Source organism: Thermobia domestica, chromosome 5 (genome assembly GCF_964235325.1).
Source record: "Thermobia domestica chromosome 5, izTheDome1.hap1.1, whole genome shotgun sequence".
Classification (NCBI taxonomy): Eukaryota; Metazoa; Arthropoda; class Insecta; order Zygentoma; family Lepismatidae; genus Thermobia; species Thermobia domestica.
In genome coordinates, this window is record NC_137458.1 from 43,722,965 (window position 1) to 43,867,143 (window position 144,179).

The 144,179-nt window shown below is 36.5% G+C and overlaps 2 protein-coding genes across 3 annotated transcripts in view; both read right to left on the reverse strand.

Moving 5' to 3' along the window:
* Nucleotides 1-42,726: 42,726 nt before the first annotated feature.
* Nucleotides 42,727-104,638, reverse strand: LOC145684642 (leukocyte elastase inhibitor-like). The gene is made up of 8 exons (XM_081757038.1): nucleotides 104,168-104,638; nucleotides 69,820-69,935; nucleotides 67,597-67,776; nucleotides 60,777-60,984; nucleotides 57,816-58,030; nucleotides 53,357-53,545; nucleotides 49,916-50,069; nucleotides 42,727-42,996 (listed from the first exon to the last, which is right to left on the reverse strand). The coding sequence occupies exons 1-8, from the start codon at nucleotides 104,193-104,195 to the stop codon at nucleotides 42,857-42,859; spliced, it is 1,230 nt and encodes a 409-aa protein (XP_081613164.1). The 5' UTR covers nucleotides 104,196-104,638; the 3' UTR covers nucleotides 42,727-42,856.
* Nucleotides 104,639-114,679: 10,041 nt separating this feature from the next.
* Nucleotides 114,680-144,179, reverse strand: part of LOC145685899 (protein C19orf12-like) — a 36,293-nt gene continuing 6,793 nt past the window's right edge. The window contains exons 1-3 of one of the 2 annotated variants that reach the window (XM_081758647.1): nucleotides 135,120-135,194; nucleotides 130,746-130,918; nucleotides 114,680-120,675 (exon numbers count right to left, since the gene is read on the reverse strand). In XM_081758647.1, the coding sequence (XP_081614773.1) occupies nucleotides 120,419-120,675; nucleotides 130,746-130,918; nucleotides 135,120-135,163 (474 nt within the window). In that variant the 5' untranslated portion in view covers nucleotides 135,164-135,194 and the 3' untranslated portion in view covers nucleotides 114,680-120,418. Of the gene's footprint in view, nucleotides 120,676-130,745; nucleotides 130,919-135,119; nucleotides 135,195-144,179 lie in introns of those variants that run through there. The other variant, XM_081758648.1, reaches the window with a different exon arrangement.

Genomic DNA, 144,179 nt, shown 5'->3' on the forward strand with positions numbered 1-144,179 from the left:
TGTATACACCGTGTCACCATTTTATATCTACTTAATAAATAATACAAAAGAAGTGAGTGGTAGGGATGCGCTCGAGTCGAGACATGTCTCGAATCTCGACTCGACTCGACTCGAATTCGAGTCGAGATTCGAGTCGAGACACTCTTTGTAAAATTCGAGACGAGTCGAGACAAACGTATTTCTCGTCTCGAATTTTCGAGTCGAGACTCGAGTCGAGTCGAGACAGCTGGTAAAAATCTCGACTCGACTCGAATGTCTCGAAAATCTTTCTATAATTTTTAATATTATTTTGAAGAAAGTACTCGTTTAGAAACACTCGGCACGAGAATTTCGGAAACTGCAGGACTTGTCAGGTGTTCGAAGAGTGCTGTGGTGATTGTCTTCAACAAGTGGCGAAACCAAGAGGAAAAGACGTCCAAATGTCGAGGGGTTGGGCGCCCGCTACTTCATTAAAGATGTGGAGAATAAGAACGAGGACAGAAAAAGAGAAAGAGAACACTGACCGTTGGGAATTATCCCTTGTTGAAGCGATGGTTGGAGTAATAAAACCACTTAGTATTTCCGCTGTTGTATTGTTGATTTCACAGAAATGTTCAAAAATAAGCAAAACGTGACTCTGCACAAGATGTTTACTGTTTTTTTTTTTTTTTGTTTTTATACCCATAGTTTTATTATTGTCAACTGAACCCTGAGTGTCTGGGATGTTTCTGTCCCTTCTCACTTTACAATTTGAGAGGGGAGGGGGTATTATCATCAGGGTACCACTAGTAGTACACCGCTAAAAGAAATGCTTTAGTGCTGCGTCGGAAGCGGCATGTTTTGTATATATTTCTTAAAATGTTATCCATTCATTAAGTATAAATTCCCCCACCCTCCCCTCATCCTGTTTCCAATACAGAGAACCGACTCTTTAAATGAAGAACGAACCCTGAACCTTCCCGAAAATGCTAAAATGATTGATGCGTACAAATAACAAGTCTGTGGATGAATCAGAAAATGCAGATACATGAGAAGATACTTGATGCAGTGCAGTCCAACACATGTAAATAGATTTGAAGTGTTCATATTTGTGTATGTGTACGTGTGTATGTGCTTGTTTCTGAGTATTTATATGCGCGTGTGTCTCGTAATTGTTATATTAATATCCACTGGATTAAGTGAAAGTATAAAATGGATTTGATGACTGCCAAATTGACGTCACATTGATAAGTCATTATTTTTTAAATATTAATAATATTAAATTAGATTATAGTTTAGCGTCGTTTTTAGGAGCAAAGCTCTACAAGACGTGAACGTACAGTTTAATGTCGGATTTGAAACACATGAGCTCCTACCATGAATCAAACCTCGTTCGAGAAAGGCGCATCGCTAACAACATAGCAATGGGGAGCTAAACATTTAGTAATATGTATATTAAGTTGTAAAATTATATTCGTTTAATTTTCACTAATATAATCTTCACAATGTAAAGCATTCGCTAGACACGTTATCTTGTTTAAAAACTGCCTATCTCTTATGTTTCCGTCTCGGGGTTGGACTGCGGGATGATAGAAATCCGAAAGAGATGTTTTTATTATATTTTGTACAGTAGATCTGCTCCTTCATAATCTCCGTGTTTGATAAGAATGAACTTCCCTGGCTCACGAAAATGTATACGTAATATAACAAACCATGCACATTAAATGCCAGACTAATATAGCAAACATTGAAGATGTTCTCCTAGAAAATTTTCTCCGGCCGTCCATGTCTGGAGGTACACAGTTTTGCAACTCAGTGGATACGATGTGGATGTATTCAAAGTCCACTGATTTACCCATCAAATTTAAATTTTATAAAAATATTATCAGTGAATACTAACCTGAGGAGAACTATTTTTTTAAAATTCGAACGCAAAAGCAGTTTTTTTTTCCACCAGGTCTCGGTAATCATCCGGTACGAAAACTGAAGTTTGTACAAGTGTTTCCCCAGCAATTTCTTTGAGAAAGGGGTTCTCCAGGAGCGTTATTTATGACGTAATTCCTGCGTTTGTTATATACATATATAGATATAAGTATAGATATACTGTATACATATAAAGATATGTAGGAGCGGGTCTTTAAAATTAGTTCGGAAAGATAATATGAAAATCTGGTATAATTTCCAAGAATCTATCTAATCTAATATAAATAAAATAAACAGTTTGTTTGTGTGTTTGTCTGTCTGTATGCGGCCTGGGGACCAGACGAGTGGACCGAGAGTTACCAAATTTTGGTCAGGGGTACCTTGGCCTAGGCCCGAGATCAAGACGAAAAGTTGTTTTCAAATTTCGAACCAGGGGAGTCTCATGGGGAGGCGTTTACGGGAACCGGCTTGGGAACCAGACAAATTGACCAAGAGTTACCAAATTTTAGTCACGAATACCTTAGTCCAGGCTCCAGACCAGAGTTAAACGATTTTGTCAAAATTCGAACCAGGGGGGTCTCAGGGGTTGTTTACCGGGACATGTAAAACTAGTATAAAATAACAGATATTAGTGTTGAATTCATAGTTTTCGCGGTCGCTGAAATGAATGGTGAAACTCCGATCACATTAAGGGGGGCGCGGTGGCTCAGTGGTAGAGCGTTCACCTCTGGTGCTAGGGGTCCCGGGTTCGATCCCAGCCCCCGCCAAGTGAACTTTGTGGTGGACAAACACCGTGCTCGTGGGTTTTCTCGGGGTACTCCCGTTTCCTCCCACTTTCTTCATTCCACCATTTCACTCATCTCTCATCATCACCGTCTCCTTTAGCCTAACCGGCATAACCGAGGGACGTAAAACTCACATATTTCATTTCATTTCATTTTTCCGATCACATTAACTTCCAAATTCATGCTATGCGGCACCGGGTCGGGGGTCAACGGGAAGGGGGAGTTGAGATATCGAGACATATAAAAGTAATCCACAATGACCGATATTAGTGTCAAATCCATAGTTTTCGCGGTCTCTGAGATCAATAGTGACACTTCCATTAGCGATGATTTGCAAATTCAGCTACAATCGCATGTGGGCCGGGAGTCAGCGGGGAGGGGGGGAAACCGAGACAAGTAAAAGTAATCCAAAATGACCGATATTAGTGTCAAATCCATACTTTTCGCGGTTGCTGAGATGAATGGTGACACTTTCATTAGTGATCACTTGCAAATTCAGCTACCATTGTATGCGGGCCGGGAGTAAGCGGGGGCGGGGATACCGAAACATGTACAAGTAATACAAAATGACCAATATTAGTGTCAAATCCATAGTTTTCGTGATCGCTGAGAACAATGGTGACACTTCCATTAGCGATGATTTGCAAATTCAGATACCATTGTATGCGGGCCGAAAATCAGCGCGGGGGGGGGGGGGGGGGAATATACCGAGAGATGTAAAAGTAATCCAAAATGATCGATTTAGTCTCAGATCCATAGTTTTCGCGGTCGCGGAAATGAGGGTAATACTTCCACAGGCCTTGACTTCCATGCGAAGAATGGGTATATTTATCTATTTATCTAATATATATTGATCAAAAAAATTAGGGAATCAGATGAAAACACATGTAAAACTTCTTACGAATAATGTGATAACACTGTATCTTGTCCAGTTCAGATTAAAATCCTGAAGGCCCAACGTGCAAACGAACCGTTTGAAACATCTGTGCACGTGATCAGTGACGTGGCGCTAACAGATATCATTTTGTAGTGTGGCGCTGCCAACACATTCCAGCTCCAGGATACCTTTGTTCTCATTGTGTTTAGTGCGTCACAAATCTACGTAGTGAAATTGCGCAACAACGTGATTTGCCAGAATCGTTGACATGGCGAGCTGTCGGCAGGTTGGAAGCTGGTCAGTTACAGCGGGAGGTGTCACATGCCATAGGAGTGGCACAAAGTGTGATTTCCCGATTGTGGAATCGATTACAAACAACTTGAAGTGTTCGAAGAAGACAAGGACAGAGCCGTCCACTAGCAACCAAAGCCAGAGACGATCGTTATCTCTTGTTAACAGCCCGTCGAAACCGGCGTCAGAATACAACTCTGCTCCCGCAAGCCTTCCGAACAATAACAGGACGCACAATATCCACTCAAACGGTCCGCAATCGCCTTCGAGAAGGTGGTCTCTACGCACGTAGGCCTATGGTGTGTGTCCCATTAACTGCACGACACCGTTTTGATCGAAGAGCGAAGGCAGAGGAACATCGTGGGTTGGGACGCAATGAATGGGGCAATGTTTTGTTCTCTGACGAGTCTCGATTCAGTGTGGAGCCTGATAATCGACGTGTTTTCATCTGGAGAGATTGTGGAACACGACAGAATCCCATGTTTGTGCGAGAAAGATTCCAGTATCATGGTGGTGGACTGATGGTGTGGGTAGGAATCAGCATTGGTGAGCGTACTGAGCTCCACATCATCCGAAATGGCTCTTTGACGGCTCTCAGATATAGGGATGAGATCATGAAAACTCTTGTTCTTCCCTATGCTGGTGCCATTGGTGATTCGTTCCTTTTCATGGATGACAATACTCGTCCTCACAGAGCTCGGTTAGTGGATGAGATGCTGGATGCTGAGGGTATCGCTCGGATGAAGTGGCCAGCATGCTCTCCGGATCTCATTCCAATTGAGCATGTCTGGGATATGCATGGCAGACGAATTGCCGCTAGGCCAGTAAATCCATTAACCATTGCAGAGCTGGAAGTCGCTCTTCTGGATGAGTGACACAACATTCCCCAAGAACTCATCGATAATCTGATTGAATCCATGCCACGCAGGTGCGAGGTTCTGTTGGCTATTCGAAGTGATCATATGACATATTAAGGAACAATCAGTGTTGTTGCCTTGCCTGTTTGTGGGCAGTTCGAGAGGTACACACATAACCGTCTTGTGTCATGAGCCATGTGAACAAGGTTTTCCGTGCCCCAACACCAGTATGTGCCCCATTTTTCTAGTGTATCTTAAAGCATTCCTTCTTGTATGATATATATGAGTCAAACACAAGCTTATTCATACACTATCTTAAGGTCTTGTGTGATGTTTCAGCTGAACCCCTAATTTTTTTGAGCATTATATACAGTATAGTGCCGTATCCAGGATATGATCAAGGGAGGGGCTAAACCATAGTTTGCAGTTTTATCCAGTGTAAAGCAGGATTGAAGCCCATTTTATACAGTGTATACTTGAGTGTGAAGAGAGGGGGGGGGCGATAGCCCCCTTGGATCCGCCTCTGTATATATATATATATATATATATATATATATATATATATATATATATATATATATATATGATCGAAAATGGCCTCGAATCCATACTCGCTGAGATGAGCAGAAGATGCCGTTTAAATCCACAAATTCAGCCCCATTAGTACTCTAAGGGGGATGGTGACATGTAAAGATAATTGAAAATTATTGGTATTAATGTCAAATTCATAGTTTTGGGGCTCCACAACTTCATTGGGGACAGTTTTGGTGCCCTTTGCGTCCAAAATGAAACGTATTCTCCCCGTGCGAAGAACGGATATTCTGCTAGTCTGTAATAATAATTAACGGAAGTTTCACTTAATATATTTCTCGCTGCTCAAATTTACTCACTTGTGCGGTATATGTGTATAAAGTAGAATTAAAACCTGTTGCTTTAAGTATGTTTCCGTTAGCGAAATACATTGCATATATAGTAGGACGTCGATAATCCTAACGTCAAAAATTCGAACGAGGTCCCTAGAAGCTTTTTACATTTTGTCTTAACGCTAGCGAGAAACAAACAATAGCGTGTCCATCGACGTTATGTGAAGTCAGTTTTTTTACAAAAGTTCATTTATATGTAATTGTTCGTCATGTATTTTTATTTTTATTTTTTCTTAGGCCTATAAATTTTAAGTGTGACTTACAAGAACAGTGTTATTTAGAGTACAAGCAGGTTCTTCAGAAACACTAAATGTAAGTAGCCTTACGTACGGTATTGTAATTACTGTATGTACTGAATAACCACTGTATCGATAGAAGAACATACCGTACAGTATATGTAAGCCTAAATGTCATTTTCTTCGTCATTTTCGAAAATCCGAACTACCTGTGGTCCCAATTAGTTCGAATTTTCGACTTCCCACTGTATATGTTGCAGACATGTTACAGCAAGTAAGATTACTAGTATCAGGCCAACAAATAGTTTTTAAACTATATTTTCCTGTTTTTGCCAATATTTCCGAACAAATGATTTTTTTCTAATGGTTTCAAAATTTCCGGAATTTTACATAGAACAATGAAGATATCTGTATGAAATATGTTTGATTTAACATATTAACTAAAATGATTCTGTGATTAGCAAAAGTGATGATTCTGATAATACCCAAATTTTCCCTTTTTTCCCCAGCTCGGGAAAACCGTAAAAAAACTTTTTTTCACAGACCTTCACAACACTAGTCTGAACACACAGTGCACCGAACACTCCTACCGATGGCGAATGTTAACACCTCGACATCGGCAACTACAACTGAAATGAATACGTTACCATCGCCACTAGAGCTTGGCACAATGGCAGAGCGTTGTATTATCTGATGAATCCCGATATCATCTTCATCATGACGATGTGAGGGTGCGAATCCGTCGTGTTCCAAGGGAACAGCTCCTTGACAACTGTACTGGGGGGCGGAGACAAACTGGCTGCGGTTTGATTATTATCTGGGGAACATTCAGGTGAGCATCCATGTGTCTATTGGAGCTCGATGAAGGCACCATGACGGCCGAGGCGTCACACGCTTCTTGCAGACTACGTACATCCCTTCATGACGGCCATGTTTCTCATCGGTAGTGGCATTTTTCGACAAGATAATGCACCATGTCACAAGTCCAGGAGTGTGATGGAGTGCTTCGAGGAACACAGGAGCGAGTTCTAAGTGATGTGCTGGTCCCCAAACTCTCCGGAGCTGAACCCAATCGATCACATCTGGGATGTGATTGAACGTGACCTGAGGGCGCATCACCCCCTCCCCGGAATTTACGGGAAATAGTTGACCTGTGTGTGCATATGTGGTGCCAACTCTCTCCAGCGACCCACCGAGGAACATTGCGACCACGCCAAGACGCGTTGCCGTTGTTATTCGGGCCAAAAGGTGGACATACTAACAATTAGGTAGGTAGTCATAATGGTCTGGGTGATGTGTGTGTATATTTTAACTCGTATATTTTGTCTCGACTCGAATTTCGAGACATCTCGACTCGAATTCGAGTCGAGTCGAGACAGAGACTGTCGAGTCGAGACACGAGTCGAGACAGCAACATATTTTCGAGTCGAGACACGAGTCGAGACAACATTTTCTCGAGTCGAGTCGAGACAGGCTTAAATCTCGACTCGACTCGACTCGAATGCATCCCTAGTGAGTGGTATCTTCTTAATAAATGGACACTTACTTACCTCAACTAATATGTTTTAGTTGTCGACTTTCTTCTGTGTTTGGTTTCTGGAACATCTCTTTTAAGTGTCCAACAGTAATCAGCCAGCATTTTTGAACTACACTGTCACTGGTACCTCTTCTGCATGAAGGAAATGTCCTGATGAAAATGTTCCCCATACTCATCACTAACAGCACCAAGCTTTTCAGGAAAGAAATGCAGGTGGGAGTCTAGAAAGTGAACTTTAAGGGACATGTTGCAACCCATTTCATTGAATGATTGCCAGAAATCACTCACAATTTCACGGTAATTTGGGGCTTTCTTGTTTCCTAAAAAAATCTCTGTTAAACATTTAAATGGACACAAGCTGCTTTCTCAACCAGAGTTAAGAGATCCTCAAATTTTTGGTCACGAATCAAACATCTTATTTGGGGGTCTACAAAAATCCCTAGCGTCACTAACCCGAGGAATTTTTTCCTTGAGGTAACAAGATCCTGCATTACTTTTGTCCATTGTCCTAACAAAGTTTTTGAAGAGCCCCAACTTTATGTGAAGAGGAGGAAGAATTATCTAATCAGGGCTCACCAGTGAGGAATAAACAGCATTCTTCTGTCCAGGAGTTAATACATGCGTTGGCCATTCCTTCTTGATGTAATGTTCCGCTTTGTTCCTGCTGTCCCATTCGCAGAGGAAACAACAATATTTCGTATAACCAAGCTGCAAACCCATTAACAAAGAAATGACTTGTAAATCACAGCAAACGGTCCACTTGTATTTCTCATACTGAATTTTTTCTAACACTATTTCGATGTTTTCATAGGTTTCCTTCATATTAGTTGCATAAGCCAAAGGCACTGAAGGAAATTTGTTGCTATTGTGCAAAAGGACAGCCTTAAAACTAGTTTTCAAAGAGTCAATAAGCAATCTCCACTCTGTACTTATATGTGCATGTCCAAGTCTATCCATCACAGCACAGACATTATTACAATACACTAAATCATTTTCTTGAGAATAGTAGTTTTGAAACTCTGTATGAAGGTTTCGAAAAACACACACTTTAGTGTCACGATGGAGCAGATTCCAGCCTTAAGTTTAGAATCAAGAAGTTCTGTCTGTGTATTGGAGAGTTTTAAATCCCGTATGAGGTCATTTAGTTCACCCGGAGTTATCAGATGGGAATCCAATGTAGATGTGCTTCTTACATAAGTAGGATCATCATCTTCATTTGGAACTTCAATAGTTGCCTCAAGTACGTAATCCTCATTTACCGTAAGATGAGGAGGAGGTACCGGTACAGGTAATTCTGCACTGTGTGGAACTGGCCTAATTGCTGATGCAAATTAGGGTACTGCACTGTGTGGTTAGATTTACTGCTTATTTCTTTTATCTGTGTCATACAAAAGTAGCAGTCTGAAGAATGATCTTTTGGTTCACTCCAGACCATCGGTACTGCGAAGTTCATGTTTCGTCCACCATTTGCCCACCCAGTCAGACGTTTCACGCAAGTACAACAAATGTAGTGAGGAACCCAGTTCTTATCCTGGTCTCCTACACAGCAACCAAAATATAACTGATAACACTTCCTCACAAGTGGAGTAAAACATCGACGTTGTGATTTAAATATCAGCTCCCCACATACATAACAGAAATTGTCCGGTTTATTTACACACTTCCTCGACATCTTGTATCCTGTAAGGTATCACACACATACATACATACATACATACACACACACACACACACACACACACACACACACACACACACACACACACACACACACACACACACACACACACAGGAATCTACACTCCATCAAATTCCCACAAAATCCCTCTAGACATTCCCTCATACAAAAATGGTGACATGGTGTACACATCATTGAAAACGTTTTATTGGAAGTCCAATGAGGTATAAACCGTGGTATATTGTAATTTTCGTGGAAATTATATGTGTTGAAGACCGACCCGACCCCACCCGTGACCCAAATTGACTGACCCGACCCGACAACCCGACCCGATCTGACCCGATTGGCCCGACCCAAAGTGACCCGAGTGAACCAACCCGAGGTGACTTAACCCGACAACCGACCCGAGTGACTTGACCTTACAATCTAACCAGTTTGAGAGAGCTAGAACTTTACAAAACTGCCACCAGAAAAAAAATGCTGACCAATTCTTATGCATAAACCATTGTTTCGGCTTTTTTTACTTGTAGTATAATTATCCTCCTCCTCCTCCTCAGTGTTCTCCCATTAATAAACAGGCCAGTTTCCGTAAATTAGGTAAGAAGCTTCCATTTTTGCGATTTCCCGCTAATATCTGCCTCGCAACCCAACATAAAGTACCACCCTCCTTATTACAAACTATCAATTCCAACCTTCTTACACACTCTCGCTCTCCTGATATCACCCCCTTTACTACATCCCTCAGAATGCAATCCCTTAGCAAGATCAAAACTTGTGATCCGTCCATTTTTCGCTTCCTTATATCGTCTAATATTGCTCTCGTCTCTTGCATTTTTTCAGCATTTCCTAATTCGTTTTCCTTTCTACCCTGCTAACCTTCTTTATTTTACTCCACATCCAAATTTCCAAGGTTAAAATTTAGTCAATCAAGTTCAAAAATCAAAATAAAATTTGACTGACTTCTGAAGACAAGTTCTGAAGGCTAAAAGAATAAAAGTTCTGAAGACAACATTATTTTCTAGTAAGGAATGTATATAGAACTTCTTTTAATATTTTTTGCTGTGTAACAAACAACAATTTCATCAGGTTAACATTCCGATTTTTCTATTTAAAAACAGCGTTGCTGTCTGATAGAATCATAAGGAACTAATTGCACTGAAATATCATTCTGTAGGGAATTACCTTTTATTTTTTCTTGATTAATTTATCTAGAAGATATTTGCAACGTTATATAAAATTAGCAAGTATTTTATTGCGGAGAAAGTCAAATCACTACCCCAGCAATAATAATAATAATAATAATAATAATAATAATAATAATAATAATAATAATAATAATAATAATAATAATAATAATCTGAAGGTGACCAAGAAAGTTCTGTCTCTTTGTGGAGGTCTGTGTTCAATTGGCCCTCACACCGTGAGTTGAATGCGAATGGATATAAGGTGAAGGTCAGTTGTTGGACGAGACGAGACGAGACAGAATTTTCATGAAAGGGTACGAGATGAGACAGAGCTCTTTCAATAGAAACATATGCACTTTTCCAGACGAGACTACCTTCACGACACATTTTCGAAACGAGAATGCCCCAAACCAGGTCTCGTGAGCAACACTAGTAAGTATATCCAACATACTACTTGGTTGTGGCTGTTCAGATACACCGTGAACGTGCGTAAGGACTGAGTGAACATGGGGCCTTCACAGAGCGTCATAAGGGCTTGTTTGCTGTACGAGTTCAAATTGCTGCTCCGCGGAGCGGAAGATATGGCAGGCCTTTGGTGAGGGTGTCGTGACTACGCGGAGAGTGCAGTGCTATGACGGTTTAAGGACAGTGACGAAACACTCGAAGACGCACCACGTGCCGGAAGACAAACAGATGTTCAAAATAAAGATCTTCGGGCAGCAATTGAGGCGAAGACAGACATGTGAGGAACTGGTGCTACCTTTCAGTGTAAGTGGAGAAACCATTCTGCACCACCACCACCATCAACTTGGGAAGCACTGCAAGTTGGGTTGATAGGTCCTACATGATTTGACTTGGAGCCAGAAAGCAACGCGAGCAGACACCTGTGTTTCTTTGGTGTCTCGTCTGAGGAAGGAGCAATTTCTGAACAGGGTGTTGAAATGTGATGGGAAGTGGGTCCTGTACGAAGCTCCACGGCGCCGTCATTGTTGGTTAGCATCCCATGAACCGGTTCAAAAACAGCCCAAGCCAGCACTACGCCAGAATAAGGTTCTCCTGTGCATTTTGTGGACTGCTCGAGGCATAGTCCATCGGGAACTGCTACCAGCTGGTCAGATCATCAATGCAACTGTGTACTGTCACTGTGTACTGTCTGGATCCAGCAGTTCTGAGTCGCAAAGGGGTCCTCTTGTTACAAGGCAACGCTAAGCCCCACGTGGCTAAAATGACCCAGTACATCATTCTATGCCTTGGATGGAAAACACTATTGGATCCGCCATACTCCACGGACATTGTGCCGTCCGATTATCACCTGTTCCATTCCTTGGACAATCACCTTAGAGAACGCCAATTCAAACAGCTAGTAGAGGTTCAATATGCACTTGATACCTTCTTCACTTCACGTCCCACCAAGTTCGACTGCGATGGAATCCATGGCCTTCCAGAACGTTTTCAGAAGGTCGTCGAGGCTGATGGAGACGATTTTTGATATTCCAGGTACGTCTTAGGTTACATACCAATGTTCGAAGGTGTTGGTGAAAAGGCGGCGGAACTTTCTTGGGCACTCTTGAAGTTATAATAATAATAATAATAATAATAATAATAATAATAATAATAATAATAATAATAATAATAATAATAATAATAATAATAATAATAATGTGTCCTGCCCAAAGGCAGATGTTTTGATCCGAAGGTCCATGGGTATTGATTCCTGGTGGACAAACCCCATGTGCATGGGTTTTCTCGGTGTTCTCCCATTTCCTCCCACTTTCTTCATTCAACCACTTCAATTATTTCTCATCATCACTGTCTCTCTTAGCGTTGGTGCATAACGTGGGACGTTAACTAGATATTTCCTTTCAATTTCACTTAATGTGACATTTAACTTGACATAGAAACGCAGAAAGGAAAAAAGTCAGTAGTAATATTAATTACAATTACAATACCAATTAGTTAATATAGGGTAAAATTAAAATTTTATTACTATTTCACCTTCAATTAGTCACATTTATCATTCATTCACCAACTTCGAATTGAATTCCACAACAAAGCTCTTTATAGTATTCTGTATAGAAAATAAGTGAAGAATGTGACGACCCGACCCGAGTGACCCGACACGAGCTAACCCGACTGACCCGACCCGACCCGACAACCCGACCCGTTTGAGAGCACTATCAGAGGGGTACTATTTACAGTACAATTTATTTTGTATGGTTTAGCATACTTTAAGGCTACCATACTTTTTGAAAACAGAAAAAACGGGACATCTTACAAATTAGTAGTAAATATTGCATTTTGTATTAATTTTATCTTTCGAATTTTACTACAGTATCGCACTAGTTATACAACTTAAAATAATGTATTAATATAGTCCATACTCAGTGGCGTATTTAGGGGGAGGGCATCCGGGCTCAAGCCCCCCACCGAAATCTTACTTACTATAGTAAAGTATATGAAATATCTTGCAGAATTTTCATATTTTCAGGCAAAGCACCCCCGGAAGTTAGCAAAGCCCCTCCCGAAACAAAATCGTAAATACGCCACTGTCCATACTTAATCAACAGTGCTAAAAATTATTATAGAAGCTAGAAGCTGTTATACAATATAAACGCAATCAGTGAACATACAATATTTAGGCAAAAATTATATTTTCAATATTATTACGCATACCACCTTTACATGCTCTACATGTCTATAAAGAAAAATATCCAGATTTATGAAGTTGTTTCAAAATTTCAATAGGCTGATTTATTTTTGTTAACCTAAAATGCGAACTAAAAGAAAGCAATTTGCATAATTGTTTTTCTGAAGCAGAAAAAAATGTGTTTTCGGGGCTGGTCTGCAACGTCACAAGAATTTGTTGCCACCTCGGGGTATACATTCTTACTTTTAGTGATAAGAGTGCTACTTAGGAGGATTTGAACATTGCATGTTATATCCGGGGAAGCAGCGATTGCAATAATAATAAAGATTAGAATGAAATTGTTCCTATAGTATTGTCGGAATTGAAAGCAAAAGGAATAAGTCGATTTTATTATCTTTTCAGAAATTTTGATATGTAATTAATAATAATAATAAAGAAAAAAACAGGACAAGAAGGAAAATTTCTGCACACCGGGACAAATTTTAAGAAACCGGGGCGTATGGTAGCCTTACATACTTATTTGCATGCGGAGTGTCAGTACGGAGCCACTACGTAGCAGAGTTGAAACAAAACCTCGTAAATAGGTTGCCAACTCAGGGAAACAAAATTACCGGCACACCCTCAAAATTCTCTGTACAAATGAGAAACTGAAGACTGTATTGATCGTTATTATATTTACCAGCAATTGCCACTTGTTTAAAATTATCGAAACAGATGAATAATACTGGATATTAATCTTTATGTAACAATAGTTGATTCATAAAATGAAATTTATTCTATAAACTTCACTTCAAACAAAGGAAATTGCTTTAAAAAGTCATTTTCTACTCTCAATAAATGAATAAAATTCTTTTACAATAAAATATAAGTGTTATCAAATTTGTTATGTTAAATAAATAAAAAAAACTGCCATACGTTAAAAAAATATCGATAATGTATAATACAACGGAAATTTGTTTTTGTAAAGGCACTGTTGAAAAATTTCGATGTTCAATGTTATATTCTGGATTGCAGATTCCAAAATACCGGTCAGAAGGGGTCTAATAAGAAGTTTGTACCGGTCACCGGCCTTAATCAAAATTACAGCAAATACCGGCCAGTTAGCAACTCTACTCGTAAATCAGAATGCTGAATGCACCAAAATACTTCACCATGCATTTTATAGTTTCTGCAAAATGTGTTTAATGAAGATGATCAAATAAAACAAAATACTGTGTTATAATTTTCCCTTTAACAGTCTACTTTGTGCATTTGTTATATCTTCCACTTATCAATTTCCTGTACGAGATGAGAATAACGGTTTCTGCGCAAGATAGAAAGAAAAAAATACATTTTTCTCATAAGGATTCAGTTCACGTAAGAAATAATGAATAAGTTTAATAATAAGAGCCGAGGAGTGAAAAACTAACTCAGCAATAATGATTGTAAGTATAAATATAAATATAAAAAAACAAAAAAAACATTTAATTCCATCATCGTTAGGATAAGATCAATATAGTGAATCACACGATAGTGTGAACAAACCAAACCACACAATAGTGTGAACAAAGTCCTGTTAGAAAAATACTCCATAAATGTGACACATTTTTTTAATGCTTCTACCATTTATACAAACCCTCACATTGTTTTCGTTCTGGCGGCGCCCCTAATAGAGTACAAACGAAAATTTCGCCTGCACATTTCTGTGCAAATGATGTACAAGCGATTGATATAATTTGTGATTGAATTGGATATGGTGGGGGCTACCATTTAGACAGCCCCACTTTGTTTTCGTTCTGGCGGCGCCATTAATTGTGTACAAACGAAAATTACGCATGCATATTTCTGTACAAACGATGTACAAACGATTACGAAAATTTGTGATTCAATTGGACATGTTGGAGGGAAGCTACCACTTAGAGAGCCCCCAGTTTGTTTTCGTTCTGGCGGCGCCCCTAATTGTGTACAAACGAAAATTTTGCCTGAACATTTCTGTAAAAACGACGTACAAACGATAGCGACAATTTGTGATTGAATTGGACATGGTCGGGGGCTACCACTTAGACAGCCCCACTTAGTTTTCGTTCTGACGGCGCCCCTAATTGTGTACAAACAAACATTTCGCCTGCTCGTTTCTGTACAAACGAAGTACAAACGATTCCGACAATTTGTGATTCAATTGGACATGGTGGGGAGGTATTACTTAGAAAGCACCCTACTTTGTTTTCGTTCTGGCGGCGTCCCTAATTGTGTACAAACAAACATTTCGCCTGCACATTTATGTACAAACGACGTACAATATTTCTGAATATTTCTGATTGAATTGGACATGGTCGGGGGCTACCACTTAGAGCCACCACTTTGTTTTCGTTCTGGCGGCGCCCCTAATTGTGAACAAACAAACATTTCGCCTGCCCGTTTCTGTACAAACGAAGTACAAACGATTGGGATAATTTGTGATTGAATTGGACATGATGGGGGTTCTACCACTTAAACAGCCCCCACTTTGTTTTCGTTCTGGCGGCGCCCCTAAGTTTGTTCAAACACACATTTCGCCTGCACATTTCTGTACAAACTATGCACAAACGAATGCGACAACTTGTGATTGAATTGGACATGGTGGGGGGGCTACCACTTAGACAGCCCCCATTTTATTCTGTTCTGGCGGCGCCCTTAATTATGTTCAAACGAAAATTTCGCGTGCACGTTTCTGTACAAACGAAGTACAAACGATTGCGACAATTTGTGATTGAATAGGACATGGTCGGGGGCTACCACTTAGACAGCCCCCAATTTTTTTCGTTCTTGCGGCGCCCCTAATTGCGTGCGAACATACATTTCGCCTGCACATTTCTGTACAAATGAAGTACAAACAATTGCAACAATTTTTGATTCAATTGGACATGGTGGGGGGGGGCTACCACTTAGACAGCCCCCATTTTTTTCTGTTCTGGCGGCGCCCCTAATTGTTTACAAACAAAAATTTCGCCTGCACTTTTCTGTACAAACGAAGTACAAACGATTGCTATAATTTGTGATTGAATAGGACATGTTGGTGGGGGGCTACCAGCTAGACAGCCCCCAATTTGTTTTCGTTCTAGCGTCGCCCCTAATAGTGTACAAACGAAAATTTGGCCTGCACATTTCTGTACAAACAATGTACAAACGATTGCGATACTTTGTGATTCAATTGGACATCGTGGGGGAAGCTACCACTCAGACAGCTCCCCACTTTGTTTTCGTTCTGGCGGCGCCTCTAAGTTTGTTCAAACAAACATTTCGCCTGCACATTTCTGTACAAACGATGCACAAACGAATGCGACAACTTGTGATTGAATTGGTTTTGGGGGGGGCTACCACTTAGACAGCCCCCATTTTTTCTGTTCTGGCGGCGCCCCTAATTGTGTACAAACGAAAATTTCGCCTGCACATTTCTGTACAAACGAAGTACAAACGGTTGCGATAATTAGTGATTGAATAGAACATGTTGGTGGGGGGGTACCTGTTAAACAGCCCCAATTTGTTTTCGTTCTGGCGGCGCCCCTAATAGTGTACAAACGAAAATTTGGCCTGTACATTTCTATACAAACAATGTACAAACGATTGCGGCAATTTGTGATTTAATTGGACATGGTAGGGGCTACCATTTAGGGGAACTCCCTCGAGAGGAATCACTCTACTTATTTATTGCAAAAAGCAGAATTTAAAAATTCGCATTCGTCCAAAGTTATCGTGTGAAGTAACAGCCGTTTGTATGTACGTACTAATATTGATAAGTTCCACTACGCGATCCCAATTAATAGTTCATATACCCGCGCCACACACACACACACTAGCATTTGTACACACGAAAGTATACCTGGTAGTATCCACACGCTTACGCCGGAAACTAGAAACAAACAAACAAACAAACACACACACACACACACACAGTGACAGAGAGAGAGAAAGAGAATATCTTGTTGTACCTTTATACTGAATGCACCATTACTCACAAAATCAGTTAAAAATGAAAAAAGAAAAAAGTTGTAAATGAAACTTTCAAAGATTGGTACCACTGCTGCGTGTCACACATGAGATTGTTCCATAATGATTGATTCGTAATATGATGTATATGGGTTTCTTAATGGTAGTATAACAAAATGCCTTCAAATTGACCACTAAATAAAAAGTGAAATTTATTTCTCAAATCTTGTAAAATCGAAGTCGGTGGGCATTATGGGAACAGTCTACAATAACAATATATGCAAATAAATATTAATATACTTCACGTTTTCCAGTGGGTGCAAGAAAGCTTCGAATAGTATTTGTTGCCAGAAGCATTAGCTGATGTAAATATATATATATATATATATATATATATATATATATATATATATATATATATATATATATATATATATATGTATATATATTCATATTACTCAATATGAATATATTCATATTACTTATTACTCGTATTTTGTCGACGTTTAAATTCTACATAACCTTTTTATATTCAATAAGTATTCACACTTTCTTGGCTCAAAGCAAAACAAAAACCCTGACTAACAAAAATTATATTCTCTTCTCATAAGGTTGCAACATTGAACTTTATATATATAAACCCGATAATCGACAAAGATTCAGTTCACTAAGATCCGCGTATAAAGAATTGGTTGATATTATTTAATAAGTTGACACAAGAGGTGGAAATACAACAAATAGAGCAGGCACGTAACTTTTCAGACTATATAAGTACATATATATATATAGACGTATATACAGAGAAAGAAAAAAATCAAGATTATTTGAAACTAGTGGGCCCAAACTACTAATACATGCACTATATAACTAATCAATAGAAAGAAAACCAGAAATCAGTAATCAATACGTATAATCAATGGGTATAATTTGTACGATCGATGAATAACAAGTAAGTTTCTGGGAATCTGAAACCATAGTATACCTTCTCGTCAGCCCCTCCCATGGTGGATTGAATATCGCAAAAATGGTTCTGAGTTGTGCTGAAATACCTCCACGAATTGTATCCCTCGATGTCTCAGTTAGTACATACGATCAAAATAATTAATATGAACATTGTATGTTTTCATGAGTTCCAAAACCGGGGGAGGAGGTTGAAATTAATAAAAAAAATCTCGAAGTAAGAAGGAAGAAAGAGACAAGAGGGAGAAAGCGGCGCCAACGAAAGGAGAAAGATTAAAGTGCTACTCACTACACATACGAGCGATCGAATTTAAATATATAACAATTCACAGCCAAAAATATTCACATATGCCGAAAGAGGGTGGCTTACTTAAATATGTAAACTCAAAAGTTATCTCCAAAAAACACAACGAGTCCGTGACCTCAAGGGAATTTTGAGAAGGGTGAAAGCTTTAAGGAAATTCCCGTCCTTGCTGTATCCGGTTGAGTCCTTTGAAACCCCGGCAATACCGGAAGGTAGTGTAGATTATTCATTTGGAATTTCAGGAAAAAAATCATCCGACCTCTCAGAAACTAAGAGAGTCCAGAATAGTAATGAAACTAGAGTAAAATAATAGCTAAGATATCCCTAACTAGTAATTTGCCAAAATAATAAAAAAAAATTAAATAAACTGAATTTTGGATCGGTGATTTCAGTGACCAAACATCACCGATGGCTACCCTGCGCAGACATGCCAAAGTCTGGGTCGTCGTTAACTTCCTTCATCTAATTAAACTAAGAAAAGAAACGAAAATACTTAAGAGGGTCATGGGTCGACGTCCGGGTACGCAATGGGCCTAAATATTAATTTAGTAGCGGTTGATTTAATCGGATAATCCGATCTAAGCTGCCAGCTACATGAACAGTGCACGGTAAATAAGGGAAACAGAAAAAAAAATCTCGGAGAGTCAATGAATGTTAAAGGTACAAATGACCGAACCTGCACTTTTCGATGATCACAGGATATAGCAGTTAGTTTTCTTAATTATCATTTATGTAAACCTTTAAAAGTAATTCCCACATGATGCTACCCTATCTGATGAAAGGCTTAAGATCCGGGGCTGTTAATATGAGGTCCTTAAATGTGAAGTAACATACAATTTCCAACTACACACTACTATCCAATAGCAAACTCGGTTGGATGAATGTATTGGTGTAGAAGTCAAAACGCGAGAGAGTTTTAGTAAACATATTCATATTTTCACTATATAATACACACTAGGCCTATCCATTTAAATATAGGTGTCATGTCATCTCGTTCATTTCATATTATAATCATATCATTATTATATCGTTACATTTATTTATTATTTACTCATTTCCACACGAAGTAATATTTTACAGACACCCTATTTCATACATTTTACACGCAGGCCATACACATATTTATATTACGCACTAATAAATATATAATTATCACAATCTATCACGCTCAAACTACTACACGATAACATTCATCGAACCACGGACTCTTTGTTTCGAAGCACCCAAATTATATTTACTTCGCAGTTAAAAAAATCATACGTGTATTCACTGAGAGTTAAATTGTCAACGATGATTTTATTTCTGATTTGCTGATAAAACTAAAACAACAATGGAATTTTTCTACAGCCACGGGAAAAGCGAATTTAAAACTACATTTCGAAACAAACAGTAGCAGCATATGGGCTTTACTTCTATTAAGAAAATAGGCATTCTTGATTTCATTGGATATTTTGATTGCTAATTGACATAGCAAGCTGTAATTTTCAAAACAGTAAGATCTCATGCTATTTCATCTCAATGTATACTCATCTGAACCGAAAACCATGTCCACGGGGTGTAATTTAGAAATAAATAGAAATATAACATCCAGCCCTGAATAAGATCTATTTAAACAGATTTATGAGTATTCCCAGTGGAGTAACCAGGGTGGTTTCGGGGTCTGGATATCCAAAATTCATAAAAATTGTTAAAGTAAAAGCTAAAATTTCATTTTCAGTCAATGTCAAATCCCCCCTAATCCCGAAAGTAAGTTCTGGCTAACGGCCCCTCGAAAATTAAGTCCTGGCTACTCCCTGGCATTAGCGGCAGCTGTGATCATAAGCCCGTCACGTATGGCGGATGACGTCCCACAGCGAGCACACAATCCGGGGAAGGAGGAAGAAATAAAGGATGTGTGAGGGAAGAAATCGACCTGGGACCTGTAGGTTAGGTATCATCTCAGCATTTCTCTGATGTGAGTGATGAAAACTCAGGAAAAATCTCTCAAAATGGCTGCCCTGAAAAAGCTATTACACCTTTTCGACCAAGTGACCCCACCGATAATCGAACCAGGGATTGTTCACACCAAAGGCAAGAGCGGTAGCAACTATACACTGTCAAGTTGTAGATCTACGCCTGCTGCTGGAAAGGCCGTTAAAACTAAACATTCGAAAGTTCAATTATTCGTTATTGATTGATAATTTATTATGGGCATTACCGGCAGCAACGGCCTTAAACCCGTAACGTCTAAGGGATGACGTCACTCGGCGAGCCCATCACCCGGAGAAACGGAAGGAAGAAAGAAATGAGAAGGGAAGGAAGTGGCACGCTGAGCCTATATGTTAAGTACCATCCCGGCATTTGCCTGGAGTTAGTGAGGAAAACCCAGGAAAAACCTTACTCAGGATGGCTGACCTGAGAAAGCTGTTACATTTTTTCGACCAAGTGCCCCACTGCTCGCACCGAAGGCGAAATCAATTATTCGTGTCGTTCTCTATCTTGAGAATATATATAGTGTCTATATATATAAGAATGAAGAACATTTTCCAATAAGGAACTTTAAATAATGTTATGTAATTCAACACGAGCTGCTTTCAATTCTCTTTGCCGCGTGTAGGTCCTTTTTTTAACATTTTTAACAAAATGCTTATTGAAAGTAGGGATGCACGCGAGACACGAGAAGTCTCGTCTCGTCTCGCATTTGCGAGACGATACATTAGACGAGACAAAATTTTATGCGAGACGCGAGACGAGACTAAACCATGCGAGACGAGACGTGAGACGAGACTCGGTTAAGTCTCGCACGAGAAGTCTCGCAAGACTTCTCGCAGTCTCGCAACATTTATAAATTACATTTAATTGTATATTTAGTGATTTTACATTTATTGAGTTTTCTAAGTTGAGCGTTAATGCCTCCAGGAACAAAAACGTGATTGGGGCAATAGACATTTTATGAGATTTATTATTATTCAAGGTTGATTTTCAGAATTAAAGCCTCCTTTAGTTTCTAAAAAAAGCAAAGCTTCGTAAATTGGAAATTTATTACAGCATCGATTTAGGACTTTATCTTGCGACACAAACACATACACGCGGTCGCGCACGAATACATGAACTTCTGTTTTTGGTCTGAAAAGCGAATAAGACTCTTTATTGCTGCGAAATATGATATTTCTGTTGTTTCTGTCTTTTTCACATTACTACTAGCGATTAATGTTGGGGGATGGCGGGGAAACCCCCTCTCGTCAAAGGTTATCCCCGGCCCGGCTCGCAGAAATAACATGATATTTTTACATGGAATAAGTATTTTCTTTCTATATATTTATCAAAAACATCTCCCTTTAGTTGGGAAGTTTAATTCAAACATTGGTTTGGTAGGATGGCCCTATAAGTTTGGTGGGAGATGGTAGGAATGGCCCTATGTCTATCAGTAATTTTATTTTTTAGATCTGGCAACACTATATAAGTTGAAAGCGAAAATTGATAAAATGCGATAATGCAACATTGCTACAAGCGCGAATGAACCGAAAGAATTGGGTCGTATTGTGTTGTGAGGAATTCTTTTGTTGTCTACAAGCGCTTTTGGTGGTATAAAAACATCTTTATAATGGAAAATCACCCTTCAAGGAAACGACCAAATGACCAAATATTTGATAGTGTATATTTCAATTTTGGGGCACCACAAATTTATAGAATTATAAGCTCATTTGTCCAGTGCTACCCGGACATTTATTTCTCCCAATCTTCTATTACATAGAAAAAAATAATTTATATTGATTTGAACTCTTTAATCAACGATGGATTCGACACTCCAGTAGTATCGGTCGTTTTCGATTATTTTCACATGTCATCTTTTCCCATATATTGTATGTAACAAGTTTGGTTAAAATTACTCCAGGTGCACTGGGCTAGAACATAACCACATACACAAACACACTCTACACACACACACATATATATATACTGTATATACGTAAAACACAAGCATCCATATTGTCGCAGCCACTCTCTACTCTTTCCTGGCAACACTTGCTTTCTCCCCCAACACCCATCCGGCAGTTTGCCGCGTTGTGAAGAGCTTCATTGGTTTTAATGTCCCGCTTGGCTATACACGGCGATCTGCCGCGCCGGATTCTAGCAGGGAGATCCGGCTGTTTTTGCTCGCCGGATAAATGTCCGACGACCGCCTCATATATGTGAAGAACTTAATTGCTTGCAATGTCTTTCTACTTTGTCCGGCAATTCGCCGGAAACGGATCCGGCAAATCGCCGGATAATGTGAAAGGGCGGTAAGACTTCTTTCACATTATCCGGCGATTTGTCGGATTCGTTTCCGGCAGTTTGCCGGATGAAAAGTGTACCCTTTCATATTATCCGGAGTTTTGCCGTGGATGAAAAATATACGAGCAGTGTTGCTGTGCAACTGAAGAAACAAAACTTTGTGACTCGTGCCGTATTGTCGTGGTTGCAATTCACAGATGCAAAAAGTATCTTCTATCGCCTTGTTAAGATAGACAGAAAAAAAGTCAGAGACACATATGGGTTCACTTTTTTAGAGAAGTGGTAACTTGAAGGATATATTTCTATTCTATTTCCAGAATCGATAGACTTGAGCAAAATAGCGTCCAGGTTCTGGATATTTAAAATACGATCCCGATATTCACCTGTTGTGACTGGGAAAACCGGGGTAAAGTCCTTTCAGGATAGTCGGTGGTTGAGATCTATTCCAGAATCCAGTGGCGGATCCACGATGTAAAAACTGGGGGGGTGCCAGACCCCAGACTATGAGAAGTATATCATGAGTTTACTATAAAGTTTCAAAAATATATAAATAATAGCTTAAATTATTTTCGTCACCCTGAAAATTGGTGGGGCCTAGGCCCTCCGGGCCCGGGTTAAATCCACCACTGCCAGAATCCCAAGTCAATACAACCACTGAGCCCAAGGGTAATCTATAGGCATTATTATTATTATTATTATTATTATTATTATTATTATTATTATTATTATTATTATTATTATTATTATTATTATTATTATTATTATTCTAGCAGGGGAACTATTATTATTATTATTATAGTATTTCGGGTTTATTCTTTTATTTTAAGCGTTCCGCCTATTGACTCAAGTCTCTTTAAAGCACTGCCTGCAGTCCCTGCATTCAAAGGAATATTCAAGAAATAACAACCATAGAAGTGTTAAAGATAATTATAAAATATATAAAGTACGGTATATTTATCAAATATCACATCATGAATTCTCTCTTGCTTTTGCGAAAGTATATAAAGGTATTATTACTAAATATATAATATTGCTGAAATATTTGATAGTGTATATTTTAATTTTGGGGCACCACAAATTTATAGAATTACAAGCTCATTTGTCCAGTGCTACCCGGACATTTATTTCTCCCAATCTTCTATTGCATAGAAAAAAAAATTATATTGATTTGGACTCTTTAATCGACGGATTCGACACTCCGGTAGTATCGGTTGTTTTGGATTATTTCACAAATCATCTTTTCCCATATATTGTATGTAATAAGTTTGGTTAAAATTACTCCAGGTGCACTGGGCTAGAACATAACCACATACACAAACACACTTCACACACACACACACACACACACACACAAGTATATATAAATATATATACTGTATATACGTAAAACACACGCATCCATATTATCGCAGCCCACCCTCTACTCTTTCTTGGCAACACTTGCTTCCTCCCCCAACACCCATCCGGCAGTTTGCCGCCTATATGTGAAGAGCTTCATTGCTTGTAATGTCCCGCTTGGCTATACACGGCGATCTGCCGTGCTGGATTCTAGCAGGGAGATCCGGCTATTTTTGCTCGCCGGATAAATGTCCGGCGACCGCCTCACATATGTGAAGAGCTTAATTGCTTGCAATGTCTTTCTACTTTGTCCGGCAATTCGCCGGAAACGGATCCGGCAAATCGCCGGATAATGTGAAAAGGCGGTTAATGTTGATAGTGGCGACGATATTTTAGAAAAGCCAAATATTGCTGTAGACCTCTAACCTGGAAAACAATGTTGGATCCAGTAACAATTTATGCTGGTTTTGCTGTCAATTATGCTATTAATTTGACGAAAATTAATGGTCCAACAATCAAATTCCAGCACAACTTTTCTTTTAATTTGGAGGGGAGGGTTCACAAGTTCGGATACCATGTTGAACTCTAGGTTCCGTCTCCTTAGGATGTTATGAACATTCATCCCATGGAAAGCAATGGCAAACCACCATGGATTCACCTTGCCAAGGGAGTTTTCGGTCAAATACCTGCCTTCGGACAGAATATCACTTCATCATTCATTAACATCCATAGAGTAACACATTGCAAAATTTTGACCCAGAATATATGCGAGACTGCGAGACCATGCGAGAAAGTCTCGCGCGATACGCGAGATGAGACTCAAAATTTTATGCGAGACGCGAGACGAGACTTCACATTTGCGAGACGAGACGAGACCAACATCTGAGGCTGCGAGACGAAACGAGACTTTTACATTTCTCGTCTCGTCTCGTCTCGCGTGCATCCCTAATTGAAAGAAAGAAAGAAACAAATGCTTTTCTTTCCAATCTGATTATATCTACCATATACATTAAATAAAGACACCTGTTCCACAACACTTGCTATAATCTATATTGGTGTGCCATGAACGAAATGTTGATAATCGCGAAAACCTGTTTTTGTGCAAGGAATGATAACAAAATTGGTCTTCGACTGTTTGGAATTGGCGCGAGCCAATAGAAGCGAAGTACGAATATTCAGGTTGAAACCTGCTCCTGCTCGCTAATACAGACAATTGCAGACGATTTCCCTTAGCGAATGCAACAATCGAGAGGAACAATTCGATTGTACAAATCTCTCGCTAAGCAATCGAAACAATCTATAAGCGGAACCTCTCGATAAGGAACCTTTCGATTGTTAGAACCTCTCGCAATCGCGCATCACTACAAGAACAACAGAATTCGTATTTTACAAACTAACCATGAGCAACAGTGTTTCAGTATTGCCAACTAGTGGCTTCAGAAAGTAGTTAAATAGCACATTGAATCTAGCCAAAAATGGCTAACTCTTCTAAAATTATACCCAAATTTATTGCTAACAGATTTTAATAATAAAGTAAGCAAAATATGTCCAGTGGCGGCTCTTGGGGAAATTTTGTCAGTAGGAATTAAACTTTTATCACTAAGAGCTAAAAAAAAAAAAGTAAGTTTAGCTGATGTCCTAATATATACATAGTTATTCAGAAACCAATAGATAAGGGAAGTTTTCTTTCCATAGTTTGCAGTGATAAAATTTTAACATTTACCAATGTGACTTCCCTCAAAAGACACGACTTAATATAGCTATGAATATTATAACTACGGCATACTGTAATATTCTTCCTGCAGTAGCATAACTGGATGCATCATGCATGCCGCCCCTTCGCAAATATGTCAAAATGGTACTTTCTTTCCACCTTTATGAAGACACGTAATTTATACAGCAATAGAGATGATATTTTTGACTTTGGATGTTCCATCTACTCAGTCACTACTTGCTCATATTATTTTAAAAAATCACATATTATTATTATTATTATTATTATTATTATTATTATTATTATTATTATTATTATTATTATTATTATTATTATTATTATTATTAAGCTATTTTATGAATAAACAAAAAAATCCTTAACAGGAACAGCTCCTTCTAAATAAATATATGAAAATTCACCAAAACTTCTGAATCCTACTCACAACTTTCCAGGTGAACCTTTTAGAAAAGGAATTCGTTGACTACTTCGTCAATATAAGCATGGTGACTTTCTTGCTATTCAATGAGAATTGAGCAAGACATGAACCGTTCGCGACATTATGCTACGAATATATGCTGATCAGCCACAATATTATGACAATCTATCTAATATTTTATAATATCCACCTTTGGTTCGCAGGGTAGCAACTGCAGTTCGGTATGGAAGCAATGAGACCCTTGTAGGTGGCTGGGGGCATAGCTTACATCTGCAAAGGCAAGTAACTTAGTTACCGCAAGTTCCGCGAAAGATGTTGATAAGCTCGGATCAGACGCTAATTGATATCCCAATAGTGGTCAATTGGGTCAAGATCAGGTGAGTTTGGGAACCACTGAGCAACTGAAGTTCACTACTGTGCTCCTCGAATCACTGCAGCATAACATTGACCTTGTGACAAGGAGTTATGCTTTGCTGAAAGAACTCATTATAAGCTGGAAATATGACTGACACTAATGGGTGAACGTAATGACCTGCCAATAGCTAGGAGCCATCATGGTGCAGACATAACTAGGCCCATGAATGACCATCTAAAGATTTTCCAAATAATCATAAGACCACCACCGGCATGTCATCATTCTATTGTGGACATCTCGAGCAGTCGTTCTTCTGAAAGAGAAAGGATTCTGACCTGGCAACGATGTGATGTCAGTATCACGAGTCATCGGACCATGCATCATTGCGCTATTACTCTCGGTTCAATGACGATGGACACGTGCTCATTCGATTCATTATCGATGATGTGCGTTTAACACAGGTATACATGTGGGACGTCGGGTGTGCAGAGGCCCATATCTAGTGTGTACGGTGAAATGTGTGCTCAGACGCACTCGTGTTTCATCTTTTATTAATATGGATATCTTCTAAATACAGAATCATGTATTGATTCTTGCGTAGGATAAATGTAATTTTTATTCTTGCGTGCAAAGTCAATATTACAACCCAAAGGATGAATAACTAGAGTTATCTTCTGTTGTTCAAGATGAAATTGTTTTTCTAGTGGAGACAGGGGTAAAAGTGTATCTGAAAAGGTAGGGGGACGCATGATCTCACGACGTCTCCCGTGCCTATCTTTGCTCATTGTCAGTGGCGGCGATTGGACGTTAAAAGTGGGGGGGGGGGCAAGGCATGAATTGAATATTTGTATATCAATCTTAGTTTATCTGGTTGTTTCTAACACTGTTTGACGAAAGATTGTATAACTAATAGGATACTATCTTCTTCGGTTAAAATACCATATATCGTATTTCATATTTTATTAAATAAATTGACAAGAACAACGGAAGTAGATACTAGCCCTTTGTACTCTTAAACAACGAAGGTGTAAGAAGAGATTTAATTTTTGCTCATGAACACCTTAAAATTCTGTCTGGAAAATTGTGTGATCAGAATATTTAATTAAAAAAATTTACAAAACAACTAAATAGAAAGGATAATATTAATTATAGTAATGAATAATAAGGCTTGTTTTGCAAAAGTTATGTTCAAACTGGAGATTAATGAACAACTTAATTTATAATTCCACACATGACATTGCATATATGTTATTACTCTTACAAGGTACATTCGCGAAGTGTCCCCTCAAGATTCGTGTAAAATTGATTCAAATATAAAGTTCTCCTCGCCACAATGTGTATTGTACTAATTTTAGCGGCCCATACTGGTAATTTGCGTATTTATGAGCCTTCATATATCCGGAATTCAATCATACACTAGTATAACGCTCGGACACAATATTGCTTTTAGTTTCTTAGATGTAACTGAACATGAACATGGGCACGTGCAAAACAAATTTGATCAAGTACTGCTTCTCTGACACATGTTACCAGCCCGAGCTGCAATCTTGGATTCAATTTTCGGTTTTTCAAAGTGGAATAGGTGCAAGTGATACATCAAATTCATGTACAATTTCTCGGAAATTCACTAATGTAGTGAGTTTCATCGTAGCTATTGCATGTTAAATGTCAGGCACTTCATGAATATTGAATCAAATAGAAAGTTGTGCAGGGACCTCTGTGTATATGTAATGTTTTACGTGATTTATCGTTGACGAAATATACTCTGAACGTACATAATACAGAAACACAGACGTCAATACGGAAATGATCTTCACCTAAATATGGTCTTATCTGAATTTACATTAAGCATTTTGACCGTTGTACAATACTTCTTTGTTGTAGTATATCATGGAACGATGGAACTAATACAATTACTCACAGAAATGTAATAAGATTATGACACGAATGTTGTAAGGAGTTTGTTAATACCTACAATATTTTTTCCAGTTAGAAATTGTTTTGATTTGTCAACATCAAAAATATATATGTAACTGATATTACTCTGCAATGTCTATTCGCGAAATGCCTGGAAGGATTTAACATGCAATACCTTGCAAACGGTACAAGCTACAGTAAAATCCTGTGTATCAGTGAGTTTCCGAGAAAATTATACATGCATTTGATGTCTCACTTGCACCTATTCCCTTTTGAAAAACCGAAAGTTGAATCCAAGATGGCAGCTCGGGTTGGTAGCATGTGTCAGAGAAGCAGTACTTGATCAAATTTGTTTTGCACATGCCCACATTCATGTCCATTTACATCTAAATAAACTAAAAGCAATCTAATGTCTGAGCGTTATACTAGTATATTATTGAGTTGAGTTGATTTTGAGTTTAACGTCCCGTTCAGCAGCGAGGCTATATGAGACGTGGACCTACTGATTAACGTGGAATCCGAACCACATGAGCTCCCGCCGGGTAGTATATTATTGAATTCGGGATATATGAAGGTACATAAATACCAGTATGGGCCGCTAAAATTCGTACAATATACATCGTGACGAGGAGAACTTTGCATTTGAATCAATTTTACACGAATCCCGAGGGTACACTTCGCGAATGTACCTTGTTAGAAAATGAAAGACAGTAAATACTACAAGCATATGCTATGAAATTTAAGGAAATACGCAATTGCAATATTAATTGCATTGAATTGCAATTAAAACGCAATTCCTGTAGCTTGCTTAACTCCACGAGAAGACAACCAATATGTACTCACGCAACGGGAAATATTATAGGGCACCATTTTTTATGAACCAGTAATACATACAAAACTTAACATTTTCGAATGAAGCTATATACATTAATGGGTTACTTCAAAAAAGTGGGGGGCAACTGCCACCCTTTGCCCCCCCTAATCGCCGCCCATGCTCATTGTAATATTTTTAGAATGTGGAGTGACCCCATAGATATTTACTGGAAGTGGGGGGACGTCTCCCCGCGTTCCCCCTCACTTTTACCCCTGAGTGGAGAAATGCACACAATTTGACTACTAGTCATTTTACACTGAAAGTAACCTACCTTCTACAATGTTTTGCTTTCGTATAACTTTTATATAGGTGAATATACCGTTAACTTGCGCAGAAACTTGAGTGTAAAATTGTAAATGTGTAGTGAAGGAGCAAAAATACTTTATGTTTAAAATAACTGTAGTGTACTAATATTAAAGTATATTTTATAAATTATTAAATATGAATGTCTCTTTATATTCTAATATAAAACAAACATTTCATTAATGAATACAATTGAATAAATGCTGTGACTACGAAACTTCCACGGAGTGAACAAGCGTTTATTTATGACGTCACAGAGCACTTGCCTGCTGAGTACTGATTGACAGAAATACTACAAGAATCTGTTGCCCATGAAGTGCAAGGCCACGGGACTCACTAATACACGGACGACCCGCTCGGGAGAGTAATACTCCCGGAAGTACGTTTTTCCGCGCGCTACTCTAGCCAGCTGTTTTACGCGCTATCCTAGCCAGTTGTTTTAAGTTGGTCACAAAATTTATATCATGAAGTACAAGTGGAACGAAACGAGCCCTATATCATGGAGTACAAGGGCATAAGTACTACAACTACTTATCTGCACAAAAGTAAATAAATCACTTTTTTAAGTATTATTTTAATTTAATAAGTGTTATAAAAATGTTTAAAAAAACCTCGGGCCGGGTTTGAACTCGCGCCAATAGAGACTTTTATTACTAGCATATAGTTCTAGCCCACTCGGCCACGAAGACCGACAGCAGCAAGCGTTTGATTTCTGCTATTTTAATACAACGTGGCAAGAAGTGGATAACGCCAACCAATCATAACTGTGTTTCTCGTTTCTACTTCCGGGAGCATTACTCTCCCGAGCTAGTCCTATACACGGAACATATGGAGGGAATAATAAGAATATTTTTATTCATGGTGCAAGAGTTGGTGTTCTGCAATTGGGCTGCTTATAGAACTGAAATCGGTTTGACTATTTTGTATTTTCTAAGCTTCAGAATTTTATTAGATGTCACATAATCTGTTGCCCATAAATGCTTTTTTTTTTAAAAAAAAAAAAAGTCAAGAATGTTACTCTGAAGCACGGAGCCCTTGAATGCGCGATGTCCCGATCGGATGCCCCGTTAGTCCTATATAAAGGCCGCCAGTGATTGCTAATTTCGAATAAACAATCCTTACAAGCTTCATATTCAATTATCCTTACGAGCTGTCAAAAGCTGCGTAAATCGAATTATTTAACTTTAGAACTTACATATTAAAATTGATAGAAGTGCATATTTTCAGCTGCACTTTTCTTAATTTTCGTAGTATTATATGTGTTATATCCATGTTATACATAATAATATATTTGAAATAATTTTATGTCTATTCGTATAGTATCAGGTAACCAAGTAAGTTCATGCGGTTTTCTTCATTCATCAAACACGTCCCACAGAAATCTTAAATATCCATTTTGTTCTTCGAAATAATCAACATTGGCTTCAATGACATGTTCCCAACGAGACAAAAGCTTATAAATGCCCTTTTTGGAAAAAAAAAAAGTCATTTTTTCTGGAGTCCAAAAATTGTGATACTGCCTTTGTGACATATTTAGGTTTTCGGAACTGCTGTTATCGCATATGGTTATCCATGTCCAAAGACAGGTAATAGTCCGATGGGACGATTTCCAGGGAATAAGGTGAATGTGGCAGAACTTCCCAGCCTGATGTTTTGGCTGGTTACACCACCTCTTTGGTCGCTTTTGCAGTATGAAGTCTGGCAAGATCATGTAGGAAAAGAACTTTTCTTCTGTTCATCAGCGCTGGCTGCTTCTGGAGCAGTGCAGCTGAAACTTCTAGACATATTTAAAAACGCGCCCCGACACATTTTTCAGGAAGAAAAATAGGACATAGCTATCTGGGGAAAACGGAACGTTTGGTAATCTTTTATACGAATGACCAAGACAGCGGTGGATAGGCATCATCAGGGGGCGCGGGTTCTTTTTGCCCACAAGAGCAATTAGCTTCTCAGTGATACAAATCAAGTTGCGCAGTTTTCTTCTGCAGTAAGTCAATAGTGTTAATGATTAACAATTAGAACCTTATATTATTTTATCAGTTATCATTCTGAATTGCTCAAAGTATTACACAAAGTTCAAGGAATACGTATGCTATATTATAAAATTGGCAGATCTTTTAGTATACTACGTTTTGATGTTGAGTACCTTTTCATTGTAAACATTATCTAACAAGTCCTTATCAATAGACATCAACATAAATGTTTCTAAATGTTCCTGAGACATGACACTCCTTAACCTATTTTTAATATATGTTAGTTTTGAGAAATTTCTTTCACATGTTATCTGGTTTAGGGCCAAAGTCGACAGAAATGTGTGTGCTAGTAGCAAACCTGAATAAGCATTACTGTTCACATCATACTTCTGCAAACTTGACAAAAGCACGTTGGATAATTTTTGCAACATGTTTTGCATTCCCATTTTTTGTGTATCTTTTTTTCTAATCCTGAAGCACTTGCGCTATCAGCATAATCAGTTGTTTCTTCTCGGCTTTACTCGTAAGACTGACTTTCAAAGATTCCCATTTCCTTGACAGGTCAAATAGTTCTTTTATAGAATCCTTGGGAACTTTACTGAATTATTTCAGAAGGTGCGTAAGTTTATCGAAAGCCGTGTCCGGAAGTTTTGTTACTTATAGTTGAAGTTTCTAGGGTCCACACACGACAAATCAGCCTATGAACTATATATTTTGGTTCTTGAATCTTGAAGATATACTCGAAATTACCGTATCCAATATTTTGTTGAATGCTTTTATGCAGTACCTGGTCATTGGTTCAGAAGCAGCTTCATCTTCACATTCGTAGGGAAACATTTTTCCACCTGTCCAGGTGAGTTGTCGGCAGGTCAGTAGAAACAAAGAAATCACACTCTAATTCTTCAAATCTCTTATGGGCTCATTCTGCAAATATTAATGTTGCATTTTTAACGGATTCAAAATCAGAAGAATAGGTTAAGGAGTGTCATGTCTCAGGATCATCAATATCCTACCGTGTAAAGTAGCAAATGTTAAAACATTTTCCATGCCATGGCATATCCTATGGCATTTCTTGTCGATAGAACCTGCTCTATTTCGTAGCATTTTCCCCCAGCATTTCGGCTCCGATTGCAGCGCCGTGGTGTGTTAAAAGGAAGCGAAAGATTTTGTGTCAAATATCCAAGCTCTTTGTTTTGTGTGGGAAATTGAATTGTAGTAAAGAAAAATGAGTTGGAGTAGGGATACTATTATTATGTTGATAAAAACATCCTTGTTTGTACAAAGTTAAAAGCCTGCAGTTTCACTATACGGATCCACACAGAAATTCACTTAAAAAAAATTAAAAAAACTTTCTCGTTTCATTTATTGTACCTTTAGCAATCATTTCTGAGGTGTGCTCGTGCATTCTCCGGTGCAGGTTCACTTTAACAGGTGGCAACGTGTAGTTTTACTATACGGATCCATAGTATAAGTAGTAGTAGTAGTAGTAGTAGTAGTAGGAGGAGGAGGAGGAGGAGGAGGAGTAAGTAGTAGTAGGAATAGCAGCAGCAGTAGTAGTAGTAGTAGTAGTAGTAGTAGTAGTAGTAGTAGTAGTAGTAGTAGTAGTAGTAGTAGTAAGAGTAATTGTGGTAGCAGGCCCGTAGCTAGGAGGGGGCGAGGGGGGCTGAGCCCCCCCTTTGGCTACCTTCAGCTCCCCCTGAAACTTTCACCAGTGTTTAAATGCTTCTATATAAAGAAACGAGCAATGCATGGAAACATTGTTTTTGTTTTATCGTATTCAGACTGGCCACAAACTAAAGTTATGAGAAATACTTTGTCGGAAGCAACATTTCATTTATTTTGCCAACTACACTCCTTCAGTATTTTTATAAAAATAAACCAGAATAAACCAGATGGTTTTGTCTTCTTATTCTGTTTCAACCCGATTGCAGTTGGTATAAAAAGAACGCTGTTGTCAGGCCTGATGGCTTGTGCCATAAATAAGTCATCTTCGAATTCAAGGAGGAAGGTTAGGGATGGAGAGTTGCTGTTGTAAAATGAGTTGGGGGGAAAAGCCACCAAACGAAAAGAGAATGAGAGGAAATGTTTTGTCTTTTTCCCCATCTCGCCAATTTTCATCGGCGTACAACAGAGGTTTGAAAATATAGATTTTTCATGGCAGTACAGTAAATCTTCTTCTACGATCCACAAGTACTTTCGTATGTAGGGTCAGTATAGTAGGCGGAGTGGCTGTTTTATTGCCCCTTCTACTGCCTCTCTTGGTGCCAGTCGGTAGCCATCAGATTTTCTTCGACATCAATAGATAAAATTTGTTCATACGCGTAGTTCGTGTCCGTGCGTTAGAGAAGTCAATGTTCCGCAGTGGTGGGTGTTTGTGCTTTAGTACCGCTTGGAGATACGCATAAGTTTGTGTCTTGGTGGAAGCTGTTTGAGTTTTCAGTGCATTAATGACTAATGACTTTTATAGTAATTAAGCGTCTGTTTTAACTGATTGCGTGCGCATCGTGATGTGTTTTGCGTTCTTTCTGCAAGCACAGTGAGTTTTTTTTTTTAAATTAAGATTTCAGTGTAAAAGTGGATAAATTTATAATACGTACGAAAGTCACTAGTGACCCCGTTGTTTCCGTTCCATCATCAGCGAATGACAAAAACAAGAATATCAGTACTATACCACAATATATTTCAAAACCGGGGGGAAATATTAAACAAATAAAACTGGAATCTTATCCTCGGAATAAAGACGGACGATGCTTTCAAACGGAATGGTTTCAGAGATTTACGTGGTTGGAATATTCGCAATCCCGGGATGCTGTGTTTTGTTACGCATGCAGACAGTTTCAATCTTATGGATGTAAAGAAGTAGCCTTTACATCTAAAGGTTTTAGCAACTGGAAGGCCGCTCTTGACAAATCAAAAGCAGGTTAAATAAAGCATGCCGCAACAACCACACATATCGTTGCGATGAATATGTGGGCAGAGAAACAAAAGCGCACAGCTGTAGGGAAACCAGTGTCACTTTTAGTAAATCAAAGTGTACTTGAAAAAAACCAGTATTATGTAAAGAGCATCGCGGAAATTATTCAGTTCCTAGCTGTGAATGAATTACCAATGAGAGGGACTTATAATGTTGAAGAACACGAGGAACAGAGCCTCTTCCGAAATATGTTTGAATATACACTAAGAAAGGACGAGAAACTGGCCGATTGTTACAAACAAATTCCTCAAAATGCTTCCTATTTATCTCCGGAAATCCAGAATGATATAATTCAAGTGATGACAGATACTGTTAGAGAAAATATTGTTGATGACATTAACAGTGCAGATGTGCCATGGTTCACTCTATTGGAGGATGGAACACGTGACAAAAACAATCAAGAAAATGTGGCTATCGGTATTCGATATGTGAAGGACGGAAAAGTTCGTGAGTCTATTTGAAGCATAGAAACTCTGCGATCTTTTAGTGCCGATTCTTTGCCGATCTCACACTTAATGTTCTCCGGGACTATGCATTGCACAAGACTGTTGAGCCAGTGTTACGATGGGGCTTCTGTGATGAGCGGGAAGAAGGGTGGAGTGCAAGCAATAATACAGCAACGACTAGGACGTAATATTCCTTACATACATTGTTTCAATCACAGATTGCATTTAGTAGTAATTAAATGTGTGAACGATATTCCTCTTGTCAAACAACATTTTGATCAGTGTGTCATGCTTTATACTTTCCTTAAAAGAATTAAAATTGCTACTTTGTATGAAGGTCGGGATCTTGCTCGTCTTTTAGAACACCGTTGGTCAGGACATTTACGGGTAATACAAATAATTCGCGAGAATTATATGGAAATATTGGAGGTGCTAAAGTTGGTTAAGAACGGGAATTTTAATGGGGATGAATTAGTAGAAAGTACTGGACTTATTCTGACTGTTGGGAAATTGCAGTTCCGATTTTGTTTATTATTGATGAAAAAAATACTTGAAATTCTTCATCCTGTTGATAAAATTCTCCAGTCGCATGAAGCAAGTTTAATACCGCACGAAATCTGGTTGATGCTGCTGTGGAAACATTGAACAATATTCGAAATGATGAAACGTTTTGAGATATTGTAGGTAAAGCAAATCGCATGATAGAAGATACCCACATTGAAGAAGCTTGTCAACGCCCTTCAAGGAAAAGAAAAATAAGTACGTCACTACAGGATTTTGTTGTAGCAGAAACAACTGGTGTAGGGAGTACAGAAGTTGAGTGTTTGCGACAGGTGTTCTACGAGTCGACTGATTTAGTTCTTATAACAATTCCACAGTAACAATGCTTTGTTGGACGCAGTTACTTCAGCAGAAAATCTCGAGCTTCCGAAAACAGAGTACTTATCTTCATTAGGAATTACCATACCGTCTAAAGAAGAACTTGCTGTTGCAAAGGCGTATGTTAGCAAATGTAATTCTTCTGACGCCTTCAGTGAAATATATAAGGTTAAAATGGCTTATGAAGATACTTGCTTCTATCCGAACATTTGCATGCAGTACCGCGTTATGTGAATCTTCGTTTTCTGTGTTGACCCGCATAAATAGCCCAGAATGACTTTCCATGAGTCAGGAACGATTGGCCAACCTGGTGTTTCTTGCGTTTGAAAAGAAACGAACTGCAAACATAGACATCATGAAAGTTCTGCAGAAGTTCAACGCAATGAAGAATAGGCGATTGCAGCTTTTTTAAGTCAAGTAAGTAGACTCCTTTTCTTTCCTTTCCTTTTTTTTAAAGAATCTTTGAGTTTTACGGGCCACGGTTATGCCGAATAGGCTAAAGGGGACGGTGAAGATGAGAATAAATGAATGAGCTAGTGGAATGAAGAAAGTGGAAGGAAACGGGAGAACCCGAGAAAACCACGCACACGGTGTTTGTCCACCACAAACTTCACTTGGCGTGAGCAGTACCATCATTTCAGATTTTGCTTTGGGGGGGGGAACCTCTTGATATATGTAAAATGTCGCGTTTTTCATTGATTACTACTAATCCATTGATAAAATCTATATAAATCTCAAACTCAGGGGAAGGGCAATTGCCCCTCCCTGCCCTCCCCAAATAACGCCCCTGGGCGTGAGCTGGGATCGAACCAGCGTGAACGCTCTAACACTGAGCCACTGTTGTCTCCCTCCCTATTGTTTTATTCACAAGAAAAATAAATTGATGCATCAGCTATACATTCATTATTTGTTATTGGCTTTGATCATTTAACTAAAATTTTAAACCTTTACACACAGTACAGAATTATTGAGGAGTACAGATTGTCCAAATTGTAACTACAGTATAGCTTATTCATCTATTTTATTTCTGTATTAATTCCTTCATATGAATGCTTTATATCTTACTTCAAACAATTACATATCATTGTTTATTCAGTTTTCAACGTAATTCAATTTATACAAACTCTTAGAGTTACTTTTTTTCCAAATTTGTCTTAGAAAAAAAATGCATTGAATATGTAGTGAAAAGATTCTGGAATACGTAGTGTGCAAATTACTAGGGAAATGATGCAGAAATTCCTATCTGTTAAGCTGGATGTCTCATATAAATTTTGAATTTCCCCATGATAATTTTCAAATGTTCACTTTATTCCCCTTGTAAAATGTTCTTTAATTCACACATTCGAAATAAATGTAAAATAGATGGGAGTATGGGGATATTTTTAAATAGCAAGCTGGTCATCTGATATACAGTACATAATGCATTATACAGTATGTTTCACATTACTGACCTTTAATTATTTTCTGTGTAGTTTTCGATTATTTCTACTCTGAATTCTTGTTTGGGAATACAATGATCGTAAGTTAACCTTTAAACGCCAAAGGACGCATCTGCTGCGTTGGACTTTAAACCTTAATAACTCAGCTCCTAATTAAGCTAAGAAGATAATTTTGGTATCAAAGTCTTCGTGAAAGATGAAGCTTGTCGCCGATATGCATTTTATGTATGTGGGGAGTACCACGGCGGAGACGAGAAAGGTAAATTTTGTTGTTTTTTTTTTCGTTAATTTTTGGGGGGCATTCTCCATTGGGGGTACAGTCATAAAAATTGCACGCTAATACCCTGCAAAAGTAGTTGTTACTTATATGAGGGAAGTAGGAAAGGGACAAGGTTGGCCAAGTTTTTAAGTATCATTTTTTTTTTTTTTTTTTTTTGGACTTCCATATAAGACGAGATATTTTTCACTGAATTGGTCTAGAAGCATAACTCTTGTTGCCTCGTTGCAATCTGTGTTCCATAACATATCCAACGGTGTTTCAATCATGATTAGAGGGGTCACCAGGGCCGCCAAAGCGGAATTTCTGTAACAGCCCTTCGAAAATTATATACAGGCCGCTTTATAGATTTTTTTCTGAATTTTTCTCTCGCTTTGCATTGCAGCAATTGCTACCATTTTTTAAAGTACTATTATAACAAGTGTATTGCATATACATTATCATCGTTTTGTCAGCATTGGGTGTCTGTATGGGTTGCAAGGGCCCCCCAAGTTCTAATTTTTTCGTATTTTAAAAAAGTTTAATGACCTTTCTTCTTCTACGATTAGGGTGGGAAATCCACAAGTGATACCTCGTTGGAATCAGTGTTACGTGAGCTTTCCAACGAGCTATACATAAGGGGGAATTTGTAATTAGGGGGTCCCCTAGGTCCCCAGCGTGAGAGCCTACGATTTCGTTCAAATTCTTGCCAAGTGTATAAAGGTTAAATAGCAACAATAGATATGAAAACGTGGAGTCAGGTTGGGTCCCCCCCAGAAGTGCTCTCGGCCCCCCTGCTTTCGAGTTCTGGCTACGGGCCTGTGTGGTAGAAGTAAGTAGTAGTAGTAGGAGGAGGAGGAGTAAGTAATAGTAAGAGTAGAAGTAGGAGTACTTAGTAATAGTAACAGTAGCAGTAGGTGTAGTAATAGTAAGAGAAGTAGTAGTAGTGGGAACGGGTTAGAAGCCCCGAAGGGGTTGGTTGGGTTCTGTTCTCGATACAAAATGAGGAAATTACAGACTTGCCAAAATTTTATGGCAGTTTATGAAGATTACGTGCATTTCAGGTTCGACTTTATTTTCATATTTCCACGTAAATACGCATTTCAGATGTAAGTGCACACCATATTTCCATTACTTATACACTACTCTATTAAAATATTAGAAATTTCTTCTGTAAATTTTAAAATCTATGGATCTGTATAGTATAACTGCACCGTTAAAAGTCCTTTGTATCATAATAAGCATATGCGAAAAAAGGGTTTAGAAGAAATAAGTGACTGAAATATCTGTTTTTAGTTTTGCAGCCATAATTGTTCTCTTCTCCAGTGATTTGTTTCCTACGTCATGACAAAATGCTTATCAAAATGCTACCGTGTAAAAGCACAATATACTTTTGATGCCATAGAATATTATACGAGATTTTTGGCAGCACATCTGCTACGAGAAATGCTACGAAAAATGTTTTCGTCTAAAACTGGCCTTAGTTCGGACGGAGTAGTCTGCATCATTTGATATGACTGCAATACATCAGCACTCTGTGTTAGGAGATAGTTTAACAGAGGGCCTTCACTTGAAATATTCTGAGAAACACTTTTGCTTTCAGAATTGCTGCGAACTTTAGAAGACCTTCTATATATCCTTTCATTTTACACGTAACATCAGGTTTGATATTTTCTGTAGAAGCAATCTCCTTCATTGTTATGATAAAAACTCTATGTATGCATTTTCTGCGTTCGAAAAATGACCAAATACTTTTTTTTTTTTTTTTTTTTTTTTTTTTTTTTTTTTGCAAAACAGAGTGTTTGGGCCAACATCTTATTTCCGCACTAACTATAAAACGCCTTTGTTGACATTTGATAAAAATATATTCCAAATATCCATTCGCAGATAAAACACATATAAATACCGCACACCACAGGCATTCAGCAGAACAAATAATGACACAGATTCAATGCATTTTTTTTATCGTACCGCACATGACAAAATTGAGTATGTGAATATAACATCACACATGGTACTTAGACTAAGTATTTGGAAAACCACGAATATTGTCCTTTCATGTTACTTGGCTATCGGGTTAATTTCTAATACACTTTTTTAATATCAAGGTTCAACTTCTGCAGAATTTCCAGCAGATATACTGGCCTGTGGTAGATATGCATTTTAGAATGGCAACAAATTGTTCTTTAACAACAGTTTTAACATACCAAAGTTGGGTTACTTTGTTTTTGGTTACCTTTAATATATACATGGTCGGTTGAATAGTTTTTCAGACAGTACACACCAGGCCCCTAATCAGTTTAAAGCCTCGGAGGAGGCGGCCATGTTTACGGAAATATAAGCAGCCCTTCAACAAAATATACATCGCAAGAAAATAGAAGGAAAGTAGGAAGAAATGCCTCACAGAACACGGTATCACACAATATGAAAGAGAATGCACAACAGCGTGCAGAAAAAACAAACTCCAATCATGGGATACATGAACAGGAAGTACCTATAGAAGCGATTAAGACATTGGTTCATTGTCTCTCTCTAATATCAAAAAATTAAGATCACTGGAATAATTTTCAAAATAATGTAACCCTAATTCCAAGTGGAAAATAATATATAACAAGTGATGCTTACACAGAGACGTGGGAAGTGTTTGTGTTTACGGTCGGGATGGGGTAGCGTGATTAAGCTTTCAGAAACACGGAAATTCAACCGGTTTTTTACGTATGTGCCTCACTTAAAACAAAATATATTCCTTGGTTTCCACTCCACCGATTTTCTGGGTTTAATGCTTGTTCCATTCAGTTCGAAATTTTCTTTTATAGCTACATTTAGGGGGCGCATCGGGCACTGCCCGGTGGCCCTATCCACTCCTTTCCCAAGACCAAGGGTGGGAGGCTTTCTTGGTTTAAAGGCCGCATTGGTAATGCTCATTTTTCAAGAAGACTGCATATGATACTTTTTAATAGACCTAATTTTTGTGGTTATCTTAGTTATTTGTTACATTAGCAACATACATGAAAATGAATAAAACTATAGAGTAAGAGTGGGTGAAACGCCCAATTTTTATATTTTATTTATTTGCAACTATGAATCGAAATGCACAGGAAAGCAAACTATAGAAAATGGAAGGTACACCCTTCGGTATTTCTACCTGGAGACTACATTATGTAATGTTTGATGCTGAAGGAGATACACTGATGTTTGTAAAGTAAGAGCAAAATTGGCATCGTACCCCATCGTCCGGGTAAAACGCCCACACACGTGAGGTAATGTGCCCACCCACCTAACACCAAACTATATAAGGATAATATTCATAGTATTTGAAAATCACGTTAGCATAGGTATTCTTACACTACAAGAAATTATATTACGGTATAAAAGCATTTAGTTACGGATATAATTCCTAAGCTTTGAAAATACAGAATAGAAAAACATATTAATTGAAAATTCGATATGGAAAAGGTTATTTAGATCCATTCTAATTGTGAAATATAAGTATCTTGATATAAGTAAAACATAAGTTTTGCACAACACAATATTAATAACATAAAGCAGTCTTAAGGGAGTACTACGCTAACTTAAAATAAAAAAATATGATAAAAGCAAAAAAAAAAAAAAAACTCAGTGAAGGAAATGAACAGAATTTACATGATTCTACTTTTCTGAGACAGTGAGTGTAATTTAGGATACACATTTGGAAACCGTGTACATCATGGAGCCACATTTGACAACGAATACACTTGATCCACTGACATGTAGACATAGGTCCAGTACGTTTATAATAATGCCTACCACAGATTCCACAATAGTTATCTTCATCTGTATCAGATGAGTGTGTATGGTTGTACTGATTTTCGCCTGAAGAACTTTTTCCGAATAATTTAGTAGAATGCATAGTTTGTTTTGACTTTTCGAACTTATTTGGATTGCCTACGTTCTTCTTCTTCTTAGGAGGAACAGAAGCTGCTGTACTACATGTTGCTGATCTCTGTCAAGAGCGAAACAAACTTATGTCCAGTTAGAATCGTCGCTCGTAGCCTTCGCTTGAAAGTAGAAGCTGTTACAGTCCGCAGCAAAAACCTGCAACATGAGAATGTAAATTTATTGTGAAACGACGAAGTCTTTTGCTCCAAAATAAATGTGCAAGGGAGGACGCCGAGGTTTCTCCTGGCATGATTCATGCCACTTGGACGTTATGTTGCTTCCCTACGCTGTTAGGCGTAGTTTCGCAATAGTTGCAGTTTTTATGGTGCGAACTGTACAACAGATACCGGTGTAATGTCTTCTAATCACAGTATTGTTTCTATTGACATGTTGTGCTCCATTTGCTTGTAGGAATTCTAGGTCTACTACGGCATCATGCTCCGCACTGGAAGTGAATGGCACATTTGACGTTGTAGGAGAGGGTAAGCCTGAACTTGACAAGTTTATGAAAGTGGAAGGAACATTAGACGTTAAAGGGGAGATTAGGCATGAACAAGTTGAAACTAGAACTACTGGAATTAGAGCGACACTCTTCCCGAAGCGTGTTCTGGAATTATATCAGTATTGAAAGAGAATATTGCACAGGCACGGAATCCAGGCGCTCCGTTTCCCACTGTCGCTGCTTTCGACCATGCTCGATTGCTAAGTTCTCCAAATTGCAAGCTTGTAGGTTTGAGATCAGGATTTGCTTTGATTCAATGTGAATATGCTGTATAAAAATGTATTTTGAGAAGTTAAGAAAATTCACTATCCAATGGTTGCAGATAATGGGTTGAGTGACTTGGGAGACATAACAAAATTATATCATTGGCTGCAGCATAATCAAGCATGTCAGTATTATTGGTATAGCAAGTGTGTCGTGGGGTGAAACGCCCACGGGCCATTCACCTCGACACCAAATAGGCAGATCACCCCGATGTCAAACACGATAGTTTCAGTTTATTAAACTCCCAACACTGCATGGCATGGCAGCGGACCATTATTGCATCAGAACAGCAGAACCCTACTTTGTGCAACGCACATGTATTGGATTTCCCAATGCACAAATGTAATCATTCTTTCTCCATAAATCTGAAACGTTAAAAAAAAAACATTCCAAGTAAAAATTATGTATTTATCACATTTAAATCGTCTTCAATTCCTTCACACAATGTAGTTTGGTGTCACCTTCGTCTTCCATAGAATTGCGCCTTCACAGAGTCGTATCACTGTTGCCACTTCATATCCCCTTGTTTTTTGGGGGGGCATTTTTCCCCACTGGGCATTTCACCCCCACTTACTCTATTACATAACACTTTATTATTTGATATATGTAATTTGAGAATTGTATTTCTAGTAAATTTCATATTTGTTACATAATTTAGTATTTTTTATAACAGACCCAGAAGGGTGCACTCCATGACTCCGAAGGTTTTCCGCCCCTGCCCATCCCTTTAAATTTATATTATTAATAAAAAGCTTTTTTTTTAGTTTTTTATTCATATAAATTGTTTGTACATGAATCGCGAAGTACATTTTATAATAGAATACAAGTATAAATGAGTTTTTAATACACACATATATTCATTTGTTTATATTATTCATGAAGCAGAAATAATACTTTGTATGGATGCTATGATATTGGACGTTTAACAGAACCCATAAACAATATAACACCTGTATATTTGTCCATGATTAGAAACAAAAATGGGTGATCTGCTATGAATTGCCTTGGAGGTGGTGGAAGTGATAGAGGAACAACTGCTAAGGCACCTGGAAAAGAAAACAAAACACTTATGGTTATTGAAAATACTAAGTTTGTACGTTACAGATTCATTAAAAGTTATTCTAGGATATAGTGGAGAAAAATTAATCCTAGAAAATTAACAATATGTACATGATAAATGCTTTATTTTAGTTTATAAACAAAATTTAATATATTTCTATTAGGTCAACCTTATAGGCTATTTTTCATTTTAAATTGATGTAAAATCCCCGTATAAATCATAGTGCTTATATGATAGAATTATGAAATAACCACTAAAGACACAATTGGCGCTGCAATCGCGTTGTCGTTTCAACAGCACAAGCGTATGGCAAAAGCGCGCTTGTATGGCATTGTGTGTAATGAATTACGTCTGTTTGCAGAAAGAAAAACTCGATTTTTGTGCAGCATATTGCTATATATTGGAATTTAAAAGATAAAATGATACACTGTTTTACGCTTAAGATACACATATATTTAGATATCGGAAATTATTTATGTGTAAAATTATTTTAATATGTCAAATCAAGGTTATTTACGTGGGCCACTTACTAGTTCGTCGAAATACAGCTATCTTGCTCGTTAGTATTATTAAAGTAACCAAGAACGTTATGTCGCTTTTTGTGTAGGTCTGTTTTCAATTGGCCCTCAGACAGTGAGTTCAATACGAATGGGAAGGTCAGTTGTTGGTTCGATATACCCAACATACTACCTGGTTGTGGCAGTTCAGTTACATCGTGAACTTGCGTAAGGAGAGTGTACATGGACCTCCACAGAGCGTCATAAGAGCGTATATGCTGTACGAGTTCAAACTGGGGTCAAACGCCGCTGCAGTGGGGCGGAAGATGTGCAAGGCCATTGGTAACGGCGTTGTGACTACGTAGACAGTGCAATGTTGGTTTAATAATTTTAAGGAAGGTGACGAAACACTCGAAGACGCACCACGTGCCGGAAGATCAACACATGTACAAAATGACCCCATGCCGTACGCGTCGGTGGACCACTGATGGGCAACTAGAGATATCTCGCCAAAACTTGGCGGCCCCGCAGCGACGATCCATGGTGGCCCCACTTCCGTTTTGAAAATTATGCCACCAGCGGCACAGACGCGACGAAACGCCTATGAAAAAAAAAATTACTCCTCCAAAATATGTTAAATCGCCTATATGCGTAATTTGTTACATTAAGGAGAGTCTAAAAAACACAAAAAAGAAATTAAGAAAAATATGTGGTGCGGGGTGGGCGCGAACCAACAACCTTTGAATTACTAGGCGTGTGCTCTTTCGACTTGGTCACGGAGGCGATAGAGAAACAGAACGCTTGTAGAGGCATAAATCGTTGAGGTATTTTTAATTTAGTTAATCAGAGTGCTCCTCTAACCGTGTATATTTGAGGATAACCGTTTGAGATTAGATAAAATTCGTTCGCCATGTAAATTTATAACAAAATGACGCGCGTCTATTTACTTTATTTCATGGTTCTCCCATATTCACTTTCAAATGATAGGCTTCAGTTGTAATCTAAATTCATACAATTATACGCACTCATCTCAAGATTTTTCACTTCATGATGTAGAGGCAGGCATGGGCGCCCTAAAGGGAAGGTGGGCCCCTCCCTGGCTTACGAAAACAACTTAAATTTCTTAAAATTTTCTTAATACAAATAAAAAATACCAAATGTAATATAGCAACCAGGGGATGGGCCTCTTCTAGAAAAGTTTCTTCGGGCGCAGCGGTTACTCTTGACCCCCGTAGCTCACTTTAGGAACAATTCGTCAGGAAAAATAATATATAATAATAATCGCATGCACATGACTGGCAATAGTTCGTGTTGGTCCTTTCGCGATTCTCCGCGACGAATCGAAGAAGTGCGGACCAAAATGAAGTCCTCGCCGCCACGCGGTGGTAACTTAAAAATCCCGACTCTAGATATCTCTTTCGACTCGACGAAACCCTGCCACCAGTGGCACACTAGCTGCAATCCTTCGACGCGTCACTATAGCGAAGATCGACATTTACCGGCAAGTGGGCCACTAGGTGTTGGCGACGTTTACGGCATAGGTGAAGGTTTTCAGGCAGCAATTGAGGCGAACAGTGGCCAGGAATGTGAAGAACTGGGACTACAATTTAGTGTGAGTGGAGAAACCATTCTGCAGCACACTTAAGTTGGGTCGATGGGTTCCACATGATTTGATTCCGCGCCAGAAGGCAAAGCGACCAGACACCTGTGATTGTTTGCTATCTTGTCTGAGAAAGGAGCTATTTCTGGACAGTGTTGACATGTGATGAGAAGTGGCTCCCCTGTACGAAGCTCCACACTTAGCATCCCATGAACCGGTTCTAAAACAGCTGAAACCAGCACTGAACCAGAAGAAGGTCCTCCTGTGTGTTTGGTGAACTGTTCACAGCATCGTGCATCGTAAACTTGTACCAGCTGGTCTTAGCATCAATGGAACTATGTACTGTCAACAGTTGAGCCGTGTTCAAGAAAACTCAAAACTATGGAGCCAGCACTTCAGAATCGCTAAGGGTTCTTCTGTTACAAGACAACGCTGAGCCCCACGTGGTTAGGATGACCCGGCACTCCAGTTTACGCCTTGCATGGGAAACACTATTGCATCCGCCATACTTTCCGTACATTGTACCGTCCGATTATCACCTGTTCCATCCCTTGGACAATCACTTTAGAGGACGCCAATTCAAATCCCTAGTAGAGATGCAAAATGCACTTGATACCTTCCTCGCTTCAGGGCCCACCAAGTTCTACCGCGATGGAATCCATGGCTTTCCAGAACATTGGCAGAAAGTCATCGATGCTGATGGAGGCTATTTTTGATCGTCCAGGTGTCTTAGGTGACATATCGATGTTCGAAGGTGGTGAATAACAAAGTGACAGAACTTTCTTGGTTACCTTTATATTTTAATCATATGTAAGAGATGGCAAGATTAAGTGAACCACAGCACAACAACTCATTGATTCCAGAAATTTAGTGTAGATTGTAAAAATATCGAAGATCACCCAAGATCGGCCGTCCCAGGGTAACAGATTGTAAGATCATACGACATGGCATTGAGGAAAATCTATTCACCAACACACGATGGTTGTCAAACCATCTCGGGATGTTCCAGTTCACTGTAGTTTGTCACCTTTACGATTTCAGGAAAACCATCAGAAGCTCCTGAACTGTGACACACGAGTTAACCTAGCTCAGGTTAAGAGGAGAGTGCATATTTGGCGACAACTGTTGCAACATCTGGGTGATGAAATGAGCTTTCACATTCGAAGAAAAGTAGGTATTTTTCTGAAATACGAATGTGCAAAAACAGTGGCAGAACAGGTCGTCAAACAATGCATAAAGTTATACTGTGTGTATCTTGGAACTACGAAAGGGCATTTTTTTTTTCCGAATTCGTTCCTAACGGTCGTACAGTGGCGTATTTAGGGGGGTGGCTTCCGGGCTTAAGCCCCCCACGAAATCTTACTTAGTATAGTAAAGTAAATGAAATATCTTGCAGAATTTTCACATTTCCAGGCAAAGCCCCCCCTGAAAGTTAGCAAAGCCCCTCCCGAAACAAAATCGTAAATACGCCATTGCGGTCGTACCATCAATACTGATCTTTATAAACTGAAATAGTGTGAAGTCACATTCTTTTCGTTGCCATGGTGATCGCCATTTTATTTTCTAAACAACAAGTAGCTTAAATATCTAAAGGACCTAAATGCAAAGCGGAAACAGTGATGAAATATTTCGGAGTGGCAAACATTAGAGTGAATTAAGTATTTATGTTTCTTTTTAAATATTTCTAATCAATGAAACTAAAAAAAGGAGAAAAAGAAATAGAGAAAACAAATGTACTCATCTTGTTCATAATCAGATATTAACCTTAAGTAATTATGTACATTTTTTGATTCATTAAGATAAGTATCATAACATTGTATACGTGAACAAGATTAATGTTTAACAGTTGTTTAGAATATATGTTCAACCAATCATAATTGGATGTTTTCTTAGTGTGCTATTTCTAAATTAGTGTACTGATGACCCCCGAGCTACTGCATTCCTTTTCCAACGTATCAGAATCGCCATCCAGCGCGGGAATGCGTCATCGATCTTAAGCACATTACCTCCTGGTAAAGAACTGGACGAGATTTTTCTTCTATAACACACAATAAGACGGAAGTAAAGACATCCTAGGAGGCTGACAACCACTTTGACTATGTTAATGAAGAATGTTTTGAATCCAGTTTGGATAAATATACTTGGAAGTCATGGCTAATACCGGTAAATTTGGGAGTGGTAGCAACATTATCTACAGATTTTACTTTGTTGCTCAAAATCGAAGATATTGTTGTCAAGCTGTCCGATGTTTATCTTGGAACAAATATGCTATAACTAATGTTTTAAAAAAACACTTCGTCACATTATTTAAAAATATGTTGGTATGCATGTTCAACTGAAATAGTTTTCCTGGAATGACATGTTAAGAAATGTATAAAAATGTATTAGAAATAAATTCCTAAAATTTCTAAACGCTTTTTTTAAAAAAAAAGTTGATAGAGAATATAAGAAAAGCTATAGCTATAGCGGATTGGAAATTTCCAAAGGCTTGCTTTTCCCCCTTTCTTTTGTGCACTTTCACAATCAAGAGTGGTCACAAGAAAAATAAATGTCCCAATAAAATTAACATTATTCTAAAACATCTTTTTTAAAAGAAAAAAGTATATTTTTACATTTTCCTTGTGCCGACAGTTTGTCAATCCGCATGTTAGTGAATTTATATTGTGTATAATTACTTCTAAAGGTGGATTACATGATAATGACGTTTACATTAATTATTTGATTTCTACCTTATCACTTAGAAATGTGGCGCTCTTACAAATAAGTTCCTTACATATTACCCTTTCTTTTTGAATTTTTTTAATGTTATTCGTAGTTTCCTAAACGCATTTCCATATTCTAAATCTGAAATAGTGGAATTCCCTTTTCCACCAACTTTATAGCCGTTAAAACATTTTATAATAGTAAATAATTTTATAGCCGCTGTCCTTGTTTGTACTAGACTTTAAAATACACCATTCGCTTCATGCGTTTGTATAGAAAAAAAAAAAAAACATGGCGATCACCATCGTAACGGAAAGGAAATTACGACATCACTATTTCAGTCTATTCCGAACTATTGGAGCGCATGTATGCTGCGCTAAGAATATCCTGCATCGGTGACCCGAAAGTGAGTCCTACTGCAACGCAATAACGGAAAACCATATTTGGTTCGAAAAATGCAACAAGAAGTCCAGGAACTTGTGTTTGGTAACTTTAAAAGAAGAGATTTGTTGCTAATTTGAATAAATGAATATAGGATATTGCTTATTGTTATTTTTGATAGAAAGACAATAGGCCTACTACTTTAGATGCATTTTAATTATTATTGAAACAAGTTACGTAGAGAAAAGGTTATAAAATAATAAATATAGAAATTATAAATTTTAACAATTTACGCATGTCATGGAGGAAGACCTCCATGTGCGAATTTCTTATGTGTTGCTTCTTAGCATAATTAATGAAGTACTTAGAGGAAAGTTTGATGGTATAGGCTGAGGTTTATACTGACAAGGATTTAATTTAAAGGTTGACTCACGATGCCCGTTTTGACTGATTAATTGCAAGGATATTATAAAATACAGGATCTGCCCTTACAACAAAATCTTGAAGCCATACGTCACAGTTTCACCACCCTTACTCTGCCCACTCTGCCCAATAAGATTGCAATATTTTGAGCCAACAATCATAGCGGAAACAAAAGTAGCCAATCAGACGATGGCGAAAACGAGAGTAGCCAATCAGACTTGCCGATGCTCGGTTGTTTTTTTGGCTTCATTAATTTAGTAGGATAAAGATACATATCGCCAGACCCTCTATTTTATAACATCCTTGATTAATTGACTGGCCCAATGACTGACTTTTTGTTTACCATTTGTTTAGTTTACATACTGTTTTTTTTGGGCTTTTTACCTGTATTTTTATTTTGTTTTTGTATTTTGACATTTTTTCTTTTTTTAACTTTTAGATTTTACTTTCTTGAAAGTGCATTTACGGAACCTCAGCCTGTTTGTTTCTTTTATTTTTAATTTTAAAAGTTTTTAATATCCATTATTGAATTGAAATTACATTACTTGATGGCATCGAATCTTGGCACATGGTATATAGTCCTGACTTTTCCTCCTTGGATTACTACCTGTTTCGGACTGTGGAGGACATCCTGAAATCACTAACAAACAGGAAGGGGAAACAACAGTGACTGACTTCTTTGCCTGACAGGACAACACGTGCTATCGACGTGGAATTGAGGAACTGGCAAGAAGGTGACTGCATACAGTCCAACACAAAGGGCCATTACTTTAAATATGAACTTGCTTCCATTGTACTGTAATAAATACAGGAATATTGTGTACCAGACTACTGCAAGAATTATGAGTCAGTCTTGTAATAGTGGTGGGACCAAGGTTGTCCACAGGTGGATTTTAAAGCAGAGTTTACTGCCAAGAGATATTTTAGGGGGACATTTTTTAACTGAAATTGACAGAATCGAACTTTAATTATACCACCATGATGCTGTTAAGGACGCTGAATTGAATAAAATTTAGTCTACGGAAAAAGTTATGTGGGTTTTGTCACAACCAACTTCCACCTTCTCTACGGTCTACTACTTATTTTGGGGCATCGTAAATTGGGGGGAGATGTCCAAGCATATGAGGGCGTGCCAACCACCAACTAACGACGTACTGACTACACGTTTTTTCAACTTAAAATCCCTTGCTACTGCACTTAGTTCCTTTGGGGCTTCATGTAAAGGAATTTTCTATTAAAAAAAATTTTAAAAAGTATATTTAGATTTTTTCCTGTAACATCTTATTAAATACAGACTCCACCTGATGCTACTGCCGCTTCGGTTCCTTTTTCATCAACTTCGATAAATGCCTTTTGAATCACATTGGTTATATGTAACTTATCGAACAGAGAAAATCTTGATACAGCAATGCCACTTAAGTCTGCAGTTTTCAGGAACATCTTGGTCATTCCCATCTGAAATAAAAATTAAAATATACAAGTATCGTATTAGCTGAAGCAAGGAATATTTGAAAATTAATCACTACAATATACTTCGAATGTAATTTTATAGTTTATCTCACGTTGAAGAATTGGTAGCTTGTAGCTTCTTTTAGTAAATGTGATTTCGATTCTTGTGGTATTGTTGCGCTCTCTCAGAACGTTGCTCTCTTTCAGCTAATTATTTACATGAATAATATTTATACTAAGCTTAAACTGCCCCCACTTTGCTGTCGATCTCAATCTAAATGGTAATTTCCTCCTTTTGACATACAATCCATGCACCGTCATTTTTCCATGTGCAAGGTTTTAATCGAAGTCAGGGAAGCTTGTAAGCAGGGAAGCAAAAGTTAGTCATTGAAATAATAGAAGAGTCAAAAATATTGAAATATTTAAAGCAATTAGAAGCTAAAACTTTGTGTAGGAGTTTAAAACTTATACAAGAACACATTTTAATAAACATAATATCAAGAGAAAAGGTAGTAACGTAGGACAAAACCATTCCTTTAAGTTTCAAACATTGTTTTGTTTGGCTTTATAGCGGAGCTTTTCACGAGAAATGACGAAGGGGCTGGCAATATAGACCCTAGTAAGAAGGTAGAATGGTCATTTTCAATGACGCATTCGTCTACATAAAAATTTATCATACATTTTTTTTTATCTATTTAGTAAAAGATCGTTTGCTAGTGTAGTTTCCTCATGAGCAGAACTTAACCCTCGAGAAGTCGCGTTAAAAAAGTAACGCGAGTAGTCGCGCGCGGTCAAAAAGACCGCACGAACATAATGTGTTGCAAATATCGTTTTCAACATTTTTCTTGTATTAGAAATGTAATTTTGTATATTTTCTGATTAAGAGGGAATAACATTTTTATTATTATAATAAGTTTTACAGTAATAACTATTAGAGAAACCCTTCAATTAGACATGTCCTTTTTTTTATTTCTCATTTGGAATAAAATGTTTTTTTTTCGTTACGTATTTCTTTAGATAGATAGCTACGCACTGCTTTTATTGAAAATTCTGAATCTGATGATCTTTTGTTTTTGTCAACTCTGGTTCGTCTAAAATTAGAAATGCAATAGTAAATTAGTTAAAAATATACTATATAAACATAACACTAAAACAAAGCTTCACAGCGCATTTTACATTGAATTAGAGCTCACTCGTAGCTAAGCGGTTAGCGTACACACTTCCGGCTTCGATTCACAGTGGGACCTCATGTGGTTCGGATCCTTCGTTAAGCGGTAGGTCCACGTCTTACATAGCCTTGATGCTCAAAAGGGCGCTACATTGAAATCAAATCAAATTTACATTGAATTGTTTTACGGTCCTGTTATTTTGAAACTTCACCTATACAGCACTACATTGAATTATTTTAGCTTATCTTCAAATTTACACTGTTCTACACTTCGTCGTCGCTTATTTCGTCCTCTCCGGCTCTGATTATATTCGGAGAATCGCTGGCTATTTCTGAGTTTAAGATCTTCAGATTCGCTCGCAGACTCCTCAGTTCACCTTTCGTTTTCACTCACTTATATCTAAATATATATATATATATATATATATATATATATATATATTTGTTATGATCTTCCATTAAAGTATATTTATGTTTATAAAGCTTAAAACATCTCCAAAGCAAAGGTCACGTGCAGACCGAAACATTGAGAAAAAACATTACACGGTTAGTCGCGCGCGGTGGAAAGCACCGCAGAATCACTAAACAATCACTAGTAGTTAAACTAAACAACGGATAACGAAGTGATTGAGCAGGAATGTTCGGGAAGGTGAGGGGGAAGATTAGCTAGACGGAGAAGTCTGTCGAACAAACACAATGGACACACGATCGAAAATAATTTCCCTGCGGTGCTTTTGACCGCGGCGCGACTAATCGAGGGTTAAAATTAATTCGAACCTAAGTACAGCCAGTAGCTGCCTTGTACTTTAGACTCTAAAATATCGTTAAGGTGCCCATATATTTTCAGTTTTAGCGCCCAGTTTAACTAGGCAAAAAACCGTTTATAAACAAGTGATTCTCATTTTAAAGTGTGAAACTGTGGTAGACTTCCACACTATACGAATTCAATACTCAAACTTGAAGTGGTACATTTATAGAACTTATTATTGGGAAGCTGAGCTGAGTTCGAAAACCTGTTTCTTGATATGTTACAGTTTTTGCTCTACAGAAATCAGTATTCAAACCGGAAGTAGTAGTAAATTACAACTTTCGGTTTTGGTAGTGTTGCGGGTTGTAATTGGATTTTTTCCTTGATACCTTGAGTCGTTTACAGAAAACAGCTTCTCGCTATCTACTACCGTTATTTTGTTATATGGTGATAATTATTGAAACCAGATATGGTTCATTTAAATCACTTCTAGATTGATTTGATGATTAAGGGAGGAGGTAGAACCTATTCTTGAGAAGCTGAATCGATTGCAAAAAAATCGCATCTCGATATCTCTTACCGTTTTTGTCTTAGGGTAGTATTGAAACCACAAATGTAAGTAAATTTCAACCACTTCCGGTTTTGGTACAGTGTTGCAAATTGTGATGGTATGATACAAAGCAGCTTGTCGCTATACAATACCATTTTGTTCTAAAGTGAAAAATGTTAAAATGGTTAATTTGAATCATTTCCGGTTTGAAAAGAGGGTTAACGGAGGAAATGGAACCTATTATTGGGACGCTGAATCGATTGAAAGAAGAAAAAAAGTGCTTCTCGAAATCTCTTACCATTTTAGCTTGTATACCTGTCGACAGACGGACGAATGGACAAAGGCACTCTATAAGACTTCCAACATTTATGCTAGCATAGCTTGGAAAAGTAAAACTGAACGGTGAATTGAATTGACATGGTGTGGGGCACTTTCAGGTTATAGACCAGTTGCCGTTACCAGTTGCCGCTATATGTTTACATCCGTTAAACTGCGCGATTTATCGTTGTAATTACATTCCTGTTCCTCAGTTCAAATGACTGCGTAAAAACCTATCTCAGTTCGCACACTATAAAGTTCATTTTTGGCTTTACATAGAATAAAGTGCGCAGTGGAACTTCAAGTATATTGGCCCCTTTAGTTAATTTTATGAGGATTTCGAAGTTTCATCCCCATTATATGTATCGCGGACTTTAAGTCTCATATTAGCCGTAGTGCTATAAGTGGAATACGCGCAAAGAAGTAGAGACTTGCATTTGTCATTAAACTTGAAAATAAGAAACCCAGTACTGCTAAGTACCTTCAAAGTCTAAATAAACTATGTGTACCTTTTGTAAAACTCTCTTTAAGATCAAGGATGTTTCCAATTTAAATTTTGGTAAAGAGACATTAACTGCTTGTACTCTCATTTTCTCAATCACCGCCGCCATGTTGATTCCATGCGCTAGTTGATTTTCCAATGTGAGTAATTCATTCATTTTGTTTGGTAGAAATATAAACATGCTTAGTTTGTTTCCCTAGAAAAAATAGAATAATGTTCTTTGAAAATTTTTATTAAATTAATTGACATTTTATTAATCTAAATACATATGTCATTTTAACTATTGTGTGTTGAAGGCCTTAAAATTGCAACACCAGGAAGATTGCTAAATGTGTACAGAACATGGAAAAACAATGACATGATTGACGATGTAGCTGCACTGCGTATTATGTTCGTTGGCCATAGTGATGATACTGGAGAGGCAAGCGCTCAGTCCCCGGCGGCTACGTCTGTCCCCTCAGAATGCTGTGAGTCAAGTAAACACAGAACTATCCTTTTCGGTATTAAAAAAGTAATAGTTTCCTTCCAAATTTCCCTGCCCCCTAGGAAATTAAAGTATGGCGTCCTCATCATTGGTTGCCCACAGTCCCTGGCTGGAGTAATCGAGAAAAGGACGGAGTCGCAGTCGTATAATGAAAGTTTTCGTCGGCAAACACGACGACCACACCAAAAGATTTCCACAGGAACTTTAAGTACTGTAGAATTACGGCATTTAGAGACTGAGAAACACCATTACGTGAATTAGGTTCAGTATCAGACGTACAGTAATGTAATTATACAGTAGTTCCAATATTGATTCGGTGACTTTAAAAAAATAATTTAGTGATCACAAAAGTTCCATTATGCCACCGACCACAAGATCACATTTTATGCGAGTGGCAACTGAAAATCGTACAGACACATTTCTTCATCTTGTCTTTTGCTACAAATCATAAACATCTGTGCCTGCAATGGTGTTGAGAAGATCGTGCACGGTGGACTAAATGACATGATATCGTGTTCTCGATGAAATCCTGTTTCTACCTACAGTACCACGATGACCAACTCATATGTCTGCAAAACCACGATGATATATTGGGCAGAGCATGCATTCTGCATCATCACACCAATGCCCATTACCGGATATTACGATATGAGATAAAATAGAATTCTGATTCATTCGAAATTAATTCACATTAACAAGACTGACGAGACACTGTAATATCGCTGAAGTTTGAAACCTGCTGTGACCCAGCTTTTACATATCCTGAATGGGACCATTCTCTAACATACTAGTGCGTGATCACAAGTAGGACGCAAGTTCATAAGTAGACATCATCTTCTTCTGATCTCTTGTACGAACGCTAAATTAATATTTTAGTTATTTACACACGTTGGTTCAAAACGCAAAACGATTAGTACACGGAAGAATCCCTGCAGTGATAGCAATTAACATGGTCACGTGGGACCAAGTCATACGGCTCCCAATATCCCAGAGGGACAAACACTAAAATCTCTCCTCTTTATATGGATATGTCGCAGCAGTTATTAATGCCAATTAATGACACTACATGTGATACTACCGAACTACTGTTGCATATGCACAGAGTATCTGTAATCATTTTGTAGTAAATATAGATACCTTGTAACTATGTTTCTTCCTAACAAATTTGGCATATTATCTTTCCTAGTATAATAATTTTTAAAGCCACGGATCCAGTGTATTAATATTAGTTAAAATAATAGTAATAAAAAGAGCTCTGTGATAGTCTTGAATCATATGAACATGCTATCATATTTTTAAATAGAAACAGCTAAGCTAGATATACGTACAATGACGCTTTGAGGTGATTAGGATGCTTTAGGTATTATACTTGACAAAACTCTAGGATGTGGTTTATACCTGGAAGTTATGGACTGTAAACCTCAATAAAAATTTTAAAACATCTCCTGATCCGTAATATATGATACAAATTTTGAAAAGGGCAATAGTTCCATTATTATTGATGGGTTTCAAATTCCTGTCGGATTTAGAAACTGCATCTCAAATATAGACTCGTATCAATATGAAATAACTTAAAGTGAACATGATAATTTAAAGTTTTAGAATTGGTAACATTGTGATGTTAATGTTTTATGAACAAGAAGGAGTTAGTTTTATTACAAGATGAAATGCTTCAGGAAAATATGCACTGGGTTGTCCGCAAAGGACCCCCAAATCCCCAAATGTTTACAGAGAGAAAGCTATGGTGAAAATAGGACATATAAAAATTATATATATACCTACTTCTTCCTATATTTTTTATTGAAATTTTATTTCCTCTTCCCACTCTTCTGTATTCTGTTGAAATTCGATTTCTATGAGCTGCACAAGTAACAGCCTATCAGATTCTAGCAACGTCGAGAAAGACTAGCGCTATTATCGCGCTTTCTATTGGCGTAACAATCAAAGAAGGAAAAAAAAATAGCTGCATATCAAGCTTAGTAGCTTCAGCACATTCATTCACATCAAGAGTAGCAGACAGGGCGCAACGTTTGTCTGCAACTTGCGAGATCGTGAGAGAAGAGGTTAAACACGGTGGGGCAGTCTTTTTACATAGTTCCAGGGGTGAAAGTGAGGGGGAACACGGGAGGACCCATTACCCCACTTCCAGAAAACATCTATGGCGTCCCCCGGGAAAAGATGAGCACGGGGGACGGCGTGATGTCGTCCGTCCCTGTACCTTTTCAGATCCACTTTTATCCCTACAAAGTTCTAGTGTTACCTAAGATACGAGTACAATAGTACATTTTCGGGATAGTCTTCTAAACTAATTCCGGCCTACGAAAAGAGTAAACCTATGTGTGCTGCCAGCAAACACATACGAAGTAAAGTAAAGTACATCTAGTACATTTAGTAAAAGTACATTTAATAAAGTAAAAACTCTTTTATCATAGTGACTTAGGTGCCACGGTAATATTTCGGTCATCTTGGTGTACAGTAATTGGTGACAGTCCCTGATCACATCATTTTTACCTTACAAACAGAATGTCTGTTTTATACACAATTACACATCTCCCCATACAATAAAGTGGCTTTTATCAGGACCATTATTGAGGTATCCCAACAAAGTAAAAAAGAAATTCAACCGTACCAACACCAAACAATTATTGCTTCCTAACCAACCTTCTAACCCAAAAGAGTAAGAAAACCCAACAGAAGAGTTGCTCTACTACACAGTCCATTACTGGATACACAACATAGAAGAGGAAAACTTCAACCACCAAACACTTGCAGCGGATTCAGTAGGAATTGAAGAAAGTAGAAAAGCAACCCCAATACAAGATCTGCAAAGCCAACTACCCAGACAACTTACAGATTTCTTCCCTTAGAAAAGGACTGCCTCATGGTAATGAGCCCCCTGCAGCGTGAGGAAGTTGAGTCTGATGCCATCTTCTTCATGAACTCATTAAATGCAGAAGCTCACCTGAAACAGAGCCACAACCTACTATCAGAGCTCAGCCTCCCCAGCACAGAGAAACCCCAACCAAACTCCACGCCCCAACTGGAAAGCCAACAGTTCCAACCACGACGCAGACAGAAGATGCACAGCAAGAAGAAACAACCAACTTGAAGCACACAGATGTCTCGCCCAAATGTAACTTCACAGCGACACCATACAAAAGACATCAAGCAACATACACATGCATCAACAAAGGTATCGACACACAAACTGGCTTAGCTGAGATCCTCTCTAAGTTCACAGAAGATCTCATTCACAAACGTAACTAGCGTACAGTATAACGAAGAGCCTCTTTTATTTATTCAGTCCTTCTCCAGGGATCCCGGGACTGTGTTCAAGCTCATCATAAAAGGCGTTAACATATGCAAGAGAAGACACAGTGTGAAGACATCTAAAAATAACCCGAGGGCCTTTAACCGTAGCTGCTACTCATATGGACGCATCAAGATTTAATGCTGCAAACTCATGCAATTTCTAGTTGTGAGGGGATCTGGAAACAAATAGGTGCACTGAGAAAAGATCTTTCAGTGTGTATGATCTCAAAAAGAAGTTTCAGATATTCTAAACGAAGATCGTAAGCATAACCTGGCCATCAATGGATCATAGTCGAAGGCAGTGACAATTCAAGGAGAATCCTGGGCAGGAAGCCACAAAATATCTCTTCGGGACTAGGCCTATATCTTCGATCGTTTTTAACATGGATTATCTTTTTTTTTTGATTACTACTTTTCACTTCTAAATTGAAAATTACCCCCGAAGGAAAATCTTCTGAAATCACCAATGGCTGGAGGACTGCTGACTAACACTTCCACCTCATAATATCAACTTGAAGCTTAAATTTACATTTTACAAGCAATTTCATGTTAATACGACTTATCATTTGGAATCAATGACTTTTAAGTTCGGCAAAACTTAAAAACAAAATAACATACACACACATAAAAAATACTGTACACATCAGTATAAATCAAATACGACTCTTACCTGATAGGGTAATTCTAACACTTTAGCCTGTAGATCTTCAAGCTCCACATACGGAAAATCGTTTACTTGATGCATCATATTAACACTGACTTTATACTTTTCGTCCAAATAAAAATCACATTTCTTTGTATTTCTAGGATAAAATTTTCTTGCCCAAATACCTTTGAAGTATAGCGCATTTATTAACAATAGTTTTGTGTATTTATCCAACAAATCTGAAAGTAAAAGTGTAAATAAGTATGGTTATGTACAACAGTAGCCCTATGTTGAACTGAAGTATGATACAGATATGAAAATGTTATATGGGAAAGAAATACACAGGTAAATAGAATGTAAATTATACCACAGATTCATTACATGAATATAAAGATAAATTTCAGAACTGTACAATGTCTTTAACTTATAGATTTAAACAGGTGTTGGATGTGTTTCTAGGGAATGTAATGCCACGTTGTTTGTATGCGAGACAGTAAGTCTTCGACACATCTGCTGGAGAACCATGATGTCAAAGATGTCCACCAAATATACCCCACATATTTTCGAAGGATATGTTAAGTGATCATGTAGACTAGGGTATCCCTCGTTCCTCGAAGAAGGGTTGCACGTTCCACCATGCATGTGGCAGGCACGTAGCTGAGGGGTGGGCCCGGGGAATCCGGATCCCTCTTCGAGACCATAAATGAAAAAAATTAAGGAAGAATGAAACAAAAAGAAACAACAAAAAGAAGAATCACCGTTAAAAGTAAAAAGGTACACAGCAAGCGTTTGGTTACCCTTTCTTATGAGGAACTTTGTGTGGAGGAAACGGAGGAGGGGGTAAGTTAAAAATGAATATTATTGTAACAGAGCATTCTGATTTCCATGTAGTTCTATGTCAAACCTATGGACTACAAATGACGATCGATAAACCGGTTCGATCAGAGACTCTCAGGTAGAACATGAGAAATGTCCACAATCACCAATCATATGAGCATGGCAACATAGATTCTACTTACACTTGTCAAAGAAATTTTCAATTTCGCGTCAACACTAATCTATTTTATAGGATGTCTTTACTGCCGTAAGAGATCTCGTTGCTATCCTTGACGGCATTAAACGAAGATAACAAAAAAGCAGAAGAAAGAAGACAAGAAGAACCGACTTCGAATAAGCTCGAAAGACTATCTTTTTCAATACTTTTTAATATTTTTTTCTCGAGATTTCTTTATAGTTTGTTATTAAAATACTTACTAACATATCCTCATTTTATTGTCGTAACAAACCAATATGGGTATGTTGCCAGTAAAATAGTTTAGATGGATCGAGCCCCTGGTGTGTAACCACAGTATTTCATGTCACGTCTCCCCCATTGCGAAATCCTGGCTAAAAGAAACCAATGTATGTTGCCAGAAAAATAGTTTAGAATGATCGATCCCCTGGTGTGGTAACCAGAGTGTTTCATCACGGACCCCCTCTATTACGAAATCCTGACTACGTGCCTGCATGTGGCCGGGTATTGTCCTGCTAAAATATGGCGTGCGGAGTTGTCTGATGGAGAGGTCTCAACCTCAATACTCATTGCTATAGTGTTGACTGCTGAGGTTACCCTGAACGCGTAGCAGCCGAGCTTGCATGTTATATATAATAGAGGCCATCATTCTGTTCGGTAGCTATAACTCTCGACAATGCCTTCTGGCTGATTATGTTCGCCACTATAGCGTATTACGAGTATACAACAATTACAATAAACCAGATTGAAGAGCAAGTACGAAAATACGACGATTTATTATTCAGTATGCCAGCAACGCGCGCCCTTTCACGCGTTCACGCGTCCTTTCTGGTTCTCGCACAACGAAAGCAGATGTAAGGGCATGTGAACACCAGTCTAGCGTTCAGTAGACGTCGTAGAACCGTCGATGTTGGCAGTTGCACATTGATAATATGCTCCAGCGTTGAATTAACACAGTGCAGGACGTTGTATTGTTCGTCATGGCCATGTGGACAAGATGTCTGCCATCCCGAAATGTGATGACATTAAGCTGTAATTAGCTGTGTACGGCTCTCTTATGTTAATCGCTTGCATAAGAACATTGTTGTCGTGGCGACATGCCAGTGTACGCACCGATTTTAGCGGTAGAAGAAGCCACCTTCCCGTAGGCAGACTATGCGGCCCCACTCAAATGCTGTAATGTATTTTTTTATTGCGTTCTTTGAAGTCGATGAGGCACAGTCATACTTGTCCTCAGTTTTCGGTTCGCGTTTCCACGTGCCATATTCTGACTTCTGCCTTAACCGCCCTCTCACGGTACCACTAAAATAATCGAAGTACGTCCTGTTGAGCCCATATGTATACGCTGTCTCACTGAAATTGTAATATTTCTTACTTCATATCCTGTTCTACAGGGGTGCCCACAAGCGAGGTTTAGAGCACAGGTTGTGCCCATGTGTTTTTTAAAATTGAAAATGGCACAATCGAACTTTAGCGATATCATAACGGTGCTTTTAAGAACGGAAAAATTCGAAATTGAATAAAATTTAGTCTACAAAGCAAGTTTCTTGGTTTCTTTACAATCAATTTCTGTCTCCTCTAGTACCTTTTCCCGAGGGAGGAAGAGATGGTAATATTCCAGGTAGGATTGCGCCGAAACACATGGGGTGGATGGGCAGATCTGTTATTGTATAAGTGCAGTGAATCAGGACGCATTCTTGACGTTCGTTCTTGGTTAGACACGTACGCAGAAATTTATGTCGGGAAGAGTCCAAATATTTGGAGAGAGTTTAAATTCAATATAAGGATAAATTATATTAAAATTTGAAAAAACACCCCTAAAATTAGACTAAATTTAGAGAAAAGTCGGGATTTTGTGAGGCCTAGACCCTCAGAACCTTTTCCCTGTGCATGTCTCTGTTCTTGATATTGCGATTTTCACAAATATCACAGTAAAAGGAACGAATTTAAAATAATATTGCTTAAATGCGTACCTGGCGAAATAAAATTTTTAATTTTGTGGTGTGTTCTCTCATCAATCCAAGAATTTATGACATTTGTCGCTTTTTTAGCTGCGAAATCGATTTCTTCCGTTTGAGCGTAAAATGAAGAAGCAGCAACTTTCTTAAATTCGTCTTTCATTTTAAATCTCTTGTGTATATATACCTTATTTGCCATTTCGAATATATTTTCATTATAATCCTGAAAGAATGTCAAGTGTAATTAATCAAATATTAATTATTTTTTTTACAAATTAATAATATCCATATTATTCAATATTTGAACATTTTTAAAAGATAGAAAGGAAAGGAAAATATATTGTATCTTCTAGTTGAATAGCAGTTTCAGTAACTCTAAAACTACAAAAATAGCAATGAAATAATGTTTTGTTGAGAGAAGTCTATGTATCTTATAACCGTCACCAGGTTATAGAAGTATTTTTTGTGGACACTCGTAAAGACGGTAATTATTTTTCGATTTATACTTTATTCTGCGACGCAAATACGTTCTTTCTTCGATGGGAACTGTTTTTCTTCCCACACAACAGGACAAAGGAGTCTTTTATCGTTCACTCATATATATATAACGTTGCTTTGTGGTGAGAATATCTTACCTGTTAGTGAGCGACAAAGCTTCTCAGTGCTTCTTCCTTATGTATTAATATGCAAAAACTATGTTCTATAGTTATTTGGAACTGAATGAAGTGTATTCTCTAATCATTTATGGAAATATTGCACACCAGGTGTCTGAGCGCCAGAATGACGACAACCACATCGCTTTGCCAGTTCGTTATCTAAACGTCCTCACACCCAAGGTATCGCAATGTCTTGTGCGTCGTGGCTAGTGGACTAAAATTAACGTCAATTCTTTTTTATATTCGATTTGCATGTACATGCAGGCGATTTAACCTGAGTGCTCTTTGGAATGAACTGCCAACATTGACCAACCGGTCAATGCAGGTCGAATCTCGAGTGCTTCAGCTCGAGGAGTGTTACTCCGCACATTTAAGATGACACCACGTCGTGACATCGAGCATAACATTATGTTAAGGGGCACAAGCTAATTAGCAGGTGAAGGTTGTAGTTAATGGCTAGCCCCAATTAGTGAAGACCCAGGTTCGCCAACCCAGTGTGTATCAGTTGTAAACGCGCCCTCCAACATTTTCATTCTATTTTGGCAACTACATTCTCTACAGTCTACATTCTCTTGAGGGAGACTAACGTCAACTTCTATGGATTTGTTCAGCAGCAACAAGTTTCATCATGGAATTATCCCGGTTACACTCGTGCAGTGCTAATCCACCATTTGCATTAATGGTGTGAGAAAAGTACCTATAGTGGAATCATAATCATAATCTTCCATACAGATATATAAAAGTGATAAAGGGCTATAGTGTAGTGAAAAAGCGAAGTGTGATTTTATTAGTGAAAATAATTATACATATTCAGTGTTGAGTGTTGTGATTGTTTTTCTACTACGTTATTTTTAATAGCATTTTAATAAATAAGCATGGTGTCGCTTAATTCAGTGTGTTTTTGTTGTATGTATGAATAATGTTTGTGTGCTTGTGGTTTGAGTGACCGTTTGATCGTCTGTGACGTTTTCGAGTCGAGACATCCGAACACCTCGGTGCCTAATGCTCATCTCGTTATTGAGACCGGCGGGTAATTTGGGAAAAATTATGTAACCCTTTTTTGGAGATGCCCTTCAATGTCTTATCCAGATAAGTCCAGGTCACCTGAAAATACTCATTGGCAGAACAACGGAGGACATACCCCGGAAAGCGGTTATAGTAATCTTTATTGCTATTAGTGGTTGGCATTTAAAAAATGTATAATTCTTTGGTTTGTACTCACTTCAGAAATTCCATAAGATGTATCAATTTAAAATTTATCAACCAAAGGTAAATACACCGGTGTGCAAAACTTAAGGACGAAAGTAAGTTTCACAGACGGTAAAACTTCCAAGTAGCACAGATTGTTGAAATTTGAACGATACATAAAAAGTAGTGCTGCAGCATGCTACAGGAAACAGCAGGAGGGAACACACGATTGGAACAACAAGAACTGCATTGTTATACAGAAGCAATAACTTACATTGAAGCCACTGTAGCTCATGATGCGACTGACATTATCATCATCATCATAGGTATTTTGCCTTTATTGGCAGGTCACTTGTTGCAACGGAGAAACTTCCATGCTCCACGGTCCTCCGCTAACCTCTTCGTCTTCGCGTATGATCCTTCTGTTTTAATATCATCCATTAATTGTAGTCTTCTTCGCCCCCTCCATCTCTTTCCCGCCACTATACCTTCTAGGGCGACCCTCATGATACAATCTCTTCTTAGGCAATGTCCCAACCAGTTTCTCTTCCTCTTCCTAATAATATCTAAAAGTGTTCTTTTCTCGCCCACCATTTCTAACACTCTCTCATTCGTTTTCCGCTCGACCAACTAATTCTTTCCATTCTTCTCCACACCCACATTTCGAAGGCTTCCAGTCGATTTTCGTCACCTTTACATAATGTCCACGTTTCCGCCCTATACAGTACAACACTCCACACGAAGCATTTTATGAATCTTTTTCTCAACTCTTTATTCAAGGTCCCACAAAACAGACTTTTCTTCCTCCTAAAGGCTTCTTTCGCCATTCCTATCCTTGCTTTTATTTCACGTTCGCACTTCATGTCATTACTAAGAATACTACCCAGGTATCGAAAACTATTCACTTGTTCTATTTTCTTCCCTCCTACTTTTATATTTGACACAGACCCCTTCGTTCCAATCACCATGGCTTTTGTCTTTCTAACATTTATTTTCATCCCATATTCTTCAAAGCCCCTTCTCATTTTTTCTAACATTTTATTGATTTTCTTTTCAGATTCTGCAACTAGGGCCATATCGTCTGCAAATCTTATGCATCTAATCATTCTACCTCCTACCGAAATGCCATCATCATCATGTAGGCTCTTTTTCACTATATCTTCTAGATAGACATTAAATAGTGTTGGAGAGAGGCAGCATCCTTGTCGAACTCCCCTTCCAATTTCACTCTCTTCCGTAGTTATTCCCCTATCCTAACACTTACTTGTTGGTTCATGTATAAGTTTCTTATGAGTCTTCTATCTTTCCATTCCAACCCTATCTTCGTTAGAACTCCCAACAACAATTCCCAATTCACGCGGTCAAAAGCCTTTTCTAGATCAATAAATACAACATACACCTCTTTCCCTTTTTCTATAAATCTTTCACCGATCGCCCTTAATAATCCAATTGCATCTCTTGTGCCCTTGCCTCTTCTGAACCCGAACTGGTCCTCCTCAACATCTTTATTTGTTCTTTCATATAACCTTCTGTTCAGTATTCGGAGCAGAATTTTAGCTGCATGAGATATGAGACTAATAGTTCTATAATCCTCACATCTCTTTGGGTTCGATTTCTTAGCCATCGGTATCATGATCGTTTTCAGAAAGTCTTTTGGCCATTCTCCTGTTTCATATATTTCATTGCATAGTCGCAACAATTCTTTGTTTCCCTTGTCTTCTATATTTTTAATGAATTCGATTGGTATGTTATCTATTCCGGTTGCCTTTCCATTCCTAATCTCGGATATAGCCTTTTCAAACTCATCCCGAAGAATACTAAATCCTTTATGATCCTCCCTACTTCATTTTCTACTTCAACATTTAGGCTACACGGTCTATCTCTACTCTAATATAAATCTTCAACGTATTCTTTCCACCTTCCTATGACCTCATTTCTCTCGCTGACTACCTTCCCATTCTTATTTTCTACTGCCATCATAATACCCCCTTGTTTCCTCCGAATTTCCATAGATTTCACCTGTTTGTACATTTCCTGATATTTTCCAACTTTTTCTAATTCTTCTATGACCTCGCATTTTCTTTTGTAAAACTCTTCCCTCGCTCTGTCTTTCCCTTCGTAATTCATTATTTAATTTTCTGTGCATCTTTCTGCCCTCTTCTGTATCAACCTGTTTCCACATCTTCCTCTCCCTCATTTTCTGCATCTGCTCTGTAACCCATGGTTTCTTAGCAGTTTTGTGTTCGCGGTAACCTACTGCTTCTTTTGCAGCCTGCTGTAAGCAACATTTAATATGTTCCCACCGAGCGTTACAACCTGAGCCTATCCTTTCCTCGTTTGAACATTTTTCTTCGAATTTTGTAACGAAAAGATTTCTTATTTCCTCGTTTTTCAACTTTCCAGTATTCAACACTTTGTTACCTACTTTTCTTCTGCCTACATTTTTCAGTTGAATATCTACTTCGGCCAGCACAAGATTATGATCAGAGAAAATATCAGCCCCGGGAAGGGTCTTCGCGTTCTTTAAGCTATTCCGATACCTGTCCTGAATCATAACATAGTCTATCTGATATCTTCCACCGTCTATTGGTGATTTCCATGTATATCTTCTTCTCTTGTGCTGATTGAACCAAGTGTTCCCAATTACTAGTGAATTCTGTCTACAGAAATTCACCAGTCCCTCTCCCCTTTAATTTCTTTCGCCTATACCATATTTGCCTACGATACTATCTTCCTGTTTTTCTCCCACAACTGCATTGAAATCCCCCATTAGAATTAGTAACTCCCACAACTGACATTATAGAATGAGTTAAATTGTCCTTAAAAGAATTGTGGTTACCACGTACGGCAACGTGCTCTCATGCTGCTCACAGGGTTCGTAACGAGTTGTTGTGGGATGGAGTTCCACTTCTCTACAAGTGCTTTAGCAACTGCTGGATGGTCCTTGCTGCATCTGGAGATGCTGCAAGATATATCCTTATATAATGTTATATGTGCTGATAGGATTTGTGTCAAGGAAGGGGCTCTCAAGTCCATTCGACGAACACCCTTTCCTTTCAAGAGCTCCGCCAGCTCCACTGTTCGATATGGCCTCGCATTATCATTCATAATATCAAGTCGGGGCCGACTTACCCCTGAAAAGACGCATGTGGGGAAGGAATACATTGTCACAATAACGTTGACTGGTATGGTAAAAAAATGATAGTCCATATGGCCACACAATGCTGTTTCCTCACGCACAAGAACTCCTCGACCACCGAAATGATTCTGTTCGACAATATTCTTGTGTACGTCCAGAATCACTACTCAGACGAAATCTGCTCCAATCAGAGAAGAGAACGCTACCCTACTCTTCTCGGTCCACTCTCAATGTTCTTTTCACTACTGCAAACGGTTCGCCGACGTGCGGATGTCAACAGAACACAACGTAATGATTGTTGGGCAAAGAGACGACCCACATGCAGTCGATGTTCCACTACGAAGCGTGGGATTAACCACTTGCAATCCAGTAACCTGTGTTTGTAATTGCAATGCTGTTTCACGCCGGTCTCTACCTACCTGTTTCACAATGAAGCGGTCGTCCGCTGCTAATTGACCTCTCCCTCAAACAGCATTAACTGTTCTCCATGTACGTGAAACAATGCTGAGAGCAATACCAAACTATGCTTGTGGGCGTAAGCGTATAATCCGCATTGTTTCTGCCCAACCACAAGGCGGCTCTGTGATACTGTGGATCGTTATATGTTGATTTTCAGTGGGTCATGTACTAACGCTTAGTGGTCTTGTCATTGCCTGCGTTTAGTCGCCATTTTAGGAGATCTTGTGTTTTCTATGGTCCAGATGTTGTTTCCATTCAACGAGACAATACTCCAGGATAATAACGCGCCCATTCTCACAGCTGGATCTGTTGAGAAACATCGTGAAGTTAAACACCATCCCTGGTCCGCCTAATTCACGAACCTAAACATAATTAAACACTTGTGCTCCATCTTGGAGACACGAATCTGGCGCAGATTTCCTCTTCCATCCTCCCTCAAGTAGCTGAGGGATGCACGGAGAATGATGTAATATTCCCTTTGATACCATTCACGGCCTCTATGATTCCATTCCATCTCACATCAGAGCTGTTCTGATGGCACAAGTTGGTCTGGTCCAACGGAATTTTACACTGGTAAGCAGGGATAAAACTGGATCTGAAAAGGTAAGGGGACGGATGACGTCATGCTGTCCCCCGTGCCCATCTTTGCCTACTGTAATTTTTTAAAAAGTGGGGGGACGCCTTAGATATTTTTTGGAAGTAGAGTGGAAGTGGCGTCCTCCCGAGTTCCCCCTCACTTTTACTTCTGCTGGTAAGTTGAGTTATTTTTAGATGTTTCTTTTTTTTATTTTGATAGCTATCTGCAAATGTTTAGTATGATGTGTGGGTGTGGGGTGCGCAATTAAGATGTCCGATCCTATTATTATTATTATTATTATTATTATTATTATTATTATTATTATTATTATTATTATTATTATTATTATATTTTCAAAAATCTTTTCGAATAAGGCAACATATACTAGCAGACACAGTTAAAGAGACTTTTGGAATCTGGAAAGTCCTCAAAACTCTCACTCCTGTTCTTGGAGACATTCGTTAGAGATTTATGATCCCTGTTACGTGAAAATCAACGTTGCCACATCCCTCTGTGGTCCCTTTCTTTTATCTTCCATTCATTGAATTTTCAAAAAATGCTGAATTTTGTTCAGTTTATGAAAGGTTACAATAATTACAAGAGCTCAGTTTAACCGAATCAGATTAATTGAGTTCACACTTATTTCACAATAAAAGAATAATTGCGGCAGAAAATTGACAAAAATATTTTTAAAGTGTCTTTATGTAAATAGAAGCTAATCATTTGAAAAAAAAAAAAGAAAAAAGAAAAGAAAATTTGCAGTAACTCAGAACGCTTACAAATAGAAGTATATTTTCATCTGTTTAAAAAACTGACCTTCATAGCACTTAAGAGTTGCGAAAATTCTTTCCTAATATTTTGCCTCTCCAATAGAAATCCAATTCCTCTGGCGATTTGCCCGGCCGTTCTTCGTCTTGCTCCCGAGTGAACCAGAGCAAGAACCACTTGAGTGCTCAGCGGTGAGATGATCACGTTTTGTGTTTGTTTGTTTAGAAGCTGCAAGAAATGAAATACTGTATTTCAATTAAAACAATAAATTAATCAACTTTCTCTCTCTTACAAGGATAAAACCACAATACAGACCTGAATGTATGACTTCTTTCGCTTCATTCAATAAAACGTACTAGTGTTAAGAATAGTAAATTCCTTCGTTTAAGGCAGTAATTCTCAAATTACAGGCCGCGAATCAGAAATGGTCCTCGAGGTCTGCTTTTGTGGCCTCTTTAGATTGAACGTTAGTTCATAAAAGATTTTTTTTTTTTAATTAAGTGAAATGTGTATCATACTAGAAAATATAGTTGATAATCTCCACGGGCAAAGATTATACAAATAATCTATCTTCTACCTAAATAAAATTCAAACCAACAATGTTTTGCTTCTAACTCTTCCTGGACTGCTAAACCGATTTCGATGATTTTTGGTATATAAGTGGACCATGGACCAATTCAGACTTTTAATATATTAGTTTCCCCGAGAGGGTTAGCAAGGGGGAGAAAACGTCCCTAGTAACGGGATTCTAATCTTAACATATGGTGTAAAAATCAATACGAATGAATTCATTCTATTTATTTAAATTGCATAGTAATCAATCTTTTTTTCTTATTAAATATATTAAAATATTATTTGTAAGATTTTAACACAATTCACTATATTATAAACCAACTGCAATTACGATTCCCCTTTAAATACATAACCGTACAGTTTTATTATACGGATCCATAGTATTAGTAGTAGTAGGAACGAGTTACAAGCCCCTCAAGGGTTGGTCTAGTTCTGTTCTCGACATGAAATGGGCAAATTAAGGACATGCCCAAATTTTTCTGTACATTTTACAATCTATGGATCCGTATAATAAAACTGCACCTACGCAACTTCAAGATTATTAACCAAGAGTGCTCATAATGATTGTTGGGAGTTTGTGCAGGCGAGTGCGAGCGGGAAGTGTTGTAAAAAAAAATGTCAAATGCCATTTTGTGTTTATCACTATGAAGATAACCTGTGAAAGCACTTCAAGATTTTTGATTATGTCTAAATAGTGTACAAGATATTTGTTTAATTTAGAGATTATTGGTTCTAATCTTGAGTGATTGGACAAAGAAAATAAATAATTGTGTAAAGAATATTACAAATAAACCATTTAATTTGCTATATATGCGATTTGCAAACTCTATATATATCTAATCATTCTACCTCCTACCGAAATGTCGTCTTTATTATGTGGGCTCTTTTTCACTGTCTCTTCTAGATAGATATTAAATAATGATTAAATATTAAATAATGTTGGCGAGAGACAACATCCCTGTCGAACTCCACTTCCAATTGTACTCTCCTCTGTTAGAATAGGGGAGAGTACAATTGGAGTAAGTGTTAGAATAAAGGAGAACACTTAATTGTATATTTCTACATAAGTTACTTAATCTTCGATTTTTTTTATTCCAACCGAAACTTCTTTAGAACTCCCACCAATAATTCCATATTACTGGTATTAGGTACTTCGTATTTATGCTATTTAGGTTCGAGATAGTATGAATCATTAGGGATGCGCACGAGACGAGTCGAGACAAGATTTTCCTGACAAAATCCGAGTCGAGACACGGCTCTTCCAATAGCTACATTTTTCGAGTCGAGACATCACTTTTCAGCACATTTTCGAGACGAGACAGCCACAAATTTTGTCTCGTGCGCATCCCTATGAATCATACAGCATGCTTAGAAAAGAAATGAATATGTCAGCATTGGTTTCAATTTAGAACACACTTAATTATATATGAATAAACATAAAGATATTACTGCATTATGACACCCAAAGTTAAAGTAATTACGCTCCTACAGTCCTATTATATCACACAAAATATTATATACTGAATGGAGGGGTTTCAGTCGGATTTCTCGAAATTTATTTGTTGTGAACAGCCTAACTACTCAAGTTACTTTTGCATGTTCAGATATCTTATTCAAGCAAACTTGTATAATACAAATGTTACTACATAGAAATATACTGCATAAAGATAAATACATAAATATGCAAGTGTTTCTTACCTTGTAAAGTGCAAAGGAAAATTTTGAATTCGCGTTTGCGATATGAGTGAAATTCTCATTTACAGCATTGGAAACAACCACTAGTGTAGCTAGAACTACAAATCCCAAGTATCCAACTGGAAAGATAAAAACATTCATAAACGTTTTACTTTCTATATAAGATAATATTGGATACTTTTTAAAATCATATGTAATTACCCCGCTAAAAATTATCCGAAATGCTTAATTATTGCTAATATAAACCATCACTTCTACTTTGTGTAGTATCACACTGCCTTGATTTCGAACTTTTTCTATCAGCAAAACTCTCAAAATGACAAATTTGAGAAGTAAAAAAATCCATTGTAATGTCGGATAATAAAGACATGTCTAATATCGGATGAGGTTTAACATAGACTTTCAATAAAATTACGTATACTTTAAAACATCTTTTTTATTCTTACTAACAATTACACTCATTGCTAATGTCACATATTATCGTTGAGTGCTATACACGCACCAGGTGAGTTTTGTGTTGCACAAACACCATGTTCGTGGGCTTCCTCGTAGTTCTGTCGTTTGCCCCCACTTTCTTCATTGCACCATTTCGTTCATTATCTTTATCGCCACCGCTAGGGATGCGCACGAGTCGAGACATGTCTCGAATCTCGACTCGACTCGAATGTCTCGAAAATTTTTCCATAATTTTTAATATTATTTTGAAGAAAGTATTCACTCAGGAACATCCTTGAAACCAATTCCAGTATTTATTACTTTAGAAAGGTACAGAACACACAAATTTAATAATCTTTCGAGATCAAGACTTAATTTTCAGCTCAATGCAGTTAATTAAAACTGATAATTAATGTCGTGATATTTGATTGTACTTCAAATATAATAATAATAATAATAATAATAATAATAATAATAATAATAATAATAATAATAATAATAATAATAATAATAATAATAATAATAATAATAATAATAATATTTGATTATCTAGTTTCTATAAAACTATTATCCGTAGCCTATATCTAGTTTGTATAAAACCATTGCAATAAATTCTCTGAATGACCAATTGGCAGTCTATAGTAATTTGCATAATTATAACTATTGTGTTTTTATTTCCACGAACGCAAGAGGGCTACGTAACTTCTGGATTATTCGCTTCCCCAATCACGTGTTACGGATAATATATAATGTAACATTTATTGTACACCACATATTATGATACGAGACTATTTTACATAGTATATTACAATAAACGGACTGCTTGGATGCCAAGAACTAGTACAGGTATCTTTCACTTCTGTAGATAGGTATTTTTAAAAGGAGTTTTTTAAACACTAAATGAAACAATAAACTACATTCAGTAGTTATGGTTTTGGTTTCTAACATAAAAGAAATATGGATTGTTCATGAAATATTGAACTTCAAATTGCGCTCTTGGAAAATTTAAATTTTGAGTTAGACCACTTGGAATCAAAGAAGTTCACTGTGAAATAAATACATTTTATATTCACCTAATAAAATTACGGATTCATTTTGTAATTAGTTTTAAATTTACAGAAACTATTAATATAAGTTCATAATAAAATCGAGCTAATTGTTTAATGCATTTCGAAGGCTTCATAATTGTAACAATTATATACTACGAAACTATGAACGTAAAGTGGACTCGACCTAGCCCCGGATCCGCTGTGACCCTTGGTGTCTGAGGACTCTGATTAGGATCCCCAGCTGGTGCCAAGTGGGCTTTGTGGCACAGAAACACCGTGTATGTGGACTTTCTCGTGGTTCTCTAGTTTCCTCCCACTTACTTCATTCTACCATTTTATTCATTCTCAATGTCACTGTTTTCTTTAGCTTACAGGGCAAAATCGTGCGATGTGAAGTAATACTGAAAGATTTCATTTCGAGTTAGCCGCTCAAAATTATCTTGCCCTCTCCTGTTTTAAGTTATGATTGGAGGCCTGAGTTGGAGGTGTGAAATCCAGCATGCAAACACTTCGCTCATGAAGTAAGAAACAATAATTCCTATACTGCTCTAACTCCAGATCTTATAAGCACATAATGTTGAATGTGAGGATTCACTTAAGTCAGAGAAGTGAATTATTGATTATAAGCTTCTCAATAAGAATGAGCAAACACGTTTTCCAGATTTCCCGTTTTTAAAGGAGGAAAGAAGTTATTTCGTATAACACTGAAATTTCTGGGATTTTATTCATTAAACTTTATTCGTCCTCACGTAACTCGGACACTTCTGCTAGTATATGTACTACCATGAGCAAAATAAATGACGCGTCTCTTTATTTTGAAGTTTTTTGAAAATATCTCCGTTTTCTTTATATGTTCGAAATTTCGGAAGGTTTCCCCAGCAGGAAAGGTTAATAACAAACCCGTTTTTAATATTTGTGTTAGATATTAGCTTAAATAAAGAAATTAGAAGCAAAAAACATTAAATCGACAGAAATCTCGAGAATTACCAACTCTGCTAAAGTGGGAAATTTTCAAGAACGCGAGGGAATTCTGCAGTTCAACACGAAGCAGCGACATCTATGTCATTGAGAGAAGCGTGGATTAGATCTACAAACGAAAATTTTAACGAAATATTTCTAGTATGTCTTATTATATGCATTATCAGCGAACTCCAAATATATGAATCTATGCTAAGTATTAACGTATAGATAGTGCAAATAGTGGAAATTACCTATGGAAAAAGACGAATTGTTAGCCCAATCGTAATGAAAAATCGTCTTTACTGTAGAACAGGTTCAGCTTACGTAAGAGAGCAAATAGCTCAGTTAGGTAAAGCAACGAGTTTGTATACCGAAGGTAGACGGTTCGAATCCCGTGGAAGTACTGTTGTCATTTTTATCACTAAGGTTATTTTATTTATTTTTTATTTGGGAAAGAATCAAATTGTAACATATGTGTAAAACTCATGACGATACCAAAAAAAAAAAAAAAAGAGAGAGAGAGAGAGAAAATATCGTCGCGTTTGCATTAGTGTCTCTAATTTTTGTTTGCAAACAGATTCGTAATTATTTCCCCTGTGCTCACTGATGCATAACGAATGTTTTCCAGTAAATGTTAATTCTAATTTGGAGAATTTTATAGTTTCACAATGTTTCTCACTACATAGTCTTCTATCTACGTGTTTGGATATTTTGATAACAGATATCCCTATTAAATGTTTAATTTTCTCTATAAATATTTGTCTTAAATTTAAATTGTTTTGAATTTACTACTTAAGCAAAGTTGCCCGAAGGAGGGGAGCTCAAGTAATAGATATTCTACGTAAAAGCAATCTATTGTAGAATGATGATGCTTCTTACCTTCAGCACATAATCTTAACGTTAGAGAGTCAGAGAGAGAAAAATCCTGGTTTTTCCTCCTCTATGACCACCCATCTTAAACCTCTACATATCATTGTTCGTCTCACATAATTTCGGCTCTCCAAAGACATTCATATTTATTATTATTATTATTATTATTATTATTATTATTATTATTATTATTATTATTATTATTATTATTATTATTATTATTAATGAATATGCCACCCTTACATAATGTTGTAACTTTACACATCTTAGTTTAAAGTGCTTTCTTTAGTAATAATTTGAGCAACCACGTCACAAAATTTGAAATGTATGAGGGGGCACGACGTTTTATTTCCCCTCCTCTCTTTTCAGCACCCTCCAACAGAAGGTATATAATTTCTTAGAAGCAGGGCAGACGAAATGAATAAGAAATATATTTATAGCATCCTTTCCTCCTTCGTGAATGTAATATCACGTAGCATTTTTTATTCTACTGAAGACGACCCTAGGCCGTTATGGTTAGGTAACAAAAGAAATACCTAATATATTTATAGCGCCCCTTATCTGTAATATTACCTCTTCTTTATTTGTTCGAGGCTTCCTTACACAACCAAGGGTGACAAAAAGAATAGGAAAAGTGTCTAAAGATTACAAAAGACTTTATATTTTGTCAGAAACAAGGCAGTATATACACAACATTGCTTTCGTTAACAAGTGTTTCACCCTTGAGTCGCTTATAAAATTATGCAGAATAACTTTTGCCGATCATTGTTCTAGAGGGATTTGTCCAGGATGGTTTGGTGTCGAGCTAATAACGATAAGTATATTTATTTACATCACTGTTAAAGAAATAGCAAACTTTCTGAAAGGAACTTACTTAGGAAACAGATCTTCCTTCTACTTAGCCAGAGCCCACTCTGAAAAATTGCATCTGGCATTCTGAGTGAAAGTTCTATGGGACTATTAGAAAAATATATTCCCGTTTCCACGCTGATGGTAGAATTTCTTAAACAGTTATTGAATTACGTTCGAAGGGTAGGCGTAAATAGCGCCCCCGCAACAATGTGGCGTGGGGACCGCACAAGCTGCAAGGCCAAAAAATATACAGAAAGTACGCAGGGGCGGAGCAGGCCAAATTTTCACACTGGCAAAGTGACTTTTTGGCGCCTTCCCCTAGTAGTAGCCTATATTTTACATTTTATCATAGTGTTTTAATAGTTTAAACCAGGAGCGTCATTTCAGATTTTGCTTTGGGGGGGGGCAAGACCTCTTGATAAAAGTAAAATTTCGCGTTTTTCACTGATTTACTACTATTCTAATGATAAAATCTATATACATCTCAAACTCACGGGGGGCAAATGCCCCTCCCTGCCCTCCCTAAATGACGCCCCTGTTTTAAACCCATTTTCAAAAAGAAATCCATTACCTAGGAAAAGTTCACAAAGAATATGGCCCGCTATAAACAATACCAACTCCACCCCCCTGGTCTAGTGGCTAGCACGCCTGCCTTCTGTGGTACCGGGTCCAATTCCCAGTGGATTACTGTTGAACGATAAAAGTGGTTCGGATTCCACTATAGTTAGTATCCACATCTCCCTTGCCCATTAAGGCATAACCGTGGAACGCTAAACTCAAGCAAACAAACAAACAATACTTAATTCCCGGCACTCTTTATTCTACATGCCATCTCTCAATTTTTCGATACAGCCCCTTTAGTACTATGAAACTCTCTTCTTCCATAGTGAAATGGAAAAAGATCATATAATTGCCACTACTTTACAAGAATATAAACCAAAAACGTCAGTAGAAAGCACATTATAAAATTTACTTTTTGAGGCTCGTTTTGGTGCCCCTCTTTCTCTGGCGCCCCGGGCAGTCGCCCGGCCCTTAGTCCGCCCTTGAAAGTACAGACGCATAACTAAGGACTGCGGAGGAGAGGTTAACCTTCATGTTGTGCCACTGGTTTGACGTGTTTGAAATGTTCAGTAAGTGATCAGTTGGTGAAATAATTTCGACGGTTACTGATGTTTAAAGTTTAGCTAAGACAAAGCTACCTAATCAAATACATTTGATATCGCGATGTCACAATTCGATTTTTCCTCACATAAAAAAGATAAAAACAATAGTAATAAAAACCCTTACTCGTACTGGGCTCCTAACTAACAACCTAATTCTTACAGACTAGTTGCTCTGACCAACTGAGTTTCGATTTCTTACGCGAAAGAAGTCTGTTATATTAAGAGGCATGCTTTTCATTATCAAAACTGTTCGAAGTAATACGAACATGGCTTAAGAACAGGGACGAAACTGAATTACCACTCGATTGACCTTGAGGGCAAATCACCAAAGCGTAGCTATAAACGTAAGTTCAGCATGCATTTCTCTGGAGTTGTGTTCAGTATTCCTATCTGCCAGTCATGCTTGTTCGTAGGAGTAATATGTTACAAACCTAACCTTTCGGTAGAGCACAATGACAGAGAATCAAAATTAATGAATTCTTGCCCTTGTGAACTTGGGATACCACCATGTGCAATAAAACTGTCGCGTCTTCTGAAGTGATATTTTATCGAAAATAACTCGTTTTCCTTTATATATCCGAAGTTTTTGAGGGTTTCAAAATGAGGAAACGTTACTGACAGACAAGGACGCATTTAGTGGTGGGTCCAGGTGGTCCGGACTCCCCTCTGAAATCCCAACTTCTCTGTAAATTTAGCCTAAATTTAAGGATTATCTTTTAAATTTTATTATAATTTATCCTAATATTGAAGTCGGACTTCTCCCGAAATAAATTACTGCATACGTGCCTGCTGACAATTTTCAATATATTCCTTAAATAAGTAAAATAACTAAATTAGGAGCAAAAAGCTTCAACACGGGCTAACTTTTGTCCACTGCCAATATTGTTAGAAGGGATATTAATAGCAACGGCCTCGCCTAGAAGCCATACTTGAACATACCGTAAATTAGTTGAAAAATTTACGGTATGTTCAACTTATCTGCACCAAATTTTAGTTTAAGATTTTCATAGTATTTCCTATAGGTTTTTTTTTATTTCCCTCCTACTCCCAAAACAAGGGTAGTTTCCTGTACGATGAAAATAAAAAAAAGATATTTTCTCATAACTGGCTCTAACGATCTTGTTTTTTTTTATAAATCAATATTTAATTAGCAACCCTATTTTGTGGTATAAGGCATTTATCTGAGAAAAATCTACAAGGGGTAGTTTATACTAAGGGGGTGAGTTTTTCTCAGTGATTTTCTCAAAATGGACTCAAATGTTTTCGTTCATATTTCATAAATAAAGATTTCATTAATAACTTATCAATATGGCATAACTCGTTTGTCCTAAAAAAATGCGAGGGGTAGTTTATTCTTGGTGGAGTGTTGTCTGGGCGATTTTCTCAAAAACGACTCAAAAGAGTTTATTCATATTTCAAAAATAAATATTTCGTTAATAACCGAACAATATGGCAAAACTCGTTTGTCCTGAAAAAATATGCGAGGGGTAGTTTACTCTTGGGGGTGTTTTTCCTCCACGGTTTTCTCAAAAATGAGTCAAGCAATTTTGTTCGTACTCAGAAATAAATATTTCATTAAAAACCTAGTAATATGGAATAACTCGCTTACCCTGAAAGAATCCTCAAGAGATAGTTTATTCGGGGAGTTATTTTTCCCTCACGATTTTCTCAAAAATTACTCGGACAATTTTATTGATAATTCATAAATAACTATTTCATTAATAACCCTATATTTTAGTATAAGTCATTTCTATGAAAAACAATTACAACGGATAGTTTATTTTTGGGGTCAAGGTTTTTTCCCCGACAATTTTCTCGAACGACAGGCGATTTTGTTCAAATTTCGCAAATAAATATTTCATTAATAACCAAAAGTATATCTTAACTCATTGTTCGAAACAATTCACAAGAGGTAGGTTACTCCTGACGTGTTCTTTTTGAACAACTTTCCCAAAGTGACTCATTTGATTTTTTTCATATTTCATAAACAATGATTGCATTAATTGGTCTATTATATGTCTAATGAAAATGTGCTCAAAGTGTGAGTTAGTTTTGTAGTATGGATTTTCTTCAATCGAAGTTTTTTATTCGATAATCTGACATTCGATGTATTTGAATAATACGATAATTTTATTCGTATTATCCAAATACACACTTCAGTAACAACTGCGGCCTAACACAGTTAAGAAATTGAATTGAAAAAGTTTAGTGCGGTGGCCCTGTAATTGAATATTTTTTGAGAAACTCCCTAGCTTTTTGTTGTAAACTCAGGCTTTTCTTTTTCGAGCGACAAAAGAGAGAAGAAAATATAGTGATTGTGAAAATAATATCAAATTCAGATTTCAACGGATTTACATGTTTCATGGCGTCTACATACCGAAAATGTGACTTTTCGACACCCGTCCTTCCGGTCCGTCCGTTCGGCACACTTTTATATGCACTCGCCTAGAGGCCATACCGTTCAACTTATCTACACCAAATTTTAAACTTAGGGTTTACTTAGTATTCTTACAGGAGCTTTTCCATTTTTTCCTACCACCTAAAATAAGTGTGGTTTACAAACAGACGAAAATCGAAAAACGCTATTTTCTCAAAAATGGTTTTAACAATTTTGTTTATTTTTCATTAATCAATATTTAATTAACAACCCTATATTGCAGTATCAGATATTTCTCTTAGAAAAATTTACAAGGGGTAGTTTATTCTTGGAGGTGACTTTTTCTCGACGATTTTCTCAGAAAAGACCCTGGCGAATTTTGTACACACTTCATAAATAAATATTTGACCTTACAACATGGTATAAGTCAATTGACCTGAAAAATATATGAGTAGTAGTTTATTCTTGGACTTGAATTTATTCTCAGTGAGTTTCTCAAACACGACCAGTTGGCAACCCTGTATCTCGACAACGAAGCTGAATTCGAAAACTGCAAGAGGACCATTTGTCTCCTTTTGATGTCACGAATCACCTCCCGAAGTTTGTGGACATCTTTCAGGTTCACCCTTAATGAAGCTTCTTTTCGAAAAGTTAACTATTAACTTTAGGCATTGTTTATCTTTTTTTAAATCACAAATGTCGTTATTAATTTTAAGGCAGAGAACTACTTCTGAGAGAATAGATCTTGAAAGATAATATTAAAACTTAGACTTTTGTTTTCGAGACATTCCAGACAAGACGAGACATTTTACAAGCTATCTCGTGTCCAAAACATTTGCCTCGTATTATCTTGGATGTCACAAAGCGCGTCTTGTCTCTCTCGAGACATGTCTTATCTCGTGCGCATTCGTTAACACTTGGAAAGGATTATCTTTCTACTCAAAGCATTGTTTTTATAATGGTTGCATATTTATGATAATTGCTGTCCACATAATTACAGTTCTTTCAGTTGAATTAATTTTTATTATTATTATTATTGAAATTGCAATATCTAGTTTAACGTTGGTCGATTATGCACCTACGCTAAGGGAGAATGATGATGAATGAAATGGTGAAATGAAGAAAGTGGGAGGAAAATGGAAAATCTCATGAAAACACATACCCATGCACACGGTATTTGTCCACCTCAAATTTCACTTGGCGCGAAGTGGAATCGAGCCACGGACCCCATGCACCAAAGGTGAATGCTCTATTATTATTATTATTATTATTATTATTATTATTATTATTATTATTATTATTAATAATAATAATAATAATAATAATAATAATAATAATAATAATAATAATAATAATAATAATAATAATAATAATAATAATAATAATAATTGTAGCGAGCTCAACGGGTTTCAACCGTTCGACTTAACCAACGTTTGGGTGCCTATTCGTTCGTCGGCTCCATGAGAACTTCTCATAAAAGACATTTCATTTTAATGAAACTAGTAAGTGCCTTCTTTTAGCTCTGCGAAGTAACTATTGCTTGGAATATGAATCTGCAAAACATACGAGGTAAAATTAACCAAATGGTGCAAGTTTCCACTTATATATACAAAACAATTTTGCAATATCAACTCCGTGAATCTTGTCCCATAAAGAAGCCGAAACCCCTACACCGAAGAGCCCTCCGAGATTTGATCATTGTCCACACGGACTGAAATTGTTATTTGTAGCCAAGGCTTTAATATGAAGCCAATAATTTCTTTAAAATAGACGGAAAATTCGGAAGTTATAAGCATTTTCATATTTTTGCCTTTTCTTATAAGGGAGCCGTAGCCCCCTATACTGAAGAGCCCCCCCCCCCGGAGATTTGATCATTGTCCACTCGGACTGAATTTGTCATTTGAAACCAACACTTTAATACGAAGCAAAATATTTCTTTAAAATAGACGAAAAATTCGAAAGTTATAAACATGTTAATAATTTTGCCTTTTCTCATAAGGGGGCCGTATTAGCCTACACTGAAGAGCCCCACGAGATTTGATGATTGACCACTTGGACTGAAATTCTCATTTGAAACCACAACTTTTAATATGAAGCCAAAAATTAAACTTTTACATCAATTTAAACTGACTGGGTTCCGGTTCCCCCCACTATTGTTTAGTTTAGTTAAGTGGTAATTTGTGACAGCTTCACATCATCAAAAGAATGTTTCACTTCAACTCCCCTCCCCCAGGAGTTCGTGCTGGATCCACCACTGGAATCAATAGACACTCTTCTTATTCTTTTTGTCACCCTTGATTGTGTAGGGGCTCCCTCGTACAAATAAAGAAGCGGTAATATTACAATCAAGGGGCGCTATATATTAGGTATTTTTTTAGTTACCTACCCCTAACCGCACAGGGCCATCTTTCGTAGAATAAAAAATATTACGTGATATTCCAATCATGAAAGGGGAGAGGATGCTGAAAATATATTTCTTATTCATTTTGTCTGTCCTGCTTATCAAAAATTACTTTCTGTTGGAAGGGTACTGAAATGAGAGGGGCAAAATAAAAAGTCGTACCCCCTCCTACATGGTTGCTCAAATAAGTACTAAAGAAAGCATTTTAAACTAAGATATTTAAGATTTAAACTAGGAAATTAAGATATCCTTACATTATGTAAGGATGGCATATTCAGGATTATTATTATTATTATTATTATTATTATTATTATTATTATTATTATTATTATTATTATTATTATTATTATTATTATTATTATTTGAATGTTTTTGGAGCACCAAATTTTGTGAGACGAACAATGATATGTAGAGGTTTAAGATGGGTGGTCATAGAGGAGGAAAAACCAGGATTTTTCTCTGTCTGACTCTCTAACGTAAAGATTATGTGCTGAAGGTAAGAAGTATCATCATTCTACAATAGGTTGCTTTTACGTAGAATATCAATTACTTGAGTTCTCCTCCTTCGGTCTACTTACCTTATGTAGTAAATTCAAAACAATTTCAATTCAATACAAATACATTGTAAACCTTTTCCGTAATTAAACATCTAGGGAAAATTAAACATTTAATAGGGACATCTGTTATCAAAATATCCAAACACGTAGATAGAAGAGTATCTAGTGAGAAATATTGTGAAACTATAAAATTCTCCAAATTAGAATTAACATTTACTGGGAAACAGTCGTTATGCGCCAGCGAGCATATGGTGAGCAGTGAGCACAGGGGAAATAATTACGAAACTGTTTGCAAACAAAATTAGGGACGCTAATGCAAGTGCGACAACGGCATTTTTTCTTTTTTTGGTATCGTCATGAGTTTTACACATACCTTACAATTTAATTCTTTCCCACATAAAAAAATAAATAAAATTACCGTAGTGTAGAGATAAAAATGACAACGGCACTTCCATGGGATCGAACCCGCTACCTTCAGCATACAGACTCATTGCTTTAACTAACTGAGCTATTTGTTTTTTTACGTGACCTGAGCCTGTTCCGGTAAAGACGATATTTTATTACGATCGTCCTACCAATTCGTCCTTTTCCATAGATAATTTCCACTATTTGCTCTATCTTTATGTTAATACTTAGCATATATTCATATATTTGGAGTTTGCAGATAATGCATATAATAAGACATACTAGAAATATTCGTTAAAAGTTTAGTTTGTAGATTTAATCCACATTTCTCTCAATGACATAGATGTCGCTGCTTCGTGTTGAAATGCAGAATTCCCTCGTGTTCTTGAAAATTTCCCACTTTAGCAGAGTTGGTAATTCTAGAGATTTCTGTCGATTTAATGTTTTTTGCTTCTAATTTCTTTATTTTAAGCTAATATCTAACACAAATATTAAAAACGGGTTTGTTATTAACCTGTCCTGCTGGGGAAACCTTCCGAAATTTCGAACATATAAAGAAAACGGAGATATTTTCAAAAAACTTCAAAATAAAGAGACGCGTCATTTATTTTGCTCATGGTAGTACCTAGGCAGGGGCGGATCCAGGATATGATCAAGGGAGGGGATAAACCATATTTTGCCGTTTTATCCAGTGTAAAGCAGAATTGAAGCCCATTTTATCCAGTGTATACCTGAACGTCAAGGGGGGGGGGGCTATAGACCCTATAGCCCCCTCTTGGATCCACCACTGTACCTAGGTATACACTGTTGTGCAACTCTTAGGACAAAAGTAAATTCCGCGTGCTATGTCACTTGCGAAAGTAAGTTTCATATGCCCGAAGTGGCATAGATTGGTGGAACTTGAACCATACATAGAAAGTATGATAAAGGAAGCAATACAAAGAAACACATGATTAGAAAAAGTGACACTTTTATTCAAAGTCAACGCTGAAACCACTGCGATTCATGATTAGACATTACAGAAGGTCTAAATGGTCCTTACAAGGTTCTGTGATTACCACAGACAGTGATGCATGCTCTGCACTGTGCTTCCAAGCTACTTACAAGGTTGGTAATAAGAAGACATCGGATTTTTATACAAATGCATATTTTATTTGCTTACATGCATCTCTGTTAGACTTGGTATAGTTTTCTAACAACGATAATACAGCTCGAATTTGAAGTTTTATAATGCATATTTCAGAGGTCAATGCATATATATTAGTACTAAAGAGCATATTCAGCATATTCTATGTTTTTATTTAAGATATATGCTTATATCATACAAAAATGTCTATGTAACAGAATGGCTTTTTGCATGGGAGCGTGAGGAATCTCTAGTTTATGGAGAAACAATATTGTTAGCAACCAAGACAAACGACAGATAAGCTTCTTCTGAAATCCTACAGGTTTTTTCTCACATTCCCAAGCCCTTCCTCGCTGTCTAGAAGGACTAGGCAGAAAATGGAAATTAAAAAAAAAAAAAAAATGCACGGTCATTCTCTTGTAGAAAGCGAAGGAAAGTTTAGAGGAAGGAATAATTGGTACACTCCCTCTCTCTGTCTAGTATATTTTCTTTATTTTATTGTCTCCGAAACACCATTCCAGACAAATGCTTTTCGGTAGAAAAGTTCGAAACAAACCACCCCACTCTTGGACAAAGTGGGCAAGATGCGGTACTCAGGTCAATCAACCTACTTTGGAAATTTTTGTGCAATTTAGGTTACTGAGAGGGTATAGTTTCTTCAACTATGCCGCCTTTTACTATGGCTCGTGCCATAAATAAGTCATCATTTGATCATATGGGAAACACCGCAAGTTGTCCTTGCCTGACATCCGTTTCATATTCATATTAGCCAGTGGCGGCGATAAAGGGCGCGCAGACCCCGCGGTGCGGGGGAGCAGACTTGAGAGTGCCCCTACAAGGTACGCTCAGCAATGCACCTTTTACTTGTCATTTATAATTTTAATGCATTTTGAAAGCGTTTCTACATAGCCTATAATTAATTTTAACAGTTTCACAAAATTAAATAATGAAGTAATCATTAAAATTAAATAATGAGGTATGACTGTGAACATGAATGTCAGGTTGCTCTTTGCGATTTTCCCAATGTAACATTTGCATATTATTATGTTGTATTTGCAGAGTCTATAATGACATATTTTTGTTATCGCGTATCTTAGACTACAATTGCCGTGTATTATAATAAATTATCGTGTTTACCAGAAATATCTACCAAGAAAACAATTCGAAATATTGCAACTTGTTAATTGAAGAAGACAGTTGCCTACTGACAATTGAGTGGCTCCACTGAGATCCGAACGAAGTTTGCAATTGTGTTCACAGACAGTTTGATATACGTGCCACCGGGCGGGATATTGTGAGTTACAACATATACAACAGACTACGTACACCCCTTCATGACGATCATGTTTCCCAACGGTAGTGGCATTTTTCGAAAAGATAATGCACCATATCACAAGACCAGGATTGTGATGGAGTGGTTCGAGGAACACAGGGGCAAGTTCCAAGTGATTTGCTGGCCACCCAACACGCCGGATCTGAACCCAATCGAACACAGATGGGATGTGATTGAACGTGATGTCATAGCGCATCGACCCCCTCCCTGGGATTTACGGAAATTAGGTACCTGTGTGTACGCATGTGGTGCCAACTCTATCCAGTGACCAACCAAGGATCACTGCGTCCATGCCAAGACGCGTCGCCATTGTTATCCGTGCCAAAGGTGGACACACTGACAATTAGGTAGGTAGTCATAATGGTCTGGCTCATGTGTGCGTATATTTTAACTCGTATATTTTGTCTCGACTCGAATTTCGAGACGTCTCGTCTCAAATTAGAGTCGAGTCGAGACAGATACATGTTTTCGAGTCGAGACAACACTTTCTCGAGACGAGTCGAGACAGGCTTAAATCTCGACTCGACTCGACTGGTGCGCATCCCTAGCCACTGCCTTCATTAGCCTCGAAGCATTATCATGAGAAGTTAACCTTTAAAAAAATACTTACAAAACGACTATTTATTTTTACGTACAGTTGTAATTAGCATAACTTGTTCCTCAAAAATATCACAGAAATGTGTTCTATCAGAACATAACTCATGTGGGCATCGGAGGCAACGAGTGCATCGAATCCTCTGCTCACCCATTTTACCATGTTTCTAACCCTAGCCACGGTATAGGTAGATAGATAGATATTCCTACTCACTATTTTAATCGAAAGTAGAGGAAAATGGTATATCACCGCCAGAGTCTTCACGATTTAGTCAATAAAACAATCTATCCATTTCCTCGCAACACTTGACTAATTCTTTTTAGTCTGCTCAAAAAATTGGCTTTCTTCCTAAAGAAACTGACATAAGGTTTAGTGCAGTTTACCTTGGATGGTTAACATAATTTACGTGTTGGTCGTGGTCTTGGAAGATAACCTACTTCATGCTTTTAAACAGCTTCAACAACCTTTCGAACTGATTAATTGACCCGTTTCTTTCATAGTGACATCTGAATCGAAATTATAGAAGAACGTCGTCAATTCTGCGTAATCGGACATATAGTATTTGGCAACCCTAGCTATCTGATATTAGGACAGGAGATACAACATAGCAAATGTAACCGTACTCACAAATTAAATTTGCTTAACCGCACAATACTATTGTTCCAGAATACTCAACTACCTTATTTTGTTATAAAATATTAGTAAATTATAGTATCTCCTCGTCTTCGTTGTGGAAAACTGGATTATTAAAGTAGTTTAAAAAATTCCGAAGCTAACAAATATTTTTCTTCTTAAGACGCGTATAGTTTCTACGATGACGCCCCATCCCACAATGGAGCTCTGGAGGAAAGTATAGTCCTAATTGAGTGTCTAAAGACAAGGCAGGAGCATTTACTTTACGAGAATCGCGAGTATCTGATATGCGGTAGACACCATCCGCCTTATGCAGAGTCGTTTTGACGTAGATTAACCGCATACTAAAACCCAGACTACTGCAGAAAACATATGTTAGTCGAACTCTTTAGTATGGCACTAATCACGCATCAAAACGACTCTGCATAAGGCCCCAAATATTTAATAGATGATTAAAAGTTCTTTCAAATTTTATGTTATGGCAGAACGTCGTGTAACAACAAACCAAGGCAATCTCGTTCTCGCACAAGCCAGTCGGACGACAGTGTACACAGATCTCATGGAAATGCCAACTTTGGAACGATGTGTTCCACACTCATTCGATGATCCTCCAAAACAACTTTCTCCACTCGTTCGATCATGTCGTCAAACCGGCTTGTGAGAGGCTGAGATTGTTTTGGTTTGTTGTCACATGACGCTCTGCCTTCTTTGAACTGTTGCATCCCCGAACGCACATCAGATACATCCATGACAGCATCATCACATGCACGGCCGGCCTTAGGTGTTGCGGGGCCCAATTGGGAACATTTTGCGGGGCAATAGGTTTACAACTAACTTGCATCAAAGTCTGTAGAACCAATACATATATATTACTCCCTGCTGATTTAGTGGTTATACCCATTTCCCTTTATGACGTTTTTCTATCTGCAAAATGTTCTGGTGAAAACCCTGTTCATTGCTTATAGCGGCTAATTTTTCAGAAGAATAAGTCAAATGGAAATGCAGAAAGTGAATGAATTTTAAAATACATATTTCACCCGTGTACCTCGCAATTTTTTAACGTTGTGTACCGGTATTTAATAATTTTCTTCTCCTACTAGTCTATGTCGAAATCTAGTTTCTTGACCAAACTTGGCAGAGAAGTGTGGAATATCAAGAAACGATCGTAAGCATAATTTAAAGTTCTTCCGTCCATAAAGACAGCCGCACTGGTCGAAAACCTGATTGATCAGAATAAGCCATAACAACGTGTTTCAAGTTTGAAAACTTCATTTTATTTGTAAAACGGGTAAAGGGATGAAAAATAAAAACACAGTAACCGACACAAACTTCATTTTATTTGTAAAACGGGTAAAGGGATGAAAAATAAAAACACAGTAACCGACACAAACTTCATTTTATTTGTAAAACGGGTAAAGGGATGAAAAATAAAAACACAGTAACCGACACAAACTTCATTTTATTTGTAAAACGGGTAAAGGGATGAAAAATAAAAACACAGTAACCGACACCGGGAGGAAGTAGACATCTATTTGAGGGAATGCTTATCATGACCACCATCTTGTATCTCGATCGACTTTTTTAAATCGGAAAGAGGCCATATAATATATCAAATTGGGCTAGAATTTTGCGAGAAATACAATGGTAAAGTCTATGTTTCCATAAGTTTGTATTTGTAAGACATAATAAACATGCACGTAATGAATTCGATAATGATATGAATTCGTTGGTTCAAAGATTTATTAACAGTTGTGTGTTTTTGAAAAGAAGTCAGGGAAACTTAATATACGCTAGTGAGAAAATCGTAGGGAGCTACTTACGAAAGGTATATAATCAGCTTGAAATCGTTATCGACTGCAGACAAAATGAAATGGTGATGATACGATCACAAACCTAAAGGAACTGATGGAAGATGGATGTCATATTTAAAATTTGATTATTTGAGTTAGAAGACAAACCTTCATAAGCAGCCACCTATTCAGTACGCACTAGTATACATTCCGTTTCCCTGATTTCATTTTTAAAAAAACCACAGGATTTCTCGCAGGAGAGGGCAAAGTTTTTTCTGTGGTTTCGTATTTTTAATATAGCTATAATAAGTGAAAGAATATGCAAGGAAGTCGCATTGAGGATGATTTATTTGATACCATCTCGGTATTCACGGTAGTTCACCACCTTTTCTTTTTAACAAAAACACATCTCACTATCACTTTTCACAAAATTACGATTTTTGATGAAACTAATAAAAATTACCAGTTCTTTGTTAGTAACGAATTATTTAACCAATTATAATTCGTTAGAACGCCTTCAAACAACTTTTCACCTCTCGTTGTTAATTCCTCCATTCATTCGCACCACCATTCAACTTAACCACGTGGAAGGGTGAAATGAAATCAATACAATACATGGCAGCAACTCCCAAGCCGACCCGTCCTCTAAAGGGCGATATCACGCATGACAAGACCACAAGGGAAGACACCTGCAATCATGATTTGCGTAAACAGTGTTACCCCGATCTGCGTATTATTGCCTTACTCTTTCTTCTTCTTCTTCTTTTTTTTAAAGTGAATTCTGAAATAGAATTTACAACTTCCCACTCAGAACTAAATAGCCAAATGTAAATACATATTCCCCGTACGATTTATATTTTAATTTCAGTCCGCCTTTCCGTGTTTATTTTTTATTATTCTTTCTTTTCTTCTTTCGACAATTTCCAAGTTTAACAACGAGGACATCCATGCAACAGAAGTAACGTATTTAACGGCTTCTACTAAGGGTAGAGTGACATGAGACCTCCACAGAGGGTCATAAGGGCTTGAATTTTGTACAAGTTCAAACTGGAGTTAAACCCGTTGCAGCGCGGCAGAAGATATGCCAGGTCTTTGGTGAGAGTGTCCCGACATTTATATTTCACTAAATTGCTTTTGGTGTTCCTCTTGTTAATATCTCTGAACAAACTTCATAGAACAGGTTTGACTCATTCGCTGCCATTTGACGCCATATAGCGACATTGATACCTATTACTGTGTGTTATTGACGCCATTTGGCGTCAAGAGGTAGTTCTCATTCTTGACAATCTTTGTTATAGACGTAGGTATTAGAAGTCTGCATGGGCTGGGTGTGGGGCTAGGAGTAAACTTTCAAATATACAAAGATATTTGTTGGCCATAACTTTGTAAACATATTGCACAACGATGTTTGTTGGACCGTTCTTTCTGGAGAACTTTTAAAATAACTTCAAAATTAAACTTGTAATTTCTATAAACGAAAATACAATTTTGCGTTAATGATTACGTTTCTGTAATTCTATATGCGTTTCTGTATTGCTATATGTCAACATTTTTCCTTAGTTAAGAACACATGTACTCACCTAACAATTAGTGATTTCTGGTTGTGTCCATTGAGACTTTCTTCTCAGGATGACAATACCTACAACATATCACGTTTTCTGTCATTTTACCCAAAATTTAGAATATCATTATTTTCGGCTCGGCTGCTTTAAAAAAAAAGTGGCCTCGTAGTGTCCAAACGGTCAGTGATTAGTGGTTGTGTCCATTAAGAATTTCCTAAGGGTCCTAATATCTAAAACATATCACGGTTCCAAGCAATTCCACCGAAATCAAGAATACCTCTACCCTGTCTTTCTAAAAAAAAGTCGACAATGTAGTGGCCAAAGGGTCAGTGATTGGTGGTTGTGCCTATTGCCTCTTTTTCTCAGGATCACAACACCTACGACAGGTCAGTTTCATTTTAATCGAAATTCAAAGTAACACTATCTTCGGCTGCTTTCAAAAAAGTGGCCCAGTAGTGACCAAACGATCAGTAATTGGTGGTTATTGCCATTCAGACTTCTTCACAGAATCTCAATATCTACAGCATATGACGGTTTTAGTGATTTTTTACCGAAATCAAAAATGTCGTTATCTTCGACTGCAGTGACTAAACGGTCAGTGAATGTCCATTGAGACTTCTTAGAAACACAATATCTACAACACATCACGATTTCAAGCATTACCACTGAAATGCAATTTCCGTAAGGATTGTGCGGAGTCCGTTGTTATTTCGAAGGCGGATATTGCCCTCTGCAAGCCTTTTCTCGCATAAACGACAAAACCCGTATTTCCTACTTTGAAGTCATATTTGCATCGGTAGAGTTTCGTTTCTTTAATGCCCCTTTTAATCAAGGGGACCCTTTTTGAAAAGCGGCCCTTTGCCACCCTTAACTATTTTCCGAAAGAAACAAAAATACGTGTCGATTTATATTTGGTCTAGTATATATGTGCCAAGCTTGAAGAAAATCGAATGACGAGAAACTCCTGTGAAGCTATCTCCTTTACACTTTCACTTTCTGGACTTGACGGGCTTTTGCCCCAAAGTCTTCAATTATTCAACGGAATGGTAAAAATGATCATAATACAGAAGAAGTGTATAGTCTTTGCACAAATCATGAGAATTTATAAATAGGGGAAGTCAGTTTAATATGAGCAGTCCGAAAATATGAGCAGCACGAAGCTTAAACTCACACAGCGCACACATACTTTGCGCAAGAGGAAAATAACGAAGTTCGTAGCATTGCTTGGAGTTTCATGAATTGGCAGAGAGGAGCCCAATTTCGTTCGCTGCAGTTATTGTGAAATTAAAGACAATTTTACAGTTACCTAGAATAAAAACATGTTGCTTTTTGGAGCTATAGTTAAATCAGGGTCATGGATAATGAGCTAAAGCTTGGTATCTATGCGTTGTATATGATTTGTCACTGGATTTATTGTCAGTTCTGTCTAGGAACGCAAAGCCAGTCTTCTGTTCACTTCTTTCCTATAAACAGAGTTGCCAACTACAACATGTTAAAATATCATTAGCAGTCGGTGAAATATGAGCTTTTGTATTCAATTTAATATGAGCACATATATTTTTTTAACTAATGAGATAAATAAACATGAAGAGCTTTTGCAGATGTTAACTAAAGTAGATACTTCGTAATGACACAATTTGTAATAACATGGATGATATGAATTCTACAATCTTCAAGTTCATAATAGCAATGTATTTGCCAAATTAGAATTTGCTGAAATGATCACGAAAGCATGGAATACTAATGCTACTGTTGGAATTGCTTCAAGAGCGTTTAAAGCAACTAGGCTGTGCTCAGTAGATGTATGCTATTCCTGGTTACGTTTATGTTGCAGAGGATTATTCTCTCGATGTTTCTCAAGAAATTTTAAGGACATCTGCTGGTAAAATAACCCAACAAGCTCTGCACTACCTAATGTTGCTATAGTGCACACATCACCAACCAATACATCTACAGGTCAAGAACTTGCCTGTTTTGCAAACACTGAACTTCAACCTGGACTATTAAGCACCTCAGGAAACTATCAACCAGGTTTCTCAAACACCGCAGAAAATTGTCAAATCACTTTTTCCTCTGCCTATTATTCAGAGCTAAAGCAACAGAAAAGGAAGACATAGAGAAATAGCACGAGAACTTACATCAAGGCAATTGATAATACAGCTTCAGTCCAAAGGACTTTCAAAAGGAAGACTTCCTATAAAGATGAAGAAGCAGTGACGACGCCAGCTTTAAGTTCTTAAGGGGGCAAAGGAGGGGCAGATACATTTTCGGGGGGGGGGCAGCTATTTGCCATACCAAAAATGACATATTAATTACGTTTGACTTATTTTACGTTAAATTGTGTATTTTGTTGCTGTTTTCATATTAGACATATATGATTATAAATTAAACTTATTTCAAGTAAAATTTGTAACTAACAAATAAGTAATGTCTGCACATGAAATATTTTTCAATGAAACTTTTGAAGCCTAAACATAAATTGAATTACTTTCGCGTATGCTACAAGTAACACATTCTAGTACTATATGCTACGTCTCTCTCTCTCTCTCTTTCTCTTTCTCTCTCTCTCTCTCTCTCTCTCTCTCTCTCTCTCTCTCTATATATATATATATATATATATATATATATATATATATATATATATATATATATATATATATATAGAGAGAGAGAGAGAGAGAGAGAGAGAGAGAGAAAATTAACGAGAAGCTGCTGAAAATGTAGTCCAATCCAGAAGGAGTGTAGGTATTAGGTAGAAAAATGAAACCGTAGTTTAGAAAAAAACATACAGGATCTCTGTATGTACAAATACAAATTTTCATATTAATAATGAAATTCTTATTGTTTCTCAGGCCTCTGAAGTGATTATGTGTGCCCAAACAGCGAATTTCACGAACATCCAGATCCTAACTGTTATAACATTTTTATTCCACCAAGGAAAGTCACCGAAGTAAATTAATTAGGAAATCAGTGAAACACCACCAGACTCTCCTCCGTTATACAGTGGTGAAGAAGTAAGTGGCTTAGTATAAACGTGGCGATTTCTCAACAAATTATGCTTTACATCCAGGATGATTAAAAGCAATGACTCTTCCCGAAATCATGGATGCAATTTGTGACATTGTTGAAAATTACAGCATTTCAGCCAGTGGTGGATATAGCCCGGGCCGGAGGACCTAGGTCACTCGTTTTTAGTGACAAAAATAATTTAAGCTATTATTTATATACTTTTTAAAGTGTATGGTAAACTCACGATATACTTATTATAGTCTGAGGTCTGGCTGCACCTCGCTTTCTCAGTTTTTACCTTCTCAGCAAAACTTGTGTCAGAGATTCTGGGCATTTCTTTGAAACTCGTCGGTAGCATAATTCAGAATGGCTTGGGTATGCGAAAGATCTCGGCATAATGGGTTCCCAAAATATCTGTCAGGAGAATAAAAGATTGACGGCATGAAGAGAAGTCTTCTTCCAATTTGACCGGAATGCTGATCAATTTCGCTCACGAATAGTAACCATAGATTAAATATGGTTGTACCACTATGATCCTCAATCGAAACAACAGTCAATGGAGTAGTAGCACTCATTTCTCCATCGCCCCAAGAAGTTCAAGAATCAGAAGTAGGTTAAGAAATTGTTTGCAACATTCTTCTGCGATAAGTATGGAGTCTTACTCATAGACTACCTCCGCAACGGTCAAATATTTAATCCAGAATCTCGATATTACTTACAAAACTGAAAGAAAAATTCAAAGTTCAACGCCGCGGAAAATGAAAAGAAAGGAATTATGTTCCTTCAGGAGAATACACCTGTCCATCAAGCCCCTGAGAACACAACTGACATTGCATAATCTAGGATTTCAATGTCTAGATCATCATTCTTATTCCGCAGATTTCGCTCCGTCTAACTATTACGTGTACTTATTTCCCAAACTTAAATAACAGGTGAAAGGATGCCATTTTAGATCTGATAGGGATGGTGCTACGAACAGTAGTGCGAGGAAATCTTCAGATTTTTTAACTTTTCTGCAAAAACTGGAGCACTGCACCAGAGATGGTGTGGGTCAGTGGGTCGTGGGTCAACAGCATGTGACCCACTGTGACCCACCACCCACCGTGACCCACTGCGACCCACCACCCACCATGACCCACTGTGACCCACCACCCACCATGACCCACTGTGACCCACCACTCACCGTGACCCACTGCGACCCAGCACCCACCGTGACCCACTGCGACCCACCGACTCAATATGATCTACCGACCCTCTCTGCTCACTGCATTGTAGAGAGTATCTTCTGAAGACTGGTAAATTTATCTCCGTTTTACTTTCAAGACCTTCATTTCAGAGCGTCATTTCAGACTTCGCTTGGGGGGGGCAAGAGCACTACCGACATAAGACTTTCACGTTTTGTACTAGTATATTATTAGACAATCGATTAAAGTATATGTATTCCTCAAACTCTTGGGGGGGGGGGCAATTGCCCCCTCCTGCCCTCCCTAAATGACGCCCCTGCTTCATTTCCCTTTCTTTTCCACTTGTTACTTGTCACTGTAATATATAAATTATTTATAAAAAAATTGAATGTAACTATGTGTGCCTGATCATCACGATCAAATTGCAAAGTCAAATGAAATTACTTTTGGTATATAGTTAGGCCTTAATCCAAATTAGGATGTTATATTGCTTTTATTATAATGCATAACATCCTAAGGAGGTAGTGTGGATCCGAATTTTTGCGAAAAAAATGAGTATCTTGCAAGCCGTTAAACTTACGGAGCTGAAATTCAGTGTATTAACTCGTTATTGAAAATAAACAGAATGTGTCCTAGCATTTTTTAAAATTATCCTTTATGTGTGTGTGTGGGGGGGGGGGCACTTTCTATATATGGAAAATTGGTAGTGAGTTGGTTTGTAAAATGATCGAAAACGATCGATGTTATTTCAGCAAAAAGAAATCAGAAACAAAAAATACAGTGCTTGGCTTCATATATCCATTGCTTTCTGCTATAATAATTGCTGAAGCTTATGTTTATTATATGGAGCGCTCACAGCACAGGGCAATCAACCCATAAAGTTGTGAGAAAAATGGGCATAAAATTTGTACTGTAAGCTTAATTACACGGAAATTTGAAGTTTGGATTGTACGCATAATTGTATGGAAAATTTTACACTATTTTCCCCCTTTACGTTGGTCTACTTACTTTGATTTGGAACTGAAATTTCATCCTTTTTTCCACTGAAAAGTATTGATAATTCAACAAGGAAATAATTATACTATGATAATTTAATTGAAATTCATCGTAATTTGGCACATGACAAACAGCAGTGTGGTAATTGAAGTTGAAGAAGGAGGGAAATTCCCATTCACCTCTGAATACTTTCCACAAACGTCGTTGCCTTTCGCTTTCTAGACGGGGGAGGGAAATTAGTAATGGTATCAAACCTTCATATATAATTACAAAAATTAAATTTATAAACAAATAAGAAATCATCAGTTTATCAGGCTTTAATTGATATCACAAGATTCCTCGACATTGCCAACTGACATGGTCGATATGGAAAAGATGTTGTATGGTGATAGAGAGATGATACTTCTTGCTGAGTATTTTAAAACTGACCGAGAAAAATCGTTATCAGACTTAAGTCTAACAAGTAGATTGTCGATGAGAAGTCGCAGAAATCGGGTAGAAGTATTATCAATTACCACGACAGAGTGCGAACGGGGATTTCCCCTTATGAATTTACAGATGACTGATATTAGAAACAGATTAAGTGCTCAAACATTGTCTAACTTGTTGCTCATCAATGTTAGGCCTAATGGCCCACCGCTAGACAAGCTCAAAGTAGACGAGCTAGTTATTTCTTGGCTGAAGGATGGACATCATTCCACTGCGGATGATTTACCGCCAAAAAGTTAGCAACAGGAAATAAATCCGATTTCAGATTTGTTTTAAGGTGGAAAATTACGAGTTACGGAAAATGTATACTTGTATTACTAATGGCTTATTTGTGTTATTCAACTTTGTACCTACTTTTTAGTAACTCTCTTCTTTGCTTTAGGTAAACTACTTTTGAATAAATATTCATAATAATTGCAATTATGCATATTTGTAACTTAAATTAACGTGGTGTTTTAGTGATTACACAAATTACAATTATGAGCATACTTTATGGAGATGCTCTCACATAGGATACCCGAGCACCTTTATACCCTATGAACAACTGATTTTTCAAGTCTTTTGTGAGAAAAATACTGTGAACTGAGAAACCATAACCTTTTCCATATTGTACAGGGGTATTTTCCTGCGAATAGAAGTTTCTTGTGGAATGCGTTCAGAAATTAACACTGGCAAGAATACTCTCTTAGTACAATTATATTTTAGGCACACACTAATTTCCCCACACCTCGAACTGTTTCAATTTCCTCTATGACAAACACTCTACCATTTTAAATCGTAAAGGTCAGATCCACCGTTATTGTAACAGAGTGGTGCTTGAGCGATTGACTAGAAATTAAAACTCCGATTAGTGACAATTTCAGTCTTGTTTTACTACAAGTGTAAACTCTTTAGTCAGTTCAGAAGAGGCCGTGGATCGTGTTCAAAGTTGATGACGATGGATTTTGGTGAGTCAGAGTAGGTCAAAGTGGATGAGAGTGGTTCATGGTGGGTCACGGTGGGTGGTGGGTCACGGTGGGTCATGGTGGGTGGTGGGTCAGAGTGGGTCACGGTGGGTCGTGTGTCACGGTGGGTGGTGGGTCAGTGGGTCGTGGGTCATGTTTTCATTGACCCGCGCCAACTCTGCACTGCACAAGGTAGTATATTGACTCTCGGGGGAAGTGTAGAAGTAAAACTTCACCATTTCACGTGCACACATTCTTGATTGGGCTACGAATTTTTCAGCAGTTCCTAGTCAATATGGTAGACGTCACATCAGTACCTTCAAAGAAAATAAGTAAGAGAGCACTAATATAAACCGATTACTAACTAAAGATCAGCACTCTGACAATACGTATTATTGAGAATCAATTTAATTCCATAAATTTATTATCATTTGCAGGAAGGGAAAACAGAACTCTTTTTATCCTCTTCAAAAAATTAAGCCCTGGTAGTTGCAAACTAAGCTGTTATAAGCACATCCTCTGAATATTGAAAGCCGAGAATAAAGTTTTACAAAAAAGAAGTATATAACCTTTAAATAACACAAAATATGAAACTGAAAACTTCAAACCTGGATAAATACAAACAAGTTACGTAACTGGTTTTACCTTTCTTTTGTTTCCAATCGAAGTTGATCTAATGAGAAGAAAACTAGTCGACCAAATCTACTATTCTTCGCTAGGCACAATAATTAAAAATCATAAGAAAGAAGTATAACTAAAATTTACCTCAAAAGGCGCTAAATTAGAAAACAGAAATATGCGTGCATACCCAGACGCTCAAAGAAGAAAGATTGAGGACTAATCTGCCACATAGTAAATGCATGGAAAGTAGACTACAATTTGTCAATGAGATTGGTTATGATATTGATATAAAATACTACATGTAGAATATTTAAAGATTGTAGGAGTCTGGAGGGGTGCAGTCTAGGTGGCAGTAAGGGGGCAGAAGTAGCTACTAGGGGGGCGCTCGCCCCCTTGCCCCCCTCTAGCGTCGTCACTGTGAAGAAGCAGACATCCATAAATAAATCTAAAGCACAAGTGGATACTAATAGTTTTATTGAAGAAAACGCCAGAAATGATACGCTAGGAAAGAGGACAGGCTCATCCATACAGTGTGAGGAGAATGATAGTATTTGCCATATTTGTGAAGGAAAGTTTAGTGAAGACTCGAAAAGGGAAGAATGGATCAAGTATGATATGTGCCAAGACTGGTATCATGTCTTTTGTGTGAACGTTATGCCCTGAGTTCTTTCTTTGTGATTACTGTAGAAGATTTAGTGCCTAGTTATTTACGTCAAACCAATAGACAGGACTCTTGAAATTAACGTGTTTTACGTGCATGTGCAACTATCTTTTGCTCGATAGTGTAATCATCTACGTTTTATTTTATCTTTTGTATATTTTTTGTATCTGCTTTGTATTTTATGTGAAAATATTAAAAAAGAAACGCTGCTCATATTTACCCTATGAAGTGCTCATATTACCCTTGTACTACGGAAAATATGAGCACTGCGCACCTACCTTACTAACCTGTTTATTACTCACGAACAAAAGCATGATACCTTTTAGCGTTTGTAGACGAAAGATCAGGCTTTCTTTTGGTGATACCTTTTGCTTTCTGTAATACATCACTTTTGAGATATATTAGTATTTTCATTAACTATGCTCATATTCAACTGACTTCCCCTAAGGTGAAATCAATACGTAAAGAGGTTAGCATACACATTCTAACTAAACAAAAAGTAATTTACATTTATCAAGTATAGTAACAAATGCAATCATATACTTTGAGTACTAACTTTACTTGTATAACATGGATCTCTATTATTAATAAACAACATTAATAAATTTAATCGAAATTCACCGTCGTATATTAAGTGTTCATATTTTTGAAATAACTTCCATATTGTTCTCATTGAATTCCCATGAATCAATTAATAAAATTTCGTTTTGCACATCTATATCAGTAAAAATCTTCAGTTTGAATTTAATTTCTATGTAAAATGTTTCAAATTAATTTCATAAACATTAAGGGCATATTTGAGACGTGACATGTGAATTGAATCTCGATTTTTCACGATTAATTCATAGTTGTTGAAATTGGACTTAGAATACTTAGCCTTCAAAATAAGTAATATTGAGGGAATTCACTTGTAGGGATATTAGATGGAATGAGTTCAAATCCACGCAATCATCTTTTTCACGTAAAAAAATCATTAACAGAAAGCAAGTATAGTAGTATGTAAATCCTAGTGTTTTATTTTGTTTGTCAATAGCTCTTCTGTACTGTATTATTAATGCGTATCAATATTTTGGAAAAAAACTACTAACATCAAGCGCGTAATATACAAGATTAACACGTAAAAATGGAAGTCAAGCTGGCAGCTCGTATATGACCATTTTGTAATGGAAAGTCGCCTGTACTACAAGCACAATCGTTAGGGGACTCGCCGCCCGGTGTCGTGAAAATATGAATCAGCTGGTTGCATAACATCTTCAACTACAGAATGCAACTTACAGAATGCCTGAAAATGTGAAAATTCTGCAAGATATTTCATATACTTTACTATAGTAAGATTTCGGGGAGGGCTTAAGCCCGAAAGCCCCCTCCCTAAATACGCCGCTGGTTGCCAGTATACATTTTAAATGTAAATTAACAAAATCATTCACGCTATTTCTAGTGCAAAGTCAAGAACGCCTGACGTTTTTAAGTTAATATGCACATAATATGCACACATGTGTACTATCTAATTTAATTTTTATGTTTATATGTTTGGCCAAAAGAGACTAATTTTTCAGAAAATAATAGCAAAATATTGGCTCATAAAAAGTTATAAAACGTTCAGTGCCAAGTTCAAAACTAATAAAATAATAACCTTATATTCATCTACAGGGTCCCCACTTTCAGTTTATCAGCATATAAAAGTGGACTATGTATATCTCATTAAAATATATAAGAGGAAAGAGACTAATTTTTCCGGAAAAGATGAGCAAAATATTCCCCCATATAAAGCTAAAAGTAGTTGGGTGTCAAGTTAAAACTAGTAAAATAATCATTTTATATTCATCTACAGCGTCCGCACTTTCAGTTTATAAGCATGTATCCATTTGAAGTGTCCCTACTTTCAGTTAATATTCATATAAATGTGGTCCATGTACTATCTAATTACCAAAAGTGCTTGAAAAGATACTATATTTACCGGAAAAGATGAGCAAAATACCCCCTCCAAAAAAGGTATATATCTAGAAGTGCCAAGTTAAAATCTAACAAAATAAGAATTTTATATCCATGTGGAGGGCCCTTACTTTCAGTTAATATTCATATAAATGTGGGCCATGTACTATCTAATGTACTTTCAGAAATAATATTTTTCAGACAATGACCAGCAAAATATTCCCCCCTAAAAAGCAATATAAATATAAGTGAGAAGTATAAATCTAACAAAATAAGAATTTTATATCCATGTGGAGGGCCCTTACTTTCAGTTAATATTCATATAAATGTGGGCCATGTACCATCTAATTAACATATGTACTTTGAGAAATAATATTTTTCAGACAATGACCAGCAAAATATTCCCCCCTAAAAAGCAATATAAATATAAGTGAGAAGTATAAATCTAACAAAATAAGAATTTTATATTCATCTTGAGGATTTCTACTTTTAGTTAATATTCATATAAATGTGGGCCACGTACTATCTAATTAACATATGTACTTTGAGAAATAATATTTTTCAGACAATGACCAGCAAAATATTCCCCCCTAAAAAGCAATATAAATATAAGTGAGAAGTATAAATCTAACAAAATAAGAATTTTATATTCATCTTGAGGATTTCTATTTTTAGTTAATATTCATATAAATGTGGGCCACGTACTATCTAATTAACATATGTACTTTGAGAAATATTTTTCAGACAATGACCAGCAAAATATTCCCCCCTAAAAAGCAATATAAATATAAGTGAGAAGTATAAATCTAACAAAATAAGAATTTTATATCCATGTGGAGGGCCCTTACTTTCAGTTAATATTCATATAAATGTGGGCCATGTACCATCTAATTAACATATGTACTTTGAGAAATAATATTTTTCAGACAATGACCAGCAAAATATTCCCCCCTAAAAAGCAATATAAATACAAGTGAGAAGTATAACAAAATAAGAATTTTATATTCATCTTGAGGATTTCTACTTTTAGTTAATATTCATATAAATGTGGGCCATGTACTATCTAATTACCAAAATTGATTGGAAAAATACTATTTTTTTCAGAAAATGACGACCAGAATATTCCGCCCTAAAAAACCATATAACCTAAAGTGCCAAGTTAAAATCTAACAAAATAGAAGTATTATATTTATCTAGGGAGTCCACACTTTCAGATAAGAAGCATAAAAAAGTGGAATATGAAATATCTAATTACTATATGTACATCGAAAGGAGACTAATTTTTTCAAAAATCATCAGCGTCGTACTGACTGTAAGATTGACGTGTTAATAACGTCAACAATCATTAATTTATGAGTCTGTTAGCCCAGCGTTTTAAAACTACATAATTAATTAAAATACTTCTAGAAAATTACTTGATAGATTTACGTAATAAAGAAAATGATCATCAAATGAAATCTTTTAATTTAACGTCGCACTCGTATACCCGCTGGGCTAAAGGAGACGGTTGTGATGAGAAATGAAGATAATGGTTGAATGTATCGTGGAAGGGAACGAGAGAATCACAAGAAAACCCACACGCTCGGTTTTTGTCCACCACAAAATCTACTTCCCTCGATCTGAGATCGAACAAGTGACCTAAAGTGCCAGTGGTGAACGCTTTACTACTAAGCCACCGCGGCCTCCTTCTGTAATAAGTAAATATCACAGAACGTATTAGAATATAGTTTTAAATGTTAAAATCCCTGATTTGAGGAGAGAACACTACCTGAATTTTTAGCTTCGTAATAGTATTTATAATGAACACAAAATTTGATGCTTTTATGCGAGTCTCGGGTTCACTTTTATCACAAAAGAGATCGATGTTACAGGTCTTATACCTAGCTTCGGTATCAGTTCTCGATTCCGGACACTGACTGTAACCACCCATCAAAGATATTAATAATTATTATTAATAGTAATATTATTATTAATATTATTATTGTCTTCTTCTTATTATTATTATTATTATTATTATTATATATCGAAATAACTGTATTTCACCATATTTCTTCCTAGCACTATAAAGGACTAAATTAGATACCAGTGTGACATGAATGAACTATTTTACGAAAAAGAACTGTGTTAAGTGATAGGAGTTAATAGTATTCTACTCTCTCTTGTTTAAGGATATCGTTTAGTGCTCTTAATATGTTTACTATTTTATTTTACCTCCTTAATATGTCATACGTATTCTCATGAGAATTTCATGAAACCCGAATTACTGAAAACTTATAAGGCCAGATGGTACAGGCTTGATCACATATACGTGACATTATCAAAAGATTCATTTTGCATAATGATACCAAACGGTAAACTTTGTGTACTACAATTTTTGTCCCAATTTGTTGTTTCATATTATATGTATAGGATAAGTATGATATTTCTCTCTCTGATCATTGAAACAATAGAGACGCCCGTGTGTGAGTTGGAGGGGTGGTATGCTGAAACGCAAAAGCAACATATTTGTTTAAGAAACATCAAATTCATATCACAGTGCTAGTAAATTTGTAGCAAAGGGAAATTACTTGCTGTCTTCTCACGGTTAATTCGCACGAGGAATCCGTGGTAGCAGATCCATCTGTTTTATTCTGTCTTTGCCGACTTTTATCTCGTCATTTCCTTCTGGCATATACTTGCCACTTATATCTATCTGCTTAGATGTATGCGAAGTTTGTCAACCTTGAGATGAGTCAGTAGAAGAATTGTGCGTGAAAGAGCTTGTTCATTGGATAAAATGAATGAATTTTAAAACAGAATAGATGAGAATGTCAGAATTTCCTCTTCGCAGCCAATTTGAAATAACATTTCCCGCCAACTGTCATCACTGCTCTTGAATCAGGAAACCCAGTAGATGTGAGCAGTGCTTAAAGTGAGCCGGTATGAGCCGGTTATGCATCCGAAAGTTAGAAAATCGGCCGGTATGGCATACCGGTAAAAATAACATTTAAATTGCAATTTGCGCTTAGGAAAAAACAGATTTTACACATAGAAATAAGTATGGCGTTGATATTGAGTCAACAAATATGTTTGTACTGTCAAAGATTTCGTTTGTGCTGCTTCCTAAGAAATAACAGTTCCATGTCACCCTATTTAATGGCAGAATTTGTGCTCTTGAATTTTTCAACATTTGTGCGAGCAATTGCAAACATCCCTCTTCAAAAATTCCAACTACCGTATTGCCCACCAAAAATGTTTAACATGGATCCACCCCTGGCATTGACTTTTTTAAATTCAAAATTATTCTTTTCACAATGTCTGAACTTCTGTGTTTACAACTATAAGAAAATTAGTGCTTACCACGAGACGAGACGAGACCAGAAAAAGCTTTTGAAAATAGAAATGAGATTGGAAAGAATCATTAAATGCTAGATACTAGAGACGAGACGAATAGGGATGCATTCGAGTCGAGTCGAGACAGAATTTTCCTGACAAAATTCGAGTCGAGACACAGCTCTTCCAATAGAAAAATATATATTTTTCGAGTCGAGACATCACTTTTACAGCACATTTTCGAGTCGAGACAGTCTCAAATCTTGTCTCGTGCGCATCCCTAGAGACGAAAGTGCCTACAAAGCCTTGAAAACGAGACGAAAAAGTTATTGGCGTATATGTTTTTTCTTTGTTTGTCTGTTTGAATCGATTTGAAAGCCACGTTGGATCACTATGTTATTGTATTAAGGTAACCAAGAAAGTTCTGTCGCTTTTTCACCCACCACTTTCGAACATCGATATGTCACCTAAGACGTAGCTGGAAGATCAAAAATAGTCCCTGTCATCATCGACGACCTTCTATAACGTTCTGGAAGGCCATGGGTTCCGTCGCGGTAGAACTTGGTGGGCCGTGAAGCGAAGAAGATATCAAGTTCATTTTGCGTCTCTACTAGGGATTTAAACTAGTGTCCTCTAAGGTGATTATCCAAGGAACGGAGCAGGAGATAATAGGACGGTGCAATATCATGAAACTATAGCGGATGCAATAGCATTTTCCCATCCAAGGCGTAGAATGGTATCCCGGGTCATGCTAGCCACGTGGGGCTTAGCGTTGTCCTGTAACAGGATAATCCCTTTGCAATTCTGAAGTGCTGGCTCCAGAGTGTTGAGTTTTTCTTGAACACGGCTCAACTGCTGACAGTACAAAGTTGCATTGATGTTCTGACCGGCTGATAGCAGTTCCCGATGCACGAAGCTGCAAGCAGTCCACCAAACACACGGAAGGACCCTCTGGTGTAGTGATGGTTTCGGCTGCTTTGGAACCGGTTCATGGGATGCTAAGCAATGATGACGGTGCCGTGGAGCTTCGTACAGGACCACTTCTCATCACATGTCAATACTCTGTCCAGAAATGGCTCCTTCCTCAGTCGAGACATCAAAGAAACACAGGTGTCTGCTCGCGTTGCCTTCTGGCCCGGATTCAAATCATGTGGGACCCATCGACCCAACCAGTAGTGCTTCCCAAGTTGATGGAGGTTCTGCCGAATGGTTTCTTCACTCACACTGACTTATAATCCAAGTTCCTCACATGTCTGGCCACTGTTCGCCTCAATTGCTACGAGGGACCCTAGAAATAATATTTATTCTTATGGCTTTTATAGGTTTATCAATATTGTCCCCTTCATTAATTTGTCATGTATGAAACGGGCCCAGGGGCGTAACTACGGGCGCAGGTACGGGGGTTCATAAAGGATAAGAGAAAGATCAAAAGAGGGGGCCTAAGAATTAGAAAAACAACTTTTTCTACGGGAGCCCATATACTCGTGTTATTGCTATCTAAGCTACAGCGCTGGGAAGAACCATGTTCACTGTGTCGTTACGCAAGTTCACGGTGTAACTGAACTGCCACATCCAGGTAGTATGTTGGATATACCCGCACCAACAGCTGACCTTCACCTTATCTCCATTCGCATTCAACTCACGGTGTGACGGCGAATTGAATATAGATCTCCACAAAAAGCAACAGAACTTACTTGGTTACTTTTATAAATGCAATGTTTTAGTAAACGTACCATCTTCGTTCTTCCAAATTTAGATCACCGATATGCTCAAACAAAATCTTAGAAAAACAAAATTATTTTATAAATTTTATTTCTGTTAGGCTGATGATAGTGGGGAGTAAAACATTTACTATATTAGCCCTCTCTTTCTCTCTCTCTCTCTCTCTCTCTCTCTCTCTCTATTTCAATGTATCTCCCTTTTTTCTATGTATTCTTCACATAAAAATTGTGCAAAAATGTCAGGAGTAAGGATGGTATTTAGGGTTCTGTCTAAATTACTGCTCTAAGTGGTCATATTTGTTCCATACCGTCACCTCATCTGATGTCACTTTAAGCACTGGATGTGAGTACGGCGAGAGAAGGGTGGAATAAGAATCTATCTATTCAATGTAATCTCTTGAAAATTACATATGTTTATTCCGTTTTATGTGAACTATACATTGATGTCTATACTGTCTATTCAAATTCATTTTCTACATTTGGACATTTGGCAAGGTAATCAATTAACAGGAAGTAATGAAAACTTTTCAAATTCCGGCTCACATTATGTGCCAGAAATAAGCGTGTGCTTATATCTTTTGGTAATTTTGATAACGACATGTTGTTAAGCAATCATTTCTATATACGAAGAAGGATATATCGGTTACATGGTTAGCATATGGCTTCTTTTTAAGCTCTGCATATAACACAAATATTTTAGGTTATGTTTAAATTACTGCAATAGAATCATGATAACGTTACAAAACAAACAAGAAATAGACAGGATATCAATGGATACAAAACTAAATGTCTACAAGAAATATTAATGAAACATTTAAAATCAAAATACAAGTGGGACATTTGAAGGAAAAGGGTCGGAATATTATAAGGAATTGTTATGGTCCACTCGGTTGAATGAAATTGACCAGAAATATTGTTTAGAATGAATGATCTACTTTGGTCTGTTAGCCCAAGAAAAAAAGCTACTGGCCCACATCCCACAATAGAAATAATTTACTGTACTTACCTTCCGTATGATTTTAAATACTCGCTCGCACCGATGAATCACTCGCCCCAGGCGAGTCGGCGAGTGTTTATTTGCATCCCTTTGCTAAACAAAAGAATAAAAAGAAGAAGTGCTCTACAAGCATTTCATTTTCGTTGATGATTACTGTTTTTCCTCAAGTCTTTCTTACATGATAATTATAAATAACTGTTGATTCACTACAACTTGAGACTGCAAAAAGGAGTAAGATAAAGCACTTAGCTTTTTATTTTTGTAAATGTCTTTACATGGCCTTGCTTTTTTTTAAATGATTAATTTACCGCTGAGCAATCTCTTTGTTAACTATGTATTCACTACAAGTAACAGCATGTAATAAAACGTATACTTACTGAATTGAAATCCTCGAAAGACAATCATTTCAGAAGATAAAAAAATATTCACGATACCATTGAGAACATTCTATTGTACACTGTACTTTGTAGAAGTAAGTCTTGCTTGTCGCTTCCTGCAGTTTAAAATCTTTCTATTTTTGACAAAGGAAATAAAAAGTTATCGCAGCGGCAACGTTTTTATTAAGATAGCTTTTCGAATCCAATTTGCAAGCTTCAACGAGCCGATGACGATAAGACGTCCAACACTAACATTTCATCAAAAGCCATTGTTTTTCGGTCAACTTTATTTTATGATTGCTTCTCAGAGAGAGAAATATCTCAATCTACTGTCTGCTACATGAGAAATTATATTTTACACAAATTTAAATTTACACGGATTGTGTACTGAAATGGTCGCACTAATGAACTATTTGTGCCTCGATTCTGTTTCTAACTGAGAACTAATGAGTTGTGGTACTGATTCGACATGTTTCGTTACGAGACAAATAATGAACAGCTCAGAACGTTATCTGATGAATAAATAGCTGAACAATTGATATGATCTCTAAACAATGTTTTTTAAACATTTCCCTATCATGTCGGAAGCACGGACGTTTCACAGTTAAATAACAAACAAACAAATCAGTATCGTGTGTATCATAGGCGCCGACTGGAAGAAAATATTGGAGGATCCAAACAATGAATAAACATATCATCGTCATATTCAGCCGGTTTCAATTAACTGTTTAATGAAGCCCGCCGCCATCTATCCACCCCCCCCCCCGGCAGATCTCGGTCATCTTCGCTGCAATATTCACCCTGCATTGATCTTCACTTTCATATCAGTGCTGCCAGAGTGTTGGTTGAAGCTTCGGTCCTCTATTCAAAACCGTTTTGAAAACGGCCTTTTCTATCGAATAAGAAGGCTGATCTTAACGTTGAATTATAGCAACGACGAAGTTACAACAGAACTTCTTGCTCCTCTTTGTCAATTCTTCCTCGATCGGATCATATTGGAGCGGTGAGGACCCCACCTTTAAATATTGGGAGGGCCAAAAGTGTCCTGCTCCCGAAAGTAGGCGCCTATGGTGTATATAATTCTGTAGTGCACACCAGTATTTTTTTTTACTTGAAAGCTAGATATCAAGTCCGTAGATCGTATTTATTGAGTTGAGTTGATTTTGAGTTTAACGTCCCTTTCAGCAGCGAGGCTATATGAGACGGGACCTACTGATTAACGTGGAATCCGAACTGCATGAGCTCCCGCCGGGAGATTTTATTGAAGAAGAATGATTATTTCACTACTAACTGGTCACAGAATTATTTCTTTCCAAAGAAACAGGAATACACTCTGACACATGTAGGTCATTGATTGAGGAAATGAAACGAAATATCTAGTTTAACGTCCCAGGGTTATGCACTAACACTAAGGGAGACGGTGATGATTAGGGCCCGGAATTATGTTATAACGTTTTATTATTATTATTATTATTATTATTATTATTATTATTATTATTATTATTATTATTATTATTATTATTATTATTATTATTTCACATCGGATCGGAATTATAACTGAGAACTTAACTGATGAAAATGAACTGGAATAAGTCCATTTAATAGGCCGTATGCAGCTCTGTGTAGCATAGTCACTAATGCTCTCGTCTTGGGTGTGAGTGGTCCCGGGTTCGATTTCCGGTGGGAACACTCGATCGAAAAAGTGTAAAAGCTTTTTCAGACCAGCCACACTGAGTGAGGATTTACTGGGTTTTTCTTAGTATTTACACTAAGTAAATGCCGGGATGGTAGCTACCACAGGGGTGCCCGCAAAGGGGGGCTATGACGCAAACTGCGTCATTGAAATATTTTGGAGGTTTAAAAATCTATATAAATATGTTTGAGGGGATGTAAAAAATAATCGAAAAGATTTTTTTTCATGGAAGAACACCTACGGATAGACAATTGGGGGTGTGCGTTATGGACATGAGGGGGGTGGGCACCACTGGCTAACATACAGGTCCCTGGCCGTTTTCTTGCTTCCTTTCCTTTCCTCAGACAGTCTGATAGCCAAGAGACACCATCCCTCATACCTGACGGCCTAACAGGGCCTACTCCTGATAGGACACATTTTGACATATTTTATAATTTTTTGTTTTTACAATATTTCTTCGCTTTTAGGCAAAATGAAATATTTATCTAAAATTTCGTAAATTTCCCCCATATAGAATATTTTTCTGTATCTTATAATGCATTCTTGCATTTTGAGAAACTAGAAACTGAAATCATCAATGCCCTCTGTGTAATTATCTGCTCCTGCATGACAAGCTCGCCTTTCATGTATGTATGCATACCGGTACATGATAATCGCCTACAAGGAATGAAATGAATTTGAACTGTTTTTATCACTTTTTTTTCATTTTACGATACCGTAATGAAAGAAAACTGAAACTAAATTGTTTTGTTAGTCAAAATGTAGTTGCTTGGCTCAAACTGTTAAATAACTGATTTCGATTGACACGTACTTTTTAAAAAAGTCGACAGAAAATTGTAAGTTACAAATTATTACAATACAATGTCTTGGTTACAAGTTTTATTTTTAATTTGACATAAATAACTTAATATTTTGGTATAGGAAATTTCTGTATATACAGGGTGGTAAGAAACTATTTGAACAAACTTCGGGAGCTGATTCCTGACACCGAAACAAGCAAAAAAGTCCTGTAGAACTTTGGTCAGTGAGGGATAGTTTCGGCGATATAAGGTGCCAAAAACGTGGGAAAAATGAACTTCAGAGGGCTGTAATTAAAAAAAAAAAAAAAAAAAAAACGCAACGTAAAGTGAGGTTTTGAAACATAGCACTCGAAGTCATACCTGCTCGGACTCTCTGAAGGAACGTAGAGATTACTTGTCAGGTTATAGGAGATCCTACGTTCCTTTTGGGAATCCCTCACACACATCTTGCGGAGGTTTGGAGCATACATTTTTTCAATCGAGCAGATATCTCAGAAACTATAATAAGGAGATGACTAGTTGAAAACTTATTGCAGAGACATAACGAAGAGCTCAAAAGTGATGTATAGCACGTAAGGTAAATATCACTTTCACTTTAATCTCCAATAAGCTTTCCTTTGCATTGCAGTATTGAGAGTACATTACTCTTGGTTTAAAATTCACCTATTGCCTGTTCAAAATACATGACAACGATAGATATTGTCAACTTATTTTTCTAAAAGTACGCAACACGATAAAGAAACCGACGTCGAGAAAAGAACCTCGAGATTTATTGTTTGTCTATAATAAGTAACAGCAATACTTGGAAGGAGTATTGGATAACGCAGCACTTTGATGCCAAGTGATGTATTGTTTGATGAGTCGACTGTAGCAACTTAAGTCAGAGAAAATTCAGAATCCATGGTCGACTGAGCGGCATAATACAGTAGTTCGAGTTGATTACAATACCTTGGTAAAGAAATCAATTCAACAATCGCTAGCTGTATTGGAAACTCAGTGTAGATACTATTTCCAGGTGTTATGCACGATAGGCTTCTCTTACTTGTAACAGATGCAGCTAGATATAGTATATGCTAAAGGCAGGAAAAACCTTAAGTGTTCTACAGGGTGTTTCAAAACAACACCGACAACGTTTGGGAGGAGATTCCTGACACCAAAATAAGACGAAAAGTATAGACCAACCTGGGTCCACAGATGCTTCCGAAAACATGGAAAAAATGACGTTTAGAGATTCATATCTCCAAAACTATGGAACCTACCGTAGTCGGGTCAAGACTTTACTAAGGAACTAATATGTGCTGTGCTCCATCCAAAAATACTTGTTTCAGAATCCTAAGGTACTCACGCAACAATTTTTGTACAGGCAGTTTGGTTACAAGCATATAATCTATTGTACTCACTAACTACCTCTATAAAAATTGTTCCGGAAGTACTGCAGGATTCTGAAGCATGTATTTTTGGACAGAGCACATGTTAGTTCCTTAGTAAAGTCTTGACCCGACTACGATAGGTCCCATAGTTTTGGAGCTACGGACCTTTAAATTTCATTTTTTGACGTTTTCGGCAGCCTATAACTCCGAAAGCATTTGTGCACCCAGGTTGGTCTATACTTTTTGTCAGGAATCACCTTCCAAACGTCGTCGGTGTTGTTTTGAAACACCCTATATATTTGAAAATGGCACTCATAACCTGCCTGGCATATGGACTTCATAGACTAACATTATGTGAAGAAATTCGATTTAGGTATCTCAACGAAGATCGGTTTATATCAATCATGAAAAAATCATCTTAATGTACCCATCACGGCATCAAGCACTAAAAGAATCTCTCCAAATGTTCCTTCGCCGCCGCCAGCGGTGACGCGGTGGAGGAATTTAGCTTACAACAGTTCAATATTACTGTTCCAATCTAAACATTCTTTCCGAAGTAGTTGCAGGTCTTGAAAAGAGATGTCACACCTGATAGTGCTGTTCAGCAGTTAAGGCTACTTCAAGATACGAAGAACATCTCAAAGAATCAAGATAGATTTAAAAAGATAAGAAAAAGGATGAAAAATGAAATAAAGGATCTTGAGTTGAGCTGAAACTTCAAAGAACAAATTATATCAAAAATTCAAATGTTACACAAGAAAAACTATTGGGTTTGTTCGTTGTGTAATAGAAAATAACAGAAAGGCCAAATTACAATAGAACTTTACTTTTTTTCAATGAGTGTATTTAGAATACCTAGGTATTAAAAATACCGTTAGTGTGTAATTATTGCAGTACTAATGTTATATTTTATTGCATTCTAAATACAGGAAGCCTTATGCAGAGCCGTTTCGAGCGTCATATTAGTTTGACTAACGCGTAATGCTAACTTCTGTATTTAGAAACACGTTAATGAAGTTACCAACGATTTCCATCGGAATGGCTTAATAATTCTTTATTATCTTGATTTCTTATAATGTGCGTGGATAAATAACCCTGCGAAAAAAGTCATGTTTGGTATTTTCGATATAAATCGTTTACTGACTCTACTAACGAGTTTCCAAATATGGAAGTTAGCATCGCGAATTATTAAAGATTCTAAATAGTCGAACTTAATACAGCGCTAAGTAAAGACACTGTATAAAACCATGAAGTCTGACTCATAAGTGTTTACAGTAAGAAAGTACGCTTATAGTGCACTAGTGCACTAGGTAGCTTCGCATAATTATGTTTATGCACAATATTTGAAAATAATAATAATAATAAAACTGAGTAGAATAAATAAAAGATGAGCAATGTCTTCGGTGTAGCCCCCGAGAGTTCTCGGGCCAGTTTACTTGCACGTTCTTGACAAAGCTTGGGCTTAAATGTCATCTGGACTGTCACCAATCAACTTAGGAGTCCCGAAAAGTATGGATTCCACACTAATCTTGACCATTTTTAACATTTTATTTTCAACCATTCTCACCCTCATGTCGATGCGGACGGAACTTAAACGGCATCGGGAATATTATTATTCATCTCAGTGACACTGAAAACGATCACTTAGACACTAATATGAGTCACTTTCAAGTATTTTTACGTCACTCCCTTCCCAGTTCCTAGGGATGTCTTATCCTTGCAGTATTTATTTATTTATTATTTTTTATTTTATTTTAATTTTATTATTATTATTATTATTATTATTATTATTATTATTATTATTATTATTTGCATTTCAGGATTGCTGTTACAGAACTTACTATGAAAGCGAGGGATATATTTCCCTCCATTTCACAATATTTGTATCAAATGTGTTATGAAACACAGTGACACTGTTCACAATCATTTCACACACTTTCAACACAAACAATTAGTCAATAAATTATTTTTCCTATATCAATTATGCACTTCCACATGTTTGTGACAGCAATCCTGAAACAAAGGAATCACAATAATTTGTTTCAATGTAGCCAAAATAAATTTAGGAGCATCCATACTAACATGAATAATGACCTGTATTGAGTACTGCTCGGAAACATAATACCTCTCTAAATAACTCGAAAGATGGATAATTGTTTAAATTCAAATGAATACATCAAGAAACAAATTAAGTTGAATATAAATTCCTTTAATGCTGCAGGTAAACAGCGACAGGAAAATGGTTATCGATCTGAACTCAGATATTCACATGGTCAATATCGTGCAATGTTTAGTTTATGTTGAATTCTGAATCGTATCCCATTGAGTGCCCAAAATGCAACTTTGTGGTGTTTTAGTACACATATGGGACTACAATCTGGACAATTTTGAACAAATTCACAGGGGCATTTCTATGCGAAATTTAAAATTCAATTTTTAATTTTAATTTTTGAAGTGTTATTTTTTACTTTACAGGTTTTTTTCTAATATAGTACAACTTGTAGAACAGTCTTTAAGCTTTCCAATGGTGTTTGTGCCACGTCTCTAGTGCACATATTAAACATTTTATGATAATTTTTAATAATCACTAACTGAAAAAATGTCCTTTTTGACATTTTGGAACACCCTGTATGGGAACACTTTCAAGGGGAGAGAGAGGTAATATTTGGAATTTCTTCATCTCCCACTCTAATAAGCTGTGCACCAATTTTTACCTAATCTGATGACTTGTCGATTTGACATGGAATGTCACACATACATATCTATATATAAAATATGAACGCTGAACGGCTATGAGCATGGTGAAAACCAATTTAAAAAGAATAAACTTTTTTCTTTCTAAACCATAAATAATGCTGTGTCGTAGGTCAGGGAAAATGTATTTACTTAGTGATGGAAATTAAGGGAGTAAGGGAAACGAATACCAGAATTTCACTATGAACGCTGTACATGTATGTACTACCAGCACGAGACCCGAATAGGTTGTTAGTGGAAGTAGTTTGGATAGCCTTACGTCTCATACATTTCAGGTACTAATGAGAAATGTCAAATTTACTATAGTCCTCATTCTCCCATTCCAGCAACCTGGAAATACATAATTTAGCCAGAATACTATATCCGTATTGGTTTGAAGTTAGGCTCTCATACAATCAATTAATTTTTGAGGAGTTTGATTTACCAAAATTCCTTTTTATACTGTAATGCGCCATGTGCTCCTATTTATAAATAGCAACCACGTGTACCTTACGTTGAAGTACTACAAGTTGCAGGCAATGAAAACATCAGCGACACCTACAATCACATGACGAGGTAACAGCAGCACCACCGCCTCCCGGAGCGCCTATACAAAAGAGAGAATTAGATGGACAGCTACTAGTCTGTGATTGTCACCCCTCCTTTAGCTTACTCAGAGCTCTAGGAGATACCCAACCCAAACCTCTAGTTTGCTTCGAAATCCTAGGCTTTCCTTTCTCCCGCTTAGCTTGCTTCGGAACTCTGTTGGTATTCCCAACCTCAGTCACTTAGTTTGTCAGGAACTCTGTAACTCTTAATCCCCTCTCTGCTTGCTTCGGAGCATTTGGGATTCCTAACCCTCTCCGCTTAGCTTGCTATAGAGCTCTGTGGAAATTCTATCCCAGGCTGCTCAGGCCCTGGGCCACCTTACTGTACCTTATATTAGAAAATTTACATTATTGTACTATTCTTGTAAAATACTATTTATAATGAAACTAACAGTGATAAAAGATTCCAAACAAAATTTTAATCTACCAAGCTCTACCTAACCCTTCACAGCGAGAATTTTACAATATTTACTCTGTCCGTCCGTGAGACAAAAAAATCTCAAACACTACTTGATCAGTCCACCAATTGTAGTGAAAATGTAGAGGGTCAGAAATTAGAAACCGAGTTCACTTTTGGACCCGATATTCAAACCAGAAGTGGTATTACTTAACCATTTCTGATTTTAACACTGATGGCTATAGAGCAAAAACGGTCATGGATAGAGAGACCTGGTTTTCCGCAGTCGGTTAAGCATCCCAAGAATGTATTATATCTCCATTTTAAACTCTTTATTAAAATCGTTTAATGGCAGAAATTCACAACAACTTCAGTTTCAGTATTGATCTACATAGAGCAAAAACGCTGCGAGATAGTGAGAAGCGGTTTTTCTATTTAGCGTTCTAATAATAGGTACAGACAGAACCAGAGGACATTTAATTAACATGTTAATCTGATTAACATATTGTAAAGCTCAATTCAAAGATCTCTCCAGGAGAATTTCTATTTGAATGGGAAGAGTATATTACATCACAGCAGTAATGACTTTGACAAAGACTGCTTTATTTAAGCCAAGGGGAGGGGAAGAAATTGAAAACTAGGCGTAATCACTCGATGTAATTTGGGTTGCCTATACCAGGGTTCTTAAAAAATTACTTTTATCATTTTCCCTGACTTTTCCCTGATTTCCAGGTGCAAGATCAACAATTTTCCCTGACCTGCGACATTTAATAAGATAACCGTGTACTGATGATCAACGCCTGTAAAAGCTTAATAAAGACTTGAGCCAATGATTCTCAACCTGTGGGCTGCAAAAGATCAGCAACTTTCTGTTTGCAACACTATACAGTAGACACAGAGCCACACAAAAAGCTAATGATAGTAGACAAGCAAACCAGTATAAGCTAACCAAAGAAATGCTATTTGAGCTAGTGAAGAAACTCTATAAGACATCTTCAAATAATATTATATATTAACGTTAAATTTCTTTATTTAAAAAACCTAATTGGCCACCTTTCTCCCCGATGAGCAGCTGTAACTTAAGAATTCTTTTTTTAAAAAGTCAACAAATTGCTTCTATTAATTTCGAAGAAAATAAGACGCGCTCCTAAAAATTTAGTAAACAAACGAAAATACAATACTTTAAGGGAATTTCTTAATATTTCTTCGAATTCAATAAAATGAAAAAAAATCAAAATAATATGTAAATATATGTAACTGTGAGAATGCAAATTGTGATTTTTTCCCCTCAAGCGCAAAACTATTTGAAAATTTAACATAATGAAATTTATGGGGAGCGTATATTACAGCTACCCATGTCAATTCCCTAACCTCTATTTCCTTGTACCGATTTTTTTTCAGTTATTGCAATAGATCCTAATTGTTATCACAATAAAACAAGAATTTACTATGATGACCTTGAAGTTTAGCTAGCGTCTACTATTAATCCAATGTTCTCGGGATTGCTGCCAGAGAGAATGTTGCTGTGCTGAGCTTTCGTTACCATGCAGCGGTAACATCTTCAGAGCTATGATATTACCGCTGTATGGTAACGAAAGCTCAGCGCAGCAACATCCTCTCTGGCAGCAATCCCGAGAACATTGGATTAAAAATTTATGTTATACATATTAAAAGGTAACAAGAATTTTACGGAATGATAAAAAAATTGATCAGAAGATTGCAATCTTGATCAAGAATTTTAGGAATGATAAAAAAAAATGCATCAAAATATTGCGATCTTGGCCGATAATTAGTTTTGGATCAGGAGCTACAAAATTTTTGAACGGCCCCTAAATCGGGTTTTCGTATTTTTTACGAAATAAGCATATGATACTGAGTTAAGTGATAATTTGGGTTGGCTACACTATGTAGTTCTCGATATATAAGGCGTACAAGAAAATTTTTGCCTGAAATATATTGGATCTTTTGATTCAAAAATAACTTAAATGATATTAAATAAGTAGGAACACTACTTACAAGCTTTTAACAATAATAGTCTTCTTCATCGGACATCTGCGTTTAAATTTTATCATATATTCTTAAAAAAAAAATGTTTACAGTCTATTACGGCGTGAGAAAGCATTGAGTAGCAACAAATTACCCTAATTTACTTTAACAGTACTTCTACACTATTATGTTCCCAACAGAAAGAAATGAAACCATTTATACCGTGAAGTGTAACAAATCAAAGTATCTTCATAAATTGCATTCTTAATATTACATTAATGTTGTGTACCACTGAAGTAATAACTACTTTACTTAAGTTTTACATACTATAAAACTTAAATCATTTATTTGCACTGCTTCTTTCAACAAATAATGAGTGAATTATTGGTTTATCTTGACAAATAGATAAGACAGACAATAGTTTCATTTCTTGAGAAAAATCTCCATTTTTCCTGATTTCCAGGTTAAGCACCATTTTCCCTGGCATTTGACCTTCGTTTCATTTTGCCTAACTTTTCCCTGTTTTCCAGATTTGTAAGAACCCTGCTATACATCTGCGAAACAATGTAGCAATTTGAGTGGCAATGTCTTGTACCATTTTCAGTGGAGTGATCTGCACCATAATCTCTTAACCCACTATTTAAACCGAAAATGGTGAATGAACAACTTCTGTTTTTAACGTTGATTGTTACAGCGTAAAAACGGTAACGTATAGCGAGAAAACTTTGAAATCAATGAAGCGTCCAAGAATATATTCCATTTATATCACACCATACAAACCATATATCACACCATACAAACCAAACTCTTGCACGTAGTGTACATATGACACTGCTACTTGTATATGAAGTTAGTTCATGCTTCCAGTATACCATATAAAATGTGAAGCTCTTTATTAGATAAAGGTAGTAAATAAAACATTAAGTAAAATGGTAACAAATTTTAATCTGTACAAAATATCACAGGATACATCCAAATTCACACTGTTTTTCGATATGTTTCGATCTGAATGTATTGGCTATTGCTGGAAACAAACAAAAATATTAACATTCGCCTGGAATTGAAAAACAAACAAATTAAGGTACCTCATACATATAATTCGATTAATTAAAATACAAGAAGAAAGAAGATGCTAGTTTCTTTTGACCAAGAATACAACACGTAGAAACTTCGAGATTAAGTATTACAGAAATACAAGGAAGTAGCCACACAAATTATTGTTTATAAATACAGTTATGTTCAAGAAAAATTTGATTACTCACTTTCGTTCTAAATACATACTATTTGCACCAATAGGCAGGCGTTCTTCCAGAAAATGTTGTCCAGGAGCATCACTGGGATTCTATGTTGGTATATTGGCAATATAAATTTAAGTTTTCTCAGCTCGGAGGAGGCAAAGCCCTCCTGACAGTATTCCTGGAAGAAACATTGCCAATAGGTAGTGTTTTGATACTAGCTGATACAGGCTAGTCCAGAATTTCTTAAACTGTAGGTCGTGTACCATTGGTGATATGCACGCCACTTTCGTGGTATGTACGGCTTATAGTGGTCTTAATAATTAATATGCTTTGATACGCGAGCTGCTTTGGTGGTATGCCAGTGGAAAAGGTTGGGAGCCTCTGGTTTAGTTTAAAAAAAAAAAAAATCTTATGGATGAAGATGATTTATCTTAATCTATTTACGGATAAGATTTCGTAGCTTTGGTAACGCAAACGAGTATTCAAGATTAAATTAATATAACTGTACATTGAAAATGATTATTATGGCTTATTACTAAAGATCTCTGCCTTTCAATCTACGCTTTTAAGTGCTGAAACGTGTATTTATCTCAATGTAGTAGTGTCAACATTTGGTAAGTTATCGACCAGAAGTTACATTGAGTGGGAGGATTGGATACAGTTAGTATCATTAAGAGCTTTGGTCTATTATATATCTCGGGTCTTGATTTTCTTTAGAACAATTATTTGATTTGAAAAAAAGTACATTAATGCAAATGTCTCTATGGAAGCTTCATGAGCATATTAAAGTTTTAATTTACTTTATTAATAGTCGATTCTTTATGAAGTTATCGATTAATATAAGGTTGTTAAAACTGAACTACTGTCTCGTAAAAAAAACAGACTGAGATAATATAATCAAACGTGTTTATGGCCCATGTAAAATCGAAGCACTTAATGCACACTAGCTGTAATACTTCAGGCAACTGAGAAACAAGGAAAGAACAACGTACGCAAACAGAAGCCTGACAAGGAAATACTATCTCCGTATGTAAGGCTAAAGAAAATTTTAATGTAAAACATACGACGATAGGGAACTAGAGTTCTAACAATTGAAATATGAGAGACAAAAGGAAAACTAACAAAGGAACACAATAATAATAATAATAATAATAATAATAATAATAATAATAATAATAATAATAGCATTGCAGATGATCAGCGACTCTAACTTGGTCAGATGGCGCACTTCAATTGGATAATGCAATGACTCAAGTCACAACGCCATTATTATTATTATTATTATCATTATTATTATTATTATTATTTCCCACAATCACCTCTCTCCCATGACACAAGTTCAACACTGAAAAGTCTTAACCATCCACGGAGATTAAGTTGAAGTAACATAGAAAATATGTACTACCTCAAAATCAAGAGTCTACAGAGTCCAAAGAACTTGACCGTGAACAATCACGTGGACGAAATGACTTCTACTTTATTCATTCGCATTACTTACCAGGAAAACAGTACACAATATATTTTGTCACTTCACCACAAACTATCACACTTTATTTCAATAATTTAAAGAAAAAAAAAAACTTTAATTCCTAAAACATAACAAACGATATAACATTTTTGTAATTTGTTCCAAAATAATACGATGCAGTAATGCTTCCAAACCCTTATTTAAAATTAGAACGTTCAAAAATGAGTATTCTAGTTCATTGAAGTTTAATGGAAAATACACATACTCAATTTGGCATGGTATTTAAGCTGTATCTGAAGAGGAAACTTCTAGAAAATTCTACTCTTCATGAAAATCTCACTTAAGTTGTAGAAAACATCGCTCTATCATAGAAGAGCATGATCTCCCTGACACTTTAACATTTATCCAATGTTAGTATAATCATAAAAATAATTTGCGTATATAAAATTCGCTACATGACATACGTAAAAAGAAGTATTCACATACACGTCTCATTTCGACATTCGATTGTAATACTGTACCATGCGAACAATTAAAAAACACTATCATCATCACACTCGTACAATAATATTACAACTGCAAGTATCGATAGTAAAAAGAACCACTGTATAATGTAATTTGGGACCCTCATTTAGACTACAAACTGATTCAATCATGCCTTGTTTCATCGAAACGTAACAAATGGCCGAGCCTTATAATCCCACGAATTTAGTCTAAGAATGGTGTAGCTTTATAAAAATAAAAGACTTTAATCGTAACTCTGTAACTATTTCGAATAATTCATTACGACTGTATTACCTACGAATAATACGTTACAACTTTAAACATGTAAAAACTCTTACGTATATAATCAGAGAGCAGATTTAATAACATTTACTCTCAAGTACTGCAGTATACTTCTGAAATATATGAACGTTCAAAATGTAAGCAATCATCGGCTTGTCATTTGATATATGAACATTTTATATGGAAAGACACTATAATAGCATATATTCCTACTGTAAATTGCATGCAAATGACATATTTACAGTAGAAAAAAAGTTCAATATGGTAACTGCACATATTCAGTGCATTAAGACGCAGAAATCATTGGTTAAAATCTTGTAGAAAAGAAATTCAGAACTGTACTAAATTTAAATGTGTTTTGAAGCTCATTTATATATATTAGGAAGAAGTATATTGTGTGAACCAACAGCTGAAGATTTGAAAGATTGAGAAGCTATGTTTAGAATTTATTATTATTATTATTATTATTTTTTTAAAAAAGTCTTCAAGTACAAAATGATGTCGCATTAAATACTTAAAAATTCAATGGACTTAGAATTCTGCATGTTCAACTTAAGCTAAACTAAAATCACGAAATGAACTAAATGAAATAAGAAGTAAAATGGAGAAAAAAAAAAAAATACGTGAAACACCCAATAGAAGTTGTTAATACATCAAGTATATCAGTTGGATTTTATGCTATCTATCGAAATTTGTACAACTATAGCTGCTATCTCTTTCGCTATTCCGGTAAATGGGAGTATTACGTACTATCATAGCGCATGTATGTAGAAATTGTTTATTGAACAGTGAGTTGTAATGGTGACAAATATTTTGCACTGTTAAGTGTACATTACATGGCAGGAGCTCATGTTGGTGTAAATACAGTAAAGTCGTAAGTGTCTATAAGCCTTTCTGTTAGTGAAAACTTTCACCTGAATGAATTATAGCCAAGAACTATCCCTCCAAACACACATTTTTTAGTGTTACATGATAAGTGACATGTGTTACAAAAGCGATGAAGTTATGTTAACACCGTCATGTAACAAAAATGCCATCGACATTTTTACTCTCCTACTACCCTATACAAAACTTCAAATTATATGTTTAAGATGCCAGCACCGAGATTTAGCTGTATTCAGAGTATTTCATTAAGTTGCTTTCAAGACTATTTTTCTGTTTAAAATTACTCTCCTATATAAGTACTCTTATTCACTCCATACATGTACTATTCTTTACAATTTTGGATAATCACGAAACAAGTAAAACATTTTTTTACATCTTTTATTTTTTTTTATATTACCATTTGAATTTCTTGTGTTCATAATATAACCTTTATTGCACGATTTTTTAATAACCAGGTATGAATATACTATGCATAATACAAAATTATTTCACAGATGGTAGGTGCCCAAACAGTAAAGTGTGTAAGGTTTATATGTACTTGCACTAAAGTATTTGATTTAAAACACAGAAAGAAATACAAATATTAGTGTAAAATAATTCGCAAGGGGCACGGAAAATTAAAACCTTGTATTGTTACCTCACATTTTAAGAATAGAAAAATACAATGCTCATTTAATAAATACCCTATAAAGTTATAAAAAAAATCTAAAATACGATAGTGATTCTTATATGTATGATTTTTGACACATCTCAGGGTTACTTGACACATCTCAGGGTTAGCTGCATCGCGCACAGGACGCTGGGAACTGTTAAACAAGATAATGGCAGCCTCACAGGATTTCTCCACGCTGGAGCAACGAAGTGTTGTTACATTCTGCTGAGTGAACGAGTGGGACCGACAGAAATTTATCATTAGCTAAATCATATCATTATATGGTGACGACTACATGAATCGAGCAGAGTACGCTGAGAAGTCCAAACAGTGTTCAAGATTTTCTACATCCCTGCCGTTCCTTGACTGTAGTCACGGAAAGCTACAGTTAAAGTGGAAGGAATGATAAGGAAAAGCGGCGTTATTGCTGTATAAGAAATTGCTTCACAAATGGTCATAAGGACAGGATCATCACACCGTATCGTTCATATCGTACTGAGGTTCAGCAAATTGCGTGCATTCCTAAACGTTTGACATCGCAAATGAAAGAGACGGTATGAAGCTAATGCTGACATGTTTCTTCATCGTATTGTCAAAGGACATGAAAGATCCAGATTTCCACACCTTTGTCCCACTTAATAATACACCAAGTTGATTGGATCAAGGAGCCAAAATTACAAGAATGTCCAGTCAGCGGAGGTAAAGAATGTTGTTTCTGTGGACTAAGTACCCATTTTAATCTCTGGCTGACGTACGTTCACTGAACTTGTGAGGGACTACGTTAAAAAACAGTTATGTAATTATTTCTATGCTTGCAACAAATATTCTCCAAAAAACATGTTTTCAATTATTTATACTATGAGCCTTGTACACGAGTAAAGCAAGTATGAATGTTACATATGAACAGGAAACAGTCTTGACGATGGATTAACGAAACACGGAACATGCGAATATATGTACAATTCTACTTAAATGTTGGTGCTAGCTTTTAACATAAGAGATAAGCAGCTTACTGGAGTTCACTGCAAGTATGTCGACGTGTAGTAGGCAGGGAAAAAAAAAATCATATCTTTCCATTTAGTAGAAAGTAATCTAACTGAAGGCTTACATAACAATAACTTCTAATAGATGTTTCACACATAGGCTTTTTTCATTTTATCCTCGATTTCAGATAATTTTTATTTCTTACCTAGTTAATTCTGTGGAAGAATTATGTAATGACTTGGAATATTAAATCAGCTTTGTGTAAACATAAAGACCTCTTCGTCCAATGAATTTCTGATTACTTCTAAACAGCTCCATCGCACTTTTAACACAGCATAAGGTAATTAAGTAATAAACCACAACAATAAAAGAGAAATTTATCGCATACAAGTTTTTCTTCTCTTATTTCATCTTAAACCCCAAGACTAAATAGGACACACACAATATAAAAAGAAAGGCCACAAATCTTCACAGTTTGAATAAGAAATATCACAAACTGATGATGATTACTACATTTTGAGCAAGTTTTATTTGACAACTAAACAACACTGGTCTTAAACAATAATCCGGAACCCAACGTAAAAACAAATCACTGGGAGCTATTTGAACATGGACAGGACTGGACTTAGGAATGGAGAGAACACAAGAGAGTCAATCGATGATATTCATACGGAACTCGTTATGTAGAAAGTTTACAACACCTTGCAATATTTGGCCTTGTAAGGCCTGGTTGCCCAGCACCAGTGCAAGTAATGTGGCATAATCTTCAGGATGAAAATTTCGAACAATGTTTGTAACTGCAGCTGCCAATCTGGCCTGATCGGAAGCTCTCATTTCCATCAGTATCTGAGAAACCGGTTTAAATCCTTTGGCAAGTTTTGCAGCTAAACACCCACCTACTGCGCCACCTACAAGAAATTATCATCTTGTTAATTCCAAATTATTATTTACGGAGCGTACAATAAAGATGCGTTAGTTTACATCGTTTCAGCAGATTATTGTAGTTGTTCTTTTCAGGGCTATAAAGACAAGAAAAGAACGTTCAAAAAATATTTATTGAAGTATCTACGAGATACGCATTTCATAATTATATACTCACCAATACACGTACTTCCTTTTTCATTTGACTGCTTAAGTTACAAATAAACGTTGAAATATTAAAAAATAAAATAAAAAAGTCATTTAGAAAGAGTGTTAAACGAAAACAAATGATACCAACTAATATTAGGCTAATGAAGAAAGTAAATGCTCGTTCTGAGCTATCTTGCTACAAGTGTCAAGTAGCCTATCCTAAGGCTTGGTTAAAGCGGAACGCCATATACTAAAGAGAACATCCATGACGTTAACAAAGGTATTCCCATTCAAGGTTTTCTAATCATATAAATAAGTAAATAAATAAATAAATAACCAAAGTTAATTACTTCATTGAGCCACCTGACGAGCCAAACTTCATCTACTTTACACGATAAGGTATTTCTATGCTAACACTTACCTTTTATATTGACCTGGAAATCCTCGTCGGATGATTCGGCAACCACTCTTGTTTCCTTCGACAGCCAGACACTAATGAAAAAAGTGTCAGGATTAGGATTAGGATTTTTAGATTTCTTGGGCTTCTCGGCATCTATGACGATTTTAGCCCGTCGCGTATGAGGATTGACGTTCCTCGGTGATCACACTATTCGCGGAAAGGGAAGGAAGTGGCCTGACACTTGTATATTAGGTACCATCCTGGCATTTGCCTGGTATGAAGGAAAAAAAACAGGAAACCTTCACTCAGGATGGCGGGCCTGAAAAAGCTTTTACACTTTTTCGACTAAGTGTCCCCATCGAACCGGACTGTTCGAACCAGAAAAAAAAAAGCGCCATAGATTGTTTCTATATTGGCAGTATTCCCAAGTTGTAGGTTAGTGTATGTAGTTATCATAAACATTTTAAAAAGTTACTGTTGATAGTAGCGTTTTCAGCATAAAGAAAAGGGGGAAGGGGCTACATTTGGTAGCATTTTTTTTTTTTTAATGTCCCATGATTATGCCTGTTAGGCTAAAAGGGACGGATGATTAATGAAAGTAAACGATTGTGAAATTAAGATATTTTCCTCTCCCATTGGGAATCGAAGCCGAGATTGCGTGGAATAAAGGCACACGCGCTTTTAAACCAACAGAGAGAGAGCTGAAAAAATATTTGTAAAACTGAAGTTTTTCAGTAGTATTTGGGTGTCGAAGGCTACAGGATTGACTGCCGAAATTATACCAGGAACAAAATCATCCGATTAGGATTCCCAGGCACATAGTGAGTGAGAACTTATCAGTCATAACAAAATGTGGAATTTGTATCGAAGTTACAGTACCTCCATTTTGCTCCTATCCAGTGGGTCTGTAAGGATCAAGAATTTCTTTGTAATCCTGGCATAGTTTTCTAGATGACACTTTTTCAAAATAGCTTTGAAACGCCATATTTCAAGTTCAATAGGTTGCGCAAAGAACATTTTTTTATATACTACATTTATAGTTAAGAAAATTGGAATTACGAGTTTCCTAATATGTAGATCACCTAATTTTAGTGAAGCAACCCATTTTTTGGTCTAGACGTGATAAAAGGCGATATAAGATAGGGTTCCCAATTATTTGGCGAGGATGTATTCCTTGGCATTTCCAGGTTTTCCAGATCACGATTCACGAAATTCTACGTCTATATCTAATGCAAAATAAACTATTATATTTTTCCCGATCAGAAGATTCCTCATCTACTACGCATGTACATCATACTGTGTAGCCGGGTAAGGCAGGAAGAGAAATGGGTTCTGAGAGATAAAAATCCGTACTTAAAATTACCTGACTTTTCCAGGATTCCCAGATCAGTGGGAATCATGGAAGAGTTATCGATAATTTGCTGGAACAAAACTATAAGGACACTTGCAAAGCTAGTTATCATTGAATATTTTTTTCTTCAAAATTTTAATTCAAATTGGTATTTTTTTCCCTTCCCGTCATACTTCTTTTCTTTTTTAAGTTTCTTCGCCCTTGTTACTTTTTTCTAAGAGTTCTAAACTATGCTATGCGTAAGTATTGTGAACTCGTATCTCTATATATCATGAACACTATGGAAGGCTAAGGATGAAGAAGTTAACTGAGTGAAAAAACAACTCAATGAGAAAATGTTAGGAAAGAAGAATAATGTAAGACAGTTGAAAAGTGGAAAAGAGGCCTGCTCCTCTCAAAGATGGTAATGTCAGCGCCACATATATAACCGAGAAGATTCCAAAGAACGAAATCAGTCTGCAACTGGTCATCCCTCCTCTAGCTTGCTTTGGAGCTCTAGGAGACCTTTCTGCCCTCTTAGCTTGCTTGGAGCTCTGTTGGGCATCCTAACCTGAGTCACCTAGCTTGCTTCGGAGCTCTGTGACTTTTAACAACCTCACTGCTTGCACAGAGCATTGGGGATCTTACAATCCACCATCTAGCTTGTTTCGGAGCTCTGTGGAGATCCTTTTCTAGACTACCCTAGGAGACTCTCTATGAACCCAATATTAGAGAATTTACATTATAGTAATATTTTGTAATCTACTGTTTATAGTGGATTTTGTAATAAAAGCCGGTAGCGGGAAAACGATTCCGGACTATAATTTGCTCTATCTACTCCTGCAAAGCAGAACTTTACAATATGTTTGATTTATTGACAAATACATAATTCAAGTTCAGCATTATCTTCAATATCGACTTTAGAACTCCCTCGCGGCTATATGGTTACCGTACGCATTTTTGGCGTGGGAGATCCGGGTTTTATTTTCAGTGAGAGCTCATGTGGTTTGGGTCTCTCATTAAGCCCTAGGTCCACGTCTCGCTGTTACAGGGAATACTAAACTCAAATCAACCAATGAATACAGGCTTTACTAAGAAACATTAAATTTGTAAAATTATACATTAATGTGTTTACTATCAGAAGAGTATGTAGCTCATAATTAACAATGATAGACACTTATGCTAATTTGGCATTAACGAGTAAGTAATTAAAAGTATGACGTTTAATATATATTACAAGACTTATTCATTCATTCTCAATCTATAAACTTTTTGTGGATTAGCGTTTAGTAAACACTTAGGAACAGATTTCTATAGTTACCATGTTGTATTTTGTCCATGTGAAAACTGGATACCGTAAGACTTACGCAAAATCCGATAAATGACTGACTATAGAAATGAATAACAGTATGACTGTATGATCACGAACGTCCTTAGTGCTTACTTTCTGTTACTACGAGAATGATGTTTTCCTTAATTCTGAAACTATGAAACAATGAGGAAGGTTTATTTCTGTAATCTAAGACTCACCACAAATGTTTTCTCAGTTAGGAAGAAAGAACACAGACTATCATGTAAACAATTCTGGTAAGTGTGTGTGGCTTGTACCAAAGAGTTATTTAGGCACTTATATAAAAACGCTTGAAAAATATAACGATTTTAGAGAACACCCAAAATACTTTGGAGCTATATTCTCACACCTCTTTTTAGCAAAAATAAATAAATTTAAAAGAATTAATAAATACATATCTTTTAATGTAGTTAAGTGTTAAAAGAACTGTTAACAAATATAAAATACACAAATACTCTTCTAGTAGACTCTACAAAATGTGTCGACCAAAGACAACTGAACACAAAATTAAACTACTGTGACAACTTAAAGAAAACGTCTTGATACAAGGAAAGTAATTTAAATATAGAATTGTTCTTGAAATTATCACTTGTCTTTCTGCAAACAATTACATTTCAAACCTAACCAGGGTTTACTTTAGTTGTTACAGAAAGGAAGACAAAAATATCTGAAAATGATTTGAAACGTACAAACGCGGTTGTTAACAGGAAGACTCCGTTAGTAAGTGCAAGATTATTCTATACTTGCTTACCAAACAACATTCATAAAATTAAATTACTGTTTTCCTTCTTTTGAAATTATCAATGACACCACTTCATAACGTACTTAAGTTACTTTGTTAGTTTAAGTAATGGATTGGTATAAGCTATGTAAAGATATACTAAGGTATTTTCACTTGAGACATTCTAATAACACATTCAGGAATTCTAATAATCATTCTTCTTATAAGGTTTATGCAATTTTCGTGAATACCACTTCCACTTTCGAGCTTTCGATTCTTCCCTGGAGCCTTGGTCACAGAGGAAAAACAGGAGACAGAAAAGCAAAAGAAACAGACTAATCCTATCAATAACGCAATCCGCGTGCTTATCATTAGATGTGTTATCTAGTTTGTGACTAGGTGTCTCGAGCATCACTTTACCTTGCATTCTGTTTCTTTTACTTTTTCCTGATGCTTTTCTGTTTCCTGTTTTTACGTTCCTTAACAAAGACTCCAGGACAGAGTCAAAAGCTCGGAAGTGCAAGTGATATTTACGAATTGCATAAAGCTCTAAGTAGAATAACGTATTTTCTTTCAACTGCAGCTGTGATTTATTTAATATTTCCATTGTTTCAACTTTAAACTTATATGATCTAATAAATAGTTTGACATGTCTCACGTAAGATAATTATCTGCCATCATGGTTAGTTTTACCATGCTTACATATTTCCAACTGAATTCGTAATTGTTTCATATACGACTGGTTTACATTTCTTTATCGAAAATATAACTTTCTCAGCTCCACAGTGATATCTCAAAATTCATGACGAATTTGAATATAGGTTAGAGACTATACTTTTGAAAACTATCGACTGTTGAGATACTTGGGTATTGTGGAATGCTTATCTAGAAATAAATAACATACTTTACGAATTATTTTGTCATTGAAAGAAATGGAAACCAGGGTGTATGAAATCATAATACGAATTCAATAGGAAGTGCGTAAGCATGAAGGTTAGGATTGAACAACCACTACAGACTCAATCACACTCACATCCAAACATTCATTAGATCGTAAACACAAAACTGGCAAAAAATAAATAAATAAATAAATAAATAAATAAATAAATAAATAAATAAAATAAAAAAATAAAAAAATCACAAATTAATTAAACTGTAAATTACAACTGTACTTTAAGTAAATCTTAATTGTTATACGAAGAATGAACCGACTTTTAAACCAGGTTTCCAGGTTACCGTGACTGTGTTAACAATTACGCTATTCAGCCTGCTCCTTGAACGATCATATATTCTGTTACTATTTACTAATAGAACATATAGAATGCAATTTACAAGATACGAATAGAATTAACCTTTTTGTATTCCTGATAATTTCCAATACTTAGGATACTTTTACTGAGTATCCATTCAGTGCAGTGGCTTAACTCACATTATGCACAAAGATCTTAACATGCCTTGTGCTTCAACATCATTAGAAATTTATCTGTTTAAGTACGTGGATTAGTGTATTTGTTTATGGAATAATACGAAATAACGTACGTATATTTTTACAAAGTAACGAAGAAAGAAACACAGTTATAGTGTGGACGTCACATTTCTATACGTTGCCTTACAAACTTATCGCACCTTTTCGACAAGAGTGACACAAGTCAAAAACTCTGAAGGTCCAAGCTCGTAGCCCTCACGAGAAAAGTGACATAACGCGAAATTTGTTATTTTTGTTGTAATACACACTGATTTTGGGATAATTTTAAAGCTATATTTACAACACTTTTGCACATAAAAGACCAACCACTGTGATTATAAAATAACTTTAAAACAAGTTACGAGTTATGTCATATTTCACGCAAGGGATACGAGTTTTGACCTTAAGGTTTTTAACTTGTGTCACTTTTGTCGAAAAGGCGCGTTATGTTTATGTATGGAAAGTGCACTTAACATATTAATTATTACCCAGTTCTATATTGTTACTTTACCTTACTAGGTTTATATATATATATATATATATATATAGGGTGTTTATAAAAGAACTCCGGGGTTTTAAACATTCATATCTTATTAACGATAAAAGAGAGCAAAATTTAGTTAATTTCTCTGAAACGACTAGCTCAAAAAGTTTTAGTCATACTAATTGGAAATGTTTTTATCAACAGGTGGCAGCGCTGCGGAGCGTTGACCTTGAGACGACGTAGCGGCTGCGGTAGTCAGTGATTCAGTGCCGTGCCGTGTGGATTGTTGCGCTTCGCGCTATAAACGTGAAAATGTAAGCTTTCCAATCATGTATAACACACACTTTTTTTTTTACTTATTTTGCCTTAAAACCCCGGCGGGGCTCATATTAAACTTTATTAAATTGTTAAAAAAAAAAAGAAAAGAAAAAAAAAAAGAAAATGTAAGCTTTCCAGTCATGTATAACACATGTATGTACGTTTTTTACTTAATTAAAATATTTTGCCTCAAAACCCCGGAGTTCTTTTATAGACACACTGTATATATATATATAGTATTAACTTCTTCATTGAAGCTTGCACTGTCCTCTACATGTGAAACTCATCAGCCATGTGGCACCATGGCGACGACACACCAAAGCAATTACTATTCTCGAAGTTGTTTCAACATCGACCACGTCTTTTAAATTCAGCATAGGCTTTTTCCTCCAGATACAGAAGATGCCAAGATACAGGGTATGAAGCAGAGGTGCGTATACAATAGTCTAGTTGCAACGAATGAAAATAAACAATCGCTCCACCGACGAAGATCCTAAAAACCTCGGTGACAGGCGACAGAAACGGACCAATTTAGTTGCCTCATGGAGTACAACTCCAGGAAAAATACACATCTAATTGTAGGAAAAATTTGAGATCCAGAGTAAAATAACTATCCAGAGAATTGATAATGAGTGAGTACTAAACACAATATACAAATAACATCAAAATGTGACAAAATTCTACAGTTAATATATATATTATAATTTCAATTATATCCTACAGTGATTCCCAAAAGGTGATCCGCGGGAGGTCACCACGGGGTCTGCGACTTATTGTTGGAAAATTATATTTTATCTTAAGTTCGCCTTCAGTAAACGTTATTGTATTAATAAAAATAATCAAAACGATATTAATTCTTAAGGTTGCCAGACGTACCTTTTAAGAGTAGAGTAGGGCCTACTCTTCCTCAGGGTATCAACTGTTGTACTTCCACTTTAACTTTTGTACTTCCACTTAGCGCACTAGGAATTAAAACTGTTCGATTTGTCTTTTCCATAAAATAAATATGTATCTCCCAAGTGTTTTCCTAGCGTCCTACTTTAAATATTGTATGTATAATGAAACATCATTACTTTTAATGTTGACTTACAGTGTATGACTGTTTTATTTTGTGAATGGCCGCCACCTTATAAAACACCAGAAGTAAGTAAATAATAATGTTAAATTCAGTAAGTGCTGATTACAATTTTAATTTATGACGAAATGGACAAAATTTGGGATTTTACGAGGTCCGCGACATGTTGGCGAAGATATGAAGGGGTCCTCAGAAGAAAATTACTGGGGACCACTGTCCTCGAACAAACATACATTAGTACATAAATATTTATAACAACCATTTCTTCTTCAGAAACAGCTTCCCGATACAGTTCGATGTGGTGGTTCCAGTCTCCAGATAAGTATGGTCTCACTTCAGTAGGTATTTGCAACAGAATGTAGTGTGTAGTTACATATTCTAATTAGTAGAGTAATGTACAATATGGCTTTATCCATAAGTTAATTAGTTGTAGAAGTATCTTACTATTTTAGTTGCTTGCTCGACACTATATAGTTGTTGTTAATGAGAAGGATAATTAGAAGTATTAGTAGTTAGCCGTGTAGGAGAACATAGTTGGTATTATATAGCTTGCTGACGTTGGGAATTAGTAGTAGCTATAGACCCGTAAGAAAGAATTCTTAATGCATTCGTGTAGCTTGGCCATAACATATTAGTTGCTTATCTATTATTGTAGATAGTATTTATAGTCATTATCTTTTATTTATATTTTACTTATTATTATTTATCTATATCTATATCTATATCTTATTATTTATAATTGTATTATTATTATTATTATTAATTATAATTCTCATTTACTACTTGATTCGTCGGATATGCAAATAAATTGTCATCTTATAATCATCTTAGTTCCATTATATGTTTACATAATTCCTTTCTGTTTAAATGTATAGCTATTAGTATGTAACGGAATACACTGAAATGATTTCTCACTGAACCTTTTACCATGTCATGTTTTTTTTATTTTTTATTTTATTTTTTTGGAGAAAGAGAGTTAGAGAGAGAGAGAGAGAGAGAGAGAGAGAGAGAGAGGGGGGGGATACGTTATTTTGTATTAATATATTAATTTATGTTAAACTGAAAAATTTCTAGCGATGTTGAAGTAAAAAGCATGATAAGATCTTACGGCATAATACGATTTAAGCCGTTCTGGTCCTTGAAAATGGATACCCACTAAAACTATCCGAAATATCGGAAATTGCTACAGTCTACCAGGAACGCAAACTGTTAGATCTATTTTCATATTTTGTTATTCTTGAAGTCTGTCCTCGCTGTTTGTATATGTTGAATTTACACTATTGAAGATTTGGTGTAATATAAAATCGGTTATTTCTTCCATTTATTACATACATATAAACATACATAAACAGATGTCATTACATATAACATATATATTTATCATTATATAAAAACATATTATATATAAACGTAGATTTTAACCTAATACTCGCCCTTTATGAATAATAATTTACCAGCTAACAATTATTTTTAAATGTCTTGAATTTGTTCCTAATTTTAGGTATAAATTATGACTATAAGTAACACTAGCCTGCGATGGTTTTGTTTTTCAACATTTAATGATGGATTCCTATATCTTTGTGCGCTTAATCCAAAAAGGACCTCAGTTTGTTTACATTATGTCAGAATTGTTTGCAAATGGCAATGTACCAAATGTAGTATATGTCGCTCTTTGCCTGAATCGGGTCTAGCCTGGTTCAGCCTGGAACCAAGCAATTCTGCGCCTCTTTGTTGAGATGTAAGTCGCGAATCAAATCGCTGAGTTCCGGTTGTGTAAATGGTTGTGGCGCAGACGTGCCAGCTTCGTAAAGCTCGTCATTCTCGTCGGTGTCCACGTCCTAAACTTTCGGAATCGTCTACGTCAGAAAAATGTTTTGGTTGCATAATCTAGACTACTAGAAACAGGACGTGACACCGATGGAGCATTTGAATAGACGATATTCTTTTTAGTCTTGATACTGAAACCGTAAACACTGGTTAAACGAAAGTAACAATAAGCACTGTGATTTTTGTGGCTCGCGTCAGGCCATCGGAACGCCAAATCTGAAAGCCTGTTGTTCCCCTCTGATCACCGTCTTAGCCTTTCAACACACGTATACCAAACATAATGAGGTGCCCAAGTTTTGTCTTGATGTCCTACTTCCACACAAAAATACGCGAGATACACTTGCCGCACGAACTTTGTTCTCTCTCTCCTTTTTTTTTTTTTTTTTTTTTTTTTTTTTTTGCCTTGCCAACATGAACTCACCACAAATGTAACAAAAGGAATCTCCAGACGTTTTATAGTCGCTTGACGCCATGCCAAACACTGTATGTTTACTGCTCCGCCGACATACACACTTTTGATCGCGGAGAATACGTACGAAGGGTTCACCAGCACTAACACTTACAGGGTGCACCACGTTTAATGAACAAAGTGCTGCTATCTGCCGGTTTGTGTTGCCACCGATTCTTTTTTATCATAAACAAACAGATGGCAGCATTTCCTGTGTTCTAACATCTGTCCGTACGTCTCATATTTGTGATGTGATATAATACATTGAGACACATTGCGATTTGCAAACAATTCTGACGTAATGGACACAAACTACGGTCATTTTTAGATTAAGCGCACCAAGATACATAGGAATTCATCGTCCAATGTTGAAAATCACGACATAAACGAAATAATGCAGAAATGTGTAATCTGTATTCTCTTCACCATTGTAGGCTGAAAATTTAACCACTTTTCTCTTCCAATATATATGTATCTTTAATACATACCGACAGCCAGGCCAAGTGGTCCCATTAAGAGTCCCCCAGCTGCTGCCGAGAATCCCGCTATCGCTCCACCTTTGAGTGACTCTTGAACGGCAACTTTCATATTCTTCTGATCGGCAAGAATAGTTACCACTTCCAATATTTCCCTTGTGCTTACTGGCATATTGTTCCTTTTACTAAATGAAAAATTTTTAAAAAGTTAGGAACTGTTTATTGTTAATAAACATTATTTAGTAATATATAAAATCAAACTTTAATATAATACACAAATAAATACTAAGTACAATTACAATATAATCGGTTTATACCATATTTAAAGATCTTTATTAATCTGCTGAACCAGTGGCGTACGCAGAGTTTCATCAATGAAGTTTCAAGCATTTGGTATCATATCCTTTCAGGCCAAGCATGATTATTTGTATATTTATATTAATATAGTAACTGTTGTTTTCCATAATACCTTGTTCAAGGGGGGAGAGGTTACGCCTCGAACTCCCTTTGCTTCCGTAAGTCGCTTGCGACGCTTTTTCTTTTTTTTCTTTCTTTCTTTCTTTTTTTTCTTCTTTTTTTGGTCAACAGTTTAATAATAACGAACACAAGATATTAGAGCCCCCTTGTGTCAATGTGTTGGCGTACGGGTCTTTGGCACCAGAGATACGGATTCGAATCCTGTTGGAAGCCCACATTACACTATAGGTCTACGTTTCATATACCCTTGAAGTTTGAAAGAACACTACCGTCTAATCAACTAAATACCACGTTCTGCACAGTAGACCTGTTTCTTTTAATACTAGGAAATGCTATGAAACGATTAGTTGTTTTCAAGACCTTTCGTACTATGGATAAATCTGAGTGCACGATAGCTATGATGTTATAAACTGTGCATACATTTTTCTGGCCTACAATACAAGAGCTGGAAACAATTGTAAGTTCATTTTATCTCCACTGTTTCACTTTTCGAATTTTTAAAAATATCTTGACCCGAGAGGGTAACTTAAAGTCATATAGCTCTATTCCAATACACGCATAGCAAAGAGGATTGCTGAGTGCAAGTGTTTTGCTTCAACATGATAACCTTCGTTCTCATTCTGCTCATGCACCCATGGAAACCATCAACGACCTACGCTTCAGGTGTCTCCCACGTGGCACTATCATATTTCCACATCTTTGGTCCATTAAAGGAGTACCCTGCAGAGCAAAAGTTCAAGTTTGATTATGACGTCCAATCGGATGTGCACGAGTAGCTACAGCGTCAATCAAAAGAATTTTTATTATGCGATACTGAAGCACTTTCTATCCGATAGTGTGAGTGAACTGAACTGGGAGGGGACTATGTAGAAAAATAATGTACAAGTAAACATTCTCCCTACAGTAAAATACTGGAAGAAATAACACTTGCGTTTCTCATTTGATTCTCCCTCGTAAAAGAAAGAATAAACTCATTTTTGCAATAAATTGATATTAAAATTAAATAGCCTGAAACAGGTAATATCTTAAAAAGTAAAAACAAGGAAATAAAAATATGTAGGGTAGTGGGAGAAGATTCCATTTAGGATCTGGCGCCAGTCGAAGTTTACTTTTACTTTCTTTCCGCTAATTGGTGCTTGAATCGCCTCTAGCTTTCTACTACTAGCATCTCGCTGGATTTCAACGGGTATAAAAGAGTACGAACATGTATCAATAGGTGTCGGGTCATGTCCAATAGAGATAGGAAGAATAGCCGGACGTGCTGCATCATACACGTCGTCAACGAAAGAAACGTCTTAGAAGCAGAATCAGAGTGGGCTGTTCGAACAGAGTAACTCTCACCCTAAGAAGAATCTACAAGAAGTGACGACGATTGCATAGCTTCAGCTTTTACTTTAAGAAGAATTCTTCAAGAAGTAAGCACTGCGGTCTAAGCCAAGCTCCTGCTGCATAAAGAATTTACGAAAGAAGTCATGTGCGAAATTCTGACAATCTTTGCTTCTACAACGACAGCATCGTTATAGCAAATAAAATTGTGTTACTATCGTTCCCACCAAACTGGTTACGGTATTCCTGTGGAAGGGAAAGATCGCCCTCATCGTCAATATTGCTTTTGGCGACAGTCGTGGGAAAAGGATGCTTGTTTCCTTTCCACTAGAATTTCTAGCCCCACGCATGGCACCGACCTTATCAGACCCAGCACCCACACAGAGTACCATATACTATACAATACACAGTTCTCACACTCACCACGGGTAGGAAAAAAAGGGGGGGGGAGGTAGAAAAACGAACCTCGACCAATCTCACCCACATCTAGAGAAGTGTTAGAAACAATAGAACATGGCAAGAAACTCTTTTCGCACCTGAAAATAGTCTTCCCAGATACAGAGGTTCTCTTTTGAGTACGTTAAGTGGATCGGCGACTCCCTTTTACAAGAGACGGAACACCAAACAACTTGAGAGTGGGCTTCAACATAAACAGCGGATACGACAAGATGATCAACACAACATACTTGTACATCGCTTTCACGAAGCAAGATGTCCAGGGTTTTCTACACTTGCATAGCACGTGGTTTTGGAATGGATTGCAATTTCAACTGGTCACAGTTGACTGAGCACGTACACAAAAAACACCACACAACCATACCTGTAACAAAGTACCTCAACAAAGAAGAACACTACGTGGGATCGTTACTAAGTAAGAAGTGATATAAATATAAGGCGCTGAAATTCTAGAAAGGAATACTTCCAGAAGAATCGTATTTTTCTTTCAGTAGTAGAATAATATTAATCTAAAACGTGTAAGGGTTATTTTAGCATAATGAAACGTGAGCATTATTCTTGTATTTCAAAAAATCAAATCTCTCTTGCTAAAGGTAAAATTGCTATGAAACTTAGCTTAAAATAGTCTTTTGGATCCTAATTTAAAAATACAGCAACAGCTTTTTAATTTAATGTCCGACAATTATGCACCGAGGTTAAAGGAGGCGGTCAAATGAAATAAGTGGGACGAAACGAGAGAACTTCGCGAAAACCTACGTTCGACGTATCTGTACACCACGAAGTCCAGAGCCATAAGCGCAGAGATAGAAGTAATAAACAAATCATTATTATTTTATCATGTTTGTATGTTATTTTACTTGCTGAAGAACTTTAGAAATAATAATAATAATAATAATAATAATAATAATAAAGTAACTCATCTCATGCACAGCAAAATTTATTCAAGTATCGGTTTATTTTCTGCTCTAATATATTCTAACATAAGGTACTCTTACCGGGGCAATGGAAGTAATGTGATTTTACTTTATTTCTTTAAAATCTCCAAGACTTTTTGAAACAAAGACCAGTTTCCCTTTTAAACCTCTATTCTAAAAATGGATAAAATAAATCATAAGTTACCAGAAAACAGCAGTATGTTTTCAAATATTCTTGCTTTTGCCATATGAAAGGTAACCAAACAAACGCATATTTTGGGAACACTCAAAACTGGCAGTGAAACAATTAACAAATCGCGTAAAGCAGACGATTAGTTATTGTAGTTTATTTGTAGTTATGAAATTGTCCTTACTTTCATTGCTTTTTAATCGTTCTAGATTAAAACTGTTAAAAAACTACATGAAATTTGGAACTTAAAATTACCGTAATTTCCTATGTGGTAGTTTTCTCCTTTTAATTATCCACTACAACGAAACTATCGTATGCAGACTGCAATATTATCGTTCAATTTTTACTGCAGTTTGGCAAAAATACAGGAAAATACATTATTATTATTAGCGAAAAAAAAAAAAAAGAAAGAAAAGAAAAGAAATTGTACAAATATCAGACATAAACTAATTGATACATTGCACTGAGTGGAACAAAATGATATGAGCCCAGTAATAAAGCTTATGCAAGGTTTTCGAGGAAATTAAAAAAATAAATAAATAAATAAACTAAAAGTTGATGCTGAACGAAAATCACGGCACCTATTAAAGAAACTGATAGTGAAATGTATCCTTATGAAACTCTTCATTATGAGACTGTACACTTTATTTTCTATTTAAATAAAATAGTACCGAAAAATAATATATCAGTGAACAGAAAGATAAAAAGGAAAAAAATGAAATCTTTAAGTTTTACGTCCCACGGTTATGCCGGTTAGGCTAAAGGAGACGGTGATGATGAGAAATGAATGAAATGGTAGAATGAAGAAAGTGGGAGGAAACTGGAGAACCCCAAAAAAGCCCACGAGCACGGTGTTTGTCCACCCCAAAGTCCACACGGCGCGAGCTGGGATCGAACCAGGGACCCCAAGCACCGGAGGTGAACGCTCTACCACTGAGCCACCGCGCTCCAACAGAAAGATAAGAAAAGTTATATATATATATATATCTAACAGTATTAGCAGAAATGAAAATGCTAACTAACGGCTGAGGAAGATATAACATTTGCTGTCCATTTCTTTTCTCCATGTCTGATGCAGAGGACGTTAGGTCCCTGAAACTGTAACAAAAATCGTATAGTTATTAAATAATTCATTTTGTTCTGGTCAGAAAAACGTGTTTTAAAATGTTGTGATTATCCAGAACCATGGAGTTTATATATATATATATATATATATATATATATATATATATATATATATATATATATATATATATATATGCCAGTTAATAGAAAGACAAGGCATAATTACATCAATTAATAGAAACCAGGGTTGGCTGGTTTAAACCAGCTGTATTTTTTTTTTTTAAAATAACTGGTTTAAACCAAAAATCGAAAAATGTTCGTGAACTGTAAGTGTTCTTAAAATCTTGATGAACACACGTTTGTGGGTTATCACGTTTCACTCCTGTATATTATTCTTAATATTCAGACCTAATTCCCCGTTCATTACTCAAAGGGATTATGCTACAAAAGCAACTTTTTTATTTTATGAATGTTTCTTTTGTGATTTTTTTCATAGTTTGTTATTATTATTATTATGGAATTGCAATCAAAGAAAAATTCTAAATATTGTTTCGTTTAAATAATGTTTACTATTGATAAAATACATCGAAATACTGTACTTTTTTCGGGTAGGGGGGGTCAAACAAACCCCACGAGAGGCATTTATTGAAATCTGAAGTATGTTTAGTATCTATTTATGTATAAATGGGTCAGAGTCAAAGTAGACTTAAATAATTCGTATCTTTATTCACTTTTCTTATTGATATGCAAATTAATTCGTTGTATTTCTTTAACTTGGACTAATAAAAGTAGTTGTGAACAAACTTGAACTATTACAGTATTTTGAAATTGTCCATATGTAATTCTTTATAATGGTTTCAATTGTGCAACTGTTTATCGTTTTGTCCTTCTGAAATGACTCCTTCCAACATAACCCGGTTGTTGCATAATAACACCACGGTGAAAAAAAAACTTATTTCTGTCCATATGTGATATAAATACATAGAGCAAATTATATATATATATATATTAAAAAAAAAACCTGGTTTAAACCCAAAAAACCTTGTATAGTTAATATAAATACAAGACATATATCAGTTAATAGAAGGAGAAGACATATATCATCTTATTAAAGACACTTTTTCTTTTTAAAGAAAATAATATTTTTGTCCTCTCGCCTGTAAACTTACGAAAATAGAGTTATCTTTCTCTGGTTCTCATGCGACAATATGTCAGTTAATAGAAAAATAAGGTATGTATCAGTTAATAGAATATATATATATATATATATATATATATATATATATATATATATATATATATATATAATCTTTTTATTAACTGACATATCGTAGCATGAGAACCAGAGGAAGGAAGGCAACTCCATTTTTGTAAGTTTACAGGGGAGAGGACTAAAATATTATTTTCTTTTTAAAAAATGTGTCTTTAATAAGATGGTATATATATATATATATATATATATTCATATATCAGTTTATAATTCACACTAAGCTTAACTAACTGACATAGCTAACGGTAAGTCTTGATGCGCAGTTTCCGAGAAAATCAACAAAAACTAAAGTCGACAATAGCGTTTAAAAGCATACATATCATTCGTTGCCAATAATAATTGATAATTCTGCTGGAACCGATTGTTTATAGCTATATTTATTTACTATATATGTAAAAAAAAAATATACTCTGTTAAGTGTCAGACTGTGTCTTCCAGCAATGGCACACACATACACACACACTCCTAACAGTTACGAAGATAGCCTACTTTAATTATACTAACTCTTTTCAAATGTTGGAGTACGTGTCCTAAAACTAAAATGCACGGATACAGGTTTACAGAGTAATCAAAATTTTGTAATGCAGATAATTAGAATTCCATAATATCCTCAATTTTCATTAGTTCAGAAGAACACAGTTTAAAATGCAAATATACATATACTAAATATACGAAACATAAATATATATATATATATATACTAGCCTTTGGCCAGCTGGGGGCTTCGCCCCCAGACCCCCGTATTTGCTCGGCCTACGGCCTCGCATGTCATATGTTCGTGCATTTATTCTTAACGTTTCTTTAAATCGGCCAAACATCCCCAGATCTCATATTTATCATCCTTTGCTCCTTAATACTCTGCTTAATAACTCACAGTTTATTTTCTTATAGCAACCTTTGTTTTGTCAACCACAATTTATCGACTTATTATATAATGAATGATGATGTTAGATTCTCATTTTCAGAGGTTTTTTTTTTTCTTATTTATAATTTTCAAAAAAGAAATATGGGATTTTTGTTCGACCATAACTCTTGCATATTTGTAAGATAAAGGTCGATTCTTTTTCTTGTAACTTTGTAGTATTTCCACACCACCCCTGTGGTATCCTGCTACACGCATACTCCTTTGAATGAAAGCTTTTGCTTCGTTATGTCTTTCGTATACTAAAAAAACTGGAACGTAAGTGCTATTTGTGTCTGGGAAGGTTCGTATCATAGTGTGAAAATGAAGTTCAATATGAATTGTATTTGGACAGGCACCAAGCATTCTCCATAAAGAAGCTTAAAGGGATTTCTTTTTGCGTAGACTCTTATGTTACTATCAAGTATTACTATTAAACAATTAACACCAACCGCTATAATGATAACTTAAGGTAACAATAACCGTGCATTTTAACAAGAGATCAACAAGAATACAACATATAAAGCAACTGTAACAAACACGTTCCGTAATACCCGTTTCAAAAATCCCCTAAAAACTAAAAATATTCACTTTTGGCAATTTTCCTTTGACATGCCAAATTTAATCATTGTAATCCTAAAGAAATTGCCCAATAATTTTGAGATATAAAAGGAGTTCCTATAAACAAACCCCACCAAAGTTGGAATTTTTTATTTCTGTTAATTTATAAAGGTAAGCAAGAAAGTTCTGTCGCTTTTGTGGAGGTCTCTGTTCAATTGGACCTCCCACCGTGAGTTGAATGCGAATGAGGATAAGACGAAGGTCAGCTGTTGTTCTGCGTATGTGCAGCATACTACCTGGTTATGGTAGTTCAGTTACATTGTGAATTTGCGTAAGAACAGAGTGAATGAGACCTCCACAGAGCGTCATAAGGGCGTGTATGCAATACGAGTTCAAAGTGGGGACAAAGGCAGCTGCAGCGGAGCGGAATTCTACCGACTTTCTTTTTTTTTTTCCTATCTCAACTATCTGAAAGATAAGATTTTGTATCCCAAGAAAACGCCCATTTAAATAGCATAGGAATTTCTTCATCCCCTTTCAACCCCTGAAAAATTTAAAAAAAAAATCCCTTTTGGCAATTTTTTCACGGTTAGTTCTCAAAGGCTACAATCATGCCAAATTTCATCATTCTAATCATACCGGAAGTGCCTAAACATTTTAGGGTGTAGAAGACGTCCCACATAAATAACATGCGAAAGATTTTTCAGTTCTCCATAAAACCAATCTACGGTTGCAAATTTTCACTTCTGATGATGCACTTAGGTAAAGCTAACGAAAACGTAGAAGCATACCGAATTTCAAGCTTTTATTCCAATTCAAAGTACCTAAAACATGAGATTATAAGTTCAGAAATAGTCTCATTTAAATAACATGGGGAAATTCTTCATCCCCTCTTTAGACCCCCTAAAAATTAAAAATATTCACTTTTGGCAATTTTCCTGTGGGTTTGTCCCGAAAAGTTATAATCATGTCAAATTTAATCATTGTAGCCCTGCAGGAAGTGCTCAATAATTTGAGGGTGTAAAAGGTGTCCCATATAAATAACATGGGAAAGATTTTTCAGTTCCCTATAAAACCACTTTAAAGTTGGAATTTTTTACTTTTGGCAATTTTTCTGTCGGTTAGTCCTGGAAGGCTACAATCATGCCAAATTTCATCATTATAATCTTGCCGGAAGTGCCTAAACATTTTGGGGTATAGAAGACGTCCCATATAAGTAACACTGGAAAGATTGTTCAGTTCCCCATGAAACCACTTTACGGTTAGATATTTTCATTTCTGATGATTCACTTAGGTAAAGTTAACGAAAACGTACATGCATACCGAATTTGAAGTTTCTATTCCAATTCTAAGTACCAAAAACATGAGATTATAGGTTCAGAAAAAGTCTCATTTAAATAACATGGGGAAATTCTTCATCCCCTCTTTAGGCCCCCTAAAAATTAAAAATATTCACTTTTGGCAATTTTCCTGTGGGTTTGTCCCGAAAAGGTATAATCATGTCAAATTTAATCATTGTAACCCTGCAGGAAGTGCTCAATAATTTGAGGGTGTAAAAGGTGTCCCATATAAATAACATGGGAAAGATTTTTCAGTTCCCTATAAAACCACTCTAAAGTTGGAATTTTTTACTTTTGACAATTTTTCTGTCGGTTAGTCCTGGAAGGCTACAATCATGCCAAATTTCATCATTATAATCTTGCCGGAAGTGCCTAAACATTTTGGGGTATAGAAGACGTCCCATATAAGTAACATTGGAAAGATTTTTCAGTTCCCCATGAAACCACTTTACGGTTAGATATTTTCATTTTTGATGATTCACTTAGGTAAAGCTAACGAAAACGTACAAGCATACCGAATTTGAAGTTTTTATTCCAATTCTAAGTAAACATGAGATTATAGGTCCAGAGAAAGTCTCATTTAAATAACATGGGGAAATTCTTCATCCCCTCTTTAGACCCTCTAAAAATTAAAAATATTCACTTTTGGCAATTTTCCTGTGGGTTTGTTCCGAAAAGCAATAATCATGTCAAATTTAATCATTGTAGCCCTGCAGGAAGTGCTCAATAACTTGAGGGTGTAAAAGGTGTCCCATATAAATAACATGGGAAAGATTTTTCAGTTCCCTATAAAACCACTCTAAGTTCGGAATTTTTTACTTGTACTGATTTACTTAGGTAGTGCTAACACAAATGTGCAAGCATACCGAATTTCAAGTTTCTATTCCAATTCTAAGTACCTAAAACATGAGATTATAAGTCCAAAAAAAGGTCCATTTAAATAACATGAGGAAATTTTTCATCCCCTCTTTAGACCCCCTAAAAATTAAAAATATTCAGTTTTGACAATTTTCCTGTGGGTTAGTTCCGGAAAGCTACAATCATGCCAAATTTAATCATTTTAGCCCCACAGGAAGTGCTCAATAATTTATGTCAGCTCATGTAGTTTTATATATAGTTAGGATATAAGCTGTGTACTCAAAGCAATACATTATTAGAACCATCTACAGAATAATACAATTGAACAGAAATAAATATGAGCCGTTCAGATGCCAAACCGATTAACTCCATCAAACGAATTTTTCAGTAGTGAACATTTTGGTAACTTTGATATAATGCATTTAAATGAGAGTGATCATAATGTTTACGCATTAAAACGGTTTGGCTTCTGTACGCCTCATATACAGGGTGAACGGTAATTACGTGGACAAACTTGAACGGGTGATAGTACATCTAAAAAGAAGAAGAAAAAAAAGTCCTAGTGAACACGAGGAAAATTCCGTCCCGTTTAGCAGTGACAGTGTGTCGAAAACGTGGGAAGATGAACTTCAGTGGCCAACAGCCTAAAAACAATACATCGTAAAGAGTGCGGTTACTCACTTAAGGTTGAAAAATGCATGTTTGAAAACGCAGCTACGTGTGCGCACGGGATTAACAACGTGTGACACTTCTTTACTTTACAGCACGTCCGGGAATCCCTCCGTTCCTTTGGGGAATCCTGTGCGCACGCATAGCTGCGTTTTCAAACATGCATTTGTCAATAGAGTAGGCATGACTTTCTAAGTGACGTTTTTAATCTCTCTCTCTACGATATATTGTTTTTAAGCTGTTGGCCTCTGAAGTTCATGTTCCCACGCTTTCGACACACTGTCACTCCTAAACAGGACGGAATTTCCCCCATGTTCACTAGGACTTTTTTGCTTCTTTTTAGATGTACTATCATCCGTCCAAGTTTGTAAACGTAGTTACCGTTCACCCTGTATAACATGGAATATATAAACTTTACATGACATTAACAAGAAAGAAAACATATTACCTGAGAGGCCACATCTCAAGGAGAAAGCTTCTGTAACGGAACGGACAGTTACAAATGGAAACACAGGTTTTATTTCTGGTGATTGATCACCAAAATTAACACTTTTCGTAAACGTAAGAAATTAGATGCTTTACAGATTTTTTTTTTTTAATTTTTATATATATATTCTGATTTAGATTATAATGATGAAGTGGATTCGTAAGAAGCAAGTATATTTTTTTGGGAAATGACTCCTAATTATTTAGTAACTTTAAAAATAAAGGAAATATGAAAATAATTTATAAACCATCGCACAATGTGTACTGAATATTTTTATATTATTACTACCGTTAAAAGAAAAAAGGGCCAAACATGAAAGTATAATAATCTACAAATTTCATTGAGTTGAACAATATGATACGAGTAAGTGTAAATCCTCATGCGCCATTTTCGAGAAAAATGATAAAATAAGTTTCTTTCAACTCTTGTAAACCTTAAAACGTATTCGGAAAAATGTACATGTTCACCTATTAACATGAAACTGCGAATAGCACATACTCATCAAGATTTTCATTATGACACAAGCATGATGCAGTATTAATGAGATATAGCACGAAATTATGAACAGCTATGTTCAGAAATAAGAAGACATAATTGACAGATTACATCGAGATGAACAAGATACTGTGTTTCAAAGTACATTATCATGAGCAGTTTTCGAGAAAATATCGACAGTATTCTGCTGGAAAGGTTATTATTAACAATACTACCGGTAATTTATGTACTGTACAAGAGAAATTAGCAGATTGTATCTATGGGTTAACTGCTGTATCGCCGGATCAATTTTAGAAAATTTACCGGATGAATTGGAGAATTTATTTTGGTTTGTGAGAGAGAATGAGTGAAAGTCAAGTGAAGGGAATAGTTGAAGTTAAGAAAGCATTTCTTGTTGCTAGTCGTTTTTGATCTTGTAAGCGGCATTATATATGAAACGGAAGGGACTATTAGGCGGAGATGTACACTTGTTATGATTTATGGGAAAGGCAGTGTGGAAATGGTGCGTAAATGACAAGATTGTGACATATCAAATTTGAGTTTTGTCGAGTTATAGCAAAAAGAAGTGTCAGTTGTTCAAATTTTGTGAAAGGCGTGGTCTACTAAACAGGTGATCAGTATATCGTGTGTGTAGAAACGAAACTACACAGGTATAACCAAACTTAATCGAATCTAACCTAATTTAGTACAATTTGGTACTTTTTTGGATGGCATTCATTATCTCCACCAAAGCCGTGCAACACACAAGCCATGCATTTTGACATAATGTTCTTCCTCTATCCTCGTTTATGCGTATACCTACCGCCGCTGACGCGCCTGCTTCCTACATACGCACACCCTCGCTAATGATCGGACCCGCCTGCTGCGCTCCTACTCTGACTCGGTTAGATATCAATCATGCATTTAAGTGGCTACCTATTACAAGTTGGTTTTCGTGTCTTATGCACTACCTTTTATGCCAAGCGTCCACACTATATTTCGAACAATAATCCCTACCAAGTGAGTCAGGGTCACAACCTAGAATTGGGGTGGAGGGGGGAACCTGATGTTCCTCTTTTTCTCGATTTTCGTGTAATCAGGCGATACAACAGTAATGTCGCAAATTGTATCTGCTGTTCTTTGATTTCTCGTAACAGTAATACTACTTGTAAGGTAGATCTACAGGAAATTCATAATCATGGATCTAGAATTTCTTTTTCTTTTTTGACTCAACTCTGGAAGGCACTCTAAGGTTTTGCAAACAGAAATATGCAATGCACGAATTGGGTTAACTGTTATATTGCCGGACCAATTTAGGAAATTTACCAGGTCCATTGGAGAATTTATTTAAGTTTGTGAGCAGGGTTGGATGCTTTAAACCAGCTGTTTAAAAAAAAAAATAAAAAAAATAAAATAAAAAAAAAAAACTGGTTTAAACCAAAAAACGAAAAATGTTCGTAAAAGTGTAAGAGTTTGTAAAATCTTGATGAACACACATTTGTGGGTTATCACGTTTCACTCCCGTATATTATTCGTATTATATTCAGACCTAAATTCCCCATTCATTACTCATAAAGATTATTCTACAAAAGCAACTTTTTTTATACAGTGAAACCTGTCTTTAGCGGAATCGAGCGGGACTTGCAAAAATTTCCGTTAAAGTCAGGTTTCCGCTTAGTGGAAGTAGACATTTCTTTTCTTAAAAAAAAAGAAAAAAATACATGGTTATAAAAGGGCATGCTGAGAAAATATATTGCTGTACCTAGATTGTTCGATTACAGTACTTCTTTCTTCTACGAATAAATACACAAAAAAATTAAAATGAATACAAAATATGCTATGCACACGTTTTCTTTATTTTTCTAATAGCCAAGCAGGGTTTTCTGTGTACATTGCTGCTTGGCTGCTTGACTTTCCGCATACACTTTAGCCTGAGAAATTATACTAAGTGAATCGGAATCATTTTTTCGTAAGGGAAATTTTTGCAGTTCCTTTAAACTTCTGAGAGAATCTTGATATGTATTTATTCTACACTCTTCTTGGAACTCGGTATCGTATTCCTCTTCTTCCTCTATCTCGTTTTCTTCTTTCCGACATTCCGTATGATTCTTGATTAAGTTGCGGGGATTAAGGACAATTTGTGGGGGTGAATATGAGTAGTGGTTGGGGAAGGTCAACACTGTCCAGAAATATTTAACAAAAGAACGAACATTTTATCGCAGACAGTGTAATGTATATGTCTCACAGAATGTATAAACATCTAAACGCTGTAGGGTATAGTCCGGAACTTAGAATTTCCCGTTAAATGTTTATTTTTCTTTCCGTTGTCCGCGTAACACAGTTTCCGCTTAATGAAGGGAGTTTTACACGTTTTGCTCTCCAAAATTCATGGGACCGTGAAATATTTCCGTTTAAGACAGTTTTCCGTTTAATAAAGGGTCCGTTGAAGACAGGTTTT

Excerpts from the sequence above, each read along its gene's own strand:
- LOC145684642 (XM_081757038.1), bottom strand. The coding sequence starts at position 104,195 with ATGATTGTCTTTCGAGGATTTCAATTCA. Across the intron at positions 69,936-104,167 it reads CTTTCGAGGATTTCAATTCA|TTGGATACTTGGGATTTGTA; the intron begins GTAAGTATACGT and ends TTATCTTTCCAG. Across the intron at positions 53,546-57,815 it reads TGTTAGAATTACCCTATCAG|GGAAACAAACTAAGCATGTT; the intron begins GTAAGAGTCGTA and ends TATTTTTTCTAG.